A 128,553-nucleotide genomic window follows, 5' to 3' on the forward strand; every position below is an offset into this window, starting at 1 on the left:
AGAAATGATAGTTTATTTGCAGCTGTTTAAATATGAGCTCTAATGGAAGCAGGTAACAGGAGAAAAGTAGGGGGCCTAAAACCGATCTTTGCGGAACCCGTTTTTTGTCGGTTCCAAGGACAACATATCTTTGATTTTACTTTCCGAGATTGACCATTTGGTTAGCTTTTTAGGAAACAGAGAACAGAATCTCGGAATCCAAGGCTAACCTCAAGAATTGATAGAAGTATTTTATTAAACATTCGTCCGAAACTAAAGTTTTTCTAAGATATGTTGACAATATTGTGAGAACAGTTAGAGGTGACACAAAACAGTTGTTAGATGCGGTCAGTAACCTCCATCCAAATCTCCAATTTACATTAGAAACAACAGACCATAAAAACAGTTTGCTTTTTCTGGACATGTCAATTAAGTTAAAACCGGAGGGGACGATTTTTTGCACATGGTGTAAAAAATCATCAGATACTGGAACAATTCTGAACTATCGTAGCTATGCACCCCTACAACATAAGAAAAGCATAATACAGGGAACAATACACCGCCTCTTCAGAGCCACCAGCAATTGAGAAGCGTTCCATGAAGCATTGTCAGAAAATGAAGAAATTTGGGAAAGCAATCAATATCCTAGGCATTGGGGTAGGGAACATTGTGAAAGATACAATTAACTAGCTGCGAATGAAAGAACAAAGAAAAGCACATATATATAACTCGGGTGTAGCCGTAAAACAACAGGAAAATACTGAGAAACAACAATTTGTCTTACAGTACAGAGGCAACATCTCTAATGAATTTGTAAAGAAGCTGAACACTATTCAACCTGTAAAGACGATTTTCACCACTCGGAAACTTAAGAGCTGTTTACCTAGCCTTAAGTCTAGCTTTGATAAAGATCTCAAATCCCACGTGGTTTATGAACTCACTTGTGATGGATCCAAATCCAACTATGTAGGGCAGACGTGCCGACATATTACCACAAGGGTTGCAGAGCATGCCAAGGCGGACTTACCGATGGGAGTACATGCAAACGAGTGCAACGGTGATAAAAACAGCTTTCCAGTGGACGATATTAGACCAATGCAGCAACCAATCTAAATTAATGACACTAGAGGTGCTCTATATAAGAACACTGAAACCAGCCATCAACACAAGCGACGAATACTGAACACGAGAATTGACTCTGAAAGCTTAGCTTGGAGATGAAAATCCATCTTGAAAGAAAGACACGTTATGAAACGAAAATTTCAACTTTACAATTGAAGAAAACCAAAGTAAGTTTGAAGCAATATATGTAGGTTTTTTAATAAAAAACATGTCGATATGCATCTGCTACATCAAATCGGAAATATATATTTGTATATTCCAATTCGTATATTTACTCAGATGTAAAATTCTGTAGATGGGACTCTAGATAAGTAAAATTCGTTTTAAATTTCCTTGAATGAGTGATTTTAGTGATTTTCATTTTATGTTCTGGCTTTTCATTTTAGCATTTTGTATTGTTTATAACCTGACGATGAACTCAGAGTTCGAAAACGTTCGTAAGAAAGTTTTAAATTGACAAGCCTTTTTAAATCTTGAAGTATTTTATGATCGAGTTTATCAAAGACTGCCAATAGATCGAGTCCAACGTAAAAAGTCCTCTATTTTAGCTCTGAATTAAGTAACATGTCGTTGGTGACTTCTCTATTTTAGCTCTGAATTAAGTAACATGTCGTTGGTGACTTTTAGTAGCGCGCTTTCTGTTGAATAAAAATTCCTATAGGCACTTTGAAAAGCACAGAACAAGGCATTGATCTCGAGGTATTCGGTAAGTTGTACCACAGCTGATCTTTATCATAATTGTATAACTGTATCTTTCGATTTATAACTGAGGTTTGGTTTTGGTCGATAGTTTGCAAAATCCCCAGGATCAAAATTAACGTTTTTTTTAAGAGCGTGGGGAAAAACTCCTTTCTCCAAAGAAAAATGGATGAGGTTCAATTCTACAGAAGAGAATTCACTAGGAAATGTTTTTACAATCCTCGTCGAGAAAAAATATTTTGAGAAAAAACTATGTTTGCTTTAAAGCTTTTTCAAGATATAATTCCATTCTCCACGTTTTCAGTAATTTCGAACTTACCCAGCAGACTTCTGACATAGCTAATCTTCATTTTAAAGACTGTTGATTTCAGATCTTCAGATAAGTCATAGCAAGCTTCTTACAGGAACCAATCTATCGAATTTGTTCGTGCAGTTGTTTCTCTTTCTTTGTAGAACAATTGTGTACGATGTTCCAGTTGATAGCTGACTTAATTCAACAAGTTTCCACTATTCAATATAATTTGAGTTTTTAAGCTTGCCCAAATTGTGTTTTAGAGATGGCCCAGATGTAGATAAGTAATGAGGTAATAATGCCCAGCAGCTGTTTTTAACTGATAATCTAACACCTTCCAGGTTCTTACAAGGCTCCAATAGGGAGTGGGAAAGTAAATCGTTCTCTTAAATCTGCGTTAAAGTGGTCGCACTACTGACAACAACGGGTGTGACAACTTCAAAGCTAAAGCAGAGTAGGCCCGGGGACATATTTTAAAAAAAAACTCTATTAATAAATGCCGCTCTCCAACGCAGTGAATATTGGCTGTTTCGGGGCCCTCCCAGCACTACTTCTTCATGAAGCATTTTTAATTTTTTAAATCTATCAATAAAATGAAAATAACACGCAAACATCTGAGAAGTGTAAACAAAAATAGACAACTCTTGAAAACAAAGAACTAATGGCGAAAGTAGATGAGTTAAACTTACAGCCTCCCATCATCAGGAAGAGCTCACATTGAAGCATCAACAATTTCGCGTCGCTAAAGTGTCCTAGAGCCTCGAATACAAAGAATGGAGCTCCTCAAGAAAGCGAAGCTGATTTTTGGTGTCTTTCCCATTATAGCCCCCCATTATGGTTAAATTACCATACTTGGGGGGTATAGGTTATCTGATCACTAAGCTGGGGGAGGGGGCTATAATGTGAAAAAACCGACTTTTGTCTTTAGACATGACATGATGTCAGCTTAGATGTCCTCTTTGCGCAGAGAGCTCCGATGCAAGTTGTATCAGCGCTTTTGAAGCTGATGGGGAGAATCACCAGTGTATGCAAAGACAAGTGGACAAGACGTAGCTTTCTCACCATCAATATTTCTTTTTTCGTACTTGTTCTTTTTATAGATTCGTGACAGGTCTAGGCTTCGCTACTGCTTTCGAAGATTTTTTTGCTAGAGGTCTAAAAATTTTCACATCAAATTGTTTTGTTGAACCGGAATTCCCAAGCCCGTCAGCATTGGTGTCTAATCCTGTATCATCATCAGTTGTCTTTGATTTAAGAGCAAAGGTTTTCCCTTGCAACGGCTGAAGGTGAGGTTCAATCTCAACATCATGACAGAAATCGCTTAAGAGATTCGCAAAGGAATCGGGAAATTCCTTAATTCTCATCAGGGTTTATGCTCCTTTCAGGCAATGGAGGGTATGTGTCACAGTGAAATTTTCATTGCATGCGCATAATGATGGCATCTGGACCGTGTCCCAACAATAGCGAAGGGCAATGTCATCATAAAACTTCCATCATTCACCGAAGAAACATTATGGCAGTACAGAGATCAAATGGTTAATTGAAATGTATAAAACAATAAGAAATTTCATTTGAAAAAACAACCCGCGGATGTCTCAGGATGTGCTCTGTCACGGGTCCCTTCACATGCAATCAATTGGCGCTAACTGCTGGTGCAAACATCCAGATCGCTTTATAAGAGCATCAAGAGGATAATCGCTTTCATCAACAGAGTCAACTTTTTTTCGTTCGGTTTTCCTATTTAGGTTCATCGCAACAATTAGGTCTGGTTTCATTAAGTTGCAGCTAACATACAAAAGACCTATTTTTGTTTCTTTTCCAATTTTGTCAGACCAGCCTTCTGGACCTTATGTTACCTTTTTTCTTTTGTTTGTTTAAAGGGACCTACAACAGCAACTGAGGAGACCCTGTCCCTGTCGTTATGTTCAAAACAATGCCAGTTACTTCTGCAAATGTGTGATTGAATAGAATGCCACGTGCAGAACATTTTCATCGACAATCTAAATTTCAACTTATCTGCCTATGATTCGATTTTTATGACCAGGTTTTGTGCTTATATCGGTATCTACTCAGGCTGCTTAATGCTCTCAAACGAAGTTGGTAGCAATTATATTAGTCCTGTGGTCTATTCGTAGTCTATTATTATTATTATTCTTAGTATTATTATTATTAGTATTATTATTATTATTACTATTATTAATATTATTATTTTTATTATTATTATTATTATTATTATTGTTATTATTATTATTATTATTATTATTATTATTATTATTTTTATTATTATTATTATTATTATTATTATTATTATTATTATTAGCATTTTTATTATTATTATTAATATTATTATTACTATTATTATTATTATTATTATTATTATTATTATTATTATTCTTAGTATTAATATTATTATTATTATTGTTATAATTATTATTATTATTATTATTAATATTATTATTATGATTATTATTATTATAATTAGCATTTATATTATTATTAATATTATTATTATTATTATTACTATTATTATTATTATTATTATTATTATTATTATTATTATTATTATTATTATTCTTAGTATTATTATTATTATTATTATTGTTTTTATTATTATTATTATTATTATTATTATTTATATTATTATTATGATTATTATTATTATAATTAGCATTTTTATTATTATTAATATTATTATTATTATTATTATTATTATTATTCTTAGTATTATTATTATTATTATTATTATTATTATTATTATTATTGTTATTATTATTATTATTATTATTATTATTATTAATATTATTATTATGATTATTATTATTATAATTAGCATTTTTATTATTATTAATATTATTATTATTATTATTATTATTATTATTATTTTTATTATTATTATTATTATTATTATTATTATTATTATTATTATTATTATTATTATATATAATTAAATATTATTATATTATAGGCTTAGGCATCAAAATACTCAAAAAAGCTTCAACAAAATTTTATCATTGCGAGACAAAAGAGAGCTAAGACACCTTGGAAATTGTCGAGGATGATGAATTAGGCGATGACCAAAGAGCAAAATTTTGAAAAACACACGTTTTTGCTCAGGTGACCAATGTAGCTGCTTGATGAATCTTGAAGTTGGTGTTCTGGGTGACAGTCGGAATATCAACTTGCCTGCACAATTCCTTATCCGTTGTAACTTCCCATGAAATACAGCAGGTAATCCATCGTAAATTGAATTGCAGAAATCAAGCCGCAATATAATTATAACTCTCACCAACTCTATTAAGACATCGTTGTCAACTGTGTCTCTGATAGAATAGATCTTCCGTAGCATATAATAGCAAGCAGAAGTAACTGAGCTGATTTGCCTCGAAATTAAAAGTTTGTCATCCAGAATAAAACCAACGAATTTCACGTGATTCGAAAACTTAGAATCCATAGGATGTTTTAGATGGGCAGTGGAAGAGTTATTTCGCCCTATTTTCATAAATGCTGTTTTACTGGTTTTCAGTTTCAGTTTGGCGCCACAAAACCATTTCTGTAAGGTGCTAATAATCAAATCAAACTTCTACCGAGCAACCGTTTCCTCATAGACAAAACATATAACGGTATCGTCCGCACAGAAATGATAGTTTATTTGCAGCTGTTTAAATATGAGCTCTAATGGAAGCAGGTAACAGGAGAAAAGTAGGGGGCCTAAAACCGATCTTTGCGGAACCCGTTTTTTGTCGGTTCCAAGGAAAACATATCTTTGATTTTACTTTCCGAGATTGACCATTTGGTTAGCTTTTTAGGAAACAGAGAACAGAATCTCGGAATCCAAGGCTAACCTCAAGAATTGATAGAAGTATTTTATTAATCATTCGTCCGAAACTAAAGTTTTTCTAAGATATGTTGACAATATTGTGAGAACAGTTAGAGGTGACACAAAACAGTTGTTAGATGCGGTCAATAACCTCCATCCAAATCTCCAATTTACATTAGAAACAACAGACCATAAAAACAGTTTGCTTTTTCTGGACCTGTCAATTAAGTTAAAACCGGAGGGGACGATTTTTTGCACATGGTGTAAAAAATCATCAGATACTGGAACAATTCTGAACTATCGTAGCTATGCACCCCTACAACATAAGAAAAGCATAATACAGGGAACAATACACCGCCTGTTCAGAGCCACCAGCAATTGAGAAGCGTTCCATGAAGCATTGTCAGAAAATGAAGAAATTTGGGAAAGTAATCAATATCCTAGGCATTGGGGTAGGGAATATTGTGAAAGATACAATTAACTAGCTGCGAATGAAAGAACAAAGAAAAGAACATATATATAACTCGGGTGTAGCCGTAAAACAACAGGAAAATACTGAGAAACAACAATTTGTCTTACAGTACAGAGGCAACATCTCTAATGAATTTGTAAAGAAGCTGAACACTATTCAACCTGTGAAGACGATTTTCACCACTCGGAAACTTAAGAGCTGTTTACCTAGCCTTAAGTCTAGCTTTGATAAAGATCTCAAATCCCACGTGGTTTATGAACTCACTTGTAATGGATCCAAATCCATCTATGTAGGGCAGACATGCCGACATATTACCACAAGGATTGCAGAGCATGCCAAGGCGGACTCACCGATGGGAGTACATGCAAACGAGTGCAACGGTGATAAAACAGCTTTCCAGTGGACGATATTAGACCAATGCAGCAACCAATCTAAATTAATGACACTAGAGGTGCTCTATATAAGAACACTGAAACCAGCCATCAACACAAGCGACGAATACTGAACACGAGAATTGACTCTGAAAGCTTAGCTTGGAGATGAAAATTCATCTTAAAAGAAAGACACGTTATGAAACGAAAATTTCAACTTTACAATTGAAGAAAACCAAAGTATATTTGAAGCAATATATGTAGGTTTTTTTAATAAAAAACATGTCGATATGCATCTGCTACATCAAATCGGAAATGTATATTTACTCAGATGTAAAATTCTGTAGATGGGACTCTAGATAAGTAAAATTCGTTTTAAAATTCCTTGAATGAGTGATTTTAGTGATTTTCATTTTATGTTCTGGCTTTTCATTTTAGCATTTTGTATTGTTTATAACCTGACGATGAACTCAGAGTTCGAAAACGTTCGTAAGAAAGTTTTAAATTGACAAGCCTTTTTAAATCTTGAAGTATTTTATGATCGAGTTTATCAAAGACTGCCGATAGATCGAGTCCAACGTAAAAAGTCCTCTATTTTAGCTCTGAATTAAGTAACATGTCGTTGGTGACTTTTAGTAGCGCGCTTTCTGTTGAATAAAACTTTCTATAGGCACTTTGAAAAGCACAGAACAAGGCATTGATCTCGAGGTGTTCGGTAAGTTGTACCACATCTGATCTTTATCATAATTGTATAACTGTATCTTTCGATTTATAACTGAGGTTTGGTTTTGGTCGATAGTTTGCAAAATCCCCAGGATCAAAATTAACGTTTTTAATGTGAGGTTCAACAGTTGCTTGTTTAAGAGCGTGGGGAAAAACTCCTTTCACCAAAGAAAAATGGATGAGGTTCAATTCTACAGAAGAGAATTCACTAGGAAATGTTTTTACAATCCTCGTCGAGAAAAAATATTTTGAGAAAAAACTATGCTTGCTTTACAGCTTTTTCAAGATATAATTCCATTCTCCACGTTTTCAGTAATTTCGAACTTACCCAGCAGACTTCTGACATAGCTAATCTTCGTTTTAATGACTGTTGATTTCAGATCTTCAGATAAGTCATAGCAAGCTTCTTACAGGAACCAATCTATCGAATTTGTTCGTGCAGTTGTTTCTTTCTTTGTAGAACAATTGTGTACGATGTTCCAGTTGATAGCTGACTTAATTCAACAAGTTTCCACTATTCAATATAATTTGAGTTTTTAAGCTTGCCCAAATTGTGTTTTAGAGATGGCCCAGATGTAGATAAGTAATGAGGTAATAATGCCCAGCAGCTGTTTTTAACTGATAATCTAACACCTTCCAGGTTCTTACAAGGCTCCAATAGGGAGTGGGAAAGTAAATCGTTCTCTTAAATCTGCGTTAAAGTGGTCGCACTACTGACAACAACGGGTGTGACAACTTCAAAGCTAAAGCAGAGTAGGCCCGGGGACATATTTTAAAAAAAAACTCTATTAATAAATGCCGCTCTCCAACGCAGTGAATATTGGCTGTTTCGGGGCCCTCCCAGCACTACTTCTTCATGAAGCATTTTTAATTTTTTAAATCTATCAATAAAATGAAAATAACACGCAAACATCTGAGAAGTGTAAACAAAAATAGACAACTCTTGAAAACAAAGAACTAATGGCGAAAGTAGATGAGTTAAACTTACAGCCTCCCATCATCAGGAAGAGCTCACATTGAAGCATCAACAATTTCGCGTCGCTAAAGTGTCCTAGAGCCTCGAATGCAAAGAATGGAGCTCCTCAAGAAAGCGAAGCTGATTTTTGGTGTCTTTCCCATTATAGCCCCCCATTATGGTTGAATTACCATACTTGGGGGGTATAGGTTATCTGATCACTAAGCTGGGGGAGGGGGCTATAATGTGAAAAAACCGACTTTTGTCTTTAGACATGACATGATGTCAGCTTAGATGTCCTCTTTGCGCAGAGAGCTCCGATGCAAGTTGTATCAGCGCTTTTGAAGCTGATGGGGAGAATCACCAGTGTATCCAAAGACAAGTGGACAAGACGTAGCTTTCTCACCATCAATATTTCTTTTTTCGTACTTGTTCTTTTTATAGATTCGTGACAGGTCTAGGCTTCGCTACTGCTTTCGAAGATTTTTTTGCTAGCGGTCTAAAAATTTTCGGATCTTTTCCGTTTGTGCCCCCCCAGTACGTTATGCTCCCCCCAGTGACAGAGCACATGTCATTACATAGTAAATCATTATGTAAAAATATTGCACGTGCGTCTGGGGGTTGCAAATAATATGCACCCACTAAGCTGGGGGGGCTCAAACGGAAAAGATCCAAATTTTCACATCAAATTGTTTTGTTGAACCGGAATTCCCAAGCCCGTCAGCATTGGTGTCTAATCCTGTATCATCATCAGTTGTCTTTGATTTAAGAGCAAAGGTTTTCCCTTGCAACGGCTCAAGGTGAGGTTCAATCTCAACATCATGACAGAAATCGCTTAAGAGATTCGCAAAGGAATCGGGAAATTCCTTAATTCTCATCAGGGTTTATGCTCCTTTCAGGCAATGGAGGGTATGTGTCACAGTGAAATTTTCATTGCATGCGCATAATGATGGCATCTGGACCGTGTCCCAACAATAGCGAAGGGCAATGTCATCATAAAACTTCCATCATTCACCGAAGAAACATTATGGCAGTACAGAGATCAAATGGTTAATTGAAATGTATAAAACAATAAGAAATTTCATTTGAAAAAACAACCCGCGGATGTCTCAGGATGTGCTCTGTCACGGGTCCCTTCACATGCAATCAATTGGCGCTAATTGCTGGTGCAAACATCCAGATCGCTTTATAAGAGCATCAAGAGGATAATCGCTTTCATCAACAGAGTCAACTTTTTTTCGTTCGGTTTTCCTATTTAAGTTCATCGCAACAATTAGGTCTGGTTTCATTAAGTTGCAGCTAACATACAAAAGACCTATTTTTGCTTCTTTTCCAATTTTGTCAGACCAGCCTTCTGGACCTTATGTTACCTTTTTTCTTTTGTTTGTTTAAAGGGACCTACAACAGCAACTGAGGAGACCCTGTCCCTGTCGTTATGTTCAAAACAATGCCAGTTACTTCTGCAAATGTGTGATTGAATAGAATGCCACGTGCAGAACATTTTCATCGACAATCTAAATTTCAACTTATCTGCCTATGATTCGATTTTTATGACCAGGTTTTGTGCTTATATCGGTATCTACTCAGGCTGCTTAATGCTCTCAAACGAAGTTGGTAGCAATTATATTAGTCCTGTGGTCTATTCGTAGTCTATCCTGTGGACTATACTACTACTACTACTATATTAGTCCTGTTTGACGGCTATGTTTATTAGTATGCCTCTTCTAAAAATTATCAAAAAAACATTGCTTTCGTTTCTGTTAAAAAACAATTTATGAAGACTGTAAGCGATTTTTGTTTGGCAGTTCTGTCGATTATTTTTAGTTCCTTTTGTTACCCTAAATACTAAATTGTTGTTTTTGGTCAAAAAATCATCTTTTCTTTGAGGTCTTTTTAAGGAAAAACGATATTTAAAAGAAAACCGCAATTTAACCTGGAGGCCGAAATAGTAAAGTTGATTGAAAAATTTGAAGACTATTCGACTCTTTTTCAGATTTTTGATCCTGATCATATTGTGACAATTAGCCTCATTAACAATGTCTTCACCGGGAGCTTATGGTGCTGGAATGGCAGGCGGAGCCTTCGATCCAATGAGTTTCATCAAAAAGCCTCAAGTTATTACAAGAGTAGTTTGTTGGCTCTTTTCCATTGTTGTTTTTGCCTGCATCTCAACAGGCGCGTGGTATGTTCTACACGAAGAGCAGGGAATACAAAATGACGCCGTTTGCCAGTTGAATGCAGATGACAATGCTTGTAGATTTTCTGTAGCCATTGGTTAGTTCATTTTTTATTTTATATCGTCGGTAATTAGTTTGAAAAAATAGCTACATAAAAACTGACCTTTAATTGCTCTCGGACCAAGTTCGTGTCAATTTTTGTATACAAGTGTGTCTATTTACTAGAAATTTTATGCTCGACCGTTGAACAGCGCTCCCAAATTGGAATTTTTCCCACTTCAAATCGTGCCTGGGGTCAGTATAAGCTCGATAATAACACCTTTTGAAGCCGGCTAGTAAAACCAATACCCCGCTAATGCTAGCGCCCCTTTTTTAGACTGGCTTCTTATTTGTTCAAGTTTGGTCATTGGTCTCTTATTTAGGCTTAAAACGCTACTATACAGTATTTCTGCTCACAAAACAAACCCGAATAGCAGACTAGCGCTTATCTGAAATTAATATAATTCATAGAACAAGCGCACTTGGGAGGTTTATACCAATTTTTCCGGGGCGAGATCTTTGATTTAAGCATAAATTCATGTTTACAGGTGTAATCGCGTTTCTGGCGTGCATCGTATTCTTAGTAGTGGACGCTCTGTTCGATCATTTCTCTAACATTAAGCACAGAAAGTATGCAGTGCTGGCGGATCTAGTCTTTTCTGGAATTTGGACCTTTATGTGGTTTGTGACATTCTGTTACCTATGCGATGCTTGGCGTAAAACTGGAGTCAGCAGAGAGACACCAAAGGGCAAGAATTACGAGGATGCTGGGGATATCAAGGCTGCCATAGCCTTTTCCTTCTTCTCAATTCCACCTTGGGTAAACGTTTATGCTAAACTTCTTTTGATCTGTTCGAATGCATGAAGAAACACGTGTAGTTTCAAATAGATTTTCTTAAATAGAGCAAAACTGGCTAAATCATTTTGTTCTTTTTGTGTTTGTCAGGTTATTGCGCTGGGAAAGTTGGGATTTCCATGCCCAAAAATTAAAAAAAACAACTTCAAATCAAGATCCAGTGATAGCATGCTTAGAATCGTTACCATAGACTAACAGTTTCTAGGTCAAAATTTAGCGGAAAACCCCCAAACAGCCGAAAAATAACGCGAGAAAAGAATAGTAAACGTTGTGCTATAAGATCCAAAAGCCTTGTAATGCATTACAGCCTATCACGAGTCTTCTGCCTGCTACGAACCAATTTCCAGAAGTACACTGAATAGAATTTCGAGAAAAATTGATGAAAATTGCTAGCTATTTGTTAAATCAAGGGAGGGGAAAATACTGGAGTGTACGGTATGTAGTCTGGATCAAATTTGAATTGAAAAGTAATTGGTGACTGTGAAGCAGTGTTTCTAGAAAAATGATAGAAATATTGAAAGACGTCGTTGGAAACTTTTAATATAACAATACAAGGTGTATACCGGACCTCAAAATGAGCAAAGCAATTGCGCGTTACTGAATACCTTAATCAAACTCGAAATGTGCGCAGCTTTTTGATACTAATGTTTCAAGATTTTAAATCATTTTTGTCAAGCCGCACGTAATCCTAAGCAAGATGGCTGGTGCGAGTCTAAACGTAGCACAGTATGTTCCAACATAACTCTCAAAGGTAACGCAATAACAACTATTAAAACAACCAAAACAGCCGTCTTTTTTCGGCAGACAACAACGAAAACTCCTTAGCACACTCTAGAAAGATATGTGAAGTACAATTTGAAAGACACAGACACATACAAATCATACAATCACATGCACACGACACACATTACACACAGAAAATCACGCATACACAAACCCCAACACCAAAACCTTTTTAATAGCCGCACAGCGATAGACGGGGCTATTATTGGCCTTCTCTTGGTTTTTTATATTTCATCGTCAAGATTTTTGTCTTGACCATATGACTTCACTACTACTTGGAATGTGCCTTTTATTCATTCGTTCATGTAATTAAAACCGAATTGCGTGCTTGACGTCTTTTTTCATTCTTAATGGAGCGAGTTTTTTTTGTTCTTTTGTGTGATGAAGTTTCCGGTCACACGTGACTTACCTCACTCTCAAAAAAGACTTCCACTTATCTGAAATTGACTTTTTTGAACTTTAATTCAAAGAGAGAAGGTCAAGTTAGTGCCTGTCACTCTAATTGGATGTTAGTTTGATAGCAGTTAATAGAAGCAATAGTAAGTTATACATATTCTTTATTAAAATACATTATATCAGCATTTAACTTTTTGGTCTGTATCTCACTATTTTTTTAGACTGCAGATCTACGAATTTATCGCAGCTATCTTCTAGCAATCTGCAAGCTCTATTTAAAAATTTTTGTTTTGGCAACTGATCTTAACTCAAGGTTCAGCAAGCTCAAATAGGTCTTCTCCGTTTCTTCCTAAATAATTAAGTGTCGACTGGTTAAGGCAATTGTATCGTTAATCGAAATTTTTGCACTTAACTTTGAAATGGAAATTTTTGTTAATGTTTGCGATTTTTTGATGTGTCTTGAGCATATTAAAAACATCTTTTGAAGTCGTTACCACTTAGATTTTTAAAAACAGAATTTGGGTTCTGGAAGAATTTGAAGCCGTAATTTGTGACAAATAATATATAATTTTTCATTTTTTTTCTGGACAGTTTCTGCACCCTGCCTCTTTTTTGTGTCTAACATTTAAAGGAACTGATTCTCTCAGACTTTCTTTTTCTCTTACACACATACCACCAAAATTACAACAACACACTCTAAAGCACACATACTACCATACAAGCGCAAGTTTTTGATATTTCATGAGAATAATGGACCAAATCGTTTTCAAAATCTCGCAATTTTTTGTTCAGCTAGATAATGAACACAGTTGTATTTTTTAAAATATTCAAAACCCCAATTTGTAGCGATTATCAAGTAATTTTTATGTTTAATAGCCGCCCTCATCTTCTCAGCCGGCTATTGTAGCGCTCTTTTTTTTACAATTCAAAGAATTTCAATTTTATTGGTGCGCTGTGTTTTTTTTTTTTAAGATGTGTTCACACATTTTTCAATGACTTTTATCTTTCAAAACGGGATAAACAGGTAAAGCCCAGCGGGCATCAAGTTTCATTAGAGGCCCAAAGTGGGCTTTGGTAGTCCTTCAAGTGCTTATAGTGGTGCAGCTGCTGGGATGGCCCTAATTTAAGGTTAAAAGGTCATTTTTAGGAGTTTTTCGGCTCAAAATGGTGCAATTTTTCATGTTTTTTTTGTGATTTTTTTGAGTTTTTTGTTTGATTAGTCTTAGGTTGAAATTTTTAAAAGTTGATGAAGGCCTTTTGCGAGACAAAACTGCTTGTTTTGACCTTTTTATGAGCTCTATGTCGTGGTACTACAAACAAAAACACACAAAATGATACTAATTTTTGCAATTTTTTTCAGGTTTTTTGAAAATTTTTGTCATTTGAGTTTTTTTTAGCCCTAGGTGTCAAAACCTCTAGTGTTTGATAAAGGGTTTGATGATAGATTACTGCACAGTTTCGAGTGGTAATGGAATGGTTTTCAAGTTTTTGCCATCATGAATTTTAGCATTTTTGACAAAACTTGCAATTTTTTTCATAATTTTTTTTTACTTATTTATTGTCATTAGTCAAGTTGTTTGAGTCCCAGGGACCCAAAAACCTCATAAGAGATGGAATAATAAGTTACTGAAAAATTTTTAGTTGCCATGGAATAGGTTTCAACTTTTGAATATCACAAATTGTAGCAATTCTTTTTTTTTAATAAATTCGCATTTTTTTCAGGTTTTTGAAAATTTTCATTTTTTTTAGTTTTTCCAGTTTCAGGGACCAGGCAATCTCCTCTGAGATTGTTTAAGAGGGCACTACATGGTATCTAGTAACATTGGAATGCTTTTTCACTTTTTAATGTCTCGAATTTTAGCATTTTTTTAATAAGATCTGCTATTTTTTTAAGGTTTCCTAAAGTTTTTGTCAATTTTTGATATTCGTCCGTTCTCAAGTGCGAGAAAACCCCTTCTAAGTTCTGATAAAAAGTTACTGCATGGTTTTTAGTTTCAATGGATTTCAACAATTTAACCTTTCGACTTATAGAAGTTTTTTGATAGAATTTGCAATTTTTTTTCAAGTTTTTTTAAAACAATTATTTTTTTCTTGCCTCAGTAGCCAGGTAACCTCATTCATGGTTTGACAATATGTTACTGAATAGAGGGCAATTGAATGGCTTTCAACATTTTAATAGAGCGAATTTCTATTTTTTGAAGTTTGAAATTTTTTTTAAAAATTATTGCCTATCGATCTGAGCCAATGAGTTTTTTAAAGCTTGGAATTGGGTTACTGGATAGCCTCTAGAGAAACAGAATTGATGCTGAAGATTTTTATATCACAATTTGCAGCGACATCCTTATAATTTGCAATTGATTTTTTTTCTAAATTTTTTGTTCTTTTCGAGGTAATCGATCTTCAAGGGCCAATGAATATTTTTCAGGTCTTGCAGATATAATACTGGACCGATTTCAGAAACAAAAATTGGTTTTGAACATATTTTTGAAATAGGTGTTTTTAAAAGGAAAAAGTTTTGGCTTAGGTTTAAAAGCTTCAAGAGTTTTGGTAATGAGTAATAAATTTCGATTCTTTTAGTTTCTCATTTTTTTTGATGATTTTTGTGTTCTGGCTGGCATTGTTCAATTGATCTGCTCGGCAAGTAGAGTGAGTCTACGTTCTTTTCGAGGTAATCGATCTTCAAGGGCCAATGAATATTTTCCAGGTCTTGCAGATATAATACTGGACCGATTTCAGAAACAAAAATTGGTTTTGAACATATTTTTGAAATAGGTGTTTTTAAAAGGAAAAAGTTTTGGCTTAGGTTTAAAAGCTTCAAGAGTTTTAGCAATGAGTAATAAATTTCGATTCTTTTAGTTTCTCATTTTTTTTTTGATGATTTTTGTGTTCTGGCTGGCATTGTTCAATTGATCTGCTCGGCAAGTAGAGTGAGTCTACGTTTTACCTGCAATTCTTTGAATTGTCTTTCAGGACTTGTCCTGCTGTGTTTTTACTTCGTCGAATAAAGAAATGTTTCGCTTTACCTCCTTTTGCCGCTTTTTCAACATTTTGCGTGATATCTTTTTGACTTCTGTAGGCTAGTCTCTCTTCTCTCATTCTGCTAAAAGTGATTTTGAACATCAGTTGCTCAGCAAAGCAATTCAAAATGAACAGAGTCAGTATAAAAAATTGAAGTCAGAAGTGGAAACGGGATAAACCCATAAAGCCCAATTTTAGATGCCCGCTATTTGAACGTCATTCCTATAAGTCTTAGTTACCATCTCTAATGCTTATTGGTTTTGATAGTAGCCCCTGTAGACTCTCTTTAAGAAACAGAAGTACGTTATGTTCAACTACGAATTGCCATCAAAATAAATCGGACTTAAAGAATATTTTTGTACAAAAATCTTTTTTTTTTCAATATCTTCTATTCTTTCAATCCCAATCATGCTTAATGGAATCAACGGTGGCTATTTTCCGGCAATCTGTCGGGTATGTTTTTAGACGCACTCACAAACATACAACCACAAAAGAGCACGCATGCACACAAACAAAACAAGCACAAACAAACAAAAAATCACTCCGACAATAATACGCAGACACACTCCAACTGAGCTTTCTTTCTGGCTACTGATCTTTTCCCATGAGTCGCATCGTTCATTTATGTCTCATTGGCTCTATCTGGAAAGTTAAGTGTGGACTTCTTGAGGCAATAGTAAAATTGACCCTAAATTTTGAAGTGAAGTTTTTACTTTTTTTTTCCAAAGTTAGCACAATGGGCCTGTTTGTTTGTTATAGCTGCGAAGCTGTAAGCTGAGCGTAGCTATATTGCGGTGCTCTTGGTTTTTTTTGTTTCGTCGTCTGACGCTCTTTTTTCGTTTTACATTTGTTCACACAGCAAAGCTGAAAAAGTCAAATTTTCTGAATGACTTCCTCTTACGACATTTGCGCGCGTGACGTCATTTTTCACTCGCTTTAGCAAAAGTTTTTAGGTTATTTGCGTGATTAGATTGTGATCATACGTGACTTACCTCACTCAATAAAATGACTTTTGCACTTTAAAACTTAAGTTTAATTTGAATTTGTCTAAGGTCAAAGGAACTGCTATGTGCAGTAAAGGTCCCTAATAAGAGGCTTCTGTGGAATGAATTTTAACAAGCTTTATTAATTTATCGCTGAATGTTTTTTAGCCTAGTTTTTTAAGCGGCGTCGATTTTTTTTTCAATTTAGATCTGTATCTGTTTCTATCTTTATTATATGGCACGCAGGTCTGTTCTTTCGCAGCTGTTCCGGCAATCTGCCGGCTATGTTTTCAAATGTCTCTTAGATGTGTTACCAGCCAGATACAAGAGCCACAAATTGCTTTTGAAAATGCAAGTTTTCTTTTTAAGATTTCTGACAGTATGTGCACTCTGTCTCTAATTGTCTAAAATGAAAGGGAACGTTAAAACAATTCCTAAAGGCTCTTAGCAGTACTGAAGAAAATTGGTTATCAGTAATATTGGCGTTTCGGTCTTTTATCTTCTCGTAGTATTTAGAAGAAACAGAGCTTTTAGCTATCAATATACTATTTAGTTTTTCATTTTTGCAGAATTTGGCACAGTGTGGAAAAGATCAATTCTAAAGCAGTTTTAATAGAGAGAAACGAACAATCAATTTTCTAATTTTTAACAAAACTAAGCGCTTTTATTAAGTTTTGCTGGCGATCAATGAATTCCTAACTCTCAAATTATTCTTATTGATTTATACTGGAGGAGGTTTGTTCGAACGATCTAATCTGATGGCATAAAGAATGCAATTAAAAAAGATAAGAAAATACTTCTTACTTTATTTTTCTATAATGAATTTAGTTGATTTGAAACTGGTTTTTTTTTCGTCTCGGCGGTTTAGAAAATACAATTTTTAGTTCTTAAAAAATTAGAAAAATTATTGAAAAAACAACTTTATTTTATTTACAAAGTTAGTGTTTTGGCGATTTTTAGAGCTCTAAATTGCTTGAAATATTCTATTTTAGAAAAAATTTTTCATATAGGAAACACTTTTAGCTACGATAGTTTTTAGTCAGCAGAAAACAGAGAGACGGATGAAGTTTTTTAAGCAAAATTAAAAAAAACAGAAATAATTAATTTTTTGGAAATTTTTGGTCTAATTGCTAAAATCTTTAATTTTTGGGCTTGAAAGTGTAAAAATTTACTCGTGATAATCAAAACGCAATTTAACCTTACTAATTTAACTAAATAAATTCTCCGTTTCTCTTAAATTATAACGAGATCTGTCACGTAATGTTGGAACAATAATTGATAGACACTACTATAGCATTATGATTTTGAGCTTCATGCTAATTAGTAAGGCGATGGAACGAGCATCAATATGGCAAAGTATTGTGCCCAAAACTGATTAAAGATGAAAGAAAATGGATCTGCATCTTGATTTTTGATTATTTGAGTCCTTTTTTTCTTGGCAATCAGTGGCCAAAGTTATCAACTCGAAGACCGGTAAACTTTTAATATTGAGGGTGCATTCGACACCCAACCTAAAAAATTCAAGCCCATTGAGACACAGATTTCAAATTCCTTTTACCTATTTTTCCAGAACATTAAAATGGTGTTATCTCGGATCTATTCTGTTTCGCCCGCAGTGTCTTTTTTTGCCCCACACTTACAATTTATTTGTTATTATACTGCACATACTTTGTAAAAAATAGCACGTGCGCCTTCGGGTGCGTAAAAGTTATATGCCCACTGAGTTTCGGGGGGGGGGGGACAAAATATATTTTCATCTGAATGCTTTAAATTGAGAACAACAATGCAAATTGTCATGGGGCAATCCTATTTTTCACCTTTTGGCCTTGACCTTATTTTCTCGATTTTACTTAGAGAGTAGTAACATACTCGGCCTATAAGCCTCTCTGATGTTTCTGCAATTACAGGGAATCCTGACGTATTTGGCATTCCGGAGATTCAAGGAGGGTGTGTCAGCTGAGTTCAGTCCTTCTCAAGGTTTCGAGGACATTGGGGGAGGACCAGCTGATGGATACTACCCCGACCTCGGCCATGACTCTGCCTACCAGACGCAAAACTTCGGTTAGTTAATATTTTAAATTATGTTTGAATGTTTTCGCTGTAAAAAAAACTATTGGCTTGCTGTTTGTGAGTATATTTTCCTCGCAGGATTGTATTCATTTGATATATTACGCGGGGTTGTAGTATTGATTTGAAGATTCTTAGTATTGAGTTGATTGAAGAGAACATGCTATTCCCTTTTTGAGAATAGTACTTTTATTGCTGGAGAGTTGATAAATGTTTGAATCTCAAAGATGAGTTGATAATGATTGAGAGAAATTCATACCTTTTGTAAGGTCTGATATTCAAAAGTGGCCGGGTGAACTTTATTGCGTGCTAATTGAGGGGAATATGCGAAGGAACCGCTTCTCCTTCAAAGGCGTCTTAAACCCTCCAGATAAAAGTGATTTTTATAGCCATGATTTCCATTCAATTAATTTTCAAGTTTACGATGCGCCTGATGCAAATTCAAAGCGCACCCAAAATTTTCAATCCGAACTCCAGTTTTATATTCATGCCGCATGCAGGACTTAAATGATAAAAAGGCTCCAAATTTTTGTTCAATGCCCCACAAGCGCCTCTAATTTTGTTTATTTTGCAGAGTTGGTGACCCATTGCGGAAAAAGATGTAAATTTTAATTAATTGAATCCTAATATAACAAGGCGGCTCGGTAACGTGCGAGCGCACATAAGGTTCCGACCCCGCTCATCCACAATTTTGACACAATTGTCTACCAAATACAGATAGAAAAACCCAAAAATTATTTTTGGGAATCCCAAAAAAAAAAACCCAAAACCGATTTTTTTTTCAAAAAAGATAGTGTATGAGCGAAAAGATGGCCTCCAAAGCAATTAACACCGTGGAGTAAAAAATGGTGCACTAGATTGATGAAATATGCCAATTTTAAGAAAGCGAGTTAAGACGAACAGCAAAATCAAACAACAAACATTAATTACATCAAAAACTTTGTCCGTTTTAAAAAACAAAACTTAATAACAAAGTCAAGATGCCGTCAGATAAAACTGAAACTAAACAGAAGAACTTGTAATTCATCAAAAAATATATGGGACCAGTCCATAATAAGGCTTGGTAACAATTAGACAAAAAGAACAAAAACAGTAAAGTTAAAAAATTCGCTTATTTGTTCTAAAACAATTAAATTCAAAGTAATGAAAACCATTAGAAATCAATTAAAATATCCCAAAGAATTACCAATACCAATTTTTCTATAAAAGGGAATTAAGACCTGCCCTTTTTCATTTTTTTATGCGGCTAAAAAGAACAACAAAAAGACAACAAACAAAAATTCAATTAAAACTTGCCTGAAAACGCTGTCGAAGCCGTAAAGCCCTATTTTGGCCCTCAAAAATATGAACAATTGTGCCTTCCTCAAACACCGATAATGTAGTATGTAGCCGTTCCTTAATAAGACTAGGTAACAAATAGACAAAAAAAGAAAAAAGGGCAAAGTTAAGTAAAAGTTTTGATTTTTTTTTGAAACAAAGTACTTCCGAAGTCTTGTAAGCCATTAATTACAAAATGAAACAATTAAATAGGTTTGCTTATTCGTTCAAAGGCACAGGACGTGCTTGAGACCTGCAATTATCTAGATTATGTCTTGCGTCTACAAAATGAACGTCAAATTTGAAAAAATTAAACTAACTTACTTTTTTTGGTGAAAAACCGGTGTCGAAGCCAGCAGTAAGGTCATAACAAATTCTTTAAAAAATAAGTTGTGACACCAATTACTTTTGACACCTTCCCATGACACCACAAATGTCATATTTGACCTATAATTTACGAGACTAGATAACCAAAAGATAATAAAAAGAACAAAATTGCGAAGTTGAAAAGTTTTTTTGGAAAACAATTGATTTCAAAGTCATGGAAGCCATCAGCTATCTACTGATATCAGAATGTATGATCATTATTTCCATGAGAAGCCGATGAAAGCTGTCATTGTACAAGAAATTTAATACGACTGAAACGACAAACAAAACAACAGTTAAAGACAAAATTAATAAAAGTCAATTAAATTCTTCAAGAAAGATGTGTCGAAGCCATTGAAACGATAATCTATATCTTTCAGGACTTAAACATGTTCAATTGTGCTTTATTTGGAACGCCGATAATGTAATATCAGAACTGTCAAAAATGTGACAATGTGACAAAACTAGAAAACGTGAAAACTGGGCAAATATCTAAAAATAAAAAAATCTGAAATCTAAATATATCAAAGCCAGAAAACAATAAGTTAAGGCTCCAAACCGCAATTGAGATTAAATTTTAAATCAGTATAAAGAAAAAGCATTCTTTCTTTGCTGACGCTAAGGTACAAGTTGATCAAATTAAGACAAAAATAGAGGAAAATTTCATTAAGCCATTATTTGAAAGTCAATTATTTTTAAAGGTCAAAATGAACATAAGCTTTCAAATAAAAATTTAAGTGCATTAGCTTGGAGCTGATTAGGAAGCCAATTGGACCTATCACTCCTGAGCTTTGATTTGATATGTTCTGTTCTTTAATTAATATAAAAAAGATCGTTTATAAAGAAAAGATCAACTGATTACAATCCGAATTCTTTTTTGGATTGTAATAGCCCAAGATTGGCCCAAAACTATCCCTTCTAATGCTGTTCGTTCATGAGGAATACTTTTTTTGCAATGTTTTAGATATACATAATTTGTTAGTTAAAAATCAAAATAAGTGCGTTTTTGATAATCGGCGATTAAAGATAGCAAAAAAGGCAAAGTTTTAATTAAAGAGCAGTCTCAACAGAAGTTAAAGTAGGAATAGCCCCATTTTGAGTCTACAAAGATTATATTAGTGTTATTTGGGGGTGCACTTCCGGCAAATTTGATCAAAACGGACCAAAGAGGCTTGTTTCGATCAGTTTTTGATGAAGAAGGCTGATTTTTGAAATATTTAACCGGAATTTTCGACAAAAAAACAAAATCAAAATAATAAACAATACTTTTTTGTCTTTAAAAACAAAATCAACAACACTAACCTAACAAATATTATCAAATTTTAGCAGAATTTACAAAATTTTAGGCAAAAATTCTGGAAAATGTGAATAAAAACAACGGAATTCACTCTACTTTTCTCAGATGTTTAAACCATAATAACTCCCTGTAAAAAACGAAAATGAAAAAAATCTTTTTGATTACTTGTTCTACGCTGGACGAGCTTTAATGATACCAGTATCAACTCTCTACGATGAATATATCGATCGGCGAAAATTATCTGAACAAAAAAAAAATCCATTTGAGTATATAGTTCCTCCCCCCAAGAGGGGTCGGAACAAAAATGCTCTGTTATTCTGTACAGAATAGATTTTTTTCAAGAAGAAAAGTTCTGAAACAGTTGCCGTCGATTATTGCTCTAAAACAAAATTTTGACATAGTTATCGTATGTTTTCTTGAATTTTGCGTACGCTTAATTTGTTTCATCTTTCAATTCAAACGTTGTTTGTTTGTTTTATACGATTGGTGAATATTTCTAGAGCCTGGTCATTGTATTTGAAACACACTCTTTGAAATAGATGATTCACTGATAAAATTTTTTTAGCCATTCATTCGTTTTTAATTGATGGTTAAGGATAGTGAGTTCGAGAAGGCTCCTCGTCGTGGCTATTTATCGTTTCTTAGTGGTTAGTGTCCGGAGTCTTCTAGCTAAATTTTAATTATAGTATGCATTTTGTTCTGGTATATGCCTCCAGGTATTTAGTCAACAATTGGAAGTTTCGAATAAATTTTCAAATCATTATTCAAGAATTTGCTCACAGAGAAATGACTTTCCGACTTTTACTTGACCCGAATCTATTCGGCTTGATACGGGGATATTATTAGTGAATCGACCAGCTAAGCTGTTTTTTCCAACCAATAAATTTATTGTTCCGAACCGAAAAAATTTTGGCGATCGATATATTCATCGTGCAGGATTGTGAGTTGTGTCATTAGAAAGCTTGTCAAGCGTAGAATTTCGAATTAATAAGTTTTTTTGATATTCGCTTTTCCCGAGGAGTTACAGGGGTTTAAAGAAATGCGAACGTGAGCCTAAATTCCGTTGTTTTGTTCACACTTTTCATAATGTTTGCTTAAATTTTGATCAACTTATGCTAAATTATGATAACATTGTTAACGATAGTCTCATTGGTTTTACGTTGAAATATAGAGATGTGATGAATAATCTGTACCAACTGTTTTGGCCAAATTTTCAGCCAACTTTTTGAAAGTTCAGCATTTTTCTCATAAAAATAAAGCTTGCATCGAATGTTCCACTTTGTATGTTTGTTCCACTTTGTCCAGTTTGAACGGTTTTGCATTCAGATATGGGCTGATTTTAATTCCGGTTCTAAGGAAAGTTCTCTGGAAATGAGATTTTCGCGGTCTTTTGCTGGATTAATTCGATATTTATAAAAAAACTGTATTTTTGAACTAAGATTTTTGTTTGCCAAAAAAGCTATCACGCATTTTTTTTAGACAGTTTTTAAACAGCCGCGAAGCGATAGCAAGGTCCGTTTTCGTCCCATCGTTGATTTGTCTTTCACAAAAGATTCTGATTGTATTTTGGGCCTGTCGTATTTGTAAAAAAAAAATTGGCAGTTTCATCCCAATTTAAAGAAATTCTTTTAAGGTTCGATTAAAAAGAGGTCCTGTTATGTTCCAATAAGGTTGTGTTGCGGCTGCTCAAGAATGTCAGCGGAACCAAAATATCACAGCCTACTTCTCGAGCTTTACGCCTTCCGGGTTCTTCACTAAGGCTTCAGCCAGTGTTAGTAATGTTGCTAGCTTCCTATAAGGAAGCTCAACTAACGTCGAAACTCGGATCTAGCCAAATTAAGATCTAGCTAAACTTAGGATAAAAAAATAAAGTTGTTGAAGAATCAATTTATAGTCTAATCTGAGAGCCAACTGCTCTTTGTAACAGTTTCTAATGGTTTTAAATACAATATTAAACTTTTCAAACAATTGGGTTGAAGTAAATAGTCACGTAAATATCATTTATAACATCATTGTTACTATTTCTGATTGGTTAATCAAATAGTGATTTAAAGTCAATTTTTGCATAGTAAATGACATGTTTATGCAAGATTTGATTTTGTTGACATCAGCACGGATGGGTATTGCTGAGCTCTAGATGCCTCAAACGTAGGTATTTGACATTTAATTAACACCTAAAGTATCATAAAATAAATTATTTTAAAAATTTAACAATAAATGACAAAGATAAAAAAAATTCAAATTTTGCACCATATAAGTGCTACTAGCCACACTTGTGGGTTTGATGCTATAATTTTCGTTGGGTTCGTGGATAGCTTAGAGGTTATTCTAACCGTGTGCTATAACTTCGGGTAGCTCAGGTTTTCCTCTCCCAAAATGAGGGGGTTGTTCAAATTCTCAGGTTTTCCAAGTTTATAGATTCACAATTTTTTTCAGTTTCAAAAGTTATTTCATTCTTTCTGATGTCTTTTGTTGCTGATTTGAATCGGCGCCAACAGGTTCGATGAAACAATCTTGTGTTTTATGAATAAAGCTCATTGTTTATTGATCCGACTATTTTTTTTGACATTTTTTTTACTTAATTCTCCATTTCTGCCAGCCAGTTCTTGATGTTCTTTTTGTTATATTATGACTGAGTCTAATTGATCAAGTGACCAGGTTTGGTATGTTTGTGCAATTTCATAGGTCAAAAATTAATCCAATTGTAGTTGGGCCCTGTATATGTTTTTTGAATTATTTTATTTTTTGAAATTGTTTTTCTAGATTATATTTTGTGAATTTTTTTCATGTTAGTTACAGACCAAAATGATCTCAAATCAAAACTCATTTAATGACATTTGAAGTTTACGTGCAAAGGAAGGACTATCAACATAGAATGTTTTGAGCTCACGGCATATGATTTTTTGGCTTCAACACATTACATAAAATTGTTCGTGAAATTTTGAGTTCTGCCTGTATTCAGTGTTAATGTGTATTTTTTTTAACTTAGTGTCAGCAATGACATTTACAATAGGGTTCCTAACGTGCAAAATTATAAATTTTTATTTTGTTGTGTGAAGACAGGTTATGTGTCACGCTTTTAATAAAGTTTGTTTTCAAAAATAATGGTATTTTGAGATTTGAGAATTTCAGTCTTATTTCTGCACCTTTTTAGCGTAATCTCAGTAAAGAGAGAAACTGCATTCTTTTCCAAGTGATTTGGAATGTAGTTCTCTGTGCTGTTTTTTAACTTAGTTTTTTGTCGTTGATTTTACGAGTTTGCATATTTTTTTCGAAATTTTTACGTTCTTTTGAGGTTTTTTTTTTTACAGTTTTTGAGGTTCTATTCTCCTGTCTTTTCCGATAATCACACCAATGGCATTTAAATGAAGAGGTAAATATCAGGCAAAGTCAGGCGAAGTCAGGCAAAGTTGATTATATTAGGTATTTTTAGTGAATAGATTTTGATCTTATAGGCTTTGACACCGTTCCCTCGCAAAATTGAACTTTTGAACCCTTAAACAGACATTTTTAATTTTGACCGTATTTGCTATTTTTGTAGTATTATGACTTTCTGCATAATGAGAGCTCTCAATGGTTTTGTACGAAGGTATAAACGATGCCAATGAATGATTTCAGTCGACGACTAATTGTTTTCTTGAGTATAAAATCAGTTTTTTTAAAAAGATTTAACGTATTTTCTAATTTTGACCGTTTTGTCTTCTTTTGACTTGTTAATTTTTTGAATGAAGGCAGGTGTTATATCTTTTCTGGTGAAATGGAAGTTCTTTGGCTATTTCTAATGATTATAAATGTATCTTTTTATACAGAATTTTTGCCAGACCGTTTTTGCGCATTTGAGATTCTAAATCATTCTTTGTTTTAAGAGATTCTATATCTTTCCTAATTCATTGAAGTGTTTTTCTACGCTTGAGTTCCTCATTTTTTAGTTACCTAAATTGCTCTTTTTGAAATAAGTGTTGTTACTAATATTAAAGCGATTTTGAGCGAAAGAATCAGAGCCTCCTGGAGAGGCATCCTGGAGGTCCTGGGTTCGAATCAAGATGGAATTAGTTTTTTGCTCCCATAAAAAATTTGTATGCTACAACCCTCCTAATTAAATTGACCCAGCTTGTTTGAGAGCAATTGATCCGTGGTTAGTTGGTTTGTGTTTACTTCCAGGCAACTCGTTGTCGTGAAATCTGAATGAATTTTTTGTTTGATTACCGTCCTGTTTTGCTGCTTTTTCTTATTGTTGAGTCCTATGCTAGGTCATGTATGCTTTTTAATAGTGAATAATTCGATTTGGGTAGAACTCCAAATACGTACTGTTTTTTATTTACTTTGACATTATTTTTTAAAATCCTTTTTGAAGTTCAAATTTCTGTCCATTTCTTATTAATTGCTCTCAAACAAAGTTTGTAGCAATTATATTAGTCCTGTCGGTCTTTTTTATGCGATTTTTCGCTTGACCAATTTTTCGTCTGACGCTTTTGACTTTTCGTCCTCAAAAACGGGATAAACAGGTAGCGCCCAGCGGGGGGCATTATGTGCTCTTAGAGCCTTTCAGGTCTGTTTCAGCTCAAACTGTCTTGGAGACTTATACTTATACTTATGGTGTGAGGGGCGGTTCTTAGAGGTTGACACCCCCCCCCCTTTGTTGACCCCCCACCCCCACTATTGGCTTCAACCCCAACTATTGGCGGAGGTCAATGGTTCGATTCCCGGTGGTGTTAATTGTTTTTGCACCCATTAATTTTTATCTAGGCTATAGCCACTGAATTAAGTTGCCTCGCCTGTCGTTCAAGAGCAACTCTTCCGACATTAGTCGGTTTATGTTTCAGGTTTTCATTTTACAATTTTTGAAACTTGATTCAACATTTGTCCACCTGTTTTGTTTTACTGTCTAACGAGTTCTGGTTTCATTTTACCGCCTAGGGTTTAAGCTTTTTGCGTTTTTGATTTTTCCAGAGAATTTTTATTCTCCCATTCCAATAAATTATTTTGAAAGATGAATTAACTGACAGTGTAAATTTAAAAGAGTCGGTATCATGAAACGAATAAATTGAAAATAGAATGTATTGGCTAAAGCCCTCTTTTGGGTTTCAGTCACTTTGAGGTTGGTTTAATAACCTGATATCCAAGTCTAATGCGTTGGTCAATACTTCATAAATTTTTGTATTAAACGAATATAGTGTCTCATGAGATGGGGCTATTCAACAATACTAAAAGATGCAACATTAGCGGTTTAACCCATAGAGAAAAGGATTAAGAGATAATTGTCAACCATGACAAGAGTCAATTTGAAAACTTCCGAGTTTTACCTAGAATCGAAATAAGACTTCGCAAGTGTAGAGTTTTTCGTATTTTCTTTAGCGACTGGTGTTTACCTGGATCCCGGCATGGATTTGGATAAAATTTTAAACATGTAGTTGTTTTCATTATTTTGACGGTACTTATTTTCTTAATCGTTTCTGAATTTTAATTTTTTTTAGCCAGTTTTGTCGTTTTTGTTGCTTCGATTCTCATTTTTTTTGTCAAATTAAGTGGAGGCTTGTAATCACTTAGTGTTTATAATTGGTTATAGGGACAATGAATTTCTCACTCCACTAGCTCTCGAAAAATAGGAAGCATTTTAATTTTTTTCTTTGTGCACGTAGCTTTGATAACTACTAAAGGATGTTCAGGTTGATATTCAAGTTCTATCACTTTAATTTCTTGGAATGCTGTTTCAACATTTGTGCACCTGTTTTTTACTTTGTCGAACGACTTCTGGTTGTTTTACCGCCTAATGTCGATGTCCGAAAACGAAGAAATTGAATATAGAATCGGGTGGAGCCCTGTATTGGATTTCAGATAGTGAAGCGATGGTTTAATTCATTGTTGGTATCCAAGTCTAATGCATTGGTATAGCCACTTTTTCGATTTTCTTTGCCGTTGTAGTAAATAAACATGGTCTCAGGAGAGGGGGTTATCACACGATACTAAAACATGCGATATTAGGGGTTCATCCCGGAAGATATATTGGAAGTAGCCTTTTGTGCGAAAATGTCTCGGGATCTTATGTCAATCATGGCAACAGTCAATTTGAAAACTCTTTGCGAGATTTACCAAGAATTGAACTAAGACTATTCGCTATATGGTAAAAGGTTTTTGTATTTTCTATAGCGACTTGTATCTTGGATCCCGATTTAGTGACTTGGATCCTGATTTGTATTTCGATAGTGTCGAATTAACACCCTATGGCAGTTTGATTTATATAGATAATCATTCGTTCCAGATGCTTTTTAATGCTGAATGACTTGATTTGTCTAAAAGTTTGCCTAAACGTGTACTTGTTTTAATTACGCTAATACTACCTTTTCAAAATCCGTAGTGAAATTTCAAATTTTTGGCGACTTTCTTATTTTTGTGTTTGTTACTTCGCTTCCTAGTTGTTTCAATCAAAGAAAGTGTAGGCTTTCGGTCACTTATGTTCATAATTGTTTCACATAGAGTCAGTGAGTTTGATGAGCTTCACTCCATTATTTCTCTAAAAATAGGAAGGATTTTTTTAAAATCTTGTTTCCTCTTGCAAATAGGCTTTGTTGACTGGTGAAGGGTGTTCTTGTAATCAGGCTATTTCTACCCAACTTCGGAAATGAACAGCGTATTGACTTTCAGTTTTTAACCGTGCAACTTTCGGTTGGTGTTTAATAGCTCTCGTAGAGTAGCAATTTTTGTAAACGTGCCTTTTTTATGCAAAATTTTCGCTTAACCGTTTTGACTTTTCGAGTGAATTTTACGCCCTTGACTTTTTGCGTTTCGTGTGATCTAATATTCTCTCTCAATCACAATTTCAAGCAGCTGAACTCAAATGGCCGCAATTTAATACTAAAATTCAAATGAAAAGTGCGCCGAAACTGGTGCCATTTTTGTCCCGACCCACTTGTGGGGGGAGGAACTATATACTCAAATGGGTTTTTTTTGTTCAGTCAATTTTGGCCGATCGATATATTCATCGTAGATAAATGTGTGCGGTATCATTAAAAAGCTGTACCAGCATAGAATTCAAAATTAAAAAGATTTTTTGAATTTTTGTTTTTTTTTCTCGAGGAGTTATCGAGGATTGAAATTTTGTGTCAACAAGGGATATTTGGCATGATTTTGTTCACTTTTAGTGTAACTTTTCTTCAAATTAAGATTTTTTCTATAAAAATACTATTTTAAATTTTACATTTCATGCCACAAAAGGAACCAATTGTGTGTTCCTAATAGACTGAAGTCGATAAAAAGACTAGTTCTGGTCTCATAGGAAGTTCACTATAAAAAAATCGAATTCTGTTTGAGAGCTCTTTGTTTTAGAAATATTTTCAGTTTCTTTTTGTTTTTTTAAGTCACCTAGGGACTAGTCATTTTTCATATCAAGGTTCTGTTAACGCCAAATCTTATTTACAGTCAAAACCCAATGAACAAAAAAAAACTCGTTTTCAAGGAATTGCTCAATTTTTTTGGCTTCGACACTGAGTTTTTGTAATTTTAAATAAAAAATTGATTTTCTTTTTGAGGATTGACTAATTTTTTGGAGTCATATGGCATGAACTCATTGACTAACGGTGCAATATGTTCAGTAATGAGCATTAAGTGAACATATCTGGTGCTTTGAGTGGACAGCTATTGGCTGTTAAGACTTTAAGAATTTATTCTTCAAAAATTTTTTTGAACATTAACCAATCTGTAACTTATTTTCGTGAACTGTACGTCAGTCTCAGCAATGAGAGAATTCTTTTCCTTCCTACTGAAACCAAATTTTATCTCGTTAGCGGTTTATCTAACTATTTGATATATGACTTCAGTGATACAAGATCTCAATTTTTTAAAAAAAATATAGTGGTTATTTTTGTATTATTGGTACTTTTGAACTCATATCACATTATCCAAATGTTGATAGCTCCCATTGGCTTGAGAAATACGTTCAGTGGATCACTGATAAAGTTTTCATAGAAAAGCTTATGGTTTAAATGTTTTCGAAACTTCTCTTCTTTTTCTACTTAATTTTTTGCTTTTTGCCTGTTTTTGTTGTTTTTTTTTCATAGTCATAAGACTTATTGTGATGTCTTATTGACCACCTATGAATGAAAAACGTCATTGTCCTCACATCGGGTTATAATTGAGCGTATTTATTGACTTCCGTTAAAAGCTAGTGAATTTAATAGCTGTTAAGACTTTGAAAATAATTTTTCAAAAATTTTTCTGAACCAATTCTAAACTTTTTTCGTGAACTGTAAGTCAGTCTCAGTAGTGAAAGGACTCACTTTTTATCTACTGCAACCAATATTAATCTGGTTAGTGGTTTTATCTTCTAACTATTGGTTCTATGGCTTCAATGACAAGATTTCAAAATTTTTTCAGATTTTCGAATATTTTCGTATTATTGGTTACTTTTGAACTCTTATCACATTATCCAAATAATGCTAGCTCCCATTGGCTTAAAAAATACTTTCAGTGGATCAATGATAAAGTTTTCGGAGAAAAGCTTATGGTTTAAATGGCTTCGACACTTTCTTCAGGCACTTTTCTACTGAATTTGTCGTTTTTGCCTGTATTTGTTGTTGTTTTCATTGTCAATAACGTGTTGCAATGGTTTATTGATGAAATATGAATGGCAAACAACCTTGTTGTCCCATCAATTTAGCGTATTTACTGCCTTCCGTTAAAAGCTATTGAATTCTATGGCGGTGATACTACGAGTTTTCTCAAAAATTTCGTGGTTCTGTATTTTTTCATATTTGGTAATTTTTTGAAGTTATATTGTAAAAAAAGAAGAATGCCATTGCTGTTCAAACATTTACTTGAAACTAGAAAAGTTTTCATTGAAAAGTTTACTGTTTAATGCTTTCGAAAATTTTCTCGCTCAATTTTTTGAATTTGCTGTTTTTTCCTGTTTATTTGTTCTTTAGGTTGCCGTAAATTGCTGACCGATCGCATAAGCTTGTAATTGAAGATTGAATGAATGATGTTACCTGGAGCACTCAGTTTATAACGAATAGTCTTAAAGTTTATGATATACATTTTCATTTTTTTTCAAACTTTTCAGTTTTTGTTGTTCTTTTCGTCAACTTAAGAATAATTCTTCAAAATTTTTTTTGAACATTAATCAATCTGTAACTTATTTTCGTGGACTGTACGTCAGTCTCAGTAATGAGAGAACTCTCTTCCTTCCTACTGAAACCAAATTTTATCTCGTTAGCGGTTTATCTAACTATTTGATATATGACTTCAGTGATACAAGATCTCAATTTTTTAAATAATATTGTGGTTATTTTCGTATTATTGGTACTTTCGAACTCATATCACATTATCCAAATGTTGATAGCTCCCATTGGCTTGAGAAATACGTTCACTGGATCACTGATAAAGTTTTCATAGAAAAGCTTATGGTTTAAATGTCTTCAAAACTTTCTCGCCTTTTTCTACTTAATTTTTTGCATTTTGCCTGTTGTTGTTTTTTTTCATAGTCATAAGACTTATTGTGATGTCTTATTGATCACCTATGAATGAAAAACTTCATTGTCCTCACATCGGTTTATACTTGAGCGTATTTATTGACTTCCGTTAAAAGCTAGTGATTTTAATGGCTGTTGAGACTTAGAAAATAATTTTTCAAAAATTTTTCTGAACTTTAACCAATTTTAAACTTTTTTCGTGAACTGTAAGTCAATCTCAGTAGTGAAAGGACTCACTTTTTATCTACTGCAACCAAAATTAATCTGGTTAGTGGTTTTATCTTCTAACTATTGGTTCTATGGCTTCAATGACAAGATTTCAAAAATTTTTTAGATTTTCGAATATTTTCGTATTATTGGTTACTTTTGAACTCTTATCACATTATCCAAATATTGCTAGCTCCCATTGGCTTAAAAAATACTTTCAATGGATCAATGATAAAGTTTTCAGAGAAAATCTTATGGTTTAAATGGCTTCGACACTTTCTTCAGGCACTTTTCTACTGAATTTGTCGTTTTTGCCTGTATTTGTTGTTTTCATTGTCAATAACGTGTTGTAATGGTTTATTGATGAAATATGAATGGCAAACAACCTTGTTGTCCCATCAATTTAGCGTATTTACTGCCTTCCGTTGAAAGCTATTGAATTTTATGGCGGTGATACTACGAGTTTTCTCAAAAATTTCGTGGTTCTGTATTTTTTCATATTTGGTAATATTTTGAAGTTATATTGTAAAAAAAGGAGAATGCAATTGCTGTTCAAAAATTTACTTGAAACTAGAAAAGTTTTCATTGAAAAATTTACTGCTTAATGCTTTGGAAAATTTTCTCGCTCAATTTTTTTCTTGAATTTGCTGTTTTTTCCTGTTTATTTGTTCTTTAGGTTGCCGTAAATTGCTGACCGGTCGCATAAGCTTGTAATTGAAGATTGAATGGTTGATGTTACCTGGAGCACTCAGTTTATAACGAATAGTCTTAAAGTTTAAGATATACATTTTCATTTTTTTTTTCAAACTTTTCAGTTTTTGTTGTTCTTTTCGTCAACTTGTAACTTATTTTCATCATTGAGAGGTTCCGTCCAATTTCTTGTATTTCAAAAAATTACATCTACTTATTTGATTTGTCACTAACTTTTTGTTTGTTAAGAAATATGCGTTTTTATAAGCGTTTTTTGAGGGGTCAGTTTTGTGTTTCTTTTTCTCTTCTTTCAACACAATCGCGTGATAACAGATCCCAATTGTTTTCAAACGTTGACCAGGTAAACTGAGTTAATATCTCAGTATACATCCTTTAGCTGAAATAGTGGAAATAACAATTGAATTTAAAGTACATAATATTCAGAAAATAGCTAATGATTTTAATGGTATCAATAATTTGTGTTTTCGCAAATCGTTTGTAATTTTTTGAGTTTTTCTGCATCTTTAGTCCGTTTCTATGGCTTAGTCTAACCAAAGACAGGTCCGTTTGGTTTCTTAATATTTTTTTAGTAATTTGTCAAGGTTTATTTAGTTAAAAACTATTGCTTTTTGGAAATTGCTTGGTTTAAAAAATATTGATTAATTTTTGAGTTTCGCCTCATTATTCGTTCTCTTTGTCGACTTGTTCCCTAGTCTCATTAAGAAAATTTTCCATTTGCTGTATAGTTAGGAAAAAGTAAATTTGTATAGTTAAGGTTTTATCTGACTGTATTTTGACGTTGTTACTAGGTGCTTTTAAATTTTGATATTCAGTTTTTGCCGTGAATGGTTAGATTGTGTAACAATTGTTTTAAACTCAAATAGCTAATTTTGTTATATCGTCATTTGGTTGACAATTAAGTAAAGAATGTTGCTAAGCTCGGGCCGGAACATCATGTGCGAACGCACATTAACGAGCCTCCTTGTTCACTTCAAATCTTAATAGTGGTATAGTTTAACCTCTAATGTAGTTATTTGAAGCCCACTATTGAACTTCTTCTTAGTCCCATTTAGAAGCAGGCTGATATTGATTAGAGCTCCTTCGAGACCAATCCATCCGACGTTTAGTCGGTTATTTTTGTTAGTGCTAAACTAGGTTTCAGTAAAAAATTTTACAGCCCTTCTTATCAAATACTTGACTGAAACGAAAATGAATTTAACACACGTCTGGAAATGAACTGTTTATTTACAGTTTTTTTATTTTCTTTGTCTGTTAGTAAGAAAACGATCGTTTTCTTAGACGATTCCTTCGGGCTTTCATTTTTTTTTATTTTGGGCTTCGATTTTGATTGAAATTATGCGCGCGATTAGCATGATATACAAATGAAGATTAATGAAAGATTTGAATAATGTGCGAAGTAGCTCAATAAATCGATGACTTTTTAAATCGGCGTAATTATCATCGTAAAGGAAATGATAATTTTTTTTAATTAAAAAAAATTTGTTCGTGTTGGTATTAAATCAAGTCATATCTGAGGCTTCCTCCTGCTGTCCGCAGTCTTTGCCGGAGTGACAAAAATGTGTGCGGTCGCAATTGTTTCCGTAATAGCCTAATACAAAATGATGTATTTTTTGTCAAATGCATATGTGGCCTTCTTGTTGATAATCGTATCGCTAAAATAAACGTTTTTGAATATGCTCAAAACGGTTAACTGGGCTATTTTGTCTGAAATATGATATCAAATTGGCGTTTGTATCAAACTGGTCCGAAAATGCAGGAATGTTTTTCAGGTGGAGGCGGCGTTGCGTATCAAAGCCAAGGATTCTAGCCGGTTCAGTTCTCACGAAGATGGACGAACGAGTCTTCTATCACGTGAAATCTTTTATTTTTGGGGCATGAAGAAAAAGCAGCAACCTCCTCATCCGAACTCTCCGTAAGTTTCAATGGACTCCTCGTTCTTGTCGCCATACATTGAATTAGCTAAACTGTAACTGTAATTTGTCACCCATTTTAGCCCCCCCCCCCCCCACCATGAACAAGTTTTTGTTTCCTTAACACTGTGAACAAAATAATAACGACTTTATAAGGACATGGATGATGATTTCATTTCTATAACCAAATAAAAGGTGGGACCAGCCATTACAGTTAACTTATTCTAGTATAGAACTCTAAGAACATCAATTATCAGTAACCAATTGTTTTTATTCAACCGGGGAAAGTGAAACAGTTGCGACCCCCTGCCTAAGTGTGTAACCTATGTTTAGATTAGTTGCATCAAATTTCCTGTTTGTTGTGCCACAGGAATACTATAAGCATGGTTTAATTTCTCAGTCTAATTTTGATGACCTGTACATTTCAATCAGCCCTGACAAAGATGAGTACTCACTAAAATCTATCTTGTGCCAAATTTAAATTTCTATCTACTTTTAATATGTAGCTTGCTGGAAAGTACTTTTAACCGCTTTTCAACGCTACTGTGCTGCAGTGTAATTCTTCTATCAAGACCTAGCAACTATCCGTGATCCGTAGAAGATAATCTGTCCTTAGCATTTCACACCATTCTGCTTCAATTTAACCAATTTCAATCGCTTTGTGCAATCAACATTTCTTGTGCAATCACTATTTCATGAAAATCAACTCTCTATAATGCATTCCTCCATATACTGCCCATTTTCATCTTTATATCGAAGTTTATAGTTAAAATTAATAATCAACGCTTAATAGAGGCGACCTTAGGGTGAAATTATAATCTTGTTAAATCAGTGTTACCTTAAGGAAACTTCTAATATATTTTTGAGCAAGAGTAAGCATTCTGCTGCTGGTCGAGTCTGTTGAATTTACTTTTTGTGAATACAATCAATCGGTGAAATTAACTGTTGCTACTTAACTGCAATATACAAGCAGTGCCAATCACAAAGTACTCCTTAGAACAGAGGGTGTAAGCACCTTCTTACTTTGTACAATTATGATAATCACATGTATCGTTTGCCATGTCAAATTGTGCATTTAAGAGCAAGCACTGCCCTGGAAACGTTGTGGCGTTGCCCTGCCATTATTGGAACGTCATCTGACCTTTGTTTATGCCAAAGGAAAATAAGGCTTCTATTGTTTTTTTTCTACTGCAAGTAAAAAATTTAATATCAATGCTATTATTTAGATTTGGCATCTCGCGGTTAGCTATGTCTCGTTCTAGCTTTTGGTATCTTTTGCTGTGCTAGGGAGCGTTGCTTTTATTGCAGTTTTGGTTCCATATCCAGTAAGAATGCTTTTCAAACTACTGCTACACAAGATGAATTATCAAATTTTAATAAGAGATCGAAGGTAAAAATTCAAATACTAATACAATCAAATTGAGACCTAACGATTAAATCACAAACTGCAGAGGAAATGACGCAACTGATTTTACAGAAGATTCGGGAATTCAAACCAGAATTGGAACACCGAATCCACTTTTTTTATTCCAGTAAAAATGTCGATTCCTTTCGGTTGTTTGTCTTTTTTCGTCAGCGTTCTGCTACACCTAGAATTCTAGCATCTCTTCTGATATAAATGGTCAAAACTTCCGAGACGTTTCCCTTCTCAATAATGCACGATGGATGACGTATCAAAGCAAAACCAGTAAAAAATGGTTGCGTTAAAAGGCTGAGTCTGCAAGAACATCCTTCACATAAATGATTAGTGGTTAATTTCCGATATCAAAAAGGTCAAATTTGAAAACCAGAGCAAAAAGTCAATAAAAACTGCTTTGATAACATTTTTGAGGAACTATGTTTGCAAGCCAAAAAGGAATGAAGAACTATGCTAACTTTCTTCTGGATGCGTTCACCTTTTTCCTATCTTTTCAAAGAGGCTCTGTAGGTGCTAGTGCTTAGTACTGTATTATGTGAAGCCTGAGTTATCAGTGCAATTTCCTTTCTAATAAAGGCTTTCAATTGCGGTTTCTTGCTGTGTTCTATTCCGAGCGAGGGTCCGAATTTTTTTCGAGTATGCAAGCAATCAACTGAACTGGAGTGAGCAGAATCATGATTTTCAATTAATTAAATGCGTGCTGTATAAATTTACAAAATTCTTTTTCAAACAATGAAAATTTAGCATCGTTGTATTAAGGTTCTTTAGAAAAAGCGGTGGTGATGGGTTTCGAACATTTTATCTTATGTTTATTAACAGGGTTGCTTAGCGTGCTGCGCCAACTTGGTCTCGGTTACTGGTACTGTGAAAGTCAAGGGATTTACTGATTGTGTTAAGTACAAATAGAAAGCAGATTTAATAGTTCTTTGATTTATTTTTCTATTGAGTGTTCCAGATCGAAATGCCGAAAGCTTACATTCGGTTTGCTTCTTGTGATTTTTCGTCTTGTGTTCCCAATTGATGTATGTGAAGAAATTGAGCTGGTAAACGCAACTGCTGTATGCTCTGAGAAGTACTCTATATTACGCGTTGGTTGAGTTGGTTTCAGTTTTGTTCCATTTTGAAGCCATTTTTGTCCAGTCGATGATGTAGAGATCGAAGATTTTTGTTGTAAGTTTATACCCAATTTGGCGATGATGGTCGTGGTTGTTTTGGCAGGCTTAGTATGCATCCAGTAGTATAAAGGCGTGCAAGTTTGTATGGAGTTTAGAAAAATAATTAGAATTTTCGGCTTATCATATGTCGTGGCAGAATGTGTAGATTTAGCTGCTCGAGAGCGCCCACAGTTCTTCTTAGATGTGGCATCAGTTGGCTCCTAAGGTATCAGGGCCGATCCGAATAAAATTAAGATTGGTCGGGTCGCCCTACGAAACGTATGCGATTTGCACATACGTGCGGTATGGTATATTGGCATTTCTGGGATTCCCAGTTGTATTAGCAGGGCGAGTCTCCCGTCAAACGTTCAAGAGTCGTGGGGGGTCAGGTTATTATCTCTTCGTTCTTTTGTGCACTGTTTTCTGTAGTGATGATTTTGGAGGTGAATGAAACGATGAGTGTTCTTTTTGTTTTGTAACGTTAAACTAGGAGGCCGTTCAGTATATTTGTATATGTGTGACAGTTGTTTGTGAGTCTCTTCTGGGTTAGTTTATATTTTCAGGCTTTAATGAAGCATTGATCTGTCAAGTGGTGACATCTCCCTTTAGTAATAGTGAGCGGGTATAAGTAATAAGTAATTATCTGTGCTTGACATTGATATGACAGGAGTACTGAGAGGTAAAGTAATTTGAGAACAGATTGATTGACTGTTCTATCGATTGAGCTATTGAGATTGCGTTTCCTGCAAAAAGGTTAGATATTTTACCAAACTTATTCTTTAACTATTGGATATATTTTTATTAAACTTTGGTTATTATCCTATCAAATTATGGACGCTAAAACCTTAATTTTGTATAATTTTTCATAACTGAATAAGCTAGCAATAATGAACCTTTTTTTAAAATTTTAACAGAAGTGTTCCGGGACTGTAGGATCAGGACCATTTATACACTTAAATTAGCAATTCATAGTTAGAGAACGGTAATAACAGGTTATACAAAGAATTTGATTCGTGTTCTGGTTTGTGTAATTCAACAGGGTTGACTTTTTGTGTGAAGTTTTTTGAAAACTGGCGGCGTTTTGCCTAATTGTTTTTCTAATGTCAGGAGAGTCTTAATGGATTGAGTGGTGGACGGCGGTTTGTGATGGCTGTGGTTTTGTGATAATAGTTTTACTTCTTGTGGGTAATTCCTCAACACGCTCATGAGTTTGACTCAGTAGTTTTCGGATTTAAAAAAATTAAGTGGTTTGAAGTCAAATTAAGAAAAAGGGGGTAGTTTCTTGTGAGTAATTTGTGGCGTTAATAAAAGGAAACTTTCATCAATTCAATTGTGACTCACGAGTCAAATGATGAGATAAAAAAATTAAATGGAAATCAAATTATTTGCAGTATTTAGAGAATGCATGGATACCAAGCGGGTCCTAGTCAATGGGGTTGTCATTGGTCAAATGATGTATTAGAGTTCAGATCACGATAGTTCTTTTTTGCCGGTAAACGTTTTTGTTGAAATAACATTCCCTGTACTGGATTCCGACCTTCATGCAAACATTGATATTGTGGTTTGTATGTAATTTTGGAGCGATGTCTTCCTTATGACTTTCAAAATTTTAAATGCGTGCTGCGTAATTTTACCATGGTCTTTTTTCAACCAATCAAAATTTAGCATTGTCATGTTACGGCTCTTGAAAAAAGCGGAGGCAATGGCGTTCGAACGTTTTATCTTATGGTTATCAACAGGGTTGCTTAGCGTGCTGCGCCATTTAGGTGTCGGTTAGTGATAATGTCAAAGTCAAGGGATTTACTGAATTTGGTTAGTATAAGTTGAAAGCAGCATTAATAGTTGTTTGTTCTATGTTTTTATTGAGTGCCAGATCGATTTTGTTGGCTGATATTGGTTTGATCTTTGTTTCTATTGAGTATGCCAGATCAATCTGTTTGCTGATTTTTCCTCTTGTTTTCTTTCTTGATGTTGAAGAAATTGAGCTTGTAACCGCAACTGCTGTATGCTGTGAGAACTGTAATTTTTGCATTGGCCAAGTTTTTGTCAGTTTCGTTCCATTTCGAAGCCATATTTGTCCAGACGGTTGTGTAGAGATCCAAGACTGTAAAGTGTTATAATTTTAATCCCATTTTGGCGAAGATGTTCGTGTTGGTTGTGGAAGTTTTCTAAGTACCAGAAGAGAAGCGAATTTAACCGGAAAGAGGGCATTTTTATCCGGAAAGCGGTATATTGGTGTTTCTGGGATTCCCAGTTGTATGGGCAGGGCGAGTCTCCCGTCGAACTTGAAGAGCTGTAGGGGGTCAGTTTGATAATTTTTTTTGTTCCTTAGTGCACTGTTTTCTTTTGTGATGATTTTTGTAACGTTAAAAGTAGAAGGCCGTTCAGTAAACTTGCATTACTGTGACAGTTTTTGATAGTCTTTTTCGGGTTAGCCTTCTTTTTCAATTTTCAGGCTTTAATGAAGCATTGATCTGTCTAGCGTCTCCCTTTGGTAAGAGTAAATGGTTATCAATAGTGAAGTAATTACCCGGACTTGAAAGTGATATGGCAGTAGTGCAGTCTTGGAAGGAAAAGCAAATTGATAATAGATTGTTTGACTGTTCTATTGATTAATGTAATTCAGATTACGTTTCCTGCGTAGAGGTGAAATATTTCACCAAATTTATTCTTCAGCTATTGGATATATTTTATCGAAATTTTGGGCATTCTATCGTATCGAACTATGGACGCAGAAAGGTTCGTTAATAGCGAGTAATGGTTTAGGATTGAATAAGCTACCAATACTGGATAAATTTTCAAGTTTTCATTTTTGAAAAATTTGTCTTTAGAAAGACACGAGGCAGACGATATTTGCAAAGTGAAATACGATTTCATACCCGAGTATTACGATCGGGAGAAGTTGATAATTCTCGGATGGAAAGAATCAGAGACAGTGGATGGGCAGGATATTAGTAGTTGGGATTCATTCAAGAATTTAACTGTAGAAGGTAGAGGGGTGCTGGTCGGAGAGAATGGTTGACTGTCGCGGGAGGTGCATATAGCAATAGTTAATGAAGAAATGTTACAGAAAAGTTTAATATAAGTCTTCCGGGGCTGCAGGGATCAGGCAATTTATACTTATTTTCAGTAATTTAAAGTTAGAGAACGGTGATATCAGGTTTTACTAAGAAGTTGGGTCGTATGCTGGTTTGTGGAATTCAATAGGAGGGACTATGGTGGATAATTCGATGAATGGTGTTCTGCTTGATGGTTTTTTAATATCTGGAAAATGCAATGCCGCAATGGAATGAGTAGTGCACGGAGGCACATTTTGAAATTATAGGAGTGATAGTATTTCAAAAACACCGCGTGGGGAAATGTTGTTTCTATTTTGTGGTAGTTATCAGACTTCGAGGGATTTTGAAACTGTTATGGGTAATCCACAATATCTTATCGATTTAGTAGCAGGGAGCCCGTCTGCAAGTGGCTAGGGAAAAGATATTTGGTTTTTATTCCAACAAAAGAGAATTTCTTGTGTCAGCCGTCGTTGTGTAGGCTTGCTGTGTTAACGTAAGGTGTATGTTTGGTAACTGGCTTGGAGGCCCGTGATCAATCAAATCAAATTGTCGATCGGACTTTGGGCTCGTTTGCTTATGGTTTGCCTAAAGCAATTTAAAAATTGTAAGGTCAAATTATAAAAATAAAAGGCGGTAATAGTTTGGGCTAACGAAAGGGAAACGTTAATTGGCGGTGCTAGTGAGGTGACTGAGCATTTGAAGAGTTTCGTTAATAGTGGTTTAAATTTAAATTTTTAAATTAAATAAAAACCGAGGTATTCGAAGAAGGGGTGGGAAACGAGAGAAAAACGTGTCGAGTGACAGCGAGGACAATATTTTGTATTCGTTTCTTCCTCCAAAGAAGTATTCAATGGAACAGGCGAGATCTCCAATTTTTGTTTTTTCCTGTTACCATTGGAACTTTTTGCCAGATGTTTTTGAGCTGATGTTTTTCGATATTTGGTTTTGGTCTCGTGCCGTTTCAACAAAAATTGCATTGATGTTGAGGTATTGGTGCTTGGCCGAAGAGTTGCTAGATTGGGTGTCGTGCGAGTGTGAGAAAAAAATATTTTACTCCTAACCACGTGCCCTTTGAAGTGATAAGATACTATGATCTAAAAATTTTGTTGATACTGGCTGCGGGTTTGAATGATAGTTTTTGATGTGTTGTGGGTGTTTGCTCAGTGCGCTGATAAGTTCTGACTCAAGTGTTTTTTAGAGTCAGGAAAAAAATAAATTTGATTTTGAAATCAAAATAAGAAAAAGGTGCGTTGCATGTGATTAATTTGTGGCGTTAATAAAAGGAAAATTTCATCAAATCAATTTTCACTCATCAGTCAAATTCTGAGAGGAAAATTTTGAATCAAAAATAATGTATTTGCTTAAGAGAATGCGCGGATACCAAGCGGGTTATAGTCAATGGGGTCGTGATTAGTCTTTTCGATAGTCCCAGTATTGGTGGGTTCGTTGGTGTCGTTGGATTGTGTAATAAAATGGTATACAAAAGGGTAATATTCCCAAGCTGTGTAAAACGTTTTTCGTGAGAAGGCTTATATGGGATTATGCCCAGATCACGATATTGCCATTTTGTAAGATGTCATATTCGTCGAAAATTTTTTCTCGGTACTGGATTCTGACATTTACGCAAACATTGATGTTGTGGTTTGTATGAAATTTTGGGGCGATGTCTTCTTTAAGAATTTCAAAATATTGAGAATATTCAAATTATACTGTATAAATATAGAAAGGTCTTTTTCAACCAATTGAAATTTAGCGTCCTCATCGTCTCAGAGCCCTGAAAACAGGGGACATTAAAAATATGGAACCCGAATCCGAGCCGCAATACGAGGAAATGGTAGCATCTTGATTTTTTTTCGTATATTGAAGTTTTATTTTGGAGGATCAATTGCCTTATACCGCGTTTAATTTTTTAGCACATATTTGCCTTTTTTCTTTGATTAGTTAAAATCTGTAGTTGCTGCTAGTGATATGCAAATTTTATAGTGAACTAGCTCATGAGGTTTGCTTGACAGTTGTCTAAATAGCAGAAAAGTAAAGAAAAACTAATTTAACCGGAAAGAGGGAATTTCAATCAATTTCATTCACAGCATAATCCTTTGAACAATTAAATTTTGCGGCAATTCGAGTCATTCATTTTCGCAATTCTCATTGAAATGTCGCCAATCACTTACTTTTGGCTTGAAATCTAGCAATATTTCCCGATACGAACATTTGCAGAACCTTATCCGAAGTTGGTCAAGAAGGTAACTCAAATGATTTCTTATCGACTCTGAATTTTCGTTTTCTGAACTCAAAAATCTCCCTGACGAACTTTTTACGAAGCATTGTGGACACCGTTTGGTTTTATAGTATTTTTGATAAGTGCTATCCTGAGCGCGAGCTCGGAAAAGGTTTGCTTTCTGCAGAGACTTTTCTTCAAATGTTACTTAAGAAACTGAGCGACAGTAAGCAGGATTAAAATGAAGTTCGAACTATCCGAGACATGCTAATAAAGACATGACAAACCATTTTTCAACCATTCAAAATTCAGTTCGTCATATTAATGCTCCTTTGAAAGAGCAAAGCTGGTACGTCTCAAAATTTTCCTCTTGTGTTTGTGGGAAGCTTTATTAGAAAAGGAAATTTCCCCAATAAGTCAGTTTTTTTACTGTATAGTTTAGCTACATAGCTAAACTATACAGTAGCCACATAGCTACATCAGTTGTCCAGCACTTTTTAAAGATACTAGCAATATGCAAAAGAATAGAATTATCATTGTCACCTTTTTGCGCCGGCATAGATGCAAATACTACATTGGTTTTCTTGTTGCCTTGTTGATGCCAAGAAAGGGTGAAAATACAATAATTAAGTAATTATTTTGTTTGATGATTGAAAGTTTTTGGAAGTTTACTACATGTACGTTAGAAAGTTTTCCTGAATAAGGCGCCAGAGACGTCTTGTACTGGTTTCCTCTAAGATCCAGACTGATTATTTTCTGACTTTTCTTTAGTTCGTTGAATTGATTGAACATCCGTATCCTGGATGCTGGTTCTAATTTAACAAGGCCCCCTGAGTATAAAATTTCCTCCCCTAGCAGTAGGGTGCTAAAATGATTCCGCTCCTATTATTAAGGTGAGAATTAAGAAGTTAGTGGAGCGTGAAATAATCACAGAATAATAGCGAGTTACTTGAATATCCATCACTTCGCGCTCATTTTTGATATGGCTTGTTATGTTATTAGAAACGTATGTAGTGGTTGTGTGTGGCAGAGCTCTCAAATCGATCCTACGGGCATTAGTGCCCATGCGCGATTATGCGTCTAAGTCGGTAGCTTTGTCCCGGGAAAATTGATCCCCATCTCTTTCTTTTTTCTCCCATACCCCTCTGCTAATACCCCGTCATATTCCATTTCCCTACCAAACCTTCGCCTGCGTCTTATAGAGTCAACCAAATTACAATCATAATCAGCCGCGCATTTTTCATGGCTGAGCTAGCCTTTGCGTTTTGTCTTTTTGATGCGGCAGGTCCATTACTGAACTAAATTTTGCATGCAGTGAAAAGTTAAAGTGGTGCTGTTTTTGAGGAAATCGGTAACTTGGTTAACTGTTTGTTGACGCATAAATTAGCGACTAATTTGAATGGAGCTCGTCGGCTGTATTGAACTTGCATGTATTCGTCTGATTCTGAAATTTGCCGATAAAAAAAGCTTCGAGCTGAATGGAATTGATTTGCTGCGTTGAAGGACATTATAGAAGTTCAAGTTATTCCAATGTTGGCGTGCTACCAGTTCTTCCTTTGCGTCTCAGTAAATACGTATTTCGACTAAAGAAAGGTGTTTGATATTGCTGAGCGAAACCAGTGGATGTTTTTTGTATCACAAAGTCATTCTCATCCTCAGAGGCAGTCCCTTCGGTTTGACTTTTGAGATTACGCTTGCGGACTTGAGGCCAGTGTTGCATCTTTTTTCCGCCTGAGAAATGGCTGGTAAAGTGTCGTGTGGAAAACTTCGACCAGACAAAAAAGCGAGAGCAAATGTTGAAGCAGATTCCCGCAGCATAGTGATGAATTAGTTTGTCGGTACATTTTTGAAACGTATGCACTTCGTGTGGGTAGGTGGAACCTTGTTGGTTATTTGAATGCTCTTCCCAGGAAATCTGAAACTGGTTGCGTCCAGTGAGAAAGTGTCTTCAGTGAAATAGAGTCAACTCTCTGATTACCTTCTTGAGTAGTTATCGGGAACAGAAGGGAGGTTTGGCTTTCAATAGCTTCAATAGGTTTGTAACTCAGCTGCAAAATTGTGCTCATTTCTAAATCCACCTAGAGATGATCCTTATCTTGCTCATAGCTGTCTCTAGTTGCCGGGCGACTTATCTTTCACTGTGTATGGCTTTGTGTAGACATTGATAATTGGAGGCACCATTAGCGTCAGTCTATTTCTTAGCAGGGCATACACAATTAGTTACATTCTTCAACTTAAGGCGTCCAATAAAGCAACCCCAGGCTTCGAGTTGAAAGTGTGCGCTACATTTTTTACACGAGTGATTACTAAGCTAGGCAGCACTTTTCCAAATGAAGCATTAATCGATCTGGAGAAAAGATTAATGAGGAATGAATAGGCGGATCAGTTAATTGATGGTCCATGGACGTTCGAACATCAAAATTTTGACCTTTTTGGCGGTAAATCGAAACTGTAATTGGATATGATGTATACACTTCTCTGCCAAACAGAAGCTTAATTGAAAACCAATCTATGTTGTCTCAGATGATTCCCAAGACAGCCATTCGCTGACACCTGCCATGCTACTAACAGGCTTTCATAATCACCTATTACATTGCTAAGTTCTCCCACACCAAAGACAAAAGATGATGAAGGCCCAGCTAAACTTGCAGTAAATGCAGAAACTCAGCGGCATTTTAGAAAAAAATGGAATATCTAGTCCAGCTGCAGACCAGATGAAAGAATCTGGCTGAGAAGCAGAACTTCACTAAAAGTGGTTTAAGGATTCATCACAGATGACGAAAATGCTTCCTTGTCATAGAGACATATACAAGCAACAACGCAGTGAACTGGGCGATCCTGTTGTTTGTTCGGTACCGATCCGTTGAAGAGGCGGAGGTTGGAGCCGTTCTCGACTTTTCGCGCGAGTTTGGGTTCCCTTATCGGGCGAATTTGTATCCTTTTTCGGGACGTCAAATGTGAATAATGTTGAATACTTAGGTATAACGTCTACCAAGGAAGGAAATATGGATACGAAATCAAGAAGAGTGGTAACTGAAGTGATGAGACAGTTCAGGTGCTTGTCAGCAAAATAAAACAAATTATGTTACCGTTTTTAACGAAATTCCAAATTACTAACCTCATTTAGCGAGAAACATGTGCAGTTTATTAAATAATTTGCTCCAAAAATGAGTGTTCTTTGGACTAAGTGCGGTAAATTTAGACACAAAATTGGTAAAAACTGTTCGTCAAATTAGTAAATTTTTGCGCAGATTTGATCAAAATCTGACGTTCTAGATGAAAACGATGAATTATGCGTTTAATTGAGTTCAAAATATACTGTCAACTTGGGGGTGATTTTGGAAAAATTCTGTCAAAATCAGTTCGATTTTGGGCTGAATTTGGTTAATTTCGTTAATATTTTGGTAAAAAAAAGGACAAAAACAATGAAATTCAGGATTAAATTGTTATTTAAATAGTTTATATGTTAAAACTGAGATATTTATCGCCTAATTTTCTCGATTATTGTGAAATTTACTGCAGAATAGGCTAAATTGTGGATGAATTTGGTGTATTCTCTGTTAATTTAGACAAAATTTTGACAAAATCGGGCTAGAAAAATGAGAAAACCTGCGTTGTTTAAGTCAAAACAGTGAATTTTCAATTTCTCAGGGGTTAATTCTACGCGTTAAGGTGATTAATGGTATTTTTGATTAACAATACGACGTTATTGGCTGCAATCAGATCAAGTTTTTGACTTACTCTAATTCCACAAGAGTTAAACTAATTATTTTTAATAAAGTGTATTGTTGTGCAAATTCAAACTTACCTAATGAGTAAAAGTGGTTATATGGATCTGAACAGCGAAGGAAAAACTTGAATGTCACAGAATAAAATTGAAATCAACGTTTACTTTAAAGTCTTTAGGAATATGTCGTAATAGTTTGACAGTAATTTTAAGAGGCATTTTTTAGGCAATTTTGGCGAATTCAAGCTGAATTGCACCAATTACTTGCTAAATTTGGATAAAAATGCGATAATTTTTGGTTATTATTGCCGTTCACAAAATTTGCGTTGAATATGTCAATTTTTGACCAAAAACGGAATTTTTTTTACCAACCAGTGTAAATTGGGTGAAAATTAGCTAAAACTTGACAATTTGTCAACAATTCTGTTCCACTTTGTCAATAATTTTATAAAAATCTGACTATTTTCAGTCGGTATTTCTGTTACTTTGGGTTATAGAGCATGAAATTGGGTTAACAGTTGCACAATTTACACTAGTTGATGTAACTTAAGCTTAAATTTGCTGAATCTTAACATATTGGTCAAAATTCTCTAATTTTTGGACCAAATTTGTTGAATTGGACAAAATTTGGATCAAAATGGACAAATTCTTGCCAAAAGTGAGTATGTTTTGGACCAAGTGCGGTAATTTTGGAAAAATTTGGTAAAAACTGAACATTGTGGGTCAAAGTGTGCAAATTTTTGCGCAGGTTTGGTCAAATTCTGGCATTCTATTCGAAAACGATGATTTAAGTTTTTCAATAAGTTCAAAATGTGCAGACAAGATTGGTATGATATTGGAAAAAGTCTGTCAAAATCAGTTTGGATTTTGGGCTAATTTTTGTTAATTTCGTTGATGTTTTGGTAAAAATGGACAAAAACAATGGAATTCATGATCAAAATTTTACTTAAATAAATTGTTAGAACTGAAATATTTATGGCCTAATTTTTGCATTTATCGCCAACTTTACTGCAGACTAGGCTAAATTTTGAATGAAATCTGTTTTCTGCTAATTTGGACAAAAAGTTGTCAAAATCGGGCTAGAAAAGTGATAGACCCTGCTTTGTTTTAGTCAAAAGTAATTTTTTGTATTTCACGGTTTAAATCTACGTGTTAAGGTAATTATTGGGATGTTTGGTTAGCAATACAACGTTATTCGCAGCAATCAGAGTAAGTTATTGACTCACTCTAATTCTACAGGAGTTGACCTAATTTTTGAAGTGTCTTGTTATGCATGTAACGAAAGTGAATGAAAAAATGGGAACTTTTGTCGCAAAATGAAAAATGGGAGGTATTATCCCAAAATGAAAAATGGGAGGTTTTATATCCCAAATTAAAAATGAGAGGTTTTATCTCAAAATAAAAATGGGAGTTTCTATCCCAATATATGAATGGACGGTATTTCCCACAATGGGATCTTTTATCCCACTTTCATTAAAAAGGGGATAATATCCCACTTTGACGCCTATAAATAGCAGGCGATAATTTATCCCTTCAATAGTCCTAAATATCGAAATTAAAACTAAACTCCCGTTATCTCTCTTCCACCTGCTAATTATTCACGTTATCCCTTATTTTGAGATTTTTATTGTATTGTATCCTTCACCTTTTTTTTAAAATAAAATCTTAAATTACACATTTTCATTATCTTTAGAACATCAAAGCTAAAGTTCCTTTGTGTACTCCCAACTAGACTGAGAGTATAAATTGGTGCGACCAGTGAAGCTCACTCAAGTTTAGTAAATTATATGTTCTAAAGACTATCTTTTAACTGAAATAAAATTTCTTGCGAGGCAAACACTTGCCTCAATTCTATGTTTTGACTTAGATAAGTCGTTCTTAAAGTTTCTTTTTTAATTTCTATGATAAATTTGTATCTGGTATTTTTAAGGAAATTCTATCTTTCGTCAGTCATCTGACTTGACCAAAAGACTTTGAAAAATTTCTAAGTTCTCAAATAAAAATAAACTGTACCCCTAGGACGTAATTCTTAGACCATCTAAAGGCGGCTGTGGTTCTGTCAAAAAAATAACTGATTTTAGACAAAATAAAAGTTTGTCAACTCCCAAGAAGTTTCAATAAAAATGACGGATGCTTCTATATCTTTGAGTAATGTATCTTTAACTACATTTTCAGGTAACGATCCAAGCCAGAGTGCTCTTGAATTCTGGAATTCTGTTGATCAAAAAGTAAAACTTTTGTTAGGAGTTGTCCCTTCTGATGCTGATAAGAAAGTAGATATTGATCACTATTTGGGTCCCTCTAACTGATACCGCATTAGAATGGTTCAACTCTGTCGATTAGACTAAAGTTTTTATTGATATAAAAGATGACTTCCTTGATAGATTTACTGACGGTCGTGATAAATTTAAGCATAGATTAGAAGAAAATGCTTCTAGACAAGAAGGTGTATTATAATTTTTTCATAGAGTCAAGCACGCCTTTGATAAAGGTTTGCCACAAAATTTAACAAATGTAGCTAATTCTAATCGAGCGCAAGAAGTAGTAATAAAATCTAGACAGAGACCAAAATTATATTGACTTCGCCATAAGGGGATTACAATCCCCCACTTAAACGAAAGGCCCACGAACGGCGCATTAAGAAGCCTAACGAGAGTTGGGATGATTTGAAAGAACATCTAATAACACAAGGCTTAACCTGTATAGTTAATAATGAAAATTCGGCTAAACAACCATTGAACAAAATATCGTCTTTGGAAAGTCAAATTAAGGAACTTAAAAGCTTAATAAAAAGGAACGAAGTTAGTGCTTTAAAGGGGAGAAACAATTTTAATCGAGTCCCGAATGTAAAGGGACGAGTAAATAATAATAGATTCTGTGAGTATTGTAGGAATGACGGACACTCTATTTCTACTTGTAACAAAAACAAGACGACGAAGTACAAAACATTAGAAAGAAACATTTAGAGCAAAAAGAGAGCAAGCCTACATTTAGCAATAACTACAGACGAGGAGCTTGGTATAATAATCAATACAATACCAGAAACAGTAGCTATAACAACCGAGCTCAAAACCCTTTCTTTCTATAATATCCAGAAGAGTTACAAGTACGAAATTAGATTCAATCAATGGACAATGTGACCACCTATTTCCCCGAGAAACCTCATTTCGGCAAAATGAATATGCTGCTTAACAATACTATGAGCGTGAAAATAGCGAGTTCAATAGAAATCAAGCACATAGTAATATAAAGCCTACTATACAAGACCCAAAATCTTACTGTACACAAAATGAAAAGTGTTTGTTGGATTTAGCAAGAAAATGATGTTGACTTTTGTGATGCTATCTCAGATCTATTCCCTCAAAACTAGTAAAGTCTCCGAAAAACAGGGTTGGCATATTAAACCCGAATGCTGGATTTTTCTTAAATCTATATCACTTTGCTACCGGAGACTATAGAAAACATAGTGGCTTAGAAATAGAGTTTATGATAGGCCCAGGATCTACGTGCAATAATATAATTTATCCAACATTTATTGAGCTCAACCAGTTGGGACAACAAATAGAAATTCAATTTTCAGGCAATAAAACAAAAACTTATAATGGCTCTGAAATACGAGATAGGCTACACTATTCTAACATCATACTTCGACACAGATAGAAAATAAAGCAAATTAGAGTATGGGTTACCGATGGCAACTTCTAACTTTGTAAGAGTAGAATTTTGTCATACTTTTCTCAAAGCATTATACTTCGATATTCCAGCAGTATAATTGAAAGCTGGTGTTAAAGGATTATTTAGTTACTGTTCACCAAGTATTTAAAAAGATTATCCCCAAGTCTGAAATAAATGCAGTTATAGTACATCAACCTCTATATATTCCACCTAAGTCTACATTTTTCTACAAGCATAATTGTGCAAGCTATCTTTCCGAAAGGCACTTCTTTTGTACCGAATAGGACTACAGTAAAAACCGAGTTGTGTTTTATAAATACTATTTGTACTATGAAAAACAATTTCCGTTGCTTAATGATTACAACAAAAATCACCAAGTTACACTAAATAAAGGAATAATTGGATTTACTATTTGTGATAATTCAAATAACGCACGAAGTATAGTATTCGTGACTGTATTGAGTTCACTTATTCAATTATCAATAGATACGTTGATGTCCTCAGGCTTTCTTTGCTTTAAACATGATTTCTTTGATGTAATCAGGCCTACACGTGATTGTTTCGAGTGGTTTGAGGTTTGAATTTAATAATTCATCTGTTTAACCTAGGTTCGATTCATTTTCATTGAAGACGCTACAGAAGTTAGTGTTGAAAAGGATAGCCTTTTCAGTATCGTCGGAGGCTTCTGTGTTATTGTGTTTTACTGTTGGTGGTATCGAGGGATTGTTCCTAAAGCATTTTAGGTATTTTTGTATTTTTGTGCTTGACTGAATTGACGATATTTGTAAACGTTTTCTTCGATGGATGCTAAGGCTTTCACTTTTTTGGTTTCGATTTTTTTCCAACCGTTCATTTTCAGTAGACGTCTTAGATTTTGAGACATTTTACGGAGTGCTTTTAATTTTTTCATCAAGAAGGAGACCGAGCAGGGTATCCAGGGAGGTAAGAAAACTTTGTGACTGGTAACCCCAGGAATTTTTTTGTCAATTTCCACAACCACTCGTACCATTGTTTTACGAGTTCGTCCACCTTACTAAAACAATAATTGTTGAAGGGGTCTGATTTTTTTGTTGTGTAGTCCTTCCCAGTTTGCATGTTGAAAAGCGTACTGATGCAGGATTTCAGTTGTAGGCTGTGGTCGTGAAAAGTCGAGTTCAGTTAACACTGGTTTATGGTCAGAGTACTGTGTTGTCGATAAGCAATTTTTCATTAATGTTTGACCAGATTGGATCGGGAGAGTTGCAGAGAAAGACGTCGAGTTGACTTGGTGCAAAATTGGTTAGATTTAGATTTACAAGTTTTTCAATGGCAGTCGCCTCATAATCGTGCCTTGGACATTTGTTACTCCAGTTTGTATTCGAAAAGTTCAAGTCGCCAGTTAATATGATGTCCTTAGTATATTTTTGTGGCAAGGTTTTCTAGTTCTTGCAGTAGGGCAAGTAGTTCGTTTTCGTTCCACTGATAGGAACTGGGGACAAGAGCGGCGTTAATACAGCAGAGTAGTAAAGAATCAGAGTTGTTGCGTGTAAGTTTAGTAACAATGTGGTCATCGTTTGGACATATAGTTTCAATGAGTTTGATTTACATGTGAGAGAATGGCTATCGGAACACCTCCATGATTTGTAACACGGATCTCGTCAGTTTTTCTATCATTTCTATAGAAATGGTAGTTCGGCAGAAAGAGGGCAGCATTTGGAATTTCAGGAGTGAGCCAGGTTTCAGTGGTGCAAATAACCTCTGGGTCTTCGGAAGAGATGACATTTGGAAACTTGGTGCGTCTGTTCAAGTCATGTAGGCTTCGAGTATTAAAAGTCAGTATGTTCATTGAGATTAGTCATTGCTCTGCTATTTCCAAATTTTCTTTCGGATTCACTTGCCAAATCAATTTTTTCAATAGGGGTCCATTTGTTATTAAACCGTATTTGTAAATTTAGTTTGCGAATTTGGATGTGATGGCTCGTTAGTTCATTTTTTTCGTCGTCAATGAGTTTTCGTCGCCTAATTAGGCAATCTCGGTATTTCTGTGAGTCTTCCAGATTCAGTTCAGGACTTATGTCAGTTGGTGAATCATTGTTTTCAATTTGGAAGTATTTCAGTATGTAAGCGCTTTTGATGATAAGGTCTCTGGTAAATTCAGAGTCATTTCTGACCAGGAGTGGCCGAGCTTTCTTTTTTAACATATCAAATTTTCCAAGTCTGGTTATCTTTACTAGTTTTTGATCTTCGATTTCTAAGTAAGACAGTATCATCTCCACGTAGTTCCGATTTTCAAGCATCCTTTTGTCGGACTTTGTTTCGTGTTCTGGAGGTCCTCTGATGATAAGGCCTAGTGTTGAGCTGTTCACGATTGTTGCCATTTTACCAGGCTTTACTGGACCGCGTGCTGTCTTGTAATTTGGTTCCTTGGTGGTCATCTGTTTGATGGCCTTCATTTCGTCTTTCACAACTTTTATCTGGATGTTTGACTCTTCCATTTTGTCAGTCAGTAAGCAGTTCCATTTGCTCTTGCAGTGGCGACAATGGGTTGTCCAACTTTGGCTCGGGCGCTTCTGTGAGAGATTCAAAGCTACCTTTTTGCCTTTACAGTCAGTGTCAGATGTGTAACAGATTATCGTTAAGTTTTTTCAGGACTTCGATTGAGTGCTTATCAAACCGGGTGCATTCCTTTGTTAGGTACATGTATTTTTTGCTGAAAACGCAGGAAAATTGTTGCCTTTGACTTTGTTCAACAGATGTGGCAGTTATCACGTGTCATTTTCAGGGACACGGGGTTTGTATGTAGGTTTCAGGAGGAAATGCTTTTCATATTGGGATTAATGTGATCAACTTGAGCCAATCTGAGCGCGTGAGCAGAGGGAGCAAGGGACTGAGCTAACTTAGGTAATTCACCCAAAGGTGGCCTGGAGGTCAATTTGGTGAAAAACCAAGGAGTGGGAAAGATAATAAGGCTTCTTAGGCTCTTCACCCAAAGGCGAACTAAAGGTTAATTTGGTGAAAATCCGAAGTGCGGAAAAGGCTATTAAAGTTTCTCAGGTTTTTTACCCAAAGGCGACCTGAAGGTAAATTTGGCAAAACCAAAGAAACACTTAATTGTTCGGATAAGGGTTGCTTCTACTACTACTCACCACTATTGAGTCTGTGGGTACCACTGGAGACGGGGGAAGGAACACTTGTGTTAGGCAGGATGTTTCGCTAGTGTTTTCTTGACTCTTCAGCTCTTTACTGTACTACTTGTACAGAGTTCGCTCTTTGATAGTTCTTTAAGTTGTTCAACTCGTTTGCGTTTAGATCAGTTCGGTCCTTTTCGTAATATCTTAGGCCGGAAATGTAGATGTTAACACTTCTAAATTTCCACCCGACTTTTGGGGTTGTTTTTGGAACACGTTGAGCAAGTTTTTCGAGGATATTGTTCCATTCACCGACAGGAGTTTTTCCGTTACGTTCAGGGATCCCCAGAACTTGTTTTGCTCGTTGAAGTCAGCGAGTTCGATTAATTTGTTCGCGATTTGGGGTGCAGGGGTAAGAGAGGGTACAGTATAGTCAATCATTTCGTTACCCTCTTCGAACAGTATTATCAGGTCGAATTCGTTTTTGAGTGGTATGAAGTTGTAGACGTGCCTGATGTCGGCTCTGGGTAGGGAAATAATGTTCAGGTTGCCCGCCTTGAGGTGTCCGACCTGCGATTCAGCAATGAATAGAGTCCTAGTTGGTGCAGACTTGTAGATGTGAAATCTGCTAGATGTAGGTCCACCTCTCAGAATTTGACTCTATTTACACTCAATCTTGCCTCTAAAACCCTCCCATTGGAGGAATTCCACGCAAGATGTTTGACATTTAACATAAAAACACACTATTTAATGTAATTCAGGGCACGTTTTGCTGTTTCTGTTTTCGTCGTCAAATTTTTTGTTATGAGCAAATGACGTCACGCTCACTGCAAATCAGTTTTCGAGGGCAGAGATATTTTAATATAAATCTAAATAGGCAAAGATATCACAAGAATGGAAAAACAAGTTTTTAAAAGTTTACAAGTTTAAACAAATTTTTTTCGCATTATTTCCATTTGTGTTCCGAGACTACAGGTGTACATGGCTATTTCAGCTATTTTCTGACAATCTGCCAGCTAAATTCTTTAATGCTTGGTAACAGCTTCTTTTTCATTTCTAGGCTTTTTTAATCCCTGGGTCATGTGAATTGGGGTTATTTTCCGACAGTATAGCTGTTTTTTTTTTCGAAAAATGCGGCAAGCTATGTCTTTAGAAATTGGCCTTGTTTTAGCCTTTTGCTATCCAAATAGTTAAAGCAGTGATGATTTTGCTGTCATATAAATTCCTTTTGCATCACGGAAAATTAAATTTTTGCATCACATATAGCTTTTCAAATTTTGCGTTTTACTCATTTTTGTTGTTTTTTTAACTATATTTTCGCCTCATAGAAATAAGAATTCTTTGCAAATTTTTATTGTTGCAACGCGACCAATTTTTGGTGCAGTGTTTTCGGTTTTTCTGTATATTGGTTTGCGCCTGTAGGACTGTTCAAGAACAGAGGGGTTGAAATGGTATGTTTTAAAATTCGGCGGATGATGACAAAAGTAACGTTTTTTGCCTTCCTCATTCACGCCAAACAGATCGATCATGTCATCTATTAAAAAAAACTGGCCAGGAGATCATAAATTGCACACTAGAGAGTTAATATAATAAGGTGTGTGTGTGTGTGTGTGCGCGTGTGTGTGTTTAGGCAGGGGGGAAAGGCAGACCGTTTCCTTGTATTAATTCTGCTTCACTCTTTTTATCCCTTCTTGTTGGTTTAATCGTTCTCTTCCAATTTACTTTTTCCTCTCTTTTAGTGCTTCTTAATTTTGTCGCGTTTGCTTTTAATCCCACTTCTTGTTTTCACTCTCTGTTCTGTTTTTGTGTGCTGTTTGATCCCTCTTCTGGTCGCTTTGTTCTCTTAAAACACTATAGTGCCGCTAATACCGATTTTAATTTCCTCCTATTTTTCTCGCGCTACCTACTACGTGAACGCTTCCCGATTTTGTGAAAGCTAGCTTCTGTTTTTTTGAGAATTTTAATGGGGGGGGGGGGGGGGTGATGGCAATGATCAATGATGAGGTATGAATTTTATGAATTGACTGTTGTGTGTTAGTGGTTGTAGAGATGAAAGACGCGCGCCATATGTAATGCCCTTAAGAGTAGCGATTGAGTGTGTCTTGCGACTATCCATTTGTTCTTCTGTCTCTTTTCCCTCCATTTCTGCTCCAATATGCCAAAATTGCTTTCCTTTCCTATTCCACTAAGGGGACACTAAGGCGAATTTTCTACCAAAATGGTGGACGCCAATTTTGTCAAAAAGCATTTCATAAAGCTAATCAATTATCAGCCATCACTGACGTTAACAAATATTCTTATTCAGGAGTGGGGTAGAATTTTGGTATTTGATATGGGTTTATTCTGTTTCGAAACTGTATTATTTAAAAAAAAAACGGGTAGTTTGTGTCAATGGCCGAGCGTGTAATTGAATAAACCGGAATCACCATTTTTCTGATCAGGATCTAGTGATTTTCAACTCAAAAATATAGCTGTAATTTATATACCTACACCTGCTTGATGATTTGGTTTAAAATGAGGTGAAATGTTATTTTTTTAAGTCAAATTTGAAAAATGGTAGAGGATGCTTGGTAGAGGAATGTGCGTGAAAAATACAGTTGAGAAAATGAGCGGGGAATAATTTGGACTATTTTGTTGGGCTTCTGCTTTTTGTAAGTATGCCGTGAGAATGAAAAGATTCCGAGGAGTAGTTGAGGCAATTTGATTTAGTGTAGTGCATTCATTACGGCCCAATTTCGCTGTGTCTATCGCTCCCGCCTACCCCAGCGGTAGGTCGCAATGGAGGCAGTTAGTTGAGTGTGGGGTATGGAGGCATAAATACTGATAGAGAGATAGATGGATAGATGAAAAGATGCATGAATATATGCAAAGGAATGGTGCATTCACGCGAGGGGCAATCACGTCCCCTCCGCTACTTTCAATGAGTGAATGAATGAATGAATGAATGAATGGATAGATACGTAAGGAACAGCTAGTGGGAACAGAAGCAAAGGTAGCTGCATATTAGTAGTGGTACCTACCTGTAGTAGTGCTAGTAGCTAAGGCTCTCTTTCTCCTGGAAAAGAGGGAAGAATAGAGTTGAATGAACAAAAAAAGAGCATTGACTATGCTTATTTGTGCATCTCTTTGTGCCGTGTTTACGCGTGGTGTGCGTGTATATATATAGTAACAAGAGAGCCGGCCGCACGCCACACGTACTGAGTGGGGGAATGTAGCGAGCAAAGCAATGTTTTGTTAGTGTTTAAGTCGAAATTGATTTTGTTGCTTCCTTACTAACTCCCTCCTCGTTCCCCCATTCCACAAATGTGATTTATACACTTTCCCTAATTCATGCGCTGCTAAATTCCTCCACATATTATGGCTCGATCGCATTGGAATCGTTTTAAAATAATGACTAATGTTTTGCTATCAGCTGCAGATAAGAATCTTAAACGGTTAAGATATCCTGAAACGGAAGTGTCTTTCGAACTGATTATTTTTTTAACATCCTGTGACCGCTTTCGTTTTGAACTAACGTATTGTGGTAGCTTTTCTTTGATATTCATTGAAAATTGATATTCAACTTAAACATTTTCTAGATGGCACGGCAATGCAGACTTTCAACTACAATGAAAATTTCCCAATTTGTAATTTTTGAAATTTTATTATGAAACCAAGATGTTCATTTTGGTTTGATGGGATGAGTCTATCTTGTTCGTGACATGGTAGAGTGCAATTTTGTAGATTTAGATGCCGAAAATTTGGTTTGTATAGCAGTGTAATCTGTATATTATTGTTCTCTTTTTACTATGCTACTTTCGCCCGTGCTAACACATGTTTTCACTGATTTGAAGCATCGACCATAATTGAAGAATGATTCACATTTAGTTTTCGTTTCTAATGTGTAAAGAAATTGAAATATATAGTATATTTTGCAAATATTTATGTATTGAGCAATTTGATATTTTATTTGTATCTAATGCAATTCAACTATTCGTTTTCGATCGTATTTAACAGTCTTGAAAGTAAACATAGGAAGGATCATTTGTGATGCGCTCTAGTCTTCAAGGGACAAGTTTTGAAATCGCAAATGACTCCGATGAATAAATGTATTGCAAATTAAAACCATTTTATTCGGTTTCAAAATTTGAATCGTCGAAAAAACCTAAGAACGTCTTTATTGGGTTGTAATAAATACATGCGTCTAGTAGACAACACAACAGATTGAAGTTTCTTGATAAAGTGGAGCAAAAAAGAACAAGAGCGTAGCATGCAAATAGTATTTACTAGCTCTCAAACGAATTTGGTCGATTTTTTAGTCCTACCAGGTTGATGTGCCAGACGGAAGTGACCTCTGATCAGACCCAAGTCTAACGCACACTGTGTTTACAGACCAAAATTACAGGGTCTGGGATTTGGTTCGAGCGCAAAATAGTATGAGCAGAGGTCACTTCGATCTGGGGATGGTCTGATCAGAGGTCACTTCCAGATGGTTATGGTCGTTATAGTTAGTATCGTATCTACGTTGTATCGGCCCCAGCCTAGTGATCATATAATTTTTACGCATGCCTGGAGCGCGTGCTATATTTGGCATAGCAACATGCTATCTAACAACATTTAATTATTTGTAAATGGGCGTACAATGAACACTAGGGAGGGTATCAGAATAGATCCCTCGTTTCATTCCTGTTGACACTCGAAACTTTGAGAAGCAGTATATTGTTGTATATACACTATAGTGCCGAGCAGCTACCTTCAGCTTAGTTTCTGCGTGATTAGTGATTGATTGTTCTTGAACGAAATCCATAGCAATTATTGTAAACGTGTGTGTCTTTTTTATGCAAAATTTTCGCTTGACAATTTTGACTTTTCAGGTGACTTTTACGCCCTTGACTTTTGCTTTTCGCGTGATCTAAAATTCTCTCTCAATCACAGTTTCAAGCAGCCGAACTCAATTAAAGGCAATTTATTATTAAAAGTCAAATGAAAAGTGCGCCGAAACTGGTGTCATTTTTTACTTTAATAATAATCTTAATAGTGGTATATGCTAAACTATAATGTGGTTATTTGAAGCCCATTATTGAACTTCGTAGTCCCATTTAGGCTCCGCCTCCCTCCCTCTCCCCCCGACTGAAGCAGGCTGCAATTGATTAGAGCTCCTACTAGTCGTTCGAGAGCAATTCTTCCGACGTTTAGTCGGTTATGTTTGATAGGCATGATCTGCGCCAAGGCTTCAAAATGGTATAAAATTAAGAAGTTCTCATTTTCCCCGCTTAAACAGGAAAAGATTTGTAACCTGCTTAGTTCTTTCACTGTTTGCCTAGTTGCTACGCTACGAGAAATCAAGCTTTTATGGACGAAAATACAAAAAACTCAATATTGAATCAAGATCCAGTGCAGAGTATGCATACCTGAAAAATAACAGGCTGAAGAACGAGAAAAATTGAGCTTATGACCCCCAAATATGTCTAAAAAATCTGAACAAAAAGTGAGTTAACGATGTTTTAAAAGATCCTATAAGCTCACTGGAGCGTATCAAAAAGACTCATTGCGATTCCTCTCGCTACGATACAATTTCCAGAGGTACAGTTAGATGAATTTCTGAATAAAGTTGTTTTGTCAAGAAATGAAGCAAAATAGTCAGTTTGAAGGAAAGCAAGCGGAAGGTACTGGAATTGCCGACATATCGTCCAAGTCTGAAACATATAAATTTTTTTTGAAATTGTGATACCAATAACAGACTATTTTTGTGGAAAAAAAGTTAAAATTGGAACGCAATTGGCAGATGCCGCAGATGCCGTGAGAAAGCCTATGCAAGCCATACAAACCGTCTGCTAGACGTTTACCAAAATAAAGGTGTAATGATGCGTTAGTTGATAACAAATTTGAACTTAGAATGTTTTGTTTGTTTAATAGCCGCCCTCATCTTCTCAGCCGGCTATTATAGCGCTCCTATTTTTTTTTTACTTCGTCGAATAAAAAAATGTTTCGCTTTACCTCATTTTGCCGCTTTTTCAACATTTTGCGTGTAATCTTTTTGACTTCTCTAGGCTAGTTTCTCTCTTGTCTCATTCTGCTAAAAGTGATTTTGAACATCAGTTGCTCAGCAAAGCAATTCAAAATGAAATGAACAGAGTCAGTATAAAAAATTGAAATCAGAAGTAGAAATGGGGATAAACCCATAAAGCCCAATTTTAGATGCCCGCTATTTAACATCGTTCCTATAAGTCTTAGTTACCATCTCTAATGCTTATTGGTATTGATAGTAACCCTGTAGCCTCTCTCTAAGAAATAGAAGTATGCTGAAATACGAAATGAATATAATCCATCAAAATAAATCGGACTTAAAAAATGTTTTTGTACAAAAATCTTTTTTTTTTCAATACCTTCTATTCTTTCAATCCCAATCATGCTTATTGGAATCAACGGCGGCTATTTTCCGGCAATCTGCCGGGTATGTTTGTAATGTTTTTGTCGGGTGTGCGTAGCTTTTTTTGATACCATAGTGTCAAAAAACAATAATGATTTTTCTTAATTTACAAGTGTACCTTTTCTAATGCCCAATTTCTTAGTTAATTATTAGAACGCTGCATTGGACATTGTAATTATTGAATTCTACAAGGAGGTTGGGTGATGTGCGTTTGCACAGTGTTCCGACCCCGCTCATCTGCATTTTGACTTAATTGTGTAACAACTGAATTTAGAAAACTTTCAAAGTTCACAAACTGTTGGTGTTCAACTAGAAAAGATTAATCAATTTTCATACCACTAAATGTATTAAATATTGACGCATTAGATGAATGATGAGTCTTAATATTTATGAGACTACGATATTTAGAAAACCCCATATTTTGACACCCCAATACAATCCGAATCTCTTTGGTTATGAATGTTCTAGATGGGACCAAAATGGCCTCGTTGTTGCTGCGCGTCTATACAACACATGTAGCTGTTCCATTTTTCAGCGTATTACATAAATTGACAAACAAAAATCTGAATAAAAGATGTTGCAGTTTGGAGAAATAGCGACTCAATTTAGCGAAAGACCGGCAAAACTTTAACTCCAAACATTTTTCGAAAAATTGGAAAAAAATAGCTTTTATCTGAGTAAATTTATATATATATATATATATATATATATATATATATTTCAGCAGTTTTTAGGTCTGTACTTTGGCAAATTTGGGAGTTTAGACAAAGTCAATTTTTTACTTAATTGTCATTTGAAGAGAGGGAAAAGAAACAAAAGCGTATTTTGACATTTTTCCTGAAAAGGCCGAATTTCAAAAAAAATACTTCTAAGTTTACGCAAAAAGTTGGGACCAAACGGTTCAGGAACTCTACTGTTTCACAAAATCAAAGCCAACGACACTTTTGTAAAGAATTTTAATAATTTGCTTAGCAAAATTGATCAAAACTTAGAGAAAATGTTAACAAAGATAACCGAAATCACCTGAATAGTTGTTCTAGTTTAATAATTTACGCTTAAAGGGCGTTCTAATGGTAACAGTCACAGATATTTACGTCGAATATATCGATTGCTCAAAAGTGACTGGACAAAAAAACTAGCATATATTTCCCCCCGCGGTCGGAACAATGAATGGGAAGTTTACGCTTACCCTAATATAGCATTTTGAAATCTGTGTTGAATCATTTTTATGTTGGAGTGTTAAATTGCTCCCAACGAGTATTTAAAGTAAGGTATTTAAATGAGCAGAAATTATCAGAAAGCCAAAACTAAAAGTGCGCAATATTGATTTCATTTTTCAATTTAAATATCTTCGTGTTGTTGAATCAGCTGTAACAAAATCTTTCGAAGCCCTTAGACAATTTATCCTCTGCGGAAACAGTTTTCAATTGATCCAAAAGCCCACCACAACGCGTCCGACATTATTGGGTTGGCGAGCCAAGATATACATCGAGCACTAAAAAAGTGCACATTCAATTGCATTTTGGAGTTAAACAGAGCAAATACAGAGCAATGAATCTGTTTTTGGAGTTGCTTGTAGGGTTAAATGTGACCTCGGTTAGTTACGACAATCTGTAGAGAATGCGAAAATGACACGCGTGATGTATTTTCTACTGTTTTAGTTTAGCTTCATGAATTATTTGCTAGTTTTATCAGGTTGCCTGATTTCAGCATTTAATTTTGAACAATTTGAGAGATGCTCTAGTTGGCGCAACAAAAGTTATTTAATGTGTGCCATTTGGTTTATCCCATTATAACCCGTAATATGGTATGCCTGCGGTAATAGGGGATGGAGAGGCTCTTCTGTAATGGGAAAGACCCATATCATTCGAGTCTCTGAAAACGACACCGATCAAATTCGCATAATTTTAAAATTCATATGATTTTCAGTCAAGTCTTAGATTTTTCATTGTTATATTGGACTGCTTTAAGTGCTTAAAACCATTGTTAGAAATTTTGTACGTTGTTTTGACTCAATTGGCGAGTAATCAAAATGACAATCAGCAACTGTCGAGAATATCGTACCACCATTGAATGTCGAGGTAGTCCTCTTTTTCCTGTTGCCTCAATTGAAGGCCTGATAAGATGCTAATGAAGGTCTCGGGTAGGGTCTTTGTTAGGTCACCATCAGTCGCACCTTCCGATGGACTTCTGATCTCACAGTTATCGTATCTGCTTCGGCGCCGCATCAACATTCGGGGCGGTGGTTCTGGTTTCCTAATCTGGTCGTTCTCCGGAGGTTCGTCTTCGTTTGGAGGGTTCAAGTCTTTTTCGTCCTCCACCTCGTCTGTGAACTCCAAAAGGTGGATTCGTTTTGAGGAGCTTACAAACTCCCATCGCAGTCCTGCGGCGCCGGAATTGGGTTGGTAGACAAATATAAAAATTCTTCTAAGAATTCGCCCCAGAGCAAAGAAAAGGTTGATATGATTCACTGCAGAAACTGAACTTGTGTTTGTTTTATCTTCAAAGTTTATCTGCAGAAATACTAAAACCTTGTGAGAATTTTGGATCCATTTCGGAACCTCTTTCTCGCGATAAACATGAACTGGATTCAGGTCGGCATCGTTGATCACACGCTGTTCGCGACATTTTACAATTAAACTGTCGACATTCAGTGCTTTGGCAATGTGCATAACTCTTTCTAATTCCGCTGATTCGTCAGGTAGTTCGCACTCTTCCGGGTTACGTAAAAAGTCCACCAATACCTCAAACTCCGGCTCGTCGTAATTTCCGACCGGGAGAAAACCATTCTGTATCTGGAATTTCATATCCCCATTTAGCATCTTGCTAATATCATTCTTCGGGCAATTATCACCCAGAAATACTTTTTTCGGAATCAGGAGCCGTTTCTCGCCTAGCAGAATTGGCACATCGTCGAAAGCGGATAAATTTTTCTTTGCCTGTGTATCAGATTCTGATCTTTGTCGTCCGAATTTGTACTCTTGTTCCTTGACGGCTGCAGCTTGTTGCTTTGCCATATCTGCACGTTCTTCTTCAAACTTCTCAGCGTGACTGGCTAGTTGGCGCTCTTTCTCGCTGAAAATGGCAATACGGTTGAATTGAATGACTTCTGATTTACGATTTTCAATAAAGTTTTGTTTTAGAAAACCCAGGATAGAAAAAAATATAAGCAGAGTACTGGAAACAACTCGGAGACTCGTGCATATTTAATTATAGAAATAATGTTACCGAATACGAACAAAAATTAAAATTGTTGCACAATTCTGTTCTTGCGAAATTCTTGGATTTTTTCGTTTGCCCCCCCCCCCCCCCCGTAATACATTTTTCACCCCCCCCCCCCGATACAGAGTAAGTGCCATTACAGAGTAAACCATGGCACGAGTAAATCATTTTTACAGAGTAAAAATATGAAAAATATGGCACGTGCGTCTGTCTGGGATTGGCAGGATACGGACGCACTATGCGGGGGGGGGGGGGGGGGGGGGGAGGGGAGCACAAACGGAAATGCAGTGATAAACACAGACCCATTTAATTGATTTTTAGCACCATTATGTATACGATTTTGTTGATTTATTCTTGTGTTAATATTGAATATATTGACAAAGTCGTACAGCAAGAAACTGTACTTTAAAAAAAAAGTGGTAAAAAAAGTTTTTGACGCCAGAAAAACAAAAAAGATATATAAATTTTTGGCATCATATTATGGTGAAACCTAAATCTAATGGTTTAAACTAACTTTTGATTTTTATTTTTAGTGAGTCAAAAATTCCTACAAAAAGTGCAAACAGTCGTTCAAAATTGCAAGTTGAATAAAAAAATGTTTTCAACGCCAGAAAAATACGTTTTCGACACATTGAAATTAACAAAAAAACCATTAAATTTTTGGATTCATGTTCTAATGGAACATAATTCTAATAACTCAATCATTTTTGAATTAGTTTTGAGTGATTCAAAGAAGTCGTTTAAGTTTTTGGCTTCATATTCTGATGAAACCGAAACTATACTGATTAGAACCCATTCCTGAAGTAATTTTGACCGAGTGTTAACCATCAGAAATACATTTAACCAAACGAAACTCAGATAAATTCAGTCAAAAGAACTGAAATTTCTTGCCGTCGCCAGCACAAAACAAAAATTGTTTTCAAACATTATCATAATCATAAAAAAGACGTAAGAAATTTTTTGTTTTCTTATCATCGAAAAATTTTGTTTTCAGAAAGAGAACTCAGACGCCATCTCAATTATTTATGAGAAAGAGTTACAATCGCAGAGATTACGTCATCTCAATGGCCACAAAAATCACAAGACCATCCATACTGAAAAAAAATTTGACAAAAAAATAATATCTAAAAAAGATAAACAATTCAACTTCGACAACTATTTAAGCTTCCAGTGGATTATTAAAGTTGGTCAACGTTTTGACACCTTCCTGTAAATTTTCTAAACGCATCTCGTTAAAAAAGCAGAAAACATAAATTTTTGATTTTGCCCACAAAACACTCTTAAAAAGGTTTGAAACTTCTAAACTTCTAAAAAAATTGTGAAAGATATTCATTATCAAAATTGAATGGTTTGAATTGTACGGTTGTAATTTTTTTGATTTTTGGACAACGATCAAATGAAACCTTACACATTTCTTCACAACAAAGTTTTTCTGGCTGTGGATCTCTAAGCCGTTTTCACCCTTTGTAAAGAGCCTCAACGCCTTCAGCAGCAACATTCAGTCAAAGCAGCAGGAAGCGCAAGAAAATCAGTAGTGAACGCCACATCAACGTGTTTAAAGCCACTGTCGTACACTGTAAATTTAGGTTAACAGTTTTGAACATCGCGTTCGCTTTGCAAGTTATCGGAAAAAATTTTGCTTTGTGAGTGGGAGTTGCAGTTTTACAACTTTATATTCGCAGACTAAAAACACTGACAGTTCATCGCTGACTGAAATTGTCCTTAGAAATTAGAACTGAGTAGAAGACTATATTGTGCATATAGAACCGATGGAATACCACGATCATTTGAAAAAACAAAAGGTACACGGGCACCTTCCGTAGTAAAACTCCTCAAAAAATCATAGATAAAGAAAACATCAACCACACTTACAAAACAACGATTAACTCAAACTATTCAGCCAATTATTAGGATTCCTACAAAATCGTTGAATTATTGAATTCATGCGGACCAGTCCTCAACCAACCATCATTTTCAGCATTTCCTGTGTTCGCTGGGAAGGTTTTACATTTTGATTAAAAATAAAATTCGACGGCACCACAACAATATTAATTTCAACTCAGATTAACAACAGACAACACACCCAACAAAACATTTTCATCACAAACAAGTGATTAGGAGTTCAAAGATTGCCTGGCACAATTCAGCTTCCACCTTAAAAAGAAAGCCATCTCAGTACACAAAAGAGTCCATAAAAGTTTTTAGTTAAATCGTTTTTAGTTTACCTCCAGAGTATTCAAGTTCAGTCCAATTTTTACAGCGAGCCTCCTTTCTGTAGCGGAGTGTTGGAGCTGAAGCTTCAATTTTAGTTTCGTTGATTCATTATTTGACCTAATGTTCCATAATTTCTTTCTAACTTTTGCCTCCATGTTACCTGACTGTTTTTTTTTAACGCAGAAACCTTCTCAAATGAACCTTGTAAGCTAGTCAGTCAACAATTATAAGCACTGTTTCACCGTTAGCACCGTTATCCGCGAAAATCTGATCTTCAAATAAATTGAAATAAGTTGAACTTATATTTTATAAAAAGAAGTAATAATGGTACATGAATATGGCCGGGACGCATTTCTGGCGTAAATAATATTTACTTCAATTGTGCCTGCTTATGAAGACGCACCCTATTTTTGCACTCACATTTTTAATTCCCGCTGACTTGTTCATACTCAGTGAACTTTTTTCTGTCATATTTCTGATAATTTTTCTGAAGTCCAGTTGTCTCTGACCTCTCCTTTAAACGAACACTGATTAGGCCCTAGCCGCGCAAATAGAATCACACACTATATAAAATCGTTTACCGTTCAGAATAAGCTCAGCTGCCCGACCTTGGAAAACTTGATAGGATGAAATCAAATGAATAATTATTTTAACAGAATGTTATTAGACGGACGTAAGGATCTGTTATATTGTGATACATTCGCAAATCGAAACAATTCAATCAGTTAGAAAGATTTGAAACACCTGAATTATTCTGAGATAAACTGGTCCAATTGAATATCTGCCTTATCTTGGAGTGTCAAGAGTAATTTTAATTCACATCGGAAACGAACATCATATTATCATCAACACAACAACAACTACTGCAAATCCATCTATCATCCCCAAAACGGAATCAACCTATTGAGAACGGTAATACCTCAAAAAGATAGATTAGATAAATTGATTTGGAAGAAACGATCAAAAAACAGAAAGAAAAAGCAAGAAATCGAAGAAATAAGGTTAGTAGTGTTGTCATGTTGTCTTGTTGATTTAACTAATAATAGTGTTACTCGTGCGGTTTTTTCCTTGATCTTAATTTTACTCCGTCAAATCCAATAATATTCGTATTTTTGAACTCGCTGCTTCTTGAGTCGGTTTTAGAGATTTAATTATCTTGGAACTGACGATTGAAGCTGCTGATTGTAAAGATCTCAATTTAATTAATGCAATCAACAAAGTAGTTTTCCGCAATAATTGCTTTGATTTAGTCATTTTCAGTTGATTATTCTAGAAGAAATAACTGACGGTGTTAATTTACTGAAAGTTATCTTGATTCCTTTTGTCCTCAACCGTTCACTTGACGCTATTGATAGCAAACATGTAATTTATTTTGAATTTTAGTTTTCTCAAGTTGCCTGTTTTCTCAATTATGGAAAAGCAAGTATATTTTTGTTTTGAAATTAGTGCTTTTGGTACATAAACTTCTTCCTGAAAAACACAAACACTTCAACTGCGCGAAGACATCCGATTTTCTTGAAAGAAACATGAGTCAAGACACCGACTAAGAATTGAGTGAACCGACTGTATTGATTAATAAAGCAGTGATGAAATAACTAACGATGAAATATGGGAATGCGAATTGTTGAGCAACGAAAAACAAGAAGTGCTGCCAACTTTAAAATTTTAGAGCAAAACATCCTCTTCTTTTAATTTGCAACTGAAGACTCATCCCGTAATCCAGCAACAAACACAGCTTAATAAAGGAATAAAATGAGGATGTGCTGTTTTAAGTCCAGTAAACGAAATTTCACTAAAACCAGCTGTGGTGTAATCAATTGATGAGAGCATTCAAAAATCCAATACTAGCCTTATTCAAACTATCAAGGAAACTAATCGCAGCGAAAAGAGCGGGACGATTGACGAAATAGTTGGCAAACATGTAAATTAACTGAGATCAGAAAAGCAGTGCCAGCTGCATATACAAGCTGCGGCGCCAAATTAAAAACGCTCTCGGAAACAGAAATTCCGGAAACCTACAATAGAAGGGACACTATTAAAATCTTTGGGTTACAAGCAATACATCCTGAATCTTATCAGGAAACGGCCAATTTGCTCAGAGAACTAACTTCCGAAATTGACATTCAATTAGAGGAAGGAGACATTTCGATTGCACATCGGGTGCTATCAAAAAGTGACAACAAACTAATAATTGTCAAGTTTACTCTACGTCTCTGAAAGATTAACAGGATCAGAAATAAACGAAATTTGAGGTCTTCCAGCAAATTTGGAAATGTACGAAATTACGAAGACCTGAGTCAAGCGCGTTTGAGTTTTTTTGAAATTTGATGAAAACTGATCCGAGAATCGAAAACGCACGGTCGAGAGATGGTGTAATTCAGTGATCACTATGAAGCCGGAGTAAGTCTTGACTACAATGTTGATTTGATGCTGAATTTTTTCAATCAGTCGATGCTTTCCTCAGAAACAAATTACGATCGCACTATTTCCGAAGCCAACTAAATGAAAAAAAAGAATTGATTCTCATCAAAACGAACAGACGTTTTTTTTCGTTAAAGTCAAAGTCCAAATCATTAAGGAACGCAAAACAAGTGGTGATGTATTACTCTTTGTTGAAATTGATATAAAGGTTTACAACCCACCCAGAATAAAAAAATTGACTTCATTGAAAAATTCAATCGATTTCTAGAAAACTTTTACTTAAACTGCATTGAAGCGAAGAGTTTTAATATATACAACCACTTGTAGCAACAACTGAGACCTTAAGCTCAAAAACATGTCTAAGTAGCTATATGTGAGCAGGACATTGGAGGGGGGTGGGTAAAAGGACATGCCTATGTATAAAGATTACGTATAGCCCATTTTCATCAATTTTGCAAAGACGTACCTAAAAAAAGTGAGAGAACAATAGACCTGTCATCTTATCATAATTAACCACCAGGGGGAAATGCGTCCAACTTTGATAATTGATTTTGCATTCTAATGCACTTCAGATAATCTTAACTGCATAATAAGTTCGATCTGCAGAACTTAATTTGAAGCACTTCATTTACGCATAATTTTTCAATTATCAATTATTTGATTTTTCGATTATTAAGGAAGTTTTGTTTGCAATAATTGAAAATTATTGGAGGTTTTTCAAAAAACCTCTTTTAAAAGTTTTTTTTGAAAAATTCATTTTCTTAAATCTTTTTTAGCCCTCATGATTTGAAAGCATGCAAGAAACCAATTTTTTGGAAGTTTATTTTGGTAGTTTTTTGTTTTCTTTCTCGGTAGTTTCAGTTTCAAACACCCAAAACCGTAAACAAATTTTTCACATAAAGTTGTTCAAATATTCGATTAAAGTTTTTTTAACGCGCGATTTCAATAAAAAAAGACTAGAGCACAGAAAACCATCACTGAAAATATTTTGTTTTTTCTTAGTTTTAGATTCTGAAACTTCCACCTAAAAACTTTTGATGGAAAATGTAAGTTACAGTACAATTCTATAGGGTATTTTTCGCAGTGGAATTCACTGATGGTAATTGCAAGGTCAATGATAGTATTGTTTTGGGTTCTTTTTAGTTTTAGTTTCTCAAGCTTCAAAGTACGAAACAAGTTTTTCGAGAAAGGTTTGCTGTATTAACTGTCTATAGTTTCTGTATATACAAAGCATTTGATGGTGATTTGTTTAACGCTAAGAGGTTACCATTTTTAGTTTTTCCGAAGTTTCATCTTCTGAAACCTGAAACCTCAAACTATATCTTTGGAATTGCGTGTTACAGTACATCTTCATAGCTTAACTTTTAATGCAGATTCCAATGAACATAGTTTAAAAGTCTTGAAAAGGTGACAACTTTGTTTTTTTTAATTTTAGATTCTCAAACCTGAAACCAAAATTTATTTTTTGAAGCTATATGATCCAAAGCACTTTTATATGGATTTTAACGTAATATTCAAAGACGACAAAAAAAAATTGATGGAGACCACCAAGTAATTGCTTCTCTTCAGTTTTCCAAAAAATTTTCCAATTTAAACAATTCTTACCAAAAAATACAATTCTAGCAAAAAATAACCCATTGTTGCCAAAAATACTCAATTAATGCCAAAAAATTCAATGCATCTAAAAAAACCATTTCAAGCCGCGAACTAACCAATTCCTGCTAGAAATACCATATTTCAACCCATAAATACCCCTTCAATACCTAAAAATTACCCAATATAGGCCCAGAAATAACCAATTATTTCCCAAGATAACCTATTGCAACTTAAAAATAAACATTTTTATCCCAGAATAACTCAATTCTTAACAGAAATTTGCAATTTTGACCACAAAATACCCAATTTTTGCCATAAAATGTCCAATTCCTGGCAAAAAACGCCCATTTCTTGTCCAAAAATGCCCAATTTTTGCCAGAAAAACTAATTCTTGGCAGAAATTACCCACTTCATGGCAAAAATTACCCAATTCTTGTCAAAAAACCTACTTCTTTGCAAAAATACCCAATTTTTACCAAAAAACCCCATTTCTTGACACAAAGTACCCAATTCGTGCTATAAAATGCCCAATTCTTTCCAATAAATTACCCAACTATTGCCAAAAAAAAATTTTGCCAACTATTGCCAAGAAAAGAAATTTTGCAAAAAATTACCCAACTATTGCCAAACAATACACAAATCTTGGCAGAAAAAACCCCATTCTAGGAAAAAACACTCCATTGTTGCCATCTTGGCAGAAACACCCAATTCATGACACAAAAGACCCAATTATTGCCACAAATACCCAAATATTGCCAAAAATACCAAATTATTGCCAAAAAGAACCAATTCTAGCTGAAAAACATTCCTTTCTTTTCCAGAATTAAACAATTTTCAGCAAAACATACCCAATTCTTACCAAAATCTGCTCTATTTTGCCGAAAATACCTAATTCCTGCCAAAAAGAACCCAGTTCTAAGAAAATCGGCCTAATACTGGCCACACGAAAACACACAAATCTTGCCGAAAAACAACCATTTTCACCACAAAGTTGCTAACTCTTGCCAAAAAATACCCAAATCCACCCAATTTTTGAGTAATGTCAAATTTTCTTAAATTGTAAGAAAAAAAAACAAAATTTTATCAATTATTTATCTAAAATATATTAAAAATTGGACAATCTTGCCATCACCTGTATTTATCTAAATACCTCCTGACAATCCAGATATTTAGCGACATTACAAACATCAACTTTTGACGTCTTTTTTTGAAGATGATTCTTCTTAGGTGATCGATATAAATCTAATGAGCACAAATTTGTCACGAAATGTTGAATATTGTCCAAAATTAGTCATTAAATGTACCAGATTAATCATAGTATTTTAACATTTACGTTTTACTATCTTCACAATCACAAACAATTAGGTGGTCTCATCCTTGTAGGAGGGGCACTGACCTCTTTGGAACAAAATTTAGTCGAGCTACGTCATATGATTGCTACAATTACGGATACCTAGGTGTTTTATGAGGTCACTGAACTCATGTGAACAAAAATTTATCCATACTACTTACAATATGATGGTTATTCCTAATTTATCAAAGCATGCACAGCTCACGTGATTGAAGACTTACTCATAATAATGTAATAATTACGTCACTATTGCGTCATAGTGATGTCATTTTTTATTATAGTGTACAAACAAAATTTCAACTCTTTGTACTTCTTTTCCTCCTTGCACAACTCAACTATTTTTAATTTTTTCATTCTTCCCTGGAGACAATTTCAATCTCATTTTGCGAAGCTAAGTTTTCAACTATAAATTTTTCAGTGAAGATTCCACATCTCCGTGACATCCTTTTTCCTCTTACCAGGTAAGTCACTTCTGTTATAAAATATGAAAACAGACCAGAAAAAACGATTAAATGGCTATTATAATCGTCGAACTCATTCGCTAATAGCATAATAATTCTCCAGAGAAGAAGATTTTGCATTATCTTTAGCTTGAGTTCATTTAAGAGTTCAAAAGTCCTTTCTCAAAAAAGTCTGGAATAATGAATATCAAATCTGTGAAATTGAACGAAAATCTCAAGGCCCACTTCTTCGTCCTATCAATGATAATGTAGCGATCATAAAGGAGAGGAAAATGTGCTTCGGCTGGGTAGCAAATCATCTATTCTCAATTCCGAGGCAACTTCTGGTCTTCATTATTGCATTCGAGACTTTGCCTGAAGGCTCGGTACCATCCAAACAGACAACTTTAGACTTCTACAACAACCACAACGACAGCACAATTTTACACTTCTCAGACAACATGGAACCAATTAACCAGTCCATTCTCAATTCTTTGATAATGAATTGTCTTATAGAACAATGTATGAAAATCAACTGGAGCTTTTTGAGGAGGAGAGTCAAAATAACATCCTGTGGAGTGTGTCTGACGAGTTTGAAAACATACAGGAACAAAAAATTGATCGTGATTATCACGAGAGGGAAAATGGTGCATTGACAGAGTATTATTGCAAGTATAGAAGAAGAGAACACACTTGACCCCAAATTTGGCAACAAAAACTTTGACAAGGCAGTCCCATTTTCGTGTTTTTCTACAGAAACTGGACAAGATACAATGAATGATGTACAGGGGGCATCGACTGTTAAAAATGTTTCACTCAAGTCTGCCAAAATCATCCTTAGTACAGTAGTAAATGTATATGCAGATTACCAAGATCATATTTTCCCTAAAGAGGAAATGGGAAATTATCTGAAAAAAATTGCCTCAAATCTGAGCAACCGGTGTTTTGTATACAAAAGATTGTCAAGAGAAGGGTTCCTGCTGTCAATAACCCCGAGAAGGTGGGAAGTAAAAAAACAAGATGGTGATGAAAGTGCAGGCAAAACATGTCCTCCATCGCGCAAATTGAGACGAGCTGCTGAGTTATATGGTAACAAAAACTGTTACTGATTATTGGCTTATATTTACTGTATAATTTCAGATCTAAAATTAGTATTTTCGGAGAAGAATTGCATGTATGCTTTTGATTTGAATTGATACTTTGATACTAATATGTAATTGTTTTAAATGCGTTTTCATAATCAATTTTTATTAAAAATTCAACTTTTTCTCAACGATTGCTTGTTTTTGTAAAATCTATATGTTCAAAAAGGCCGGTTGGCGTCTAAAATTGCTTGTTTTAGCTTGGTTTTTTAGGCTTCTGCAATGCACTCGCCGCAGCTGCTTTGAATTGTTTGTTCAGAATTCTGTTAATGCTCGCCGCGAACGAGATCAGAACAGAGAGTCAACTGTCGTAGTAGAGACTATTAATTTGATTGGAAATGGCTAACCTGGTTATCAGATAATGAACTGCAGTCGACATACGAATACAAAATATGTGAAACGTTTTCCTGTGGATAGGTTTATTAACAACAAGTTTTTCAAGTCCTTGAATGAGTTGCCAGACCAGATCTATGAGGTAGTAATGAGCAAGACATTTTTTCAATCCTCCTGCACGCTAAACTTACCATGTTGCAACTTAATTACAATTTCTTCTCTTTCTGCAATGCAAACAAATATGAGTTGATTGAAACGGAAACTGATAGTCTTTACGTGGCACTTCGCGAGGAAAAGTTTGAAGATATCAGTCGACCAGAAAAGCGATTATTGTGATACTGGATGATGCAAAGCGATTGCAGTGATAATTTGGCAGCAAACTCACGCAGCAATTTTCCCAAGAGAATGCTGCAATAAGCATGCTGCCTTTGATAAGAGATTATCTTGTCTTTATGAAGAAGAATTTTTGATAAATAATTTTTAGATTTAGATACACATACAAATCATTAAGTAGAAAATTTACAATTTTTTTTGAAAGTTTCAAAATCATTTGCATTATTTTTGACTGTTTTTAAAAAATATATAGTTTTGTTAGACTAATTTTTTGAAAAGTCGTTTTTTTACATAAGGTGTTTTATAGCAGATGTACTTTTTGATGTTCTTTTGTTTTTCGTTTTTCCTTTTGTCAGTTTTGTAATTTTTTAATGTCAAATTTTGAAATTAATTATTTTTGTAGTGAAAGTGTAGTTTTTTTCTGTAGAAAAAAATGTAGTTTTACTTAAAATTTTTTTTTCAAAAACGTTGTTTTTTACATAACATTTTTAATAAAAATGTAAATTATGATAATTTTTTTCTTTTTTTCTATTTATCAGCTTTTGAATTTTTTTATGTAAAATATTGAACCTTGTGATTTTTTTTGAAAAGAAATCTTGTTTTACCATAATATTTTTTTGATTTCGTTTTTGCTTAAAGTTTTTAGTGAAAAAAAGTAAGTTTTGTTGTTTTTTATTTTTCAATTTTTCAGTTTTTGACTTTTTTAATATAGATTTTCCATATTTTTTTTTGAAAAAAAAACTTTTATTAAAAAAATGTCTTTTTTCATAGTGTTTTGAACAAGAAATGTAAATCTTTGTTTATTTTTTCGTTTTTCCATCATTCAGTTTTTGAAGTTTTTTTCATGTAAAATTCTAAATTTATTTTTTTTTGAAACAAATGTTTTCGTAGAATAGTTTTTTGTTCAAAATTGTTGTTTTTTACATAAGGTTTTAAACAAAAAATGCAATTTTTGTTGTTTCTGTTTTTTCTATTTTTCCATTTTTCAGTTCATAATGTTTTTATGTAAAATTTTTAGTTTGCTCAAATTTGTTTTTGAATAAAAGCTTTACGAAAATTATTTTCTTTTTCAAAAATGCCATTTTTTATATAAGGTTTTTATCAAAAATTGCAATTTGTTTTCTTTTGTTTTTCTCTTCTTCCATTTTTCAATTTTTGATTTTTGAAATTTTTTATGTATTGTTTTTAATTGAATATTTTTTTTTAAAAAAATGCTTTTTTACTAAAATTTTTTTGTTTAAAAAATGCTTTTTTACATAAGTTTTTTAACAAAAAATGTGAATTTTGCTGTTTTCCATTTTTCTGTTTTTCCATTTTTCAGTTTTTGAAGTTTTGTTCATCTAAAAGTTTCAATTTAATTTTTTTTAAAATGATTGATTTACTAGAATAGTTTTTCTTTCAAAAATGCGGTTTTTTACATAAGGTTTTAAACAAAAAATACAATTTTTGTTGTTTTTGATTTCTCTATTTTTTAATTTTCCTGTTTGGAAGTTTTTTGTGTAAAGCCTTTAAAAGAAATTTTTTTTAAAATTTTTTTTAAAAAAAAACAGTTTTTTTCAAAATTGTCGTTTTTCACATAATGTTTTTTTACAAAAAAATGTAACTTTTGATGTTTTTTTCTAATTCTATTTTTCCACTTTTTTCAGCTTTTTTAGTTTTTTTGCAATTTTGTTAACGCAGTAGAAAATATTAACAATCAGTTTTTTACAATTATGGAGAATTTTACGCGACAACTGTATCCAGTGGTTTACTCTGAAGTATGTTTGTCGTGAGACGTTTTGTAAATCTGAATTTCTTAAGCGGAATATGATATTACCCAAATGTAATTGTTTTCAATGGAAAATTAAAAGAATTAAATTTGTCAAGAAAAGATTGATTTAATATAGATTTCCGCAAAGTTTATCAATAAGCTCTCCATAATTGTCAAAAATTGATTTTTACAATTTTTGATTGCGTTAAAAAAGTTGCCAGAAACTTGAAAAGCTAAAAAATGGAAAAAAAAGAATAGGAAAGAACATCAAAATTTACATTTTTTGTTAAAAACACTATGTAAAAAACGACCTTTATGAAAAAAAGTGTTTTAGTAAAAAAATGTTTTTCGAAAAATTAATTCAATCAAAAAATTGAAAAAAAAGCTTCAAAAACTGAAAAAAGGAAAAATAGAAAAATAAAAAACATAAAATGCTTTTTTTGTTCAAAAAAACCTTATGTAAAAAACGACATTTTTGAAAGAAAAACTATTCTAGTAAAACATTCTTTTTTTTAAAAAAATAAATTGAAAATTTTACATGAAAAAAACTTCAAAAACTTAAAAATGGAATAATAGAAAAATCAAAAACAGCAAAACTTACATTTTTGTTGAAAACATTATGTAAAAAACGGCATTTTTGAAAAAAATATTTTATTAAAACAACAATTTTAAAAAACAATTTTTGAATTGTTAATGATACATAGAAACACTTCAAAAACTGAAAAAGAGAATTTAATAAGAAGAAAAAGACCGAAATTGCATTTTTTGTTAAATACCTTATGTAAAAAACGGCATTTGTTGAAAAAAATAACTCTAGGAAAACAATTTTCATGAAAAAATTGATCAAACTAAAAATTTTACATAAAAGACATTAAAAACTGAAAAATGAAAAAAATAGAAAAACGACATACAACAAAAATTGCTTTTTTTGTTTAAAACCTTATGTAAACACGACATTTTTGAAAGAAAAACTAATCTAGTGAAACTACTTTTTAAAAATAAAATTGAATTGAATATTTTACATGAAAAAAACTTCAAAATCTGAAATTGGAACAACAGAAAATTCAAAAACAGCATAATTTACATTTTTTATTGAAAACCTTAGGTAAAAAACGACATTTTTGAAAAAAAAATATTTAAATAAAACAAAATTTTTTTAAAAAAACATTCAATTGAAAATAATGCATAAAATACTTCAATTACTGAAAAATGGAAGAACAGAAAATGAAAAAAAACAGAATTTGCTTTTTTGTTAAAAAAATTATGTAAAAAACGGCTTTTTTGAAAAAAAAACACTAGTAAAACAATTTTCATGAAAAAATTGATCAAACTAAACATCAAAATTTCATTTTTTGTTGAAAACCTGAGGTAAAAAACGACATTTTTGAAAAAAAAAAATTTAAATAAGACAATATTTTTTTACAAAAAACATTCAATTGAAAATAATGCATAAAATACTTCAAACACTGAAAAATGGAAGAACAAAAAATGAAAAAAAAACAGAAATTGTTTTTTTTTTTGTTAAAAAACTTATGTAAAAAACGGCATTTTTGAAAATAAAATAATTCTAGTAAAAAAATTTTCTGGAAAATTATTGATCAAACTAAAATTTTTACACAAAAATTATTAAAAACTGAAAATTGGAAAAATAGAAAAACGAAAAACAACAAAAATTCCCTTTTTTGTATAAAACCCTATGTAAAAAACCGTCATTTTTGAAAGAAAAACTATTCTAGTGAAACTTTCTTCTAAAAAAATTGAATTGAAAATTTTACATGAAAAACACTTCAAAATCTGAAAATGGAATAACAGAAAATTCAATAACAGCAAAATTTACGTTTTTTGTTGAAAACCTTAGGTAAAAAACGGCATTTTTGAAAAAAAATATTTTAGTGAAACAATATTTTTTTAAAAAAATTCTTCAATTGAAAATAATACATAAAATCTTCAAAAACTGAAAAATGGAAGAACAGAAAAAGAAAAGAAAACAGAAATTAATTTTTTGTAAAAAAACTTATGTAAAAAACGGCTTTTTTGAAAAAAAAAACACTAGTAAAACAATTTCATGGAAAAATTGATCAAACTAAACATCAAAATTTACATTTTTTGTTGAAAACTTGAGGTAAAAAACGGCATTTTTGAAAAAAATATATTTTAGTAAAACAATATTTTTTTAAAAAAAATTCTTCAATTGAAAATAATACATAAAATCCTCAAAAACTGAAAAATGGAAGAACAGAAAAAGAAAAGAAAACAGAAATTAATTTTTTGTAAAAAAACTTATGTAAAAAACGGCTTTTTTGAAAAAAAACACTAGTAAAACAATTTTCATGAAAAAATTGATCAAACTAAACATCAAAATTTCATTTTTTGTTGAAAACCTGAGGTAAAAAAAGACATTTTTGAAAAAAAATATTTAAATAAAACAATATTTTTTTTAAAAAAAAAATTCAATTGAAAATAATGCATAAAATACTTCAAACACTGAAAAATGGAAGAACAAAAAATGAAAAAAAAACAGAAATTGTTTTTTTTGTTAAAGAACTTATGTAAAAAACGGCATTTTTGAAAATAAAATAATTCTAGTAAAAAAATTTTCTGGAAAATTATTGATCAAACTAAAAATTTTACATAAAAATTATTAAAAACTGAAAATTGGAAAAATAGAAAAACGAAAAACAACAAAAATTCCCTTTTTTGTATAAAATCCTATGTAAAAAACCGTCATTTTTGAAAGAAAAACTATTCTAGTGAAACTTTCTTTTAAAAAAATTGAATTGAAAATTTTACATGAAAAACACTTCAAAATCTGAAAATGGAATAACAGAAAATTCAATAACAGCAAAATTTACGTTTTTTGTTGAAAACCTTAGGTAAAAAACGGCATTTTTGAAAAAAAATATTTTAGTGAAACAATATTTTTTTAAAAAAATTCTTCAATTGAAAATAATACATAAAAAACTTCAAAAACTGAAAAATGAAAGAACAGAAAAAGAAAAAAAAACAGAAATTGCCTTTTTGTTAAAAAACTTATGTAAAAAAGGGCATTTTTGAAAAATAAACACTAGTAAAACAATTTTCATGAAAAAATTGATCAAATTAAACATCAAAATTTACATTTTTTGTTGAAAACCTGAGTTAAAAAACGGCATTTTTGAAAAAAAATTTTTAATAAAACATTTTTCAGTTTTTGAAGTATTTTATGTATTATTTTCAATTGAATGTTTTTTTTTAAATGTTGTTTTATAAAAATATTTTTTCAAAAATGCCGTTTTTTACCTAAGGTTTTCAACAAAAAATGTTTATTTTGCTGTTTTTGAAATTTCTGTTATATAGAATAGTTTTTCTTTCAAAAATGTCGGGTTTACATAAGGTTTTAAACAAAAAAAGCAATTTTTGTTGTTTTTCATTTTTTCTATTTCTTTCATTTTTCAGTTTTTAATGTTTTTTTTTGAAAAATTTTTAGATTGAACAATTTTTTCATAAAAATTGTTTTGTTAGATATATAATTTTTCAAAAAAGGCGTTTTTTTACCTAAGTTTTTAAACAAAAAAAGCAATTTCTGTTTTTTTTTCTTTTTCTGTTCCATTTTTCAGTTTTTGAGGTATTTTATGTATTATTTTCAATTGAATAATCTTTTTTAAAAAATATTGTTTTACTAAAATATTTTTTTTTTCAAAAATGGCCGTTTTTTCCTAAGGTTTTCAACAACAAATGTAAAATTTGCTGTTATTGAATTTTCCGTTATTCCATTTTCAGATTTTAAAGTTTTTTTCATACAAAATTTTCAGTTCTTTTTTTTTGAAAAAGAAAGTTTCACTAGAATAGTTTTTCTTTCAAAATGTCGTTTTTACATAAGGTTTTAAACAAAAAATGCAATTTTTGTTGTTTTTCATTTTCCAGTTTTTAATGTTTTTTATGCAAAAATTTTAGTTTAATCAATTTTTTCCTAAAAATTCTTTTACTAGAGTTTTTTTTTCAAATTTGCCGTTTTTTACATAAGTTTTAAGCAAAAAATGCAATTTCTGTTTTTTTTCTTTTTCTGTTCCATTTTTCAGTTTTTGAATTATTTTATGTATTATTTTCATTTGAATAATTTTTCAAAAAAATATTGTTTTACTAAATATATTCATTTCAAAAATGGCCGTTTTTTTCTTAAGGTTTTCAACAGTAAATGTAAATTTTGCTGTGATTGTATTTTCTGTTATTCCATTTTCAGATTTTAAAGTTTTTTTCATATGAAATTTTCAATTCTTTTTTTTGAAAAAGAAAGTTTCGCTAGAATAGTTTTTCTTTCAAAATGTCTTTTTTACATAAGGTTTTAAACAAAAAATGCAATTTTTGTTGTTTTTCATTTTTCTATTTTTTCATTTTCCAGTATATAATGTTTTTTATGGAAAAATTTTAGTTTAATCAATTTTTTCCTAAAAATTGTTTTACTAGAGTTATTTTGTTTTCAAAACTGCCGTTTTTTACATATGTTTTTAAACAAAAAATACAATTTCTGTTTTTTTTTCTTTTTCTGTTCCATTTTTCAGTTTTTGAATTATTTTATGTATTATTTTCATTTGAATAATTTTTCAAAAAAATATTGTTTTACTAAATATATTCATTTCAAAAATGGCCGTTTTTTTCTTAAGGTTTTCAACAATAAATGTAAATTTTGCTGTGATTGTATTTTCTGTTATTCCATTTTCAGATTTTAAAGTTTTTTTCATATAAAATTTTCAGTTCTTTTTTTTTGAAAAAGAAAGTTTCACTAGAATAGTTTTTCTTTCAAAATGTCGTTTTTACATAAGGTTTTAAACAAAAAATGCAATTTTTGTTGTTTTTCATTTTCCAGTTTTTAATGTTTTTTATGCAAAAATTTTAGTTTAATCAATTTTTTCCTAAAAAATGTTTTACTAGAGTTTTTTTTCAAATTTGCCGTTTTTTACATAAGTTTTTAAGCAAAAAATGCAATTTCTGTTTTTTTTCTTTTTCTGTTCCATTTTTCAGTTTTTGAATTATTTTATGTATTATATTCATTTGAATAATTTTTCAAAAAAATATTGTTTTACTAAATATATTCATTTGAAAAATGGCCGTTTTTTTCTTAAGGTTTTCAACAATAAATGTAAATTTTGCTGTGATTGTATTTTCTGTTATTCCATTTTCAGATTTTAAAGTTTTTTTCATATGAAATTTTCAATTCTTTTTTTTTGAAAAGAAAGTTTCGCTAGAATAGTTTTTCTTTCAAAATGTCTTTTTTACATAAGGTTTTAAACAAAAAATGCAATTTTTGTTGTTTTTCATTTTTCTATTTTTTCATTTTCCAGTATTTAATGTTTTTTATGGAAAAATTTTAGTTTAATCAATTTTTTCCTAAAAATTGTTTTACTAGATTTATTTTGTTTTCAAAACTGCCGTTTTTTACATATGTTTTTTAACAAAAAATACAATTTCTGTTTTTTTTTCTTTTTCTGTTCTTCCATTTTTCAGTTTTTGAAGTATTTTATATATTATATTAAATTGAATAATTTCTTAAAAAAATATTGTTTTGCTAAAATATTTTTTTTCAAAAATGCCGCTTTTTACATAAGATTTTCAAACAAAAATGTAAATTTTGCTGTTATTGAATTTTCTGTTGTTCGATTTTCAGATTTTGAAGTTTTTTTCATGTAAAATTTTCAATTCAATTTTTTTTTAATAAGAAAGTTCCACTCGAATTGTTTTTCTTTCAAAAATTTTGTTTTTGACATAAGGTTTTGTACAAAAAATGCATTTTTTGTTGTTTTTTATTTTTCTTTTTTCTTTTTTTCAGTTTTTGAATTATTTTATGTATTATTTTCATTTGAATAATTTTTCAAAAAAATATTGTTTTACTAAATATATTCATTTCAAAAATGGCCGTTTTTTTCTTAAGGTTTTCAACAATAAATGTAAGTTTTGCTGTGATTGTATTTTCTGTTATTCCATTTTCAGATTTTAAAGTTTTTTTCATATGAAATTTTCAATTCTTTTTTTTTGAAAAGAAAGTTTCGCTAGAATAGTTTTTCTTTCAAAATGTCTTTTTTACATAAGGTTTTAAACAAAAAATGCAATTTTTGTTGTTTTTCATTTTTCTATTTTTTCATTTTCCAGTATTTAATGTTTTTTATGGAAAAATTTTAGTTTAATCAATTTTTTCCTAAAAATTGTTTTACTAGAGTTATTTTGTTTTCAAAACTGCCGTTTTTTACATATGTTTTTTAACAAAAAATACAATTTCTGTTTTTTTTTCTTTTTCTGTTCTTCCATTTTTCAGTTTTTGAAGTATTTTATATATTATATTAAATTGAATAATTTCTTAAAAAAATATTGTTTTGCTAAAATATTTTTTTTCAAAAATGCCGCTTTTTACATAAGATTTTCAAACAAAAATGTGAATTTTGCTGTTATTGAATTTTCTGTTGTTCGATTTTCAGATTTTGAAGTTTTTTTCATGTAAAATTTTCAATTCAATTTTTTTTTAATAAGAAAGTTCCACTCGAATTGTTTTTCTTTCAAAAATTTTGTTTTTGACATAAGGTTTTGTACAAAAAATGCATTTTTTGTTGTTTTTTATTTTTCTTTTTTCTTTTTTTTCAGTTTTTGAATTTTTTTATGTGAAATTATTAATTGAAGTATTTTGTTGAAAATTTTTTTTACCAAAACACTTTTTTTTTCATAAAGGTCGTTTTTTACATAATGTTTTTACCAAAAAAATGTAAGTTTTATGGTTCTTTCCTATTCTATTTTTCTATTTTTTAGCTTTTCATGTTTCTGGCAACTTTTTTAACGCAGTCGAAAATTTTAAAAATCGATTTTTTACAATTATGGAGAACTTTGCGGAAATCTATATTAAATCAAGCTTTTGATGACAAATTTAATTCTTCAATTTTTCATTGAAAACAATTACATTTGGGTATTATCATATTCCGTTTAAAAAATTCAGATTTACACAACGTCTCATGACAAACATACTTCTGAGTAAACCCCTGGATACAGTTGTCGCGTAAAGTTCTCCATAATTGTAAAAAATTGATTGTTAAAATTTTCTACTGCGTTAAAAAAATTGCAAAAAACTTCAAAAGCTGAAAAAGTGGAAAAGTGGAATTAGAAAAAACATCAAAACTTAAATGTTTTGTTAAAAAAATTATTTAAAAAACGACCGTTTTGAAAAAAAAAATGTTTTTTTAAAACAATTTTTTTTTCAAAAAACTCACTTTTAAAAACTTTAAACAAAAAACTTCAAAAACTTGAAAACAAAAAATAGAAAAAGCACAAACAACAAACATTGTATTTTTTGTTTAAAACCTTATGTAACAACGGCATTTTTGAAAGAAAAACTACTCTACTAAAACAACCATTTTTTAAAAAATAAATCGAAAATTTTACATCAAAAAACTCCAAAAACTAAAACATGGAATAATAGAAAAATCAAACAGCAAAACTTACATTTTTTTGAATACTTTATGTAGAAAATGGCATTTTTGAAAAAAAAATTATTTTTGTAAAACAACATTTTTAAAAAAAACAATTATTCAATTGAAATAATACATAAAACAAAACTTCAAAAACTAAAAAAATGGAAGAACATAAAATGAAAAAGACAAAAGTTGCATTTTTTGTTCAAAAACTTATGTAAAAAACAGCATTTTTGAAAAACAATAATTCTAGTAAAACATTTTTTTCAAAAAAAAATTGATCAATTTAAAAATTTCACATGAAAAAACTTAAAAAACTGAAAAGTGGAAAAACAGAAAATTATAAATCAACAAAAATTGCAGTTTTTGAGTAAAACCTTATGTAAAAAATGACATTCTTGAACGAAAATTTTTTCTTGTAAAACATTTTTTTCAAAAAAAATTTAAAATAAAAAATTTAGGTAAAAAAAACGTCAAAAACTGAAAAATGGAAAAACAGAAAAACGAACAAAAACAACAAAAATTGCTTTTTATGTTTAAAACCTTATATAAAGAACGACATTTTTGAAAGAAAAACTATTCTAGTAAACTTTTTTTTTTTAAAAAAAACTTCAATTGAAAATGTTACATGACAAAAACTTCAAAATCTTAAGATGGAATAACAAAAAATTCAAAAACAGCGAAAATTTTGTTTTTTGTAGAAAACCGTAGGTAAGAAATGGCATTTTTGAAAAACAATAATTCTAGTAAAACATTTTTTTGGAAAAAAAATGATCAAATTGAAAATTTAAAAAAAAACTTTAAAAACTGAAAAATTGAATTTAAAATATAAAATTGAATTTAAAATATCTTTTTAATTTCAAAAAGAGATTGAATTAAAAATCTTAAATAAAAAAATTCAAAAACTAAAAAAATGGAGAAATGGAAAGTTCGAAAAACGACAAAATTTAAATTTTTTGCTGGAAATCTTATGTTAAAGAGGACATTTTTGAAAAAAAATGATTCAGTAAAACTGCGTTTTTTTATTCAAAAAAAACAAAAATTTAACAGTTTTACATTAAAAAATTTCAAAGGCTTATGAATAGTAAAAAAGATAAATAAAATCAGCGTTAAAACATTTTTTTCAAAGATTAATTAATTTTGTAAATCTCACATTAAAAAATTTCAAAAAGTGACAAATGCGTTGCGTCGTTCAGTATCACAATAATCACTTTTCTGATCGGCTGATATCGTCAAGTTTTTCCCCACGAAGTGCCATGTAAAGACTATCATTATCCGTTTCAATCAACTCATATTTGTTTGGATTGCAGAAAGAAAAGATATTGTAATTAAGTTGCCAGATTGTAATTTTGGCGTGCAGGAGGATCAGAGGAAATGTCTTGCTCATTTCTGCCTCAAAGCTGGTCTGGCAACTCATTCAAGGACTGGAAAAACCTGTTGTTTAAAAATATATCCTCGTGAACACTTTTCACTGATTTTTGTATTCGTACGTCGACTGCAGTCCATTATCTGATAAACAGATGAACTATTTCCAATCAGCTTTATAGTCTCCGCAACGACAGTTGTTTCTTTGTTTTGATCTCATTCGCGGCGAGCATCAACAGTATTCTGAACAAACAATTCAAAGCAGCAGCGGGGATTGCATTGCAGAAGCCTAAAAAACGAAGCTAAAACAAGCAATTTTAGATTCTAACCGGATTTTGAAGAAAACAGATATAACAAAAATAAGCAATCAAAAGTTTGAAATCAAAACTGAATTTCTAATAAAAATTGATTATGAAAGAGCATTTTAAAATTTAATTACATATTAGTTTCAAAACATCATTTCAAAAGCATACATGACATTCATCTCAGAAAATACTAATTTTGGGACTGTAATTGTACAGGAAATATAAACTAATAATCAGTCACGGTTTTTGTTACCATATAACTAAGCAGCTCGTCTCAATTTGCGCGATGGAGGACATATTTTGTCTGCGCTTTCATCACCATCTCGTTTTTTTTACTTCCCACCTTCTCGGGGTTATTGACAGCAGGAACCCTTCTCTTGACAGTCTTTTGTGTACTCCGGTTGCTCAGATTTGAGGCAATTTTTTTAAGATAATTTCTCATTTCCTTTTTAGGGAAATTATGATCTTGATAATCTGCATATACATTGGCTTCTGTACTAAGGATGATTTTGGCAGACTTGAGTGAAACATTTTTAACAGTCGATGCCCCCTGTACTTCATTCATTGTATCTTGTCCAGTTTCTGTAGAAAAACACGAAAATCGGACTGCCTTGTCAAAATTTTTGTTGCCAAGTTTGGGATCAAGTGTGTTCTCTTCTTCTATATTTGCAATAATCCTCTGTCAATGCAATATTTTCCCTCTCGTGATAATCACGTCATTAATTTTTTGTTCCTGTAAATTTTCAAACTCGTCAGACACGCACCACAGGAGTTTAAGTTGACTCTCCTCCTCAAAATCCCCAGCTGATTTTCATACATTGGTCTATAAGACAACTTATTATCACAGAATTGCGCACGGACTGATCTACTTAGATCCATGTTGTCTTAGACGTTTAAAGTTATGTTTTCGTTGTGGTTGTTGTAGAAGTCTAAAGATGTCTGTTTGTATGGTACAGGACTTCAGACAAATTCTCGATTGCAATAGTAAAGACCAGAAGCTGCCTGGGAATTGATAATGGGGTTTCAGCTACCCAGCCGAAGCACATTCTTCTCTCGTTTATAATTGGTACAACATCATTGAAATCGGGGAAGAATGAGTTGGCTTTGAGATTTTCGTTCAATTTCACAGATTTTATATTCATTATTCCAGCCTTTTACGGTGAAGACGGTTGAACTCCTAAATAAACTCAAGGTAAAGATGTTGCAAAATCTTGCTCCCTGAAGAATTAATATGCTATTTGCGAATGAGCACGACGATTATAATAGACATTTCTTCGTTTTTTTCGGGTCTGCTTTCATATTTTATAACAATTGATTTACCTTGAATGGGAAATTGGCGGACGTCTTGGAGATGAAGAATTTTCACTCAAAAATTTATAAATGACAACTTAGGTTTGTAGCAAATTGAGGTTGAAACTGTCTCCGGAAAAGAATGAAAAAATTAAATAGAGTTGACTTGTTGAAGAGAAGGAAAAGAAACACAATGAGTTGAACTTTTTTTCTACACTATAATAAAAAATGACATCTTTATGACAAAATAGTGACGTAATTAATACATTATTATGAGTAAATTTTCAATCACGTAAGCTGTGCATGCTTTGATAAAGTAAGAAAAATCATATTGTAAGTAATATGGATTATTTTTCCTTCACATGAGTTTAGTAACTCTATACAATACTTAGGTATCCGTTATTGTAGCAATCATAGGACGTAGCTGGACTAATCTTCGTTCCAACGAGGTCAATGGCCCTCATAATTGTTCCTGATTGTGAAGATAGTAGGAGGTAATCGTTAAATTACTATGATTAAACTGATACGTTTAATGATTAATTTTGGACAAAACATTAAACCTATATCGATCACCTGATTCATCTTCAAAAAAATGATGTCAAAATCTGATTTCTGTAAGGTCGCTAAAAAATTGGATTGTCAGGAAGAATTTAGATAAATACAGATGATGGCAATTTTGTCAATTTTAAACAAGTGGGTAGATTGGGGTATTTTTTTTTACAAGATTTAGCAATTTTGTGGTGAAAATGTGTTGGTTTCGGCAACATTTGTGGGCAGTTTTTGCTAGAACATGTTTTTTTTTTGGCAGGAATTATGTGTTTTCGGCAAAATAGAGCAGATTTTTGGTAAGAGTTGGGTATGTTTTTCCTGCAAATTGTTTAACTCTGGAAAAGAAAGGGATTGTTTTTGGCCTGCAATTGGTTCATTTTGGCAAGAATGAGGTAATTTTGGCAAAAATTTGGGTGTTTTGGCAATGATTACGTGTTTTTGCCAAGAATTGGGTTTTTTGGCAATAATTGTTCATTTTTGGCAACAATGGAGTTTTTTTTAAAGAATGGGTTTGTTTTGCCAAGAAATGTGTAATTATTGCAACACTTGGGTAATTTTTAGCAAAAATATGGTATTTACTTGAAAGAATTGGGCATTTTATAGCAAGAATTGGGTACTTTTTGCCAAGAATTGGGGGTTTTTTGGTAGGAATTGGGTATTTTTTTGCCAAGAAGTAAATGTTTTTAACAAGAATTGGGTGATTTCTCCAAGAATTGTGTAACTTCTGCCAAGAATTGTTTTTATGCAAGAATTGGGTATTTTTGGACAAGAATTGTGCTTTTTTGCCAGTAATTGGGTATTTTTTGGCAAAATTTTGGTATTTTTAGGTCAGGTTGCAAATTTTTGGTAAGGATTGAGTTATTCTGGGTTTTAGTTGTTTATTTTTGAGTTGCAATAGTTTATTTTGGGAAATAATTGGTTATTTCTGGGCTTATATTGGGTAATTTTTAGGTATTGATTGGGTATTTATGAGTTGAAATTAGCTATTTCCGGCAACAATTGGTTAGCTCTCGGCTTGAATTGGTTTTTTTTGGATGCATTGAGTTTTTTGGCAATAATTGAGTTTTTTTGACAACAATTGGTCATTTTTTGCTAGATCGGTATATTTTGGTAAGAGTTGTTTAAATTGGAAAAATTTTATAAAAACTGAAGAAAAGCAATAACTTGTTATTCTCCATCAAATTTTGTTTTATCGTTTCTTAATATTACGTTGAAAAACCATTAAAAAATGCTTTGGTTCATATAGCTTCAAAAAATTTTTGGTTTCAGGTTTGAGAATATAAAACTTCAAAATAGAACAAAGTTGTCCTCTTTTCACGACTTTTGCACTATGTCCATTGGGTTCTGCGTTAAAAATTACATTATGAAGATGTACTGTAACACTTAATTCCAAAAATATAGTTTGAGTCTTCAGGTTTCAGAAGATGAAAATTCAGAAAAACCGAAAATGTAACTTTTTAGGATCAAACAAATCACCATCCAATTTTTTGAATATAAACAAACCATAGACAGTTAATACAGCATACCATTCTCGGAAAACTTATTTTATAGTCTGAGGTTTAAGAAACTAAAACTAAGAAACCCAAAACTATACTCTATCATTAACCTTGAAATTACCATAATCGAATTCCACTTCGAAAAATACCCTATAAAGTTGTACTGAAATGTACATTTTCAAATAAAAAATTTTAGTTTTTGGTTTCAGAATCTGAAACCACAAAAACACAAATAATATTCAGTGCTCGTTTCCTGTTCTCTAGTATTTTCCATTAAAATCGTGCGTTAAAAAAGTTTAATCGATCATTAGAACAAATTTATCCGAATAACATTTTGCCAATTTCGGTTTTTTGAAACTGAAACTAACGAGAGAAACACCAAAAACTATCAAAACAAACTGCCAAAAAATGGGTTTCTTGCATGCTTTCACATCATGAGGACTAAAAAATTAGAAAAAAGATTAAACTTTCAACAAATTTTTTTCAAAAAGTATTTTTGAAAAACTTCCGATAGTTTGAAATTATTGAAAACAAAATTTCATTATTAATCGAATATTTAAAAAAAATTGATAAGTGAAAAAGTTATGCTTAAATGAAGTGTGTCAAAGTAAAAACTCTGCAGAGGGAATTTATTAAGTAGTTAAGATTATCTGAAGTGAATTAGAAAGGAAATCAGTTATCCCACTTGGACGCATTTCCCCCTGGTGGTTAATTATGATAAGATGACAGGCCTTTTGTTCTCTCACTTTTTTTAGGTACGTCTTTGGAAAAATGATGAAATTAGGCTATTCGTAATCTTTATACATAGGTACGTCCTTTTATCCCTTGTCTGAAACGCAAGGTACTTTTGATCATTACCCAGTTAAAATAATGCTGTCAGCAAGAAATCAACACAAAATAGGAAAAAGTTTTTTTCGGGATATTAGTTTTACAAAAAGCCATAGTCTTGTGTATGAATATAAAAAATCATTGCTACAACATATACAAGCCAATGACTAATTCAAATATCATAATTATTATCCGTGCTCAGCTTTGAGCGAACTATCTTGACTTTTTCGTGATGTAACTGATTTTAAATGCCAATATAAACGGCAAAGAAGAAATAATTCAAAATGCCCGTATGATTTAAAAAACGTTTAAATATTTTATGAAGCAAGCGAAACGAGGAAAACGCCAAATTGGAGAGAGAAAAGGAAAACACTTGATCAGTTCAGAAATTAAACATACTTGCTCGAGCAGGAAATTAAAATCGCAAAAAAATTTTATTTCAAGCTTCTTAATGAGTTGAAAGACTAAACTTCAAGTTGTACTTACATACTGCTTCTAAGCTCATGCTTCAAGGACAAAAGTCAACCAATAGATGATGATAATGAAAATCTTTTCAATTATTTCTACGCTACTATTGGATATAACATAAGTAAACACCTAAAATGGCCTTTCACTCCAAATTTTCCATCCGAAGGAACCTATATGTTTTTTCAAAAAACGACTAGAATAGAAGTGATAGGAATTGTGACGCAGCTGGACAACAAATTTTTGTCAGTCGATGATTTAAAAAATAATGTTCTAACTAAAACTTCGGTGGAAGTGATAATACATTACTTAGTCTTCTTGATCATTTTTTCTATTCTGAGGGCATTTTCCCAAAAGAATTGGCAACAGCAAAAGTTTTGCACCCTACGTAAAGGAGAATGCAGACTGAAAGAAAACAACTATCGGCCAATTTCACTTCGAAATGCCTGGAATTAAATTTAAGAGCGTGTTGTTTTTAATCGAATTTACTAATACTTTGAATCACGACAACTCTTTTACTCTAAACAATTTGGCTTTTGATCTAAAAATTACATAGTTGGTGCGATAGTAGAAATTACTGAGAAAGTGTCAATAGGGCAGAGCTCCTCAAACGTTTTCTGTTTTTCTAAAGAAAGCTTTTGACACAATTAACCGCGAATTTTAGTATATAAGCTAGAAAAATACGGAATTAGGGATAATTCTTTGAGTTGGTTTAAATAAAATTCACAAAATAGATACCAAAGAGTTTACGTAAATAGTTTATCATCAACTTGGAGTGAAAATAACCAAGGACTTCCTCAAAGATCAAATTAGGATCACCCATTATTATTTCTGATTTATATCAATGACATGCCAAACGTCTAAAAAAGAGTCAACATTTTTCTTTTTGCTGGTGATACAAATATCAAAAACATAGGATTTACTTCCAAAGAAAATGAATCAGATCTTGAGGCAATCAAAAATTGGCTCGAAAGGAACAAATTAGCACTAAATCTAAAAAAAAACAGTTCAGATAAATCTGAAAGCATTATCCGCAGACACGACATTATACCTGAGCTTCAATATTATACTAGTGAAACCATTGTGCAAACACTTAGGAATCAAATTAGATAAAAAACTCTCAATTCAGTCCCATATTGACTATGTGAAAGAAAGACTCGTTCGAAAGATGCGGAATTGTTTCTAAGCTCAGATACTATGTACAACAGAAAACCCTCTTAGAATATTATATTACTAATGTTGCTCCTATTTTGCAGTTTGGTGCTTTAGTTTATTGCTGCTGTAGCTACTCGTCTCTATAAATTATCTCTCTGTTTTTAAAAGAAGATAATTATGTTTATTCGCTTCAGAAAAAAAGCGATAACTGAGACGACTTATTTGCCAAGAATTCAATCTTAACTATTTATGAACTACACATTTACGAACTTCTCAATTTGTTCTGAAAGCTATAAAGAGTCAAAACACATATGATTTTTCACTAATCTTTTCACTTTCAAACATTCCTTCATAAGGGTAATCAGAAATTTCTATCTGAAATTGTTAGAAGAGCCCTTTTGTAAACGAAAAATCCATTAAACGATCCATTATGTAAACGATAAAAATTCATTTTCGTTTCGAGGTGCTAAACTTTATAACAAACTGATTAAAATTGGAGTTGACTCATCAGAGTTCAATTTGTCTTCTGGAAAGAAATCATCCAATTTTTGCAATGAAGTGAAAAAATTATTGTTATTTAAAAATTATGAACTAACAAGGTTCATATTTAAATAAACATCAACCATCTTAGATATTTGAAAATCAAAAATTCACCTTGAATGCCAAATGACGGCTAGTCAATCTCTGGATCATGTTTTATAGTAACAAATACTTTCCCCGCTGGACTTCGCAATAATTTCTTGAGGTATACATACTACTCCACTTGTTTGGCATTAATACTACTCCACTTGTTTGTTACTTCAAGATGCACTGAATTTAATTGATGCTAGGCATTTAATGCATTATACTTGTTGACTGACAATTGTTAATTTGTAATTAGTGGTAGATTGAAATAGCAGATCCGCATGATCTCGCTATCTGTCCTTGCTAATGGTTGATTTTTATCACAATTACGAAATTAATTCTTTCTTTCTTTCTTTCTTGGTATCAGCAATGCTGCCTATTCTGAGTAGTAGTCGAAAATTTCAACATATCAACAAAAAAACCCGTCAGACTATAGTGCCAAAAAGTAACCAAAAACTGACTTGTATGAGATAAGCGTAATATTTAAAAGGATGTTTTTCTGCGACCACGGTCCTCACTTTGTTCGAGAATTTCTATTCCGCGTCACGAAGTGTGCATGAAATGGTCTCTCTAAGCCGAGACGTCACTTAGGTATGGCCTCATTAGTAAACTGAATATCTTGAGTGGAATAATTGAGTGGAATACTTGAGTTTTTCTCGCAAATTCTGCAGCTCATTTTCTTTTTCCTTCCTTCCATTCTCCTCATCGGCCAGTTTATCCTTCAATGAGCCCAGAGTAGACTGCAGTTTGTCAATGTTCTGTCGCTCAGCTGCTATCTCCTCCTCCAGCTCTGCTCTGGGTTTTTCGCCTTTCTTTGGGTCGAAGTACTCCGTCATTGCGCTACTGCTAGAACATGAAATTAAACAAATGTTGATCTTGAATAGCTTCAATAAACATAGCAGAGAGATGCTGCAAACCGAAATAAGCCCACCCGAGAAAGGTCCTTCTTTGAAGAAAAATACCTTAAAAATCAAACTTAAAAGACAGTCAAACCCAGTATTCCCTTACTTCGCCCAATTTGCTACTTCTCTTGTCAGTAGTTATCTCAACATTCCTAATACTTTCTTCTAGTTTGTTAGTAAAAATCTCACACTTGGAAACTGCACTTGGTCATTGGATCCTGGAACGGATATGAAAATAGACAACATTTTTCAAAACGATAGTTGAATAAAAGTAAATCGGAGCAATGATACGACTTCCTTCATCTGGAGAATGTTATCAAAAAATAATTTTTAATAAATTTAATAACCGGGTCGAGGGGTCAGCAGCTGTAAGCGGATATTTTTGTAAGAAATCCGCTGAATGCGCTGAAATTATGTAAGACTTGTGCTGATTGCGCTGAAAATTGAGAATTTGGTGGTGAATCCGCTGAAAAAAAAATATTTCAGCACCTTTCAGCGCATTTCTTACATAAAATCAGCATATGATTATGCACGTTTCCTACATAATTTCAGCACTTATGAAGGTGCGAAATTCAGCGGATTCAGCGTTTTTCTTACATAATTTCAACACTTCTCTTGCAAGATTTCAGCATTTTTTAAGCACCTTTCTTACATATTTTCAGCACTTGTGAAAATTTCAAATTCCGCGGATTCAGCACCTTTCCTGCATAATTTTACTGGCAATTTCTTTGCTCACTATTGCTCATAAAGTAGTCAGCATGTAGGCTCCTTAACCTTTTGCACTTCTGAAGAGCCACTAATCAGTCAAAAATCTGCGTGGTTTTTAAATATGAAAATTCATTTTTTACCAACTGAAAATAGCAACTGAAAAGCGTCACACATTCATCATATCTAACGGAATGAAGATAATTATACTGTTATACTTAAGCTACCTGGTTTCATTCAATCAAGTAATTTGGTTGTATACCTCAGCTGCAATAACTGCTTTAAGAAGATGCTTAAGATAAGTGCTGATATTGTGTAAGATAAGTATTGGAAATTATGTAAGAAGTGCGCTGAGATTCGCTGAAAAACTATATTTTTCTGCAGTTAGATCTTAAATAATTATCTGCTTAATGTCCTGAAAAGTGCTAAAAATATGTAAGAAAGGTGCTGAAAATTCAACAGATTAAGCGGACTAATGTGTAAGATTTATTCTCTGAAAAATATTTTTTTCAGCGGTTGTCAGCACATTTCTTACATAAATTTTGACGAAATCCTCGACCCGGGAAGCTTTGAAAAAAGAAGAATTCTTAGCCTGAGTTTGCATCTGATCATTGCAACTCAATGAAAATCACCTGTGATAGTAATGATTGCGCTCGTATGATTTAAATAGATTTGGATTTTGATCTGAGCGGTGATAAGATTTCTATTTTTGTGTAACTCTTTGGCAGTTGGCACTAACTTAATCAAGTAGAACACAAGATGACGGTACCAGTGCTGTACCCTTAAAAATGAGTTTGGTCGTTTCGTAACAACATAAAATGCGCGGGACGTTCTCAAATTACAACGTTGTCAGCTCTTGTTTAGCTTGAGACGCAAAACTCGACTGAGATCAAAACGAACAAAATTGTTTTTTATATATTAATTTGAAACAAAATAAATGTCTCTTGCCTTTGTTTGCTGTCCAAGTATTCCACCACTATTTGCAAAAAATAATTTTTGGGTGGCTTTTTAAGGCATAATTTCAGTCCACCTGAAATTAAAAACGAACAGAGACAAAACAGAAAAATCACTTATTGCTTTTGTTTTGCTTAGATTGTAATTTTGCTGCTATGACTGGTATGAGGTATGTCTCTTTTAGTATTTTGTTTTCACCGTTGATAGACAAAAACTTTCCAGGACTGTTTCTTGTTTCGTTTCCAGTTGATAAGAGCTGTTCTGCTTCGATAACTGTTGATAAATAATTTGCTTGAATTGTTTTTAAAAATTGCTAGAACGTAGAGTTGCTTATTTAAAAATTCTCATTCTACTAACAAAAATAATCAATTTTTACAGGGTAGTTGTTGTTTGTCAACTAATTAATATGGCATTTTTGATAATTAAAAATTTTACCAAATTTCTCGATCGATTAAACAACTTTTGAAAGTCAAATTTGTCTTTAAAATTGCTCTAATTTTTTAATATTTTACATCCAAAAAATGAGTTATTTCTTCCTCAATTTGAAACAAGTTTACTCTTAATATGATGCACTTTAAATCTACGCAATATTTGTTTCAACCCAACTTTGTGTTGATTTACTGAACCGCTAAATCGTTTGATTTTTTGAAGTCCTGAATAATTTATACGCTTTTCACTATATCAGTAAATGCGGAAATTTTTCTGCATATCGATTTAGCTTGGTTCCACTAGAAGTTCTTATTAACGGTTAAACTGAAACTTGATACACCTTGATGAGAAACATACGTAATAATGGATAATGTTACCAAGATCTTGCCATGTAACAAGGCAAGGTAATATCAAGATATCTACAAATTTACGAGCTCTTTGGAGGCTGTCAAGAAACAAGATCTGGGCGAGATTTTCAAGAACGGTTTACTATGATATTGCAAGCTATATCAACTATTAACAATGCAATAGCACCCAAAAACAGGATACTGCAGGAAATCATAAGATTGAGCAAGTATATGGGAAAATCTAGTGAAACGAAACTTTGAGCTCACAGACAAAAATTTTGCTTTTTTGCACAAAGAATGCCCTCACAAAATCTGTAAAACTTCGAACTCTCGGCTTGCCGACAAAAAGGGGTTCATGTTGAATGCGAGACATTTAGGATCAAATATGAAAGAAGGATACTATAAATTAATGCTCACGACAACAAAATTTTCGGAATTTTTTGTTCCGACCCCACTTGTGGGGGGGGAACTATATACTCAACTGGGTTTTATTTTTGTTCAGTCAATTTTGGCCGATGGATATATTCATCGCAGAGAAATGTGAGTGGTATCTTTAAAAAGCTGGTCCAGCGTAGAATTCAAAATTAAAAAATTATTTTTGATTTTCGGTTTTTTCGAGGAGTTATCGAGGATTGAAGTTTTGTGTAAAACGGGATATTTGTTCTGTTTTAGTGTGATTTTTCTTCAAATTAAGATATTTTCTATAAAAAATAGTATTTCAAACTTTATTTTCTTGCAAAAAAATGAACCAATTTCTTGTTCCTAGTAGACTAAAAGCGATTAAAAAACTAGTTCTGGTCTCATAGGGAAGTTCACTATCAAAAGTTATCGAAATCTATTTGAGCTCTTTTTTTTATAAAACTTTTCTTTTTTTTTGCTTTTTTAAGTCACCTAGAGACAAGTCACTTTTCCTATCGAGGTTCCGTTGATGAAAAGTTTCTTTTACCGTCAAATGAAGCCCTGCGAACGAAAAAAAATGGTTTCAATGAATTGCTCATGTATTTTTTTAAATTCGACTCTGAGTTTTCGTAATTTTAAATGAAGTTTTGAATTTCTTTTCGAGCTTTAACTAATCTTTGGAGTCTTATGGCATGGATTCATTGGCTAACAGTGCATTATGTTCCGTAATGAGATTTAACTGAGCACATCTAGTGCTTCGAGTGGACAGCTAAAGGCTGTAAAGACTTTAAAAATAATTTTTCGAAATTTTTTTCGAACATTAACCAATCATCAACTTATTATCGTGAGCTGTAAGTCAGTCTCTGGGATGACAGCAACCTCTTCCGTCCTATTGTAGCCAAATTTTAGTTGGCGGTTTTATCTTCTAACTTTTAGTAATATGACTTCAATGACACAAGATTTCATAAATTTGTAAACAATTTTTTGGATTTTTCCGTATTATTGGTTACTTTTGAAATTTTATCACATTTTCCTAAAATTGACAGCTCCCATTGGCTTCAGGGAAACGCTAATTGGATCAGAGATAAAATTTTCAGAGAAAAGCTTATGGTTTCAATTGGCTTCGACCTTTTCTTCTTGCACTTCTCTACTGAGTTTTTCGTTTTTGCCTGATTTTGTTGTTGTCTTCATAGTCTTGTTGCGATGTCTTATTGATCACCTATGCATGTCAAACATTCCCATACTTCCATTGAAGCATATTTGAGCGTATTCTGTGATTTCCGTTGAAATTTATTGAATTTAATGGTTGTTAGGAACTTGAAAATAGTTTTTCGAAATTTTTTTTGAACATTATTCAATCTTAAAATTTTCGTGAACTGTTAGTCAGTCTCATTTTTGACAGAGCCCACTTGCTTTCTACTGAAACTAAAATAAATTTGGTGGGCGGTTTCATCTTCTAACTATTGATTATACGACTTCAATAACACAAGAATTCAAAATCTTAAATAAAAGATATTGGATTTTTTCTTACTATTGGTTACTTTTGAACTCTTATCACATTATCCAAACATTATACACTATATCCAGATAATATTCTAATCCCATTGGCGTAGAAAAGACATTCAGGGGATCACTGATAAAGTTTTCAAAGAAAAGCAAATGGTTTAAATGGCTTCGAAATTTTCTTCTCGCACTTTTCTACTGAACTTTGGTTTTCGCATGTTTTTGTTGTTGATTTCATAGTCCTAAGACTTATTTTGATCTCTTATTGATTATCTATGCATGACAAACATCTTCTATCTGCCATCATGTTATTTTTGAGCTTAGTTATTGACCTCCGTTAAAAGCTTTTGAGTTTAATGGCTGTTAAGACTTTAAAAGTTTTTCGAAATTTTTTTTGAACGTTAACCGATCCTAAACTTTTTTTCGAGGACTGTTAGTCGGCCTTAGTACTTACAGCATCTCTTTTTCAATTCTAATGCAGCCAAAAATATTCTGGTTTGTGGTTTTATCTACTACCCATTAGTTTTAAAACTTCAATGCCACTAGATTTCATATATTTTTTTTAATTTTTTTTATTTTTCAGGTACTTTTTCTTTTTTTAGGATCTTTTTGAAATCTTATCACATTATCCTCAAGCTGATAATTCCCATTGATATAATAGCTAATGATTTTAATGGTAGCAATAGTTTGTGTTTTCGCAAATCGTTTCTAATTTTTTAGGTTTTTCTCTAGTTCGTTTCACAAGGCTTACACTACCCAAAGACAAAACTTTTTGGTTTTGTAGTAACTTTTTAGTATTTTATCAAGGATTATTTAATTACAAGCAAAAGATTTTTAAGACTTTTGAAATTGCTTGGTTTAAAAAACGTTGATTAATTTTTGAATTTCGCCTCATTGAGCGATCTCTTTGTTGACTTGTAACATAGTCTCTTTAAGAAAACTATCCGTCCGCTGTATAGTTAGGAGAAATAAAATTTTAGTAATTAAGGTTTTATCTGACTGCATTTTGACGTTGTTACTATGTGCTTTTCAATTTAGGTATTCCGTTTTTGCCGTGAAGTTTTTGTTTTTGCTAATTTTTTGTTTTTTTTTTGTCTCGTAGTCTCTTTAAGGTCAGATCTCATTGGCGCTGTAATAAGGCATGGCATTATGTAACGATTGTTTTAAACTCAAACATCTATTTTTGTTATTTCTTCATTTGGTTGACAATTAAGTCAAAAATGTAGATGAGCTCGGGTCGGAACATCATGTGCGAACGCACATTAACGAGCCGCCTTGTTTGTGTAAATAAACGGAAATGAAGATGGACAGTACAACAAAATGCTAATACCACGTATTATTACAGCCAAAATTTGGTAGAGAAAATTGCCGTGATTAGTAGAGATATATCTTAGGGCTTATTTTTACTCTATATAAGCTGTGAACGCTTTGATTTTAAATTTTTTCTGATCGGTTTCAATGTACAAGAAAATTGATTTGAAAAATTGTTTTGTCTTATCATACTTGCTTTTCTATGTGTCAAGGTTTTTGGAGATCAAGATCTTAGCAATTTAAGCCAAGATAATTTCTTGACATGTCTTGATAGGTTATTGTCAAGATCTTACCAAGGTTTTTCCATTAAATTTTTGGCTGTCAAGATTTTTTACTTGCTTTTCTATGTGTCAAGGTTTTTGGAGATCAAGATCTTAGCAATTTAAGCCCAGATAATTTCTTGAAATGTCTTGATAGGTTATTGTCAAGATCTTACCAAGGTTTTTCCATTAAATTTTTGACTGTCAAGATGTTGGCAAGGGGCATCAAGTTTTGTTTCACTGGAAAAATGAATTCTTTTGACAGCTCTATTAACTCAAAGTGAAAGAGTAGCATGATTTGCTTTTGGTCAGTGTTATACAACAACCCATACCTAATTTACCTTTATACCTAGATTTATTTATTTTTAACCGTGTTGCCATGCGCATAATGTTAATTCACTATTCAATCAGACTAAGCACACTCGTTGTTCTGTACGAATCTTGGTGGGAAACCTTCTTGCTATTTTTTTTGCCATTAAAAATATAGGTCTACAAAATCTTAACATTCTGACTTAGCCTGAATTAGTGTTGGTCAAAATATAAAGAAAATAAATTCACGTGTAATTTATAGATTCTCTAGATATAGATCTTGACATATGAAAAGAATGTAAAAATCTAAGGAGTGTCATTACCCGGACTTAACTGTGAGTCGAATTCAGTACTGAATCAGTACAATTTGCATCATGCATTTTTTGAGGATCATTACTATGTACATGTCACTTCTGGGCATGGTTAGGCTGTAGTTTAATCAACCTAATGAGTCATATGCATGCAAATTTTATGCACATGCAAATTCTTTCTCGCCTAATGTATCTTACATGTACATGTACTTGCAACAGACTGCTCGTAAGATGCACATAAGTGGCGCCAATCTAATTTTGATCTGGCCAGGCGTAATTACAAACCACTTGAGCGTGAACAAATTCAATCTGCTAAGGCGAGATAATTGCCCTAATTGTTCTCGCTCTACTCGCTCTACTCGCTCTATTTGTATTGTTCGCGCTATAACTCTTTTATTAAATCCACTCGCATCTCTCTTATTAAATCCATGCTCATCACTAGTGAGCTCATCCTTTGAGGGAAATCCATGCTCATCACTAGTGGAAAAAGGAAAGGAAAAGGAAAGGGAAAAGATATGAATTTATAAATGAAGGATTTATAAATGAAGGATTTATAAATGAAGGAATTTATGAACGACATGAATTATAATTGATAAATATTAGTTTTAGTTTCATTCGTTTTAGGTTCCAGTTCTGTTCTCTGTTCTCCGTTTGAACTGGCTTCCGTTAATCTCTTTAATACCCAAATAATGCTTTTATTGTAACGTATTTGGCTCTGTCAGCACCTTCTTTAGGACGAAGAACAACCTGCGGAGTCACAGAATACAATGGCTATCGAGTCTCACCCTCAGCCACTGTGGCTCACCTGTTCCAGATGCACGTGACGTGTTCATAAATGACCAGAGACGCTGCCCAATGTCTCGGAGGTCCTCGTAAACGACGAGTTGAAAGCATAACTCTGAAACAAATTTGAAAACACAGCAGCACCGATAGTTCCAAATGCATGACTATAAGTGTAAACAAAAGCGAATAACGTCGCGCTCTCAAACGACCGGCGGGCTGTTGGCCACCTGGGGCCGGTGGGGGGGGGCAACAGTGGGTTGGGTGGGACAGTGGGTGGGGGGTGGGTGGGAACAGAAGGGTGGCGGAGGGGCAACAGCGGGGGCGGGACATCAGCGGGGGCGGGGGCAACAGTGGGGGGGCAACAGCGAGGGGGGGCAACAGCGGGGGCGGGGATTGAACTCAGAAATGTTCCTATGAACTCGGAAATGTTATAAAGTGATAAATGGAAATGTTATAAACTGTTATAAACTGAAATGTTATAAACTGTTAAATTAAAACAACGTAAATGGAAATGTAAATTGATCAGTCACGAGAATATTATGGAATATTATGGTCATTCAGTAGCACAAAAATCTTTGAGAACAGAAAGTATCAACGCCGCAAAATGGCGATAGCCCTCTCCAAATCTATCAAAGTGACAGTCCCAAAAATCTTCCCTTTTAATGATACGAGTTCCCTTTAGCTGATGACCTAGTTTGTTTCCTAAGAACATATTATTTTTCGAAACCAATTCTGCTGGCAGATATTTTCGGCGCATATGACCGGCAAACATAACCTCGGTTGGCCATATGGCATCTCGAAATTACTTGTATTTATTGCAAATATAGTGGATTGATTTCGTTTTGGCATCATTGTCCCCAACAATAACAAAGACATGACTATATGTTCTGGCTTTTTTTGCGAGGGACATTAAATGCTCGCAACGGCGACCACCTTCTCCGTCGTAGTAAGGGCTAGAAAAAACAATACTTTTCAGCTAAAAAACATTTTTCATCCCAGAAATTAAGCAACTTTACCGGAGTTGTTGCAACCGCTCGTCTTGTTCGAGATATGGTTTGGCATCGCGTAGATGTGAATCTCCAATTACTAAGATCCTGATCTGTCAAAAAAAAACATTTAAAAAACTTTCGTATGTTCGGTATCTTAGATTTGGTACGTTCGGTTTAAGACGTAAGAAAATTTCGGTATGTTCGTTTTCTTGGATTTTCATTTTCTGAAACCAAACGTAAGGAAAAACCGAACATACTAACGCTTTTTTACGTGGAAAACAAAAGGTAGGTCTCATGATCTGCCCCACCCCCGTAAATAAACAAATAGCAGTTTTTTTACATAAGTGAATAGGTGTGTGTGCGTGTGTGTGTGTGCGTGCGTGTGTGTTTTTGCGTGCGTGCGAGTTTGTGTGAGTTTCCGTGCGTGTGTGTGTTTGTGTAATTGTGTGTGTGTGTGGGTAGATGCGTGTGTGCGTGCGTGTGTGTGGAGAGTGTGGTGTAAGTGTAGTGTGTGTGTAGTGTGAGTGTGGTGTGTGTGATGTCTGTAGTGTGTGGAGTGTGTGCGTGTGCGGTGTGTGTGTCGTTTGTGGTATGTGTGTGGTGTGTAAAGTGTGTGTGTGGTGTGGGTGTGGTTTATGGGATGTCTTTAGTGTGTGTGGTGTGTGTGGAGTGTGTGGTGTATGTGTTGTGTGTGTGGTGTTTGGTGTGTGTCTATGTGTGTGTGTGCGTGCGTGTGTGTGTGTTTGTGTGTGTTTGGGGGGTTGTGTGCGTGCTTGCGTATGTGTGTGTGTGTGGGTGGGTGTGGTTGTGTGTGTGTGTGGGTGTGTTTGTGTGTATATGTGTGTGTGTGCGTGGTTTCGTGGGTGCATGTGTACGTGTGTTTGTGTGTGTGTGTGCGTGTGTGTGTCAGTGCATGTGTGTGTGTGTGTGTGTGTGTGGGTGGGGGGAGGGGCATGAGGACAAAACGAAGAACAGATGAGAAGAATTATTTCTCTCTCTCTTTATCTCTCGGCCTCTGGCTCTCTCTCTCTCTCTCTCTGGCTCTTTGATTCTCTCTTTCTCTTTCTCTCCTCCACACACACACACACACAAACACAAACATTCAAAAACACAAACAGACGCACACATACACACACACGCAGACACATACACACATCATCACACACACACATCCACACAAACACATATCCACACAAACACACACACACACACAAACACAAACATGCAAAAACACAAACAAACGCACACATACACACACACGCACACACATCCACACATACACACACACCACACTCACATCACACATACACACATATTCTCTCTCTCTCTCTCTCTCCTTCACACACACACACAAACATGCAAAAACACAAACAGACGCACACATACACACACGCACACACATACACACATCAACACACACACATCAACACAAACACACACACCACACACATCACAAATACACACACATATATTCTCTCTCTCTCTCTCTCTCTCTCTCTCTCTCTCTCCTTCTCCACACACACACACACACAAACATGCAAAAACACAATAATGTGGATTTGCTTTTCCTTAACTCACCTTAGCTAAGACTAACTTTACCTGAACTTTACCTGAAAAGTTAAGGCCTCACTACTTTAAAAAGTACCTTAAATTTTACTCTAAATGGTCTTGTCCAAACGTTTTGTTCCAATAGTCAATTATTAGCACGGACCCGAGTATCATAGACTTTCAGTACTGAATCAGTATATTCCATTAGTAAAACGGCGAATTAGTACTGATTCAGTGACCTAGGATGTTACGAAGAAATTAACTACTATGAAAGTAATTACGAAAAGAACTGGAATTAAAATGCAAAGCAAGTCCAGTGACTTGATGCCTTTTTTCATTGGGTCTTTGAAAAAAAAGAAAAACATGTTAGGAGCACCACAATAGCAGAAATCTGTTGAAGCAGCTGAAGCAAAAGCTCTGTTGATTTGCACAACAAGTTCAGTAACTTAATGCAAAATGGAGCAGCTAAGTATCTATCAAGAGAAAAATCCGAAAGTATAGCCCTTTATTTGAAATAGGCAAACCAAGCCCAGTGACTTGATGCCTTTTTTCTTATTAGTTTTTAAACAAAAACAATAATTTGTCAGAGGCGCGACATATATTTTTGAAAATTCGGAAATGAACTCATTAAATTGATTGCATAGCAAGTTCAGTAACTTGATGCGGCTGTTAGGAAGGAATTAACTACTATGAAAGTAACTACGAAAAGAACTGGAATTAAAAAAAATGCAAAGCAAGTCCAATGACTTGATGCCTTCTATTATTAGTTTTCAAACGAAAACGATAATTTGTCAGAGGCGCGACATATATTTTTGAAAATTCAGAAATGAACTCATTAAATTGATTGCATAGCAAGTTCAGTAACTTGATGCGGCTCTTAGGAGGGAATTATCTTCTATGAAAGTAACTACGAAAAGAACTGGAATTTAAAAAAAATGCAAAGCAAGTCCAGTGACTTGATGCCTTCTATTATTAGTTTTCAAACGAAAACAATAATTTGTCAGAGGCGCGACATATATTTTTGAAAATTCATAAATGAACTCATTAAATTGATTGCATAGCAAGTTCAGTAACTTGATGCGGCTGTTAGGAAGGAATTAAATACTATGAAAGTAATTACGAAAAGAACTGGAATTAAAAATACTGCAAAGCAAGTCCAGTGACTTCATGCCTTTTATTATTAGTTTTCAAACGAAAACAATAATTTGTCAGAGGCGCGACATATATTTTTGAAAATTCGGAAATGAACTTATCAATTTGATTGCATAGCAAGTTCAGTAACTTGATGCAGCTGTTAGGAAGGAATTAACTACTATGAGACTAACTACGAAAAGAACTGGAATTAAAAAAAGCAAAGCAAGTCCAGTGACTTGATGGCTTTTGTTATTAGTTTTCCAACGAAAACAAAAATTAGTCAGGGGCGCGACATAAACTTTTGAAAATTCGGAATTGAACTCATTAAAATGATTGCATAGCAAGTTCAGTAACTTGATGCGGCTGTTAGGAAGGATTTAAATACTATGAAAGTAATTACAAAAAGAACTGGAATTTAAAAAATGCATAGCAATTTCAGTAACTTGATGCAGCTGTTAGGAAGGAATTAACTACTATGAGACTAACTACGGAAAGAACTGGAATTTAAAAAAAGCAAAGCAAGTCCAGTGACTCGATGCCTTTTGTTTCTAGTTTTCCAACGAAAACAAAAATTAGTCAGGGGCGCGACATAAACTTTTGAAAATTCGGAATTGAACTCATTAAAATGATTGCATAGCAAGTTCAGTAACTTGATGCGGCTGTTAGGTAGGAATTAACTACTATGAAACTAACTACGAAAAGAACTGGAATTAAAAAAAAGCAAAGCAAGTCCAGTGACTCGATGGCTTTTTTCTTATTAGTTTTTAAACAAAAACAATATTTTGTCAGAGGCGCGACATATATTTTCGAAAATTCGGAAATGAACTCATTAAATTGATTGCATAGCAAGTTCAGTAACTTGATGCGGCTGTTAGGAGGGAATTAACTACTATGAAAGTAACTTCGAAAAGAACTGGAATTAAAAAAATGCAAAGCGAGTCCAGTGACTCGATGCCTTCTTTCTTATTAGTTTTTAAACAAAAACAATATTTTGTCAGAGGCGCGACATATATTTTTGAAAATTCGGAAATGAACTCATTAAATTGATTGCATAGAAAGTTCAGTAACTTGATGCGGCTGTTAGGAAGGAATTAACTACTATGAAAGTAACTACGAAAAGAACTGGAATTAAAAAAAGCAAAGCAAGTCCAGTGACTCGATGGCTTTTTTCTTATTAGTTTTTAAACAAAAACAATATTTTGTCAGAGGCGCGACATAAACTTTTGAAAATTCGGAATTGAACTCATTAAAATGATTGCATAGCAAGTTCAGTAACTTGATGTTGCTGTTAGGAAGGATTTAAATACTATCAAAGTAATTACAAAAAGAACTAGAATTAAAAAAATGCATAGCAAGTTCAGTAACTTGATGCAGCTGTTAGGAAGGAATTAACTACTATGAGACTAACTACGAAAAGAACTGTAATTAAAAAAAAGCAAAGCAAGTCCAGTGACTCGATGGCTTTTTTCTTATTAGTTTTTAAACAAAAACAATATTTTGTCAGAGGCGCGACATATATTTTTGAAAATTCGGAAATGAACTCATTAAATTGATTGCATAGCAAGTTCAGTAACTTGATGCGGCTGTTAGGAAGGAATTAACTACTATGAAAGTAACTACGAAAAGAACTGGAATTAAAAAAAATGCAAAGCAAGTCCAGTGACTTGATGCCTTCTATTATTAGTTTTCAAACGAAAACGATAATTTGTCAGAGGCGCGACATATATTTTTGAAAATTCAGAAATGAACTCATTAAATTGATTGCATAGCAAGTTCAGTAACTTGATGCTGCTTTTAGGAAGGAATTAACTACTATGAAAGTAACTACGAAAAGAACTGGAATTAAAAATAATGCAAAGCAAGTCCAGTGACTTGATGCCTTTTATTATTAGTTTTCAAACGAAAACAATAATTAGTCAGGGGCGCGACATAAACTTTTGAAAATTCGGAATTGAACTCATTAAAATGATTGCATAGCAAGTTCAGTAACTTGATGTTGCTGTTAGGAAGGATTTAAATACTATCAAAGTAATTACAAAAAGAACTAGAATTAAAAAAATGCATAGCAAGTTCAGTAACTTGATGCAGCTGTTAGGAAGGAATTAACTACTATGAGACTAACTACGAAAAGAACTGTAATTAAAAAAAAGCAAAGCAAGTCCATTGACTCGATGGCTTTTTTCTTATTAGTTTTTAAACAAAAACAATATATTGTCAGAGGCGCGACATATATTTTTGAAAATTCGGAAATGAACTCATTAAATTGATTGCATAGCAAGTTCAGTAACTTGATGCGGCTGTTAGGAAGGAATTAACTACTATGAAAGTAACTACGAAAAGAACTGGAATTAAACAATGCAAAGCAAGTCCAGTGACTCGATGCCTTTTTTCTTATTAGTTTTTAAACAAAAACAATAAATTGTCAGAGGCGCGACATATATTTTTGAAAGTTCGGAAATGAACTCATTAAATTGATTGCATAGCAAGTTCAGTAACTTGATGCGGCTGTTAGGAAGGATTTAAATACTATGAAAGTAATTACAAAAAGAACTAGAATTAAAAAAATGCATGGCAAGTTCAGTAACTTGATGCAGCTGTTAGGAAGGAATTAACTACTATGAAACTAACTACGAAAAGAACTGGAATTAAAAAAAAAGCAAAGAAAGTCCAGTGACTCGATGGCTTTTTTCTTATTAGTTTTTAAACAAAAACAATATTTTTTCAGAGGCGCGACATATGTTTTTCAAAATTCGGAAATGAACTCATTAAATTGATTGCATAGCAAGTTCATTAACTTGATGCGGCTGTTAGGAAGGAATTAACTACTATGAAAGTAACTACGAAAAGAACTGGAATTAAAAAAATGCAAAGCAAGTCCAGTGACTCGATGCCTTTTTTCTTATTAGTTTTTAAACAAAAACAATATTTTGTCAGGGGCGCGACATAAACTTTTGAAAATTCGGAATTGAACTCATTAAAATGATTGCATAGCAAGTTCAGTAACTTGATGCGGCTGTTAGGAAGGATTTTAATACTATGAAAGTAATTACAAAAAGAACTAGAATTAAAAAAATGCATAGCAAGTTCAGTAACTTGATGCAGCTGTTAGGAAGGAATTAACTACTATGAGACTAACTACGAAAAGAACTGGAATTAAAAAAATGCAAAGCAAGTCCAGTGACTCGATGCCTTTTTTCTTATTAGTTTTTAAACAAAAACAATAAGTTGTCAGAGGCGCGACATATATTTTTGAAAGTTCGGAAATGAACTCATTAAATTGATTGCATAGCAAGTTCAGTAACTTGATGCGGCTGTTAGGAAGGATTTAAATACTATGAAAGTAATTACAAAAAGAACTAGAATTTAAAAAATGCATAGCAAGTTCAGTAACTTGATGCAGCTGTTAGGAAGGAATTAACTACTATGAAACTAACTACGAAAAAACTGGAATTAAAAAAAAGCAAAGCAAGTCCAGTGACTCGATGGCTTTTTTCTTATTAGTTTTTAGACAAAAACAATATTTTGTCAGAGGCGCGACATATATTTTGGAAAATTCGGAAATGAACTCATTAAATTGATTGCATAGCAAGTTCAGTAACTTGATGCGGCTGTTAGGAAGGAATTAACTACTATGAAAGTAACTACGAAAAGAACTGGAATTAAAAAAATGCAAAGCAAGTCCAGTGACTCGATGCCTTTTTTCTTATTAGTTTTTAAACAAAAACAATATTTTGTCAGGGGCGCGACATAAACTTTTGAAAATTTGGAATTGAACTCATTAAAATGATTGCATAGCAAGTTCAGTAACTTGATGCGGCTGTTAGGAAGGATTTAAATACTATGAAAGTAATTACAAAAAGAACTAGAATTAAAAAAATGCATAGCAAGTTCAGTAACTTGATGCAGCTGTTAGGAAGGAATTAACTACTATGAAACTAACTACGAAAAGAACTGGAATTAAAAAAAAGCAAAGCAAGTCCAGTGACTCGATGGCTTTTTTCTTATTAGTTTTTAAACAAAAACAATATTTAGTCAGAGGCGCGACATATATTTTTGAAAATTCGGAAATGAACTCATTAAATTGATTGCATAGCAAGTTCAGTAACTTGATGCGGCTGTTAGGAAGGAATTAACTACTATGAAAGTAACTACGAAAAGAACTGGAATTAAAAAAATGCAAAGCAAGTCCAGTGACTCGATGCCTTTTTTCTTATTAGTTTTTAAACAAAAACAATAAGTTGTCAGAGGCGCGACATATATTTTTGAAAGTTCGGAAATGAACTCATTAAATTGATTGCATAGCAAATTCAGTAACTTGATGCGGCTTTTAGGAAGGAATTAACTAATATGAAAGTAACTACGAAAAGAACTGGAATTAAAAATAATGCAAAGCAAGTCCAGTGACTTGATGCCTTTTATTATTAGTTTTCAAACGAAAACAATAATTTGTCAGAGGCGCGACATATATTTTAGAAAATTCGGAAATGAACTTATCAAATTGATTGCATAGCATGTTCAGTAACTTGATGCAGCTGTTAGGAAGGAATTAACTACTATGAGACTAACTACGAAAAGAACTGGAATTCAAAAAAGGAAAGCAAGTCCAGTGACTCGATGGCTTTGGTTATTAGTTTTCCAACGAAAACAAAAATTAGTCAGGGGCGCGACATAAACTTTTGAAATTTCGGAATTGAACTCATTAAAATGATTGCATAGCAAGTTCAGTAACTTGATGCGGCTGTTAGGAAGGATTTAAATACTATGAAAGTAATTACAAAAAGAACTAGAATTAAAAAAATGCATAACAAGTTCAGTAACTTGATGCAGCTGTTAGGAAGGAATTAACTACTATGAGACTAACTACGAAAAGAATTGGAATTAAAAAAAAGCAAAGCAAGTCCAGTGACTCGATACCTTTTGTTACTAGTTTTCCAACGAAAACAAAAATTGGTCAGGGGCGCGACATAAACTTTTGAAAATTCGGAATTGAACTCATTAAAATGATTGCATAGCAAAATCAGTAACTTGATGCGGCTGTTAGGAAGGAATTAACTACTATGAGACTAACTACGAAAAGAACTGGAATTAAAAAAAAGCAAAGCAAGTCCAGTGACTCGATGGCTTTTGTTATTAGTTTCCAACGAAAACAAAAATTAGTCAGGGGCGCGACATAAACTTTTGAAAATTCAGAATTGAACTCATTAAAATGGTTGCATAGCAAGTTCAGTAACTTCATGCGGCTGTTAGGAAGGAATTAAATACTATGAGACTAACTACGAAAAGAACTGGAATTAAAAAAAGCAAAGCAAGTCCAGTGACTCGATGCCTTTTGTTATTAGTTTTCCAACGAAAACAAAAATTAGTCAGGGGCGCGACATAAACTTTTGAAAATTCGGAATTGAACTCATTAAAATGATTGCATAGCAAGTTCAGTAACTTGATGCGGCTGTTAGTAAGGAATTAAATACTATGAAAGTAACTACGAAAAGAACTGGAATTAAAAAAATGCAAAGCAAGCCCAGTGACTTGATGCCTTTTGTTATTAGTTTTCCAACGAAAACAAAAATTAGTCAGGGGCGCGACATAAACTTTTGAAAATTCGGAATTGAACTCATTAAAATGATTGCATAGCAAGTTCAGTAACTTGATGCGGCTGTTAGGAAGGAATTAAATACTATGAAAGTAATTACGAAAAGAGCTGGAATTAAAAGAATGCAAAGCAAGTCCAGTGACTTGATGCCTTTTTTATTATTAGTTTTCCAACAAAAACAAAATTTCTCAGAGGCGCGACGTACATTTTTGAAAACTCGGAAATAAACTCATTAAATTGATTGCATAGCAAGCTCATTAACTTGATGAGGCTGTTAGGAAGGAATTAAATACTATGAAAGTAATTACGAAAAGAACTGGAATTAAAAAAATGCAAAGCAAGTCCATTGACTTGATGCCTTTTTTATTATTAGTTTTCCAAAAAAAACAAAAATTTTGTCATAGGCGCGACATAAACTTTTGAAAATTCGATAATGAACTCACTAAATTGATTGCATAGCAAGTTCAGTAACTTGATGCGGCTGTTAGGAAGGAATTAAATACTATGAAAGTAATTACAAATGAACTGGAATTAAAAAAATGCAAAGCAAGTCCAGTGACTTGATGCCTTTTTTATTATTAGTTTTCCAACGAAAGCAAAAATTTCTCAGAGGCGCGACATAAATTTTTAAAAATTCGGAAATGAACTCAATAAATTGATTGCATAGCAAGTTCAGTAACTTGATGCGGCTGTTAGGAAGGAATTAAATACTATGAAATTAATTACGAAAAGAACTGGAATTAAAAAAATGCAAAGCAAGTCCAGTGACTTGATGCTTTTTTCATTATTAGTTTTCCAACGAAAACAAAAATTTTGTCATAGGCGCGACATAAACTTTTGAAAATTCGGAAATGAACTCATTAAACTGATTGCATAGCAAGTTCAGTAACTTGATGCGGCTGTTAGGAAGGAATTAAATACTATGAAAGTAATTACAAAAAGAACTGGAATTAAAAAATGCAAAGCAAGTCTAGTGACTTGATGCCTTTTTTATTGTTAGTTTTCCAACGAAAACAAAAATTTCTCAGAGGCGCGACATAAATTTTTGAAAACTGGGAAATGAACTCATTAAACTGATTGCATAGCAAGTTCAGTAACTTGATGCGGCTGTTAGGAAGGATTTAAATACTATGAAAGTAATTACAAAAAGAACTAGAATTAAAAAAATGCAAAGCAAGTCCAGTGACTTGATGCCTTTTTTATTGTTAGTTTTCCAACGAAAACAAAAATTTCTCAGAGGCGCGACATAAATTTTTGAAAACTGGGAAATGAACTCATTAAATTGATTGCATAGCAAGTTCAGTAACTTGATGCGGCTGTTAGGAAGGAATTAAATACTATGAAAGTAATTACAAAAAGAACTGGAATTGAAAAATGCAAAGCAAGTCCAGTGACTTGATGCCTTTTTTATTGTTAGTTTTCCAACGAAAACAAAAATTTCTCAGAGGCGCGACATAAATTTTTGAAAACTGGGAAATGAACTCATTAAATTGATTGCATAGCAAGTTCAGTAACTTGATTCGGCTGTTAGGAAGGAATTAAATACTATGAAAGTAATTACAAAAAGAACTGGAATTAAAAAAATGCAAAGCAAGTCCAGTGACTTGATGCCTTTTTTATTATTAGTTTTCCAACGAAAACAAAAATTTCTCAGAGGCGCGACATAAATTTTTGAAAACTCGTAATTGAACTCATTAAATTGATTGCATAGCAAGTTCAGTAACTTGATGCGGCTGTTAGGAAGGAATTAAATACTATGAAAGTAATTACAAAAAGAACTGGAATTAAAAAAATGCAAAGCAAGTCCAGTGACTTGATGCCTTTTTTATTATTAGTTTTCCAACGAAAACAAAAATTTCTCAGAGGCGCGACATAAATTTTTGAAAACTCGGAAATGAACTCATTAAATTGATTGCATAGCAAGTTCAGTAACTTGATGCGGCTGTTAGGAAGAAATTAAATACTATGAAAGTAATTACGAAAAGAACTGGAATTAAAAAAATGCAAAGCAAGTCCAGTGACTTGATGCCTTTTTTATTAATAGTTTTCCAACGAAAACAAAAATTTTGTCAGAGGCGCGACATAAACTTTTGAAAATTCGGAAATGAACTCATTGAATTGATTGCATAGCAAGTTCAGTAACTTGATGCGGCTGTTAGGAAGGAATTAAATACTATGAAAGTAATTACAAAAAGAACTGGAATTTAAAAAATGCACAGCAAGTCCAGTGACTTGATCCTTTTTTATTATTAGTTTTCCAACGAAAACAAAATTTTCTCAGAGGCGCGACATGAATTTTTGAAAACTCGGAAATGAACTCATTAAATTGATTGCATAGCAGGTTCAGTAACTTGATGCGGCTGTCAGGAAGGAATTAAATACTATGAAAGTAATTACGAAAAGAACTGGAATTAAAAAAATGCAAAGCAAGTCCAGTGACTTGATGCCTTTTTTATTATTAGTTTTCCCACGAAAACAAAAATTTCTCAGAGGCGCGCCATGAATTTTTGAAAACTCGGAAATGAACTCATTAAATTGATTGCATAGCAAGTTCAGTAACTTGATGCGGCAGTTAGGAAGGAATTAAATACTATGAAAGTAATTACGAAAAGAACTGGAATTAAAAAAATGCAAAGCAAGTCCATTGACTTGTTGCCTTTTTTATTATTAGTTTTCCAACGAAAACAAAAATTTTGTCAGAGGCGCGACATAAACTTTTGAAAACTCGGAAATTAACTCATCAAATTGATTGCATAGCAAGTTCAGTAACTTGATGCGGCTGTTAGGAAGTAATTAAACACTATGAAAGTAATTACAAAAAGAAATGGATTTAAAAAAATGCAAAGCAAGTCCAGTGACTTGATGCCTTTTTTATTATTAGTTTTCCAACGAAAACAAAAATTTCTCAGAGGCGCGACATGAATTTTTGAAAACTCGGAAATGAACTCATTAAATTGATTGCATAGCAGGTTCAGTAACTTGATGCGGCTGTCAGGAAGGAATTAAATACTATGAAAGTAATTACGAAAAGAACTGGAATTAAAAAAATGCAAAGCAAGTCCAGTGACTTGATGCCTTTTTTATTATTAGTTTTCCCACGAAAACAAAAATTTCTCAGAGGCGCGCCATGAATTTTTGAAAACTCGGAAATGAACTCATTAAATTGATTGCATAGCAAATTCAGTAACTTGATGCGGCAGTTAGGAAGGAATTAAATACTATGAAAGTAATTACGAAAAGAACTGGAATTAAAAAAATGCAAAGCAAGTCCATTGACTTGATGCCTTTCTTATTATTAGTTTTCCAACGAAAACAAAAATTTTGTCAGAGGCGCGACATAAACTTTTGAAAACTCGGAAATTAACTCATCAAATTGATTGCATAGCAAGTTCAGTAATTTGATGCGGCTGTTAGGAAGTAATTAAACACTATGAAAGTAATTACAAAAAGAAATGGATTTAAAAAAATGCAAAGCAAGTCCAGTGACTTGATGCCTTTTTTATTATTAGTTTTCCAACGAAAACAAAAATTTCTTAGAGGCGCGACATGAATTTTTGAAAACTCGGAAATGAACTCATTAAATTGATTGCATAGCAAGTTCAGTAACTTGATGCGGCTGTTAGGAAGGAATTAAATACTATGAAAGTAATTACAAATGAACTGGAATTAAAAAAATGCAAAGCAAGTCCAGTGACTTGATGCCTTTTTTATTATTAGTTTTCCAACGAAAGCAAAAATTTCTCAGAGGCGCGACATAAATTTTTGAAAATTCGGAAATGAACTCATTACATTTATTGCATAGCAAGTTCAGTAACTTGATGCGGCTGTTAGGAAGGAATTAAATACTATGAAAGTAATTACGAAAAGAACTGGAATTAAAAAAAATGCAAAGCAAGTCCAGTGACTTGATGGAGCAGCTAAGTATCTATCAAGAGAAAAATCCGAAAGCATAACCCTTTATTAACTAGTCAAATGATTACAAAGAGAACATTAAAATTTTAAGCTTTTTACCAAATAAGTCCAGCATACAGATATTACGAATGCTCAGAAATTGAACACAATTTCACCATAAAACTTCTGTTCAATTGATGTGGTTTTCGTATTGAAAAATCCTTAAAGTGAAATACTTTACGGAGCGAAGTTACTGGAACAAGTTTTTTATTTGTGCCTTCAGAAACTGAGTAGAAGACGCCTTTATAGAGTCCAATTTTTTCAACAACATCAAAACTTCTAACGCTGGCCATTAGTTTGTCAGGGAAAGGACGGTTGGGAAATTTTACAAAATACTCTATTTGGCCAAATTTTTCTTCATTTTCATCGAAGAAGTAAACATAGCAATTTCCCAGCCTGGATCTTCTGTAAGCTTCGCAATCAAAGTAAACATTTTTATTGTCACCCGAATGAAAAATTTCCCATCAGGGTATTGTTTTCGTCCTTCTTAGACCGCTTCTGTCTCACGGAACTCATTGTCATAACATTCATCAGCGACGTTTGAGCATCCAACAAATTTGTCAAAAAGGGTTTTCAATTTCGGGTTAAAAACTTCTTTTTGAGCTAATTTTTGACGCTGTAAAAATCGTCTACATATGATTTCAGCTTCTGAATGCGATCCACTAAAATGCTGCGAAAGTAATCTGTAGGCGGCCTCAAAACTCATAGCAGAGTAGCAGCAGAGAGGCCCAAATCTCCTGACCTGGTCTGCAAAATGTCTCAGACAATGTACATTGATAGTTTCAATTTTCTCATTTCCCATATGAACTGATACAATTTCCTCGCAAAATTCATTGAGAAGCTTTTCTGAAATTCTAGTTGTAGCTTCGCAGCTGGATTCTAACAGCAGACGGATACCAAAAACCAATTTCGAAAGATGCGAGAACAAAAAAGAGGGAAGTCTGTTCATAAATACAATAGGACTTATATAAAAAAAACCAATTGAAGTGTTCGTTCGCTTTGAACTGCGGCATATCATCAAGAGACCTGATTTTTCTTGAAAACGCGACCATTTCTCTAGTGCAGCACATGTTAGAAACAACAATGTTAATTTTGATTTTTTCTTCAGTGTTCAGTTCTTTAAAGCAAAACCGCAGAAGGTCAGGGAAAACACCGAGTAACACACAGTGCATATAATCAATTGGCGCGGTAAGTGGAAGGCCATCAATTATTGAGGAAAAAGCACTTCTACCTTTAACACCAACAACATTATAGAGCGTATCAGCTTCAAAAACTTCGGTTAATTTTATGAAGTTATTACTTACTGATTGTTCCCGTACATCACCACACTGGTCCGATGGATAATAGGAATGGGTTTTTCCTATCGTTTTTCCGGGCACAGTGCAATAATGGCATCCGTAATAGCCATTGAACTTGAACATATTGAGAATATGGTTTTTCGAGCCAAGATCAGATACTAACAGCCGAACTTTAAAGGATACACTGATAGTACAATTATCAACGCTGTCATAAACCTCTACAGAAGATAGCAGTTCTCCCTTCACAAACGGAACAATTTCAAACCAATCGGGTTGACCTCCACCAACGAATAGCGCTGCCAGAACAATATTTTTCTGGGACATCCTAAGACGAGGGGGCAAATCGGCAATTTGAACCCAAATGGGCCACAATTCTTTCTTCATGGTTGATTTTTTGATGCTGATTCCGTCAGAGAAAAAAACTAAACTGAATTTGATTGCACCGTTGTTGTCTTTTTTCAGAAAAGGAAAGACATTGGAGTTGAAATCTGAGTTTGGCTCCCTTTGTCGATTTACTGAATGTTTGAAAATGGCTTGCAAATTTTTCTGAACCAAAAAGCGCAATTGAAATCTGAAGTTCAGTACACAAAAAAATAGCGCTCTTTTTTGCGAAAGCAGCGTCTCTGCTCTTGAAAATTCTGTTTGATTTTCTTAATATGAGAGTACCCAGAAGGAAAACAATTATCAGATGGAAGAAAAGCTTTTATCAAACTGTGAACAGAAGAAGCACACACATCCGAGAGATTAAACCGAGAACACAATAAATCAGTCAAGATAGCAGCTTCTTCAGCTGTTAGTTCAGTACCGTCAAAAAGTTTTTCTGTTACCGAACTCGATGTTTCTTCAATACAATGGGAAAAAGAAATCTCGGAGTCTGATAGATCGGGCATATCCGGAGGCACTTCCAAATCCTCCCCGGCTCTACCAGATTTTTCTAAAGAGGGGTACACAATGTTTGGTACGGGAAATATCCCCTTGATTGAAGGAGAAAGCTTTTCGCTGCCTACATCACAGTCAGAATCTGTTAAAACATAACTACTTGTTGGAGACTCATGTTCAGACTCTTGGACAGATTCGGTGTCAGCACATGACATAGATGACTCATCAGAAGCGATTTTGGATGAATTTTCTGTACTTAGAGGACTACTTGTAACAGCGTTAAATATTTCGATCAATTCACGTCCCCTAATCCTTCTTTTCTTAAGTACAGGCTCTTTAGTAATGTATACAGGACTTTCCACAGTTTCAGATCTTAAACTCAAGAGTTCTTCGTCAGCAAGATCAGTTATTAGGTCACCAAGCAGCAAATCAAAGTTAACTTCGAATAATAAGTTATCAGTTTTTGAGATTTCGCAAGTCCTGCGGAGACAACTGTTGAATTCGAAGAATTCGGGGCCGTATTTTACGAACAACTCGTCACCAGGGCTTATTCGTCGTTTCACTTTCAATTGAACTATGCCAGAATCACTTGTGAAATCGTACTCACAATTTGGAGTACAGTCAGAATTCACAAACCTTACGGGTCTCAGCAAAAGCAGTTGCTCTCCGGTACGTTCGGAAGACATTACGGATAGATCAGTAACAACTCCATCAGGTATCGCGGCAACAAAACCCACAGGATTTCTCCTCATAAGAGCTGGGGGTCTTAAAATAGTTTTCCCTTTGTATATGAGCCGATAACCACCAAAACGATCATGCTGGATTTCAAAATTGGGAGAGCGTTCTTTGTAAGATCTGGTAATAGCAACATACGTGTTTTTCCACTTGGCTTCTTTCTTTAATTTCCGCTCAAAAATTGTTTCCAGCATAGGTTCAATGGTCTTCATCGCTGGCCGGTCTGGCGTTTCAACCAATCTTTGAACAGCAAACGAATCGCATTGCGCCAAAACCGACCATTCTACTTTTTTTGGCAGCATTACTTCTAAAAAAACAGGAGAAATGGTAATGTCGAGTTTCAAATTTTTTAAAACATAATTCCAAAAAAACGGAAACCATCAAAGAGTTTTTGGTTAAAAATGACGAAGATTGCCTTTGGGACTCAGTTGAATGAAAACAAAAGCAAAACCAATTAAATTAAGAAAACTTTCCGAACAGACAAATAGTACACAACGTTTAAGTCGAACTTGTAACCGCAACATAACTAACTCAAAATTTTTAACTTTACCGCCTTTAAATACAAGGCACCTGAAGCAACATTTTGAAATCTCAGAGAGAGGAAACACTGGAATGAACAAAGTAGGGGGTAGTAATTTGGTGAACAGAAAAAAGCCAACTAAACGACTGATACTTCATCATTATCTCTAGCGATTCAAATAATAAAAGCAAAAACAAAAACAAAAGGAAGAGGGATTTTTCGTTTCGTATCAGTTTACTTTAAATTCTCTGATCCTTTTGGATTTCTTATTTATACCCTAATTGCTCATGCTCATTGCTACGGTCTCCATCGTAGTAGTTGCTTACAGTTGTCGCTGCATTGTTATCTAAATAATTTCCGCTATCACCGTCACAAGTGTCAGATGTTCCAATATTGCCACCCTGATCACCACTATGGCGTTCGATTGATTTGGTTTCGTTTGCCCTATTGTTTACGCTCAACTTGGCCAGCTCGTACATGTGGACCCACTTGTTATCAAACTTCAACCGGAACAGATCTAAATCCCAAAAAAGTAATCGAAAAAGTAATATAAAAGATGAAAAGTAAATAGTAAAAAGTTAAAAGTTCAAGACTAATGGAATGCAGATTAGTGTTCGGAACATTTATTCACCAACTTAGTCTACTGAATTACAGAAACTTTCTTGTGCTCACTGTACGCAAACCTTTGAAAAGCTCCTTCCTAACTGGGGAGAAGTCAGTTCGAGTGACTGCCCCCTGCCTCTGTTTTTCCTTAGGGGACAGCATGTGGAGTTTAATCTCTTCTGTTGTCCACAGAAGTTTGCAAGCATTTCTGCCAATGAGTTGTGGTGTTGAACCACCTACTAGTGCCAGGTCTTTCCCTGTTCCTGGTCCAGTTGTTATGGGAAGCAATGGATTATCACTCTCCGGAAAGCTTTTAGCTTTTGGAAGCAAGACACCCAGTTTTGAGACCTCCGCCGTCTAATGAAATCAATACCAAACTCTCATGTCTAAGCTAATAAAAAAGCAAAATAATCTCAACAGCACGCAAGTAAAATCATAAAACCAGTCAACATCATAATGAGATAAGTTTTGTACTAACCAATTGCTTAACAGCATTAGTTGAGATCTGAATTTCTTGGTAATTGCGATTGGAAATCGCCTTAAGTTCCGGTCGTAATTCACTCATGCAATTGATGATCTACTGCGCGGCCTCCATGATTTTGTCCGCTGCCGCCTTTATTGAATCTGACGCCTCACGATCAATTTTTCGTTGCTTTAATTCCGTTGCCTTGCCAGGGTTTATTGTTTTGGCCCTTTTGACTTTTTTGCAGTTTCCGGGAGTCGACGAAACTATCTTCGGCGCAGCAGGATCGACTGACTCGGCTTCACAATTTTTCTTAAAACAAGAAACTTTCTATGCAAAAAAATTTCAGCTTGAAATACAATCAAATTAAACCTGAGTTTTTGCTATCACGCTGCAATCCGGTTCTTCATTCTCTTGAATCTCACTTAGGGTTTTTGAAACGTCTTGAGGATCCAGCAACACAAAAGGTTGAGAATGAGGACTCTGCTCAGCATCATTCACCTCTTCTCCGTGGGGAGCGACGTTTTCGTTGCCACTCTTTTGAGCTAATTCCAACTTCCGTCGGGAACCTTGTGGCCCAACGTTTTGACTGATCAAGATTTGGTCAATATCTTCGTAAACATTTAAGTCTGGATCTACCGGCACGTTTATTAGAGGCTGAAAGCTCGTATTTCCTTCGGCGTCTTTTATTTGAACGCACGCGTCTCTCATGTGCTCATAACAAAATCTCTCATGTCCAACTGCAAGAATTAATGCCGTCCACACATACGACTTGGTTTTAGGATTCTTTTTGATCCATTTTATGTTCACATAATCATCCCGCTAGAAAAACGTTCCTTTAGAAAAATTCATCTAAGTCAATTTTGATTCAAAGAAACTCTCTCTTTTATGTAGCGACGCTCTCGTATCTCCATGCAAATAGAATCACATCGTGACCAAACTACGCAGCATTTTTGATCTTCGAAGTACACCAACCAAAACTTGTTTTGGAGTTGCTGCTTGATGATCTCTAAAGCTTCTGCTGCTAGTTTTCTATCGTTCGCACTTAGTCCCCGATTACTTCTTTGTGGTCTACCTGCTTGCGACTAAAAAATCATTTAGAAAAATAGCAAAACTACAATAATAATGGTAGTGATAATAAAAAAAATGTATAGTGATAACAGAAATTAGCCGCAATAAATTTGTAGATCTGTAGTCTCAAAAAAACAGACCAAAAAAATTGTCTTTTCATTGAAGGCTGATATGTTATATTTTGATAAAAACCTGTATAAGTTATTGCTGCCTATATTAGCTGCTCTCAAATAACCTTCATTTACTGTGACACACACCCATTTGACCTTATCTCTAAATTAAAGTAAGTAACAGTCAATTTCAAAGTGAGGAAGTCATTTTTGCGAGTGAGGTAAATCAAGTGTGACCAAAAACTTAATCACGCGAATGAGCAAAAAAAACTAGCTCCACTAAGATCAAAAAATGACGTCACACACGCAATTCAGTTGAAATTGCGTGAACTAATGAACAAAAAGCAAATTTGATGTGGTTGTGACGTCATATGGTCGTAACAAAATCGCGACGACGAAAAAAAAGCCCAATAATAGCCCCAGCAATCGCTTTGCGGCTGTTAATAAGAAAATGAACGTTCGGCCTTCACTCAGCGGACAGTGGAGCAAGCGTCATCAGGAAATTAATGTTATTTGTAAAACCAAATTATTTATAAAACTATAGCAGGTAATTTTTTTCCGCCTGGTGAACGCACGAAAGTCTGGACAATTAATATTTCACAAAAAATGGACCATTTCAAGCCCAGTTGTTTTATAGCTTTATAACCACCCGACAAATGGCAACAAATCAGAACCGTATCTAAATATAAAGACACACACACACACATATATATATATATATATATATATATATATATATATATATATATATATATATATATACATATACATATATATATATATGTATATATATATATAGAAATTAGTAAATACTAAAACGTAACAAAATTAAATAAAAACTAACATTGGCTGCGTCTTCCCGAGCATTGCCTAAATTGTCTTCCCGAGCATTGCCATTTTCTTCGTATAAATGTACTGGCTGATAACTCGTAGAAGTTGCTCCACCATCAAAATGATAACTAATAGAAATTGCTCGTCCTTCGAACTGATAACTACCAGATTTTGTTACGACTGCAGGCTGATAAGTACTATTTGCTGGACTTGAACTCACATACTCGTTTGGTGCAGCATTAATACTTTCTCGTGTAGCTGGAATTTGTTGAACGATTCGTACTCTTTTTGACTCTTGTGACATTTTTGAATAACTGCGTTGAGTATTTCTAGCGCACAAGCTGATTCTTCACAATATCTGAAAAAAAATTAGCTTAAAGGTAATTAGTCTTTTTTTGACCGCTATGAACAACATTATTTTCATTTCGTAACTGACGATCACATCAGAGACATTAGGCAGCGTCTCTGGCAGTTTCTGAACACTGCACGTGGATCTGGAACGGAGGTGCCACGGTGGCTGGTGGTGAGACTTGATAGCCATTGCGTGTAGTGACTCGACAGGTTGTTAGCTAAGCTCGAAACGGTGCAGACAGAGATTCCATAATTAACAAACAGATAGTTTCCCCCAAAGAATTGTTGGGGGGGGGGGGGGGTTGGGAGAAGTAGAAGACTGAATGACTACCGGAAGATTAAATTAAATTCCGGAAGATTGAATTACAGATTGAGTTACAACAATTAACACCACTCATTAGCACCACTCATTAACACCACTCATGTACATAGTTATGGCTCAGTTAATTCTTGATAATTGTGCTACGATGAGATCGCTCGCTCCGGCTAACGACTTTCAGCTCATTTTCTCCAGACTAATTGAATTGATCAAAACCAGCCAATACACCAGCTCCAGCCACTCCCCTCAAAATGATAGCTCCGGCTCCCTTCATCATGGACATGAATCCTTCATTCTTCATAATCTGCATCGCACAGTCAATTGATCTCTTATACTTAACAGCTTGTCCAGATGTCATTATCATCATTGTCCAGATGTCGTCTAATGGTACCTATGGGGTATCTATGGGTCCTGCAGTCACCGTCACACCGTATCCCAAGCAGAAGGACAGCAATAAGTTGGCGTTCTCTCCCAAGAAGTTCTCCCAAGTTGGCGTTCTCTTCAATGTATCGTACAAGCCGAAGTCACCGCTAGCAATGTTCTTACTGAAGTTGGCTACGTAAGGATCTTTTTTGTTGGGTTTGAAGAGAGCTTAAATCGCAAAATTAAGAGTTTGCGTTGGAAAGTATCTAATACAATCAATAACGGAATCAATAACTTCCAGACACAATCAATAACTTCAATAACTTCATAAGACAGACACAATCAATAACGCAATCAATAACTTCCAGACATAATCAATAACTTCCTTAACTCGACAATTTCAGCGGTTCAAAATTTTCATTCGAATTATTACGTTTTAAAGATGATATTTCGGTAAAAGCGGTGAATGATATTGTAAATTCGGTATATAAATTTTAAAATTTTTAGCGGGTCGATCAATTAATTAAACGGAAATTTCCGTTCAATTTTAGCGGCGGCCGTTCAAAATTTTCCGTTCAATTAATAAATGATTAGATACAATTTATAACTTTGCAGCTCAAACTTGCAAAATGCACACCTTTGGTAACTCTTGCGCTGGTGTAATAAAGTCTATTTAGTTAAGTCAAACTAGTTATAAATCAGACGCGGGTATAAATACGCACGTCTGCAAGGCTCAATCGTGAAGTTGTTATAACCATGTAAGTTATTACCACTAACCAGCCGTCAGTACCACAATACGTGCGTGTATTCGATTCAGTTTATTGATTAAACACATACAAACTATCTCAACGCGAACGCAAGTTTGAATCGGTAAAAGAAACGTAAGAATTGAAGATTATTTACACAATCTTCATAAGACACATAAGACATAATCAATAACTTGATAAGACACAATCAATAACTTCTAGCTTTGATCATCTCATCTTGGTTCTGTATAAGCAATTTGTCTCTTTCGATGGGAGCAGCAGCTGTCTTTGAGATTATTGCAGCAGCTCCAGCAAGGGTGAAATCTTCGAAAAAAGAAAGCCTGGGCTTTCCAGTTTGACTAGCAGCTGTGAGAAGCATATTGACTGACTAGGTTTGCTGTTTAAATCGTTACTTTCTTCTTTTGACGACAGTAATATTGCTTCTGAACCCTGTTGGAACTGTTTCATTTTTACTTAAACTTGAATATCCAACTCTATCATTCAAATTATATTAATCTTTGTTTTTGTTAGCTTAAGGTGTGTTTCCCGTTATACCCCCCCCCACTACCTTCCCCCCCCCCTTATGTGGTATAACTAACACGAGTGAGGGAGTACATTATGAGCACTAAATTTTGATCACGTGTATAACACCCCCCCCCTTATGATATAATTAACACGAGTGAGGGAGTACGTTATGAGCACTAAATTTTGATAACGTGTATAACATGATTAAATGGAACAGTTCCTCCCTGTTAAATATGGTCGATCCCGATCCAAATGCGATAAATGGTAAGCAAATTAGAACAACATTAGAATAAGAGAATAAGAGAAGATCATTAAGAGCGCGATTTATGAGCAATTAGAATAAGCAACGGTTAATGGCAATTAAAACGAAAGTAACCACGTAATCCAGTAAACAAAATAAAGTAAAACAAAGAAGTAAAAAACAAGTACCGTCAACAACTAATTCAAGTGAACAACTGAAGATGATGATGATTTTGTAGATGACTTTACGCTTGTTGACCCCGACTTTGATCCCGAAGACTTTGACCCCGACTCACACCTCAATCTCAAATTAACAGAATTATGAACCCTTTGATGATGTCTCTTTAAATTCGCAGAATAGATAGTTTTGAATGGCCAAAGATCACATTTCGTAGGCCTTATGCTTTTTTGGTGAACGCGGGCAACTTGCCTTGCAGTGATATACTGCGCACGTGATTCATACTCACAAAACCCGCATTCAAATCGCCTCCCCTTGCGTTCATTCACCACCACTACACTACTCGCAGGTGCCCGTCTTTTGCGCAAATTGCGTACAAGATCCATTCGTTCGTTATCGATATCGAACACCTTCCTGACTGTTAGAATTCCATGGCACGACTTCTCTTTCGGATCCGCAACTACAAACATAAGTTCCTGCCTGCATTTCATAATCGACTCGTGTAACTCAACCGTAATAACAACCTGTTCCATCTTCTTGATACACAATTCAATCAAATCAAAGTCAGTTCAACAAACACAAATTTCAATTACAAGTCTCAATCAAATCTGAAATACACAACATATGAAGACCATTGAGTCTACTATTCAAACACAGGAAAAAGGTTAACATAAATACAATGGTGCATTCACATCAATCAGGTAGAAACGGCGGAGGTCGGTGGAGGTCGGCGGAGGTCGGAAGTCGGCGGAGGTCGGTGGAGGTCGGCGGAGGTCGGAAGTCGGCGGAGGTCGGTGGAAGTCGGCGGAGGTCGGAAGTCGGTGGAAGTCGGCGGAGGTCGGTGGAAGTCGGCAGAGGTCGGAAGTCGGTGGAAGTCGGCGGAGGTCGGTGGAAGTCGGCGGAGGTCGGAAGTCGGTGGAAGTCGGCGGAGGTCGGTGGAAGTCGGCGGATGTCGGAAGTCGGCGGAGGTCGGCGGAAGTCGGTGGAAGTCGATGTGTCAATTAATTGTAGTGTAGTTCGTAGAAGTTCAGCTAGAATGCAGCTCCGGGTATCGACACGTTGAAAATTTCATGCATGATATCAGTCATTCGAAATTTTCAAAATTTGCTATGTACAGTCTGTTAGTTCTTCGTATGTACAGTCTGATCTGAGACATTCTGTGCAGTGTTAACCAATAATGTAAATGATGCTGCGAAGAAAAAAAACAGACTGGGATGTTTCTTAATCTACTCTGGGCAGACTAGCAAAAGTATTTATACTGCTATTTGTCTGGTACAGTAATGGTTACAATTGAAAATCAATTGTACAGCGCTGAAACCCACTGCGACCAAAGTCCGGGTGATGACTATGAGTACACAGTCCAGCATCAATGTTAAAGTCCAACTAAAATCTTTTAGCTAATTAACATAATTAATTTTAATTAATTGATCACACTGATCACATAGTTAAGGTCGATAACGGTCTTCCCGGGTTGACCACCATAAGCCTTTCTTTTCAAAACCAGGGTTGCAACTCGGGATATAGTTACTCTGTAACTTACCTCTGTCCCTCGGCTTCATCTCCAGGAGACTTTCCCCATGCATTTATAATATGAGCACGTGTTGCCATCTTGTGCAGGCGAGAGGATCTCTCATCTAGTTTAGAAGACATTATTATTATTATCGACCAATTTCTTTCTACTTCTCTTTCAGTAATTATTAACCAATTATTTATCTAGTCAATGTTTGTCTTTTAGTCAACCAGTGGTTTTGTACCAGTGTGGCACGTATTAAACAATTATGTGGAAGAATACACGAAATGATCTCTGCTTGATTTGCTGTCATTGGTCAAGAGCCATTCACTTTATCAAGCATAGTATACATTGTTTAATACATATGATTATATGAACCAAAAAGAGAAAAAGCTGTTATAATGAAACCAGCTATAGAGCATGAGTTCAAAATTGGTACAACATCAACTATAGGCCAACAACTTGATAGTTAGTGAAAAGTACTGCCTAAACTTTTCAATGCATTTTGTTTTGAAGGGTCTTGTGAACAGTGGTATTGATACCCGGGTCGAGAAAAAAATGCAAAAATATGTAAGATAAGCGGTGAAAAGTTAGTTTTTTCACCGCAAATTTCGTACATAATTTGGCGGTGAAATGCGGTGAATGCGGTGAAATTATGTAAGTTCACCGCTAGACTAAGCGGTGATCTTACAAAATTTCACCACAATTCACCGCTAAAATATGTAATTTCACCGCCCTTACAGGGGTCCGAACCTCTCACCTCATGCATGTCATCCACTTCTTCTTCCACTGCGCCATCTCTCACTAAATTCTATTATTTTTTGTTTGAATATAAATCGAATTCACTCTACTTTCTGCAAAACATGCGCGGTGAATTTTTGTAAGATTTGCAATTTTTAGCGGTGAAATTACATATTTTAGCGGTGAAATGTGGTGAATTTTTGTAAGTTCACCGCTTACTCTAGTGGTGAAATTACATAAATTCACCGCTTAGAAAAAGTGTCAAAAAGATGTAAGATTAAGGGGTAGTTTTAGTGGGAAGGCAAATCTAACAATTCCTCCCACACTCACCATTAATTTCAACGCATTCTTTGCTGATCTCAAACATCTCTAACAATTTTTTCTAAGCGGTGAATTTATGTAAGTTCACCACTAAGTTGAGCGGTGAATTTATGTAATTTCACCGCATTCACCGCTTATCTTACATAATTTGGACACTTTTTTCGAAGCGGTGAATTTATGTAATTTCACCGCTAAATTCAGCGGTTAAATTATGTAATTTCAGCGCTACCAGCCGATAAAGTTTTTTTCACCGCATTCACCGCCTGATTTATGTAATTTCACCGCATTCACCGCTTATCTTACAAAAATATCCGCATTAACCGCTTATCTTACATAATTTTGCGTTGAATGGCGCTGACACCTCGACCCTGGTATAGAATTTACAACCGACTTTGTGCCATAAATATTTGCCACAAATATTGATTTAAATCATTATGCTAGTAAAAGAATTAATAATTCTTTGCATAAGTTATGGAGTATTCATGTGTATTTTTAAAACAAATTTCCTTGAAGGAATAGGAAAGTATTCCGGCAAGTAGAGATCATGTGGAGTAAAAAGCGTTTTTAGCGGTTTTCAGGAATCTTGTAAGCTTTGTATTTTAATCATGCAAGATCAACATCCGACTCGGGCACGCGCAAATGGTTGTAATCACGATACCGTTTAACAGCGCTTTTACAATCGCAAGAGCCTCTTGATTATAATTTCCCATTAAACTATATTCTTAAATATTAGTAGTAAGTAAATACTGTCTCAAGAGAGGGGGGTTATCCTACGATACTTAAACATGGGATAATAGGGGGTTATCCTAGACGGAAAGGGATTAAGGGGATAAGGCCGCCTTGAAACTCATTTTTCCGTCATGACAACCCTAGCCACGGTTGATTTAAAAGCTATTCACGAAATTTACAAGGAATTGAAAAAGGATTATTCTCAATACGGTGAAAGGTTTGTTTATTTCTTGGAAACATGTCAGTACTTGGATCCTGACCTTGATTTGGATATTGCGATGAAAATGAGACCCTATGGTGGACTGATTGGTATTGATAATTCTTCTCTGGACAAGTATTTCAAGTCTTACAAAATTTTGAGGGTACATGCTATACTTCACGACGCTTCAGGTTTTGTCTTTGAAAATAGTGAAAAAGGGCCGGGTTATTCGTATATCCTACCCTGTCCAGTGACAAACGAGTACCTTGGTCACGTGACAGGACTTGCCTTCTGTCTATATGTAAAAACTTTTAAAAGCAATTTATTCAGTTTGCTGGAATGTCGAAATCACGACCAGTTGTTCTTGATTTTGAAGGCTTTCGACATAAAAAGTCTGGTTTTATTATCAAAGAACTAGCTGTTTCGACAGAAAATTATTGCGATACTGTGTCATTTTTACCCCCAACTTCATTCAACATACTGTCTTCGAGTGAGAGACGATCATACAGTTGGGTGTCAAAATATCTCCATGGTTTGAATTGGGAGAGTGGAGATTATCCATATTGTTATTTGCAACAAATTTTTGATAGCATAGCACTTCGATTTCCCTTGGCAACTTTTTATGCGAAGGGAACAGAAAAAACAGAAACTATTCAGAAACTTCTCAAAAAGGACGTTATCAATTTAGAGATTTTATTATGTCCAAAAATTGAAAATTTGAAATTTTTTCACGAGACACCAATTTGTACTTTACATATTTTAAGCTGTCCTAAGCGGCAAAGAAATCAACACTGTGCAAGAAAAAAAGCTACACTTTTTTACCTGTGGCTAACGAATGAATCGACGGTCCGAGAAAGCAGCATCGTCTCTACTTCAAGTGAACTTGTCCCCAAATTTGGTGGTTTACAGTTGTATAGCGGATGAAAATCAATTAACAGCTACATTTGTCAAAGAGGAAAAAGTTGACAGTCGTGGTCAAACTGTACTGAGGAAACAGCAAATTGTCTGTACTGGAGCTGAAATAGAAGCCTTCAAGAAATACCTTTCATTTTTGGAGTACTTTCAATTGTACCATGTCTTTGGAAGAGAAAATGCGAAAGCTGAAACTAACCCCTTTACCTATGCCCAAGCGTGCAGAACCAGTTCTGATGTCACTGAACGATAAGAGCCTTCCAACTGAAATAAGACGAAGAATTGAAAAGAACAACGTACAGTCAATTGTTTTCAGAGAAAAAACTGACAGAGTAAATGCGAACTACACCATTACTTTTATCAATGATAGTCAAAACTCACAATTTGTATCTTATGAAATTTATATAATGAAATAACCAAATTTACCTCTTTTTTTTAAAAAAAACTTATTTTGAAATGAGTAAAGCAGAGGATCAGTTAGATACAGGCGGGGCAATAACTGACTTAGTGTTTGATGATAATCACCATGAAAGACGATCATGGAGGTTTTGTAATTCAAGGATACCACGATCAGAAGTTGTTTATTTTACACAAGCTTTTATTATAATTTTTCTCATAATAGTTTCTCTGGTTAAACTTGTGTTTTTCCAGCTTGAATGTGAAGAGTCTACATTTTGGTTTTCTCTTCTTTCTTGTACAGTTGGATACGCTCTTCCCAACCCAAAATTATGAATAAAATCATTTCAACAACTGACCGGTTGTTTATGGCCGTTTGCGGTCCGTCATGTTGTGGAAAAACAGAGCTTATTTTCAGAATGTTACTCGAAAACACTTTTTCTCCAAAGTTCCTCTCCATTTCTTATTTCTACCAACATGAACAACCCAAATTTAAGTCACTAGAGGCAAAATTAAACATACAGTTTACCAAATTTTCAAGCTTCGATCTGATATCGGAGCTCGAAAACTGTCTGCTGGTGTTTGACGATTCATGTGAAGAGATTTTTAATGACAAAGAGTTTTCGAAATTGGCTACAGCAGGACGTCACAAAAACATTAGTGTAATTTACGTAAAACACAATTTATTTCAACAAAGTAAATGGTCACGAACTATTGATCTTAATACAACACACATCATTTTATTTAAATCACCCCGTGACATTCAACAGATTGGTTTAATTGGTCGACAGCTTAATAACACGCAATTTTTGAAAGATAGCTACGAGCTAGCAACCAAACAACCCTTTGGTCATTTACTGATCGATCTGGATCCAAAAACATCGGACGTTTTACGTTACTGCTCCAATATTGTTCCACCAGGACCATCCGTTTTTTACCTTCCCCCAGCTAAAGCTGTTGTAACCAATTTGAGTAATGAGAGAGAAAAAGCTTTGTATGCTTCGGCGAATGTTAGAGACATCGGACATAAAGTCAAAAGAACTAATCAAGTCGGCACCAAATAGTTTTATTAACTTTCTTTGCGAGTGTTTGCTTAATGTTGTCAACGGTAACGTTCCCGTCAAGAAGACATTAAAACAAGGTCATGAAAATTCATTTAAAAAACTTTTATCTAAACAAACAAGTTTAAAAAATAAAAGGCAGATTTTTGCTAAAGACACGGTTCTTTTGAAAGGTATTGCTCTCTCGTGTTACCTTCATCTGAGGAAGTGATAATGTATACTGAAGAATTTATCTTAATTCCCAAAAGAATGTTCATGTCAACACAACCGGCAAAAAGTGAAATTTTTGACAATCCTGTCTACAAACAGAAAGCCACGCAATTGTCTCTCATTCAAAGAAACATGTTACAAAATCCGGAAAAAAGTGAAAAAGAGGATGGAGCAGTCCAGACAGAACCCAGCATAAATGTTGAAACAGATCATGAGGAAAAAGAGGAGCCGATGAGTGATGACAGTGAAATTGAACCTATTGTCAAAAAAAGTACAACTACAACGTTTCAGTCAATAATGAGAGATTTGGGAGTGATGGAGAAAAATAAAATCGGAAGAGCAGAAATCATTCTCAACAAGATATTAGAATCCCCGTCAATATCCATTGAAGATCCAGGTGGTATAATTCATATTGATAACCAACCACTTGGCTTAAAAGCGTCAACTTTTTTGTATAACACACAGCAGTCAACAAAGAAAATTGACATTCAAAAATATTCTCGAGCATTATTAGCTCTCGATCTTCCACCTCATTTAGTTTCGAATACTTATGCCAAACAGATCTTGGAAGCATCCGAAAGCGAAGAAGAAATTTTTGCAAGCCCACGAGGACAATCAGGAAGCGGTTATCAAGTTACCAACCAAAGAAAAACGGGCACAAGAAAAAAGACGGCAGAAGGAGAGACCAAACAGCAAAAATGGTCTTACTTCTTCTGAGAAAAAAACGTTGGACCAACTGTATTTGAAGGGACCTGCATCGTTTGGAAGCCCAAAGCGATTAAAAACCCAAAGCAAATTATCATTTGGTAAAGTTAAGACATACTTGGAAACCAAGTCATCTTTTACAAAATATCGCCCAATTCGTTTACGATTTCCTAGACTTAAAGTAATAGTAAAAGACATAAATGAAATTTGGTCCGTTGACTTGGCTTATGTGGATAAACTAGCAAAATAAAACAGAACTGTTAAATATTTATTGGTTGCGGTCGACTGTCTTTCCAGATACCTTCGTGTGGAGCCCTTAAAAACAAAGTATGCAACGGAAACTGCCTCGGCCTTTAAAAAAATGATAAAAAACAAGCAACCACAAAAAGTGTGGGTTGATGATGGTACAGAGTTTCTTGGAGCCTTCAAAACCTTATGCAACAAACGAGGAATTCATTTATACAGCACTTTTAGTGAAAAAAAGTCTGCATTCGCAGAGCGGAACATTCGGTCACTAAAAAACATTATCTACAAGTACCTTGAAGAAAAGTGGACATAGTCCTACATAGATAAACTGGATCAATTTGTGAAAACAATTAATTCACGAGTCAACCGAGTAACCAAACTTGCTCCAAATAAAGTCACTAAAAAGGATGTTCCACGACTTGTCTCGTTGAGCGCTCAAAAAATCAAGTTTCAGAGACCCAAATTTTACGTTGGAGATTTTGTTAGAATTGTCAAAAAAGACGAAGCCTTCAGGAAAGGGTATAAACAATCTTTCACCGACGAAGTTTTTGAAGTAGAAAGCTTAGCAACCTTTAATCCGCCAACGTATTCACTTATTGATGCAAACGGTGAAAAAATTGATGGTAAATTTTATCAACCAGAGTTACAGCTTGTTCGTGTAGAGAAAAATGAGTGAAAACCGTTTCACCGATGAATTCACTGTGCATGTTATTTCATCTGCTTCAATGGAAATTTTTGACTCTAACACTCTCAGTTCAATTCGAAACTTTTTCAATGATGAAATTCAACTCGCTGGTGACTGGAGAGTAGCTCTCAGTGAGATCATTTTCCCCACAAAAATTGAGCATATTGTAAATGGAGACATGGTAGTATATAGCTTAAAAGGGTACGAAGACAGCCAGAAAAGGGCTACCGAAGCCAATGTGATCTCTCGTCCGTATAACGGTGAAAAATTGTCTATCATGACAGGAACTTATAACTCAGTTGTTGACATACTAACTACTATCAAACGAACTGTTGGACTACCTAACTTTTCATTCAGAGAGATCAAGAAAACTGGAAAGTTTGAAATTTTGATGGGGAAAAATGAAGGAATTACTTTTCCCAGTAAAGAAATTCCCAGCATTATTGGTTTTTCGGGCATTCCAGATGGCAGTGGAGTACACATAGGGTACAAAATGAAAAGCGCAACATCAAACAGACTAATGAAGAGTGATGAAACGGCAGCATACTATGGAGATTTTCCCGTTGATCTTTGCTCGGGAAAGCACTTAATTTTTATATATACGAACATTATTGAGTACCAGTACGTCGGTGATACAAAAGCCCCCTTGCTTCGAGTCATTGATTCAAAACAACGTCTGAAAAACGGTAGTGTCTGCGAGCTTGAACCAACTCATCGAAATGTTTTTTCCAATTTAGATTACAAAAAACTCTTATCAAACACCATACAATCAATATCGATTGAGCTTCGCACAGAAACGGGAGAATTGGTTCCCTTTTCGGGAACCGGTAAAGTCATTTTAACCCTTCAGTTCAAAAAAATTTCCAATTAGCATGGACTCTTATTACGCTAACCAAGCAACATCCTTACCACATTTCTCTGGCCACTACCGGCAAAGAGGCAGTGGTTTTGGTGCATTAGCTGCGGGAATTGGGCGGGTCGCTTTGCCCCTAGCTCGACGTTTCATTCTTCCTACTGCAAAACGTATTGGAAAAGAACTTTTAAAGCAAAGTGTTCCAGAGCTGCTAGACGTTGTCAGCAGTAAAAAA

General features: G+C 33.9%; 2 protein-coding genes across 2 annotated transcripts; one reads left to right on the forward strand and one right to left on the reverse strand.

Annotated features, from left to right (window-relative positions):
* The first annotated feature begins 10,405 nt into the window (after window positions 1-10,405).
* On the forward strand, window positions 10,406-34,852 carry LOC142339633 (synaptogyrin-2-like). The gene is made up of 4 exons (XM_075389818.1): window positions 10,406-10,704; window positions 11,195-11,466; window positions 18,590-18,743; window positions 33,881-34,852. The coding sequence occupies exons 1-4, from the start codon at window positions 10,467-10,469 to the stop codon at window positions 33,916-33,918; spliced, it is 702 nt and encodes a 233-aa protein (XP_075245933.1). The 5' UTR covers window positions 10,406-10,466; the 3' UTR covers window positions 33,919-34,852.
* Window positions 34,853-60,678: 25,826 nt separating this feature from the next.
* On the reverse strand, window positions 60,679-121,538 carry LOC142349504 (uncharacterized). The gene is made up of 3 exons (XM_075401103.1): window positions 121,291-121,538; window positions 89,739-89,939; window positions 60,679-61,862 (listed from the first exon to the last, which is right to left on the reverse strand). Exons 1-3 carry the CDS (start codon window positions 121,398-121,400, stop codon window positions 60,827-60,829), a joined length of 1,347 nt encoding a protein of 448 aa, XP_075257218.1. The 5' UTR covers window positions 121,401-121,538; the 3' UTR covers window positions 60,679-60,826.
* Between the last annotated feature and the right edge of the window lie 7,015 nt (window positions 121,539-128,553).

The sequence above is a fragment of the Convolutriloba macropyga genome, chromosome 1 (genome assembly GCF_964194025.1).
Source record: "Convolutriloba macropyga chromosome 1, txConMacr16.3, whole genome shotgun sequence".
In the NCBI taxonomy this organism is placed as follows: Eukaryota; Metazoa; Xenacoelomorpha; order Acoela; family Convolutidae; genus Convolutriloba; species Convolutriloba macropyga.

Bases quoted from the DNA above. Each gene is read 5' to 3' on its own strand.
- LOC142339633 (XM_075389818.1), top strand. From the start codon at position 10,467: ATGTCTTCACCGGGAGCTTATGGTGCTGGAATGGCAGGCGGAGCCTTC. The intron at 10,705-11,194 runs GTTAGTTCATTT...TCATGTTTACAG, and splicing joins TAGATTTTCTGTAGCCATTG to GTGTAATCGCGTTTCTGGCG. The intron at 18,744-33,880 runs GTTAGTTAATAT...AATGTTTTTCAG, and splicing joins CTACCAGACGCAAAACTTCG to GTGGAGGCGGCGTTGCGTAT.
- LOC142349504 (XM_075401103.1), bottom strand. From the start codon at position 121,400: ATGTCTTCTAAACTAGATGAGAGATCCTCTCGCCTGCACAAGATGGCA. The intron at 89,940-121,290 runs GTAAGTTACAGA...TTCATGTTCTAG, and splicing joins GATGAAGCCGAGGGACAGAG to CAGTAGCGCAATGACGGAGT. The intron at 61,863-89,738 runs GTATTCCACTCA...TGCCATTTTCAG, and splicing joins AATTTGCGAGAAAAACTCAA to CGAGAAAGAGCGCCAACTAG.